Here is a 144179-nt window from a genome sequence, read left to right as displayed (position 1 = left end):
GGAGGGACTGTAAGGTGGAGTCAATCCTCTGCAATTTTAGCTCGGGATCCTCACTTTCTTCAGCTTTGAGTCAACGATGAATAAGTGCCTTAAGCCCTCCTCTTTCTGGGTCTTTTTGAAAGAAGCACAAGATGTTAACACGATGATGCTGTTTCCAGAGAACAGCACCACTAATTGGGTCTTGGCTGTTTTCTGTATAGACTGGAGCTTGATTTGGGTGTCAGCAAGTTGAAACTCCAGCACATCTATCTTTCCTGTAAATTCGGCTGTTCCCCACCCCCCATCCCCATCGATTGCAGTCAATATTCTCTGCTTTTCATCAAGATTCTCCTGTAAGAAAGGGAAACGTGGAAGCAGTGTCTTTGCATTTCCTTTAACTTCTAGAATCAGTGTTGCCCAGTAGAAATATGAAGCAATGTAACTTAAAATTGTCTAGTGAAAAGAGACAGATGAAATTCATTTTAATGGTCTATTTTACTTAACACAACATCCAGAATATTATAATGTCAACATGCAATCGATATAAAAATTACTGAAGTATTTTATGCCTTTTTTCATACTGAGGTTTCCAAATCTGGGGTGTTCTTTGCATGTGTGGCACAAATTGATTTGGACCAGCCGCATGTCAGGTGCTCAATATCCACATGTGTTTAGCGGTTATCATACTGGAAATTGTACTTACAGGGGAATTTATCAGTATTAGCTTTTGATAAGAAGGATATATCAATCTTGTTAAAGAAGCACTGAGGAGTTAAAATGGATTACTTTGTGTGAAGTTGAGGACTATGTTTCCCGAGAAGAAAAATTTATGAGAGTTTTTACTGTAAAAATATCTTTAAGGTTGAGGGTATGTGTGTGATGTGTGTAAACGCACTTGTATACACAGAGCCTCATATTTTAATGCTTTATCAATAAAGAACATGAATTGATAACTGGCTTCAGAATGTACTGATTGCAACTCCAGCCTGAAGCCAATTAAAGGCTAGCAGGGCATGTGTTATAGGCACTGGTATCCAATAAGAATTGTTGCATAATGATTAGACAAAAAGGGTCAGACACACACTGGGAGTTTTGCATGGCTATGCTCATATGTGGCCCATACACTGTCATGTTGTTGTGAGGGAAAAAATCGAGAACTTCCAGTTTGGAGAAGAAAAGAAAACAAAACTCTGCTTGCTGAGGCTACCAATTCATCATCTAATCATGGTTAGTATCTAGTAGCTTTATATTAATTTGGATGGAGTATTAATTTGAATGGTATCACCGTCACCAACCCTCGCCTTGTGATATGATGTTAAAGTGCTAAATTCTTTATAATTCTATTTTTTTCTTTATAATTTGAAATGGAAAAGATAAAGGGTGGGAACAACAAATGAAGACTTATGTACCAATGAGTTTCCTAGGGAATCACTCGCTCGTGTAAGACATACAAGCACTCGTGTGTCCACCCTCCACACACACAGCCCACCCACCCAACCCTCCCCGATTCCTTCTCTCACCTGTGAAACAGACTGGACCACCTCGATTGAACTCAGCTGCTAATATAAAATGACTTGCTAGCAAATGTGCTTGAACCAACTCAGGGGGCAAGTCCATGCCACCAATCCCCACCCCTACCACATTCTCAAGGGCAGGTGACATCGGTGCCAGGTGAGATTGGTCAGAATGTCTAGTCCCAGAACATTATAGCTGAAAGTGATCTTAGAGGTCCTCCAGTCCATTCTTCTTATCTATTAGGAAACTGAGGCACCAAGAAGAATGCCCATGGTTGTGCAGCCAATTAGTGGCAGAGCTGGGACCAGAACTCAGGGCTCCTGATTCCTGATTCCTATTCAGTACTTTTCACACTGAGAATTATCGGAAGGGAAAGTTATATAAATGAGGCAGTTTATCAGTCAGAGTCCCTTCATTCCTAAATTCCAGTCTAGGTATTGCAGACAGAGGGAATTTAATAAAGGGAATTAGATACACACATTATATAACAGCTAAGAAGCCACCAGAAAGCCAATAGGCAATCAGTGATCAGTTCTAAGAATATCCCACTGCTATCCCTTGGGCTGGAAGGACATTGGGAGGATATGATATCAAACTGGGGCCCCTAGGAGGGACTGCCTGACTGCAGCTGAGAACCCAACACGGAGGGCTATCCGGTAGAACACTCAGGGACTTTTGGAAGCCTTGTTACAGGAAGAGTAAGAAAGACTCTCAAGTCTTACAACTGGCTCCTATTTGACAAGCCTGGTAGAAGCCAGTTGGCAAGGAGCCTGGGAAATGCAGACTCCTGTGGCATAGAGCAGAACAAGGCTAGGTTGGGAGGGCATGTGAGAACAGATAGACACCTGCCGCCACAGATGGATAGCCTTAAAAAAGCTGTATGGCTTTACAACAGCTTTATCATCTACTTATGTTTTAAAGCTAATCTCAGAAATGATTTGTGTACCAAGTTTACAATAACTAAGGTGGAGTGGAGATGCCAGTTGAGAAGCAAACCTTGGCCATGAATGTTCACAATGAAGAGCTGGCTATACCCAGCATCCCTTTGGCCTTACTTTGATCCATCCTCATTCGTTTGTCTCGAGGTGTTGGACTTCCCAGTTTCTTGTCTGAATCTATAGTCTTGTTCTTCTTGGACAATGCGCAATTTCTGCTCACGGCTTCCTGGAGATTTTTTCTACTTGTTTCATAATTCGGAGCTTCTGAAGGTGGTTCCTCAGGTACAGGATGAAACCAGAATTCATGACTGAAGGGGCACTCTTACATAGGAGGGTTTTTGTTTGTTTGTTTGTTTTGGTTTCATCAGTACAAAACATTTTTTTAAGTCCATCCATTTATTTTGAGGGAGAGAGAGAGTACAAATGGAGGAAAGGCAAAGAGAGAGAGAGAGAGAGAGAGAGAATATGAATGAATGAATGAATGAATGAATCCCAAACAGGCTCCATGCTCCACACTGAGTCCCACACAGCACTCCATCTCACAATGGTGAGATCGTGACCTGAGCCGAAATCAAGAGTTGGTGGCCCAACTGACTGAGCCACCCAGGCACCCCAGCAGTACAATACATTTTAAATTATTTTTTTAGCATTGAATGGTGCATGGCAGGAAAGAGTTAATGTGCCTAACACCCCAGAGGAGAAGTAGCTGAAGCACTGAAACATTAGCCATCTTTGAGGATTTTCTATGTTCTTTTTTTTTTTTTTTTAATTTTTTTTTTCAACGTTTATTTATTTTTGGGACAGAGAGAGACAGAGCATGAATGGGGGAGGGTCAGAGAGAGAGGGAGACACAGAATCGGAAACAGGCTCCAGGCTCTGAGCCATCAGCCCAGAGCCCGACGCGGGGCTCGAACTCACGGACCGCAAGATCGTGACCTGGCTGAAGTCGGACGCTTAACCGACTGCGCCACCCAGGCGCCCCGGATTTTCTATGTTCTAAGAGCTCTCTTAAATGCTTTGCATCTATTAACTCAGGTAAGCCTCACACTCACCACACTATGTGTTAGAAACAACTGGTTCCCCTCAGTTTTCAGGTGAGGACACCAAGGACCAGAAACATAACTTGGCCAAGTTGGAAGGTTGATAAGTGGCGGGGCTGTGTTTGGACCCCACGCAGTTTGGCTGAAGTGTTCATTTGTCAACCACTCATTTGTGTCTCGCTCCTGTCCGTGTAGGCTTGTTGCAGGTCCTCCCCAGGCTCCTCCCCAGGCTCCTCCCCAGGCTCCTCCCCCTGGCGCATGGGGCTCTGATACCCAGAGGGCCATTGGGTTGGCGGGGAAGCTGCCGATGCTGTCATGAGGTGGTGAGTGCCCCATTATCGCAGGGCACTTAGTTGCTAATTGCCATTTAATCACAAGATGAATATAGTTATTTCTTTTCTCTCCCTACCGAGTGCCAGTGAGATGGTAATTACTGCTGAACCAAGTGCTGAAGATGTGGCTTTGCACGGAGCTGGTGCTAAATGCCACATCCTTTGAGCCACCACATTCCTGGCAGCACTCGTTTCCCCACGTGGCTAATTAAACACATCACTTTGATAACAGATGCTCCTTCCAAGCTTCCCATTTCCCTTACATGAGGACTTCCTCCCACCCCACCTAGGGAGATTTGATTTAAAAAGAAAAAAAAAAGTTTGGATTTTATATTTGGTAAATTAACTCACATTTTTGTAGAGGTGGCACTGTGTTTTGGTCAACAACTGAAACAGAAAACTTTGCATCTGGATAGTTCTAAATTGACAATGAGTTAACTGAGAATTTGTTTCTCCACAGTTCCCTGTTTCCAGCTATTGCGTATGGAGGTGAAGGAGCTGCTTTTTGTTTTCTGTGGAAAGTCTGAAGGTGTAGAAACAGAATTATATGGACTTTCTCTAAGCGTGGAAATGCCATCTATGGGCTTATGCTTTTCTGAGGATGTTTCCTCCAGGTGCCTTGTAAATGAGTCAGGCTTGATCTACTCTGTACAGAGCGGGAATTAAGTGAGCAGGTTAAGTGACTTGTCTAAAGTAACTCCACTAATGCCAGGCTTGTTCTCTGGCTCCTGGTCAAATGTCATAGCTGATACCTGAAGTTAGTAAGCCTTTGACCTTGTTAAGACCTCATCAGTTTGGTCCAGGTTTGGAAGAGTCTACAGGTCCAAAATAGGTCATCTGAGTAGCAGAGAAGCCAAATGTTCGAGATCGAGAAGTCTGCAACACAAATGTGATCCCCTGATGGACTTTGCAGGGGCCTGGTAGGTGATGGAGGTGTGTCAAAGTCCCTGGTTAGGTGGTGGTTAAGTCTTAATTGGTTTTTGAGGTCTCAGTTTATGGTGTTGTGTTGGAACCCCCTGTGGATCGTTATCTAGGCACCCTAACAGAAACCCTCCAAATCTCAGTGTCTTTACCCAATAAAGCAGTGGTTCTCAAACTTTAGAGCCTTCAGATATCCTTATTAAGACACAAACTGCTGAGCTACTTGTCTAGGGTTTCTGATTAAGTCTTGACTGGGGCCCAAGAATTTGCATTTTTAACAAGTTTCTGCAGGGGTGGGGGGGTGGGTGGTGCTAATGCTGCTTGTCTGACGATCACACTGTGGGAACCAGTGCATTACAGGCTTATTTCTTCCTACTGTCACAGTGCAATGTGGGTGTTTCTGGCTGGGTGCCTTTCTGAGAATGATCTCCTCCACGTGGTAAGTCAGGGACTTAGGCTACTTCCCTAGAAGCTCTGCCATTCTCAAAGGCCATTGACTCCTGCTCTGCAGGCAGCCAGTGGGTCACGGAAGAGAGAGCACAAAAGATTGTGCTAGAAGGTTCTAGGGCCATCAGTCATATGGATCTACCTAATTGTAAAAGGAAGCTGGGAACAGGGTCCAGTTGAGTCTTCAAGAAGAAAAGGAAACTGAATTTAATGAAAATACAGGTTTTTTTTTTTTTTTGCTACACCTAAGTTACGGAAGTCCTCCTCTTTACTTTCACCTGCACCTACGCCACTGAAATTATTTACCACTCATTGATTTTGAGAGTTTAATGATGTTCTTTGACCCGCCTGGGCATATTCTTGAGAACTGGCAAATGGAGATGGTGAAGCACATCGTCATCCGTGTTCCTTGCACGGATGAAGACACTGTGATAACAGATCACAAAGGCGAATGGTTTGTCTGCCCTGGAGGCCAGGCCAGATCTGGAATAGGGGTCTCCATCTGTGCCAAGTTTCAAGGTATTGTCTCTCAGCTTCACATCCACCCTTCTCTGCTCTGATTTGTGATGCTGGAACTGGACCCTGTACCGTTCCTTTTTTGCCCACTGGCTGAATGTTAGCTTCATCACTAGAGGGTTCTAGAGTGCAGTGCAAGGTGAAGAAACTTTGCTTCTGAGCTCTGGGCCTCCATTATTATTGTTCCCTGTGGTAGTCCAGTGGCCCAGGCGGCTGAGCCCAGCTGTGCCCTCAGGCCATGCTCTCCCCACTGGCGGCCAATTCCCAGAAGCTTTTCCCACCATGCCTCCTGCAAGGACAGGCTGCTCCTCCAGACCACCTCTGGCCTTTGCCTTCCAGAAAGGTTTATATTTTTTAACTCCACCAGCATGTTGCAAGTTCCTGTGGTAGCTAAGCTCTCTGATGAGGTCTGAGTCTGGGGAGAGAGACTTCTCTCTTAGTCCTTGGTCCCTTTGTCTATTTTCTGTCAGCCTGGAGGTAATAGCCACTCTTCACACATGTGACTTCTTTACGGTCCATGTTTAGCCATTTTTCACAGTTAAGCACCTTTTATAGTTAACATTTCCTTATTTTCCTTGTTACCATAACCAGAGTGATTTCTTTTGACCAGACCCTGGCAGATATGACCTCCTCCTGGTAATTTTTGCTATAGAAAAGCCAAGTTAGGGGCGCCTGGGTGGCGCAGTCGGTTAAGCGTCCGACTTCAGCCAGGTCACGATCTTGCGGTCCGTGAGTTCGAGCCCCGCATCGGGCTCTGGGCTGACGGCTCAGAGCCTGGAGCCTGTTTCCGATTCTGTGTCTCCCTCTCTCTCTGCCCCTCCCCCGTTCATGCTCTGTCTCTCTCTGTCCCAAAAAAATAAATAAACGTTGAAAAAAAAAATTAAAAAAAAAAAAAAAAAAAAGAAAAGCCAAGTTAAATGTATGTCCTCTCAAATCTCAAAGCAGGACAGCCAAACTATACCTGCTCAAAGCTCCTTTCCATCGAGGGCCCTTCTTTATTCTTTGCTCTCAGGATGTTGATTTCTTGCCCTGAGAAAGGCTGCTGTTCTTATCAAAGATCCAACAGGAAAAGGGCGAGGGGGTCTTCAAGTCTCAGACTTCTAGACTCTCTAGTCTTGAACCTCAACAAGCAGGGGCTCCCGTGGGTAAGGCCCTGGGTAGGATTCCCAGGTTAGCAGGGGGCATGGGAAAGAAAGAGGAAGCACATGTGTCATCAGTAACCAGAAACCCGTCTTGCTGCCTCAGTCTCTGTCCAGGGGTGAAACCAGAAAGTGAACTGTGTGTAACCACCAGGTCTTTTGCCCTGGCTTGGTTTTGCTGCCACAGCAGTGGGGAATCAATACAACCTAAAAAAAATACAATCCCAAGAGAAAGTTGAATAAACAACACAGGATCTAATTTTAGGCCACAGAAAATAAAAGGTCAGCATAGAAAAAGGATAATGATAATAATAATAATAATTCCAGTCAGCATTAGCTACTTATTATTTCTTTTTCTCCATAAAGCGTGGATCCATGCCAACAAAAGGTTGAGGCCAACTCCGCTTCCTTCCTTGCGAGCTAACCTTGGTTTCCCAGACAGGCCACAGTGAAGGCTTCCCATCTGAGGCAGGCTCAGTTTTGGACAAAGCAAACAAATTCCTGTGATTTAAGGGCCCTGAGAAAGCGCTCTAATAGGAAACCTCTACCCCATTGCTACTACAGCTTAAATTTCATCATGAGAGACTCATGGACGACCATCTACAGACTCCCCCACCCTTTAAAAAATTGTGCTCAAATTCATATATCATAAAATCAACCATTTTGAAGCGAAGAATTTAGTAGCATTAAGTACATGTACAACACTGTATAACTACCAACTCTATCTAGTTCCAAAACATTTTCATCACCCCAAAAGGAAACCTTGTACCCATTAAACAGTCATTCCTTATTCTCCCTCCCTCCAACCCCTGGTGACCACCAGTCTACTTTCTGTGTCCCTGGATTAGCCTATTCTGGGCATTTCATATAAATGGAATCATAATGTTTTCAAGGTTCGTCAAGCTTCTTTTTTATGGTTGACCCAAATGATCGTCACTGGGTAGATGGATGGATAAATAGACCATGGGGCATATGTATCAAATTATTTTCTACAAATTTAGTTGAGAGAGAGAGAGAGAGAGAGAGAGAGAGAGAGTGAGTGAGTAGGGGAGGGGAGCAGAGGAAGAAAGAGAGGATCTCAAATAGGCTTCACACTCAGCACGGAGCCCAACGCGGGGCTTGATCCCACGACCCTGGGGTCATGACCTGAGCTGAATTCAAGAGTTGGCTGCTCAACTGACCATGCCACTCAGGCGCCCCTCCCTTTTAAGTGAGTTTTAAATTATCTCCTCAAATAGAGGAGGTAACACGCAGGACCACTGCCACCAACCAATATCCTACTTTGAATGCGCTTATCTGACACAAGTACTCTGGACTAAAAAGACCAGGGAGAATTGCAGGGTAGAGGAGACTCTCAAATTACAGAGAGATGGCGGAGAGATGGAGGGGTGTAGTAAACCAACTACAGTTTCGTGGAGGTCTGACTCTGGTTTCAGTTCTAGGGAATGATTGCTGTGGCTTCTCTCTGACTGAATGCCACACAGCATGGCTGAGTGTAGGATCCACGCGTGCACACCCATATTCTCAAAGGTCAGTGCTAAGAGAGGATCTGGGTGAGAGAAGATCTGCCTTCTCTTTATCCAGCACACTTGTGGACCAAGTCTTCAATGGATGAGGACCTCAGCTGCAGAGCGCATAACCTCCTCAGCCCCCAGTGGGTACAAGCGGTGCCACGGATGGAAGCTGCTCCCCTGTGACTGCCTGGTGATCACACTTGCCACAGGGACGTGGTCTATATGTACCGACTTGAGTTGAGTTTCCACTCCTAAGGTGGGACAATAAAATACCTTTGGAAGGAAACAGTCCAAGAGTCAAGGAGACAGATTTCCCTTTTCATCTTCATTGGGAGTTAATTTGCTGGCAATTACAGTGTCTTTACCATACACTTAGAGTCTCATTCTTTTACACTCCAGGAAGAAGAATGACTCTTTATGACTTTTTTATTTTAATTATTGATGCTTAAAACCATGAGCCATTCATTTCCTGCTTTCTCGACATTGGTAATTGACTAATTCAAGGCAGGTGTGGGTTTTGAGAAAGCTGTTTAGTTGGCATGAGGAATGATCACTGCAGGGACCATGCTGTTAATTTCGCCCACAGATAATTATCAGTCATGTAACATTGTAGTCTCCATATTGGAGCACACAGGTGGCTCCCTGTGTGCAGCTGTTTTCTCTAGATGCCAATGCCAGGGCTGTGGTTTGGGTTATCTCTATAGGTGTACATATAGGGTATTTCTAAAGTAAGTGCTGAGGTACACGTAGATCTTTCACTCTACCTACTGTTTCCTCTGTACTTCCTGTCAACATCCAGCTGGTAGTAAAATCTTTTTTTATTTTTTAAATGTTTTTTTTTATTACTTACTTTTTTTTGAGAGAGAGAGAGAGAGAGAGAGAGAGAGAGAGAGAGAATCTGAAGCAAGCTCCAGGCTCCGAGCTGTCAGCACAGAGCCCGATGTGGGGCTCAAACTCACCAACTGTGAGATCATGACCTGAGCTGATGTCACACACTTAACTGATTGAGCCGCCCAGATGCCCCTGCTAGTGGTAAAATCTTATGCCAGATTCTGCTTGGAAGTGATTTATTTTTAAAAAAGCCCAAATAGAAACAGCTACAAAGGGAGAGTGAGCAAGGGTAATTAAAGTACGGTAAGACGTGCAGCCAGAAAAGTCATAGAAGTGTAAATTGGGAATGATCACATCTTGGATCAAATATGTCACTTTCTTAGAGTATGGCATGAGTTCAGCCAACATTTCAAGAGAGTGTAACATGTTTGAGAAAGTGTGCCACACTCCCCAGACATTTGAAGAATGTGGTCCCAAACCTGAAGAAATACACAAGTTTATCAGGGGAGAATGAGTCTTATACATCAAATCATGGTAGAAACAGGATGGGTGTTACAACTGAAGAGAGAAAAAATAAAAGAGGGCATTGAGAAGAGGAAACTTCATTTTTGGGAGGAGGTGGGAGATAATAAGCATACAAGGAAGTGACATTTAGCTCAAGCTGGAAGGGTGAGGGGGATTCATTAGGTGGAGAAGGGAATTCTAGGCATGTCTGAATGAAAACACACCAGCTGGCTTTCAGATTGGTAGTGAGAGCCATTTAGAAGGCAGTTGGGAGACTGATGATAAGGTAAGAGGGAGGGAGCACTGAGTGGGGTGATTCAGGCAGACATTTAGGAGGTAAGTGAGGACTTATCCATGGGGAACTGATGGATGCAGGAGCTTAGGGAGAAAGAAAGGAGACATGGATGATGACAGTGTTTCCAGCTTAGGTGGACAGGTGGCCGCTAACACCTGGATGATGACAATGTTTCCAGCTTAGGTGGACAGGTGGACACTAACACCCTTAATGGAGGGAGGGAAGGTTTGGAGAGGATAACAATGAATTCAACGCTGGCTGCGGTGAGTTGGAGCTGCCCCAGAGATAGGTTGGGAGAAGTGGCTGGCTGGCATTGGGCTTGTGCCCTCCTGGTCGAGATAGAAGGCAACTCCGATCTGTAGGTATTAACACATCTAATTCTAATTGTAAGCAATTAACATGTTTGGGAATGGCATTAGAACTTCTGGCATGTGTGCCGGAAATCCTCACGAGTGCATTCTTCATCATGGTTTTTGTTTTCTTTGGTTCAAAGAAATGAAGTTTGCTCATGAATGCCTTAGCACTTTATCTGGTGATGTGTTTTGTTTCTATTTTCTTCGTCTCTGGAGAATGGAGCACCACGTTTCGGTTATAGACTGCTACTGCTGCCACCACATTGTGAATCTCTGGAATCGTGTTTATGTTTGTAAGACCAGTATAAAGTGTTATTTAAAAATCCAAAATGTATTAAAGGGAAACACCTAAAGAATTACTCGTCAATAGAGTTCTCCTTTTTCTTTCGTTCTTTCTTTTTTTTTTCCTAGCGAAAGACCAAGGAGCTAGTCACTAGCAAAAATGACTAGCAGCCTCATGACATCATTCAACGGTTGGCGTGGCAAGTAGGGGAGGGGATTGGTGTTTCCAACTGCACTTTGCCTTCATCTGCCTCTTCATGACGTGCGATGGCTCCCCAGGGATGGAAGGATAAATTCCAGAAGTCTCGGGCCGATTTTCAAGTCTCAGATTTGAACCCTTTTGACTTTTATGTCCCAGTCTTGTATAACTATCACTAATAAAAATTCCTGTTCAAGCCACTTGGGTCTTCTTGCCGTCACCCAAATATGACACAGGCATTTCCTCTCCTGTGCCTGCGCAGGCTCATCTGCGTCATCTGCAGAGCTTTCCCAGTACCCAATGCTGATGACTTGGCATGTTATCTGATCGGTGATGTGAAGCCCATAGCTGTTTTCAATATGATTTGACATAATGCGCTCTGCTGTTTCCAGAAGGGTCTCTCTGGCAGCAGAGGGTGGGCCAGAAATACTGGTAGGCTTTTAGGAGGGCTTGCAAGGGGTTCATTCGGTGAGTGGGGAGGAAGCAGCAACAGGTTGGATTCTAGGGGAAAGGAGTCAAATTAGACGTTTCCTAAACAATGTCAACCAATGGTCTTTGGTTGTTTTTGGAGTTCTCTTTTAGATGGTGGTGGAGATGTGGAGGCTTTTAATGGTACATGGGAAACCAGGAAGAAGGACAGAGAGCAAGAATATAAATATCTGATCCAGTTGGGGACAAATAAGTTCGTGGTGTCTGGAATATCCAGGTGTACTTGGTCAGTCGGGAACTGAGAATACCACTCTCAAGAGACGCCAGATGAAAGGGTATTAAATAAGTACAAAAAAGCACCACAAATATTTGCATGCTAATTGTGGCTTCTAAAGTCTTTGAGGGGGGTTTGAAAACAGTTTGTTTTTCACATAGTTTCAGCATTATTCTTGCCATCTTCTTTGGAAGATTCTGTTTGTAGGGTCGACGAAGAAAATGCTTGCTTAGCAGTCTAACCCATATTAATCACAAATTCCAAATTCATGGCATCAGAATTACAAGAAGTTTCATATTATATAATTAGAAGAAGATTCCGGTCCTTGGTTCATTGACTCTGGATCCATATTACAGTCTTGTTACATTTGATAATGACATAGCAGACATTCTATCAGAACTTGGCTATCTGGAGAGAGATTCCAAAATGCTTTAATCTTGTCACAAATCAGAAGCAGCTGCTCCTTATAAAAAGGAGAGTTCAAGGCTGGATGATCCACAGAAAAGCAACTGTGACTTACAGTCTTAAATCGCAGATTCTGGGGGTTTTCAGTTGGCAGGTATTCATCAAACAGTCCTCTCCCCATACTGATTCTTGTCGCCTTGATTTCTTTAGACTTCCCCCAAACTGAACAATGCATTTGTGCAATGAACTTTATCTTAGGAACTTAGGCATTTTGTACCTAAGATGAAGCATCCTCTTGGGATTTTTACACACTGATGAAAACAGTTACATGGAAAATGTGACTTAAATACAACTTGCCTCCTCTGAGTGAATCACTGAAGACAGAACTGTGGTTATTGTCTCTCAGTCAAGGACTGTCAGCCTCATGCTGAGCCTACAAACCTTCCATAGGTTCTATGATAACATGAAACTGCTGTAGTAGAAACTCTAAAACTAACAAGGGTATTAGCTTCATTGATTTTCTGGAAATGGGAAAGAAAAAAAAAAAGGAGTGCTCAGCTAAGTCCAGGAAAGAGATTTAATACAACTGTCTTTTAATAATATTAAGTTTCCTAGAATCAATATTTTCTCCCCTCATATTATGCTATGGGTTGCTACACACCAGTTGCTATGTAGGAGAATGGGAATCAATAGAAGGCTTACCTTCTTTGGAGACTATTTCAAAGGCCTGCATAATGGAGCATAGATCAGGAAGAGTGAAATTGAATTTTAAGTACACTGACATTATGCTATCATCTTCAACCCGGGGAATATAGATTGTTCTGGGGCCCATGGGACCCATGAGGCACAGGGTGAGAGGTGCCAGTTACTGATCGGCCCACAGAACTCCGGCTTCCTAGAGACTGTTTAACAAATGCTAAATACGGGCCTCTGGGCCACACCTAAAAGTACCTTCAAACACTTCAAGGAGAGCAGGGATGATGGTGTTCTTTACACAGTTTGGCACAGTGGGTTGTAAAATCAGCCAGACCCAGTGTGTGTTAACTCAGTGTCTGATGTTAAAAACCTTTCTACTCAGCTTCTTTTCGCTTTATTTTGGAAAACTGAGTGACCGTTTCTTAGCCAGTAAAAATAACTCTTGATAGAATCAGTGAACTTGTTTTTACAACAGTGCTAAAATGACCTTTTTTGTTGGTATCTGTGGAAAACACTCAATAGTTCCACAAAAATATTAAAATCTCAAATTTTGGGTCTCTGGGTGGCTCAGTGGGTTGAATGTCCTACTGTTGATTTCAGTTCAGGTTGTGATCCCAGGGTCGGGGGATCGAGCCCTGTTTTGGGCTCCGCACTGAGTGTGGAGCCTGCTTGGGATTCATTCTCTCTCTCTCTCTCTCTCTCCCTCCCCCCTCTCTCTCCACCTCACCCTGTCTCTCTCAAATTAAAGAAAAACAAACAAACCTCAAATTTGTAGAGAGGGTAGAGCACCTTAGTTTTTGAGTTGATTCATAGTAATACTAATCTTTTATTTTAAGAGGTTGGCTTGAAAAAAATTTCTGGAGATTTACTGCGATGTTGACATTTGCAAGTCAGTATTTGTTCAAAAAAAATTGAATAAGGGGCGCCTGGGTGGCTCAGTCGGTTAAGCGTCCGACTTCGGCTCAGGTCGTGATCTCGCGCTCCGTGAGTTCAAGCCCCGCGTCGGGCTCTGTGCTGACAGCTCAGAGCCTGGAGCCTGCTTCTGATTCTGTGTCTCCCTCTCTCTCTGACCCTCCCCCCGTTCATGCTCTGTCTCTCTCTGTCTCAAAAATAAATGAATGTTAAAAAAAAATTAAAAAAAAATTGATTCGGCAACCCCACTTTAGAGAACTAAAAACTTACATTCACACAACCACCTATACATGAATATTTATAGCTTCTTTATTTAAAATTACCAAAATCTGGAAGTAAACCAGATGTCCTTCACCAAGAAAATAGTTGAAGAATCATGGTACATTCACACCATAGAATACTATTTAGCAATAAAAAAGAACAGGCCGTAACTTTGGTGATTCTCAAAGATGTTATGTTGAGTGAAAAGAAAAAGCCACTTTTAAAGGCTGTATGCTGTATGATTCCACTTGCATGACATTTTTTGGAAAGATCAGAATAGACCAGGAGAACAGATCTGTGGTGTGGGGGCTGGGGTGGGGAGTAGAATTTAAGCATAATGGGGACTTTTTTAGGGTGATGGAGCTGTTGAGTATTCTGATTGTGATGGTGTTAGGCAAATTTATGCATGTGTCAAAATTCATAGAACTGTACCCCAAAGGGGGAAAAGGTTAAGGTTAATTTTTCTGTATAGTGAAAAAGAAACTTAAAAACTGCTCTTATCTTGACCTTCTTTTTTTAAAAAAATTGGAAACAGCGGCATTAGTATTATCTTTCTGTAAAAACAGCTCTTAAATATGGATAAAATCCCACATATTGGTAACTATAAGTACATGTATGGTTAGGTTATGGAGGTCATCATGTAGTTGCCTAGGTAGGAAGTTGCTTATGTGTTATTTTACAGGTGACTTCAACAGAACCTGTATGGCTCTTGGTCATTACTGTGGCCTGGACCAGTCTGTGTTAGGCATAATCAGAGGGCACATTTACCTGCTTTATAATTCCTAGCACTTTCCTGTGTTCTCATTTTAGCACTGCGAAGTAAGTAGGACAGGACTCCTTACCGGAGTCTTGTGGGTACAGGACATTGAGGTGTGGGAAGCTCAGGGAGCTAGCTGGTCTCAGATCACCAACTGGAGAGTGGGATTGGCGTCCAGAGCATTTGATTCCTGGCAAGTTCCAAATCTCAGGTTTGTTTTTAATTTAAAAACAATTTTTAATGAAATTGATTATTTTTTTATTTGCACCAGCCTACATCTAGGTGATGTCCTACAAAGCTGGAAATCCCTGAGACCCCACTTAAGGGGATTTATATGTGTAGCCAAAGAGCCTCTTGTCACAATAAATAAACAACAGCACAGCACTTGGTCACTCAACGATGGAATAGTATAGAGAATTCTATATCCTTCCTGGTTTTTAAACTTTTGGCTCAGCTAAGGACATTTGCTAAATTTCTTGAAACTGCATTATCTCATCCTAAAAAGAAAGGTAATATATTGAGGCTGTAGTTCTCTAACAGAATCCTGGGATGCCAATGAAACAGGTACAATGTGGAGAGAGAGTGGACCTCAGCTGTGGCCACATTTCAAAAAGACAGTCGTAGAAGACAAAGGGGGTATCTGCCTGGGCCACGTGTGCTCCAAGCAGACAGAGGGCACTTTGGCGTCAGCCCAGAGAGGGGCAGCACCAGCCAGGAAATGACCCACTGTCCTGAGCAACAGACTGTTCTTTCCAGGATGAAGTGGCTGTGTTGAGCACTTAATTTTAGCTGGAGTCCCAGAAGGCTGAAAGTTGGGCCTTTCTTTGTATCTTTTCCATCCCCACAACTCCAGAACTCTGTGCTTCTTTTTTTTTTTTTATGTTTTATTTATTTTTGGGAGACAGAGAGAGACAGAGCATAAGCAGGAAAGAAGGGCAGAGAGAGAGGGAGACACAGAATCTCAAGCAGCCTCCAGGCTCTGAGCTGTCAGCACAGAGCCCGACGAGGGCCTCAAACCCACGGACTGTGAAATCATGACCTGAGCTGAAGTCAGATGCTTAACCAACTGAGCCACCCAGGTGTCCCCAGAGCTCTGTGCTTCTAACCTGCCTGTGACTCATGTCAGGAATGTTCTAGAAGTTCTGCAGGAGGCCTGGGGAAAAGCCAGGGTCCTATTTGTGGTGCAGAGGAAGTCTGATTCCATTCTGAAGAGCTGGTGGCAGACCCAAAAGAAGTGTAATCGGAGCAAAATGAAAAAAAAAATAAAAAAAGAAAATGCAAACCTAAAGAAAGATCCTTTCTCTCTCCTTAAGACGGTTCACTGTATCCCCCATGGTGCTAATACTTAGAAAGGTTTGCAGAGTGTTTGGGCATCCAGAAATAAGTGAGTGGATGTGAGCGTAAATGAGGTACCGTGGTGCCAGGGGCAGGAGGCTTGTTCGGCCTCCTCGTGTTTCAAGACCTGGGTAAGCTGGTCAAGCTCATACATCAGCATGGCTGCCCAGTGTTCTTCTTGGGTGATGACAAAGTAATCTTTGGTGCAGTTTATGTCACCGGGGCAGGTAACTGACTCTTTGTCTAGGAGCACGCAGCACATTATCACTCATTTTTCCACGCCAACCTCTTCCAGGGTGTAGCTGTTAACACACTATAACCTGTAACCAATTGCTGGTGTGCTGCCAGCAAGCAAACAAACCCACCTGCATGAGACTGGGGCAAACCTGTGTGTGAGTGACAGGTGGACAATGCCCTAGTCCAGAAGCAAAGAAGGAAATCAATGCATGTGCCTTGACCCTTTTTCCTCATAGGTTGGATGTCCTATAATTCCATCAGGGCCCCAGAGAGTTTACAGAGATGAAGTGACTGTCACATTGGGGACCCTGCTTGTTCTCATCTCTGTCTGTCGTGTTTCTCCCCATCACTTTATTCCACCCCCCCCCCCCCACATTGTTTCTCCTTTTCCAGCTCTTTCTCTGGAAATCTGCTTTTTAAGTGAATCTCTTTCTTCCTCTGTAGTTGGCGATTGGCAATCCAAATCCAGGGTGGGCAGTAATCCCTCTCCCCAGAAGATTCCTTCAGAAGTTCATGGGGTAAAATATATATATATCTGTGAAAGTAATTCCAGAGTCGTCGATAATATTTTCACGCTGATTAGCATTTTTGAAGGCTAGTGGTCTAGATGAAACTTTTCCAGTCTTTTCTCCAAGTTTAACCTCATTCCAATTTGCTGCTGCCATAGATGAAATATTTGTAATGGGACGCGGGCAGCCAGATCCATGGGGCGATGACTGCCTGTTAGCCCACAGATTCCAAAATGACAACCTCATAAACGTGGAAACAAAATTAATTATCGCGGGGCTACGTGCCAACCGTAACTTGAAACTTATTTATGTGTTTGCTGACTCTCATGTGAGCTCTTAGTGTCTCCTCAGATATAATTCTGGGGAGGCTCTTTGGTTATCCTTGTTGGCAAAGTTTACCTTCCTTTATTTGGGAGGAAACGTACCACAGCTCTCCCCCTGCTCACAGGAGGTGTCTTTTACCTTCTTCCTCCAGTCGACGCCGATGTGCTCCCTGTCCTCCCAAGTGGTGAAAATGTCAGCTTTCTCTATTTGTGGAAATATTGCATCAAGATTTGAGTTTCACCGTGCATTGAAATTTGGAAAAATAATGCCAATTGATGAAAGTTTCATGGTACACGATTTATGTGTAGTTGGCATTCGGTGTCCCCATGGTTGAGGCTCTGGCTGAAATGAGATAGAATGGCAAATGATGCAGAAACACCATTTTCATTGTTATTTTAAGAGCATGCATGAGTAGGTCAGGTAATCTCTGATAACCTCTCCTGCCCTAGAGCATTATTGCTGCCCCCGTCTGTGTTAGTCATTCCATCTCTAGCCACTTATTGGCACAGTGTCTCTTTTCTAGGCTTTTTATTATTTTCATTGCTCTTTAATTTCTCTGTCAGTCACTTTTAATGGGATGGATCCACACTGAACCAGTAATCTACTTAGGGTCTTAAATTCTCAGTGTGAGGTGGGAGCGAGTGCCTGGATTTCGAATGATATTTTTCTGTTAATATGTTTGGATGTCACATTTCTTTATTGTGATAAAGTATGCATAATATAAGATCTACTGTCTTAACCATTGCAAAGTGTACAATTCAGTGCATCGAGTATATTCATCATGTTTTGCAACCATCATCAGTATCTAGTTGTAGAACTTTTTCATCGCCCCATGTGGAAACCTGTACCCATTAAGCCGTCACCCCTCTGTCCCTTCTCTCCAGCCTCTGGCAACCCCTCATCTGTTTTCTGTCTGTATGGATTTGCTGATTCTGGACATTTCGTATAAATGGAATCATAGAATATGTGGCTTTTTGTGATTGGCTTCTTTCACTCAGCATAGTGTTTCCAATGTTTATTCATGTCAAAACATGGATCAGAACTCCCTTTCCCCTTTTCTAGCTGAATAATGTTCCTACATTAAGCTTTTATTTTTTTTTAAGTTTATTTACTTATTTTGAGAGAGAGAGTGTGAACAGGGGAAAGGCGGAGGGAGAAGGAGAGAGGGAATCCCAAGCAGGCTCCACACTGTCAGCACAGAGCCCAGCACGGGGCTTGAACCCATGAACTGTGAGATCATGACCTGAGCCAAAATCCAGAGTCCGACGCTTAACTGACTAAGCCTCCTAGGCTTTTAATTGAAGCTTTTAGTTGAAGCACATTCTATTGCTGATTCAGGACTCATGGGCTATGTGTTCTCCACAGATCCCTAGCTTCCTAGTGTATTTCTTTCCAAAACATAGCTTGGAATTTTTCTCGGGAGCCTTCATTTTATTAATGAGATGATGGTGATAGTGATGATACATATCTTCTTTTGAGCACCTACTGGGTAACCATAATAGTTCTGGGTAACTTCATACCCACTGTCAAATCTAACTCTCAGAGAAGTTGGGCTAATTCAGATTTCAGGCCTGTTGGACAAAGGGATAACTGAGGTACAGGTGAGTTAAGTAACCTACCCAGTGCCCCTTAGGGAGTGAAAAACAGAGTTGCATTGGTGCCCAGGACTGACTGCTTCAAAGCCTAACCTCTCATGGGCTCTTGACTTGCCTGCTTCTTTCAAGCTGTTTCAGGTCAGAGACTAAGAGAAGAGCCTAGTTTTCCATCTGGTCTGAAGCCCTCGGGAAGTGAGCTGAGCCAGGTTGTCCGTTGGATCACATTGACCTCTCTAGAATGGACTTCAATACTTTGATGCTTCTGGAGAGCCCTGCGGAGCCCAGCCTGTCGGGTTTCTTCACTGCACCAGGTGTTCTGAGCACTCCGGCCTCTGCATTTTCTTTGCTTCTTCCCACCTAGTCAAAGATGTCCTCCCTTCCAAATTGAGCTCAACCCAGTTCCCTCCTGAAAGTCTTCTCCTACTTCAACCAAGTCTCATCACCTTGCTCACGATTCTGATAATGTACTTTATTGTGCTTTGCCTGCAGGCCCTTATTATACATGGTCATATCGTTATGATTTTGTGTGCATATTTTGCCTCCCCCGGGAGATAAAATATGACTTCAGATCTCAGTCTTTGCTTTACATTTCTTCAGTAGATTCCCCACCTCACCCCCAGCTTTTATCTCAGCTTTAGACGCAGAATCATACTTTGAAGTAGTAATTGGAAGTTACCAATAAAATGGTGGAATTCAACCCCACACTATCTCCTCTGAAGCTGACCAAACAGGAATTTAAAAACACAAAGATATAAATATAAAGTGGGCTTGGAAAGGAACTGCGCTACACTGAGTCTCTTAGAAAATAGTTGTGGGGAATCAGGAGGATGGCTTAGCGGTTAGTATTGAGATTGGTCAGCTGGGTTTGACGTGGCCCCTCAGTGGGCACATGGGGCAGGTGTCCACTATCATGGCACGAGTGGAAACCTCCCATTTCCTGCTAAAAAAGACTGCACATCTATCAGTGTTCCTCCAAAAACAGCTTAGGAAATGTCGGTTAAGAGTTGAGTAACCTGATTGCTTTTGAAGCATTCATTTAGTACTGGAGCTATACTCCCCTAAAGTCGAAGTCTTTCCTGCTTTGGTCAATTTGATATTTAGAGAGGATGTTCATGGACTCCTTAGGGAGATATTCTATTCGGGTTGGGCAGGGACAAATGCTACCAACATCTCAGTGGCTTAACAGAGTAAGAGTTTGGTATTATTTCGCATGCGTTGCTGGGGTAGGGGTGGGGGCTCTGCCCCCCACAGTCACTCCACACCATCCATGGTGGTTTTAAAATGCCTCCTCCTCTCTCCCCACGCACACACATCTTTGACACTCCTCTAATGGAAACATGGCATCTGTTGTCCCCTCTTCTTGAATCTGAGCCAGCTTGTTACTCCTTTAGCTACTTTAACATGGCAGATGTGATGCTGTGTGGCTTTCAAGCTGGCTCTAGAAAGGCCATGAAGTTTCCGCCTCCTTTGCTGGAACCCTCCTGCTTGGAGGCCCTAGGTGGCCATATGTGGAGTCCAACGCCTTGATGTCACCATGTTGTGAGCTGGTCCTCACCACCTGCTGAGGCTGTAGTAGGCACTCCAGGTGGCAGTCTTAACCTTTGAGTCATATGTGTGTGAACAAGGCTTCAGATGACTCTAGATCTTAGCCACCGAGTCTTTCTGGTCTCAGACATTGCACAGCAATCCAGGAGCAGAAGTTGATGGTTTAAGCCACTCACTTCTTCTGCAGCAATGGTAACTGGCATACCACGTATGACACTTTCTCCTCCATGAGGGATTCAGGGCTTGCTGACAGGGTAAGAGATGGCAGGAGAGCTGAGACACAGCAATGAAACATTTTGGCCTGGAAGGAACATGCGTCGTATTTCAAAAGTCATGGCTAATCACATATGCAACCTTAATTTCAAGAACGGTGGAGAAGTATAATCATCAATTCACTAGAAATAGGAGCCAGAAATTGATGAACATTGGTAACATCCACCCCTGGAAACTGATAAGCCCATACTCTCTGCTATGGACTGAATTGTGCCCCCCAACACAATTGTATGTCGAAGCCCTAACACCCAGTGTGATGGTATTTCAGATAGGGCCTTTGGGAAGTGATTGGGTTTAGATGAGGTCATGAGGGTGAAGCCCCGGTGATGGGATTACTGCTCTTGTAAGAAGAGACACCAGAGAACTGGCCCTCTCTCTCCCTCTCCTCCATGTGAGGATCATGAGAAAACAGTCATAGGCAAGCCAGGGAGAGAGCTCTCACCAGAAACTGACCATGCTGGCACCTTGATCTTGGAATTCTACACCCCAGAACTGTGAGACAATAATTTCAGTTATTTTAGCCACCTAGAGTATGTTATAGCAGCCTGAGCTGACCCACAAGTCCCACACTGCAAATGTAATCAGACTTATTTCCTAGGTACCCAACTTGCACAGATAATTTGCTGGCATATTACACAGCAAAGGAAATAGAGCCCTTATGGTTTTGTTTTCCTCTCGTTACATTATTTCATCTGGGTGATGTACGTCCTATGCCACAGCATGTGTGACCTACAGGTAGAACTTAAACATATACATCACATTCCTCTGACTCCTAGACACATGGATGTGCTTGACGGATTTAGAGGGTCCCAGCATTTTGGCAAGTGACTTCAACAGATTGATATGCGACGATATGCAAGAGGCAACTGTCAGCACACTCTGACTCTCTTGAGAAGCAGAGACATGCCCAGCTGCTTCTGGAGGTGAGCGGATTTTTCTCCCACAGTCCATTCCCATCTGGTTTCACCTGTCACATCCCTCTAGGTGATCAGGAGAACCAGGTTGGTTCTGGGACCCCCAGGACCGTCACCGTCCATGCTGATGGACCTGCCAAGTCATAGATAATGTAGGATATTTTAAAGGGAAAAAATCACTTTAAAAACAACCCAAGAAATGGTGAGCTGTACAAAACTGTAATTTTGGGTACTTGTTATTCACCGACGATATTCCGTTTTTGGACCAACATTGTACATTTCTCACAGGCTAGTGGACAATTATGAATAGATTTGCTGTGCTTTGTTTTATGAGAGATAACAGGCTACATAAATATGATTCTGGTGGATTCTAATGGACTGAGTCCCTTCTGAGGATTAACACAATTTGTTGCATTTCGGATTGTCTTTAGACAACTACAATTGTGCCCAAGTGAAGGTGCCATTTTTTAAGGATGAAATCTTGTCATGGAGAAGATATTGATGTCCGGGTGAGTCCTGGTTTGCCTTGAACGTCAGGCAGTGCACACACCAGCTGGCGTTCTCTCCCTGCTCTGCCTACAAGTGCACTGTTACCAAAATCAACGATTAATGGCTGAAAAAGTCTGAAAAATGGATATCCCTTTGACCTTTCTAAGGTTTGTCATTTAGTTGACATACCCATTACCTCAAAAATCAAATGTGTTTGTCTAAACATTATTCTGATGTTTACTTTGGGCACTAAAGGGCAGACAGCTGACCACGGACCCGCTGACAGTGATCAATTCAGCCCCGTATCTTGTCACTTTCCCTGTTTATTCTGCTATCAATCTCCCCTTTGCCTGCCACCACGGCCACTTTCTGCTGCTCAGGCGCTTTTAAAACTAACAATAATCCAATTTAGAATTGATCAATGAGAATGTGTGGTCAGTAAGCAAAATGACAAAGTCTGCATGTAACCGCTGACCACAGTCGTGGGGTATATTTTATATGGGCTGGAGGCAAATTTTAATTAATTAATTAATTAATTATTAATTAGTTAAATGCTGACAGCATGCAAGCCTCTTCTCTGAGGTTTTTTTTAAAAGTCAGATCCTCTAAGTTCTACTGTCTTAGAAATGGGGAAACTACTGTTAGAAGCAGCGTCTTCTGGATTAGTGTGTCTAACGGAACTTTCTGTAAACGTGGGTATGGTCTATACCTGTCCCTTCCAATGTGGTGGCCACCGGCCACCTGGCTAAACTTGAACCAGGGCTTGTGCCACTGGGGAGCCATATTTTTGGGTTTATTTAATTTTAATTCATTTGAAGTTGAAGCTCAATGGCTTTGTATGGGTAATGGCTCTGATACTGGACAAGTCAACTCTAGAGTGTTGAGAGTTTTGTGATCAGGTGAGGTTTGCCAATGCCATTTAGAATGTCATGCTGTCTAGACACCGTGCATCAGGAGGTCATAAGTCTCTGGCCTGATCCAACGTGGCTACAAACCAGTGAAGAGTTCAAGGCGATACTCATAGTCTTGCCCACATCCTAAAAACACCGTCATGTCTGACCAGGGCACCCTTGCTGGCCCACAGGAGTGGGGTCCTTCCATGGCTAGAGGACCTGGCTACGGGTCTGCAGGAGTAGTTCCTGTCCACCAGAAAAGAAAGCCCCAACATGAGAAGGGGGTGTGTAGGGCTGGTACAGGAGACAGAAGAAGGCTACTTTTCCTAAAGGCACTCCAAGGCAAGCGCCATTCTGGGCTGCATCCCTGGTCTGGTTTCCAAGACAAAATTGTCCACTGGGTTCCCAGTGCCAGGTGACTCCTGGCTCCCAGGTGTGACTAGACCTCTTTCTGGGCCACTGGTTTCTGGTTCCCCAGCTGACTGGACTCCTGCACCCTGCTTTTTTTTTTTTTTTTTTTTTTTTAGCTCCCTCCCTCAACCTCAAGCTCCATTTTTGCCAAATCCAATGGTAGGGAGTCATTTGATGGATTTCTTAGAGTGATTTGAAAAATCACTTCTTAAAATGTTACCTTCAATGAGCATAACTCTTTAAGAACCAATTGCTATTGGGGGCGCCTGGATGGCTCAGTCGGTTGAGTGTCTGGCTTCGGCTCAGGTCATGATCTCACGGTTCGTGAGTTCGAGTCCCGCGTCTGGCTCTGTGCTGACAGCTCAGAGCCTGGAGCCTGTTTCGGATTCTGTGTCTCCCTCTCTCTCTGCCCCTCCCCTGTTCATGCTCTGTCTCTCTCTCAAAAATAAATAAACAGTAAAAAAAAAATTTAAAAAACATGCTATTAAGGTTAGAACTATATATGATATTTGCGAGTGTTTTTAAAAACATGAAATCAGTTTAGCCTTTATCTCTAGATAGATATATGTCAAAAGCTAGATGAAAATTTTTTTAAAAAACTGCATCACTTATTTGAATTTCAAAGTTTATGGGGGGAATTATGAGCAAGTAGAAACACTTTATGAGGGCTGCGTTATAATCAATAGAGATTTAGAATGCTGTACCAGATTATTGTCTTAGAAGGAAAGTGGTCTGGGTATTCTCTTGAGGGAAATTCCAAATCTATAATTCTTGTATTATTTGCATACCAACAACAACCAAAAAATTAAAAACAAAAGGCAGTTCTTACTTTAGAAGAATGGAAAAAAGTTATTTCCGAAAAATCTTATGTAGGAAAAAAGACAATTTAATTTGGGGCATTTAAAGAATATAGCTTTTAATAAAGCTTTATGTGACACACTATAAGAATTTGAAAGTGTCAATAAAGGGATATCTCATAATGAGAAGGTCCTTTAATTAAAATGTGTGTGTGTGTGTGTGTGTGTGTGTGTGTGTGTGTGTGTATCCCCTCCATGGTTCTACTATCCAAAGACAGACATTGTTAATCTTTTCTTGTATTTCTTCCTAATTCTTAGTCTATTTGTTTTCATGCTAAATGTAAAAGCCACATTTATACTATTTTTATTCTGAGTTTCTAATTCAACATGTAACCTATTTTTTATATATTGCATTTTAATTATAAGCATAATTGTTTGAAGTTACCTCATAATCAATGAAGTGAGCACTCATATTTGTTTAACTGTTATATGTTTTTCTGATATTTAGATCATTTCTGATTTTTTTTGCCATCATAAATAATGCTTCTCAATATTCAGGATTATTTCCTTAGGCTCCATTCTCAAAAGTGGACTTCCTGAGTTATAGAGTATAAACATTATAAGGCTCTTTGCCAAATTGCTTTCCAAAAGGCTTATCCCAAAATATCAGCAATATTCGAGAGTACCCTTTTCACAGTCCCCACATCAGCAATGGATATTATTATTTTTAAAAAAAAAATCTTTGCTAATTTGATAGGGGTCAAATGTTACTTCATTGTTATTTTAATGCACCATTCCTTGATTACAAGTGAAGGAAAGCATTTTCCACACATTTGTTGATTAGTTATATTTCCTTTCTGGAAATTGCCTATTCACATCCTTTGTCAATTTATCTATTAGAGCTTCAGTATTTTAAAATTCAATTTGATTAAACTCTTTCTATATAAGGATATTAGTACTTTGTCTATATAGCATTTCCTGTGACTATTTTCCCACAAATATGATGCTTGTCTTTTAATTTTGTTCTATTTCTTTATTTTTTTGGATAAACAGAGGCTTAAATTTGTAACTTAGCAAAATAGATTAATGTTTTTATTCTACATTTAGTAAATTGTATCTCCTCCAATGATTTCTTCTTGATTTTTTTATATATTGATATATTTAATTATTAAATTTCTTGGAATTAATTTTGGTGAATAATTTTAGATAAGCATCTAAATAGATTTTTTTTTCGCTGAATAATCAATAGCACCAAGGGAACTTACTCATGAAATGACTTACCATCCCTCCTACGCATGTTTCTTTTATCATTATATACATATATATTTTTAGTTTATGAGATAGCCTGTTTCTTGATATAATGTTCTGTTGGTTTTCAGTTTAAGCTTGTTCCAGAATTTCAATGTTTCATTTACTATCAGTTTATACCACTGATCATTGGCTGACTGGCCCAGAATCTTCCCGATGCTACTCTTTTTCAAGATGTTTTGTTTTGTTGTATTTTATTTTGTGTGTGTGTGTGTATTTGTGTGTCTTTGTGTGTGTGTGTGTGTATGTGCTCACACCATGGGAGGAATGAGTATTGATTATTGAATTTTCCACTGACATATTTTGATTTTTACTTTTGCCAAATTCTTCCCATTTCTACAGCTCACAGAGTCTTTCCCAACCCTTCTGGGTGGAAAGAACTTTATTCCCTCTCTTTCTCCTGCATGGCATTATCTGTACTTCTTTTAGAGCATCATTACTCACTTGCTTCCTTGTACTATAGTTACTGGTGGCCAAATATCATTTTCATCTAATTATATATCTATAGTAGACATAATAATGGTCCCCAAATCTGTCCACATCCTAATCTCTATGAATGTCACCTTACATGGCGAGAGGGACTTGGCAGATGTGATTAAGGATCTTGAGATGGAGAGATTGTCCTGGGTTATCCAGGTAGCCCTAAACATATTCACAAGGGACTTTGTAAGGGAGAGGCAAAGAGAGACTTGACCAGAAGAAGGAGATGTGACCAGAGTGGAAGAGATGGGAATAATGTGGTCAGGAGCCACAGGAAGATGGAAGAAGCTAGGGACAGATTGTCCCCTGGAGCCTCGGGAAGGAACCAGCCCTGCTGACACCCTGATTTTAGCTACTGGAGACTCATTCTGGACTTCTGACTCTTACGACTGTGAGAGAATAAACCTGTGTGGGCTGTTTTTGTTTCTGAGCCACTAAGTTTGTGGTAATTTGATACAATAGCACTCAAAAACTAAGGCAGGTCTCCCCCACATCCTAAAGGCAAGAACATGCTTACCCAGACCACCCTTCTGGTATGTGGTATGGAGAACTCTCTTCCAAACCCTGCCGGGGGAATGATGCATAAATAGTGGCTTCTGGGTTTGTTCCGCTTTCCAGAATTTGGTCTAGTTCTGGATCCAGGAGCATGACTGGCTACGTATATAATCCTTTTTCTTCTGAGGCCACAGCTTCGTGTTCCAATTTTGTCTGCAAATGAAGTTTAGCTCATCATTTATCAGTCTTTGGGAGATGAATTCAGAATCACTGTGGCCATGAATTCTACTCTATAGGAGTTACTGTCAGGATTACCACTGAAAGCCACGAACTTGATAGAAAGGAGTTCAAGAGAGAAGGTTGAATGACTATGTTGATAGAAGTTTTCATTAAACATCTTTATTTGCAGCTTACTTATTGTATCAAGTGAATGTGAACGCAATTATTGGAATTTAGCAATACTGTGCTTTATGTGGCATGTATATGTATTTATTATTTATTTTGTATGGCATATGTTTATTTAAACAAATACTTTTTTAAAATTTATTTGGAGATGGAGAGAGAGTGTGCAAGCAGGGGAGGGGCAGAGAGAGGAGAGAGAGAGAGTCCAAAGCAGGTTCCAAGCTGTCAGAGCAGAGCCTGATGAGGGGCTCAATCTCACAAACCGTGAGATCATGGACTGAGCTGAAATCAAGAGTCAGACACTTAACTGACTGAACCATCCAGGTGCCCCAACAAATGCTTTCTTTTATTTTCTTGAAATTTTTAAATGTTTATTTATTTATTTTGAGAGAGAGAGCAAGTGCAGGAAGAGCAGAGAGGCGGGGAGAGAGAAAATTCCAAGCAGGTTCCATGCTGTCAGCACAGAGCCCAATGTGGGGCTCAGACTCACAGTCTGCGAGTTCATAATCTGAGTAAAAGCCAAGAGTCAGACATTTAACCAACTGAGCCACGCAGACGCCTCCAAATGCTTTCTTTTAACCCAATTTACCTGACCAATATCTTTGTAAGTAGGAGAAGAACCATTTTACATATTTTCCTGAACAGAAAACAGGACTGAAAAGGGGAAGCCATTTATCCAATATCTTATTTTTGTATCCATCAAGATTTTTAGGATTGGGAAAAGACTAGGCATTGTGCTACACTTCCATTGATTTGAAGATGAATGAGACATAGCATTGGCCTTGAAGGATATCACAGAAAGTAGGGTAAACAAGCCAGGAAACAATTGCAGTTCATTCAGACAGGGGCACAATTAGTGGGAGCAACATAAGGGGACCATGAAGGGGTGCCATGGTTTTCAACCTTGCTTGCACATTAAAATTATCCCTAAGAGTTTTAAAAAAATACTCAGCTGTAGACCCTACCCTAGACTATGTGAATCATAATCTCTGTGTGTGGAAGCTGGAATCAGCTGGGGAGAGAGACATGGAGGAGAAGGATGAAACGCACAAAGGGAATTTCATGCTTGCACAGGACTTTAGGGAGCAGCAAACAGGGCACTGACCTAACATAGGATGCATCGTCACCATGGTTCCCAGTCTGGTTGGCTGGAGGCTTATTGGAGAGAATCCCGGAGGGGAACAGAAATATGTGGAGGCATCGGGTGGGGGTGGCTACCACTTGCTGAGTGCCTCTGCGTGCCATGCACTGTGCTGGGCTCACACATTCTCTCATTTAGTTGTTGTAAGACTTGCTGAGTTATGTGTCATTATCCCAGTCTTACAGATAAGGAACCCAAGGCTTGGGGTAACGGGGAAGCTTCCTCAGGATCACAAAGCTGGTTAGTTTCAGAGAGTCACCTCCTGATCCACTGTTGTTTCCATATGCTGGGCTGCCTTGTACAATTGAGGTAAGTAGTGGAAGAAATGCCCAGCTCTGGGGCTTCACTAAGAGCGCTGATGTTTGAGTTGAGTCTGTTTAATAGATGGAGATGGAAAAGAGGATGAAATAGCATTCAGGACACATTAAATAAGTGGAAGGCTCAGATTAATGGAGCGGTGACAATTTTGCAGAGGGATCCCAGCAACCTGGTGCATCTCAGGATGGACTGATGTGGAGAAGAGGGACAACAAAAATCCATTTTATGAATTATTAATCCATTCTTAAAAGCAGTGTGCTACCACTTGAAATAAAACTTTTGGCAGAAACACTACATTTTGATGTTCTAGATGGTCAGTAGAGAGTTCCATGTTACTTACTACGTAGGACTTTCCTGGCTGGTGTCGACACATGGCTAGGTGATAGCAGAAGGAGTGCTTTAGCTTTCCAATACATTTAGGGGCTTGTTTCTTTCAACTGCATTAGACTAGATTAGCAGAAATTGCAAATATGACTAACTTGAGAGATGTTTTCTTTAGTTGCATTTTTATCTGCCATTCTCTTTGCCCAGTTTCAATAGTCTGATGTGGATGGAAGTTTTTGCAAGGGGAATGTGTTCATGTATTAACATAAATAAATTCAGTATTTCTATGACTATTTACTTTCTCTTAGGAAAATACAAGCACATCTTAAATTCTCCTTGGTTCCAAACAGCTCTGCCATTCAGCATCTCTGTAGTCATTTTCAAATCCCCACAAATACACAAGTCTCTGTGCACATACTTATATGCCACTCAATGGACATCAGTTTGTTATTAAGATAATAATCTCTCAGCAGGATAGTCTCCTCCGATGGCCCGGTCAATACATTTATAGAATGTAATTAAACCATATCACTTCCATGACAGGAAATTGATGACCTTTTAATTATTTCAAGATAACTGAATACGTAATCGTTTTCTCCTCTAACTGGGAAAGAACCATATATTTTGAATAAATTGAAAACAGAATATAAATACTTACTTGTTTTGTTTATAAGCTGTCCTTCTGCACTCTCACTGCACAGGGTATCATTTTGGGATAGTTTCCACGGGATTTAGGAAAACAATTTAGAAAATCTAGTGTTAAACACAGAGGTTAATATTTAGTAAACAGCATTTCAAAGGCACTTGATGATTATTGGATTTAGGAAAGATCTATCACTACCACCATGGAATTTCATGTTGTGGGTAAGCTCACAATAATTTTTCAGATCGTCTAGTGGGAAATTGGTGGCAAGTAGCTTTCTGAAAGAGTTAAACTAGACTGAGGTCTGCCTATAAAGTCAGAGCTGTGGCATGGGGTTAATTCCCATGGGGAAGACTGAATTACAGCACACTTTTATTATGTGCCATTTCGGGTGACCCAGTGTGATGGGACATTACAAGGTCCATATTACCCAAATCAAAGACCAAACCCAATGTGTGGTAGGTGTAAGTGTTCTTATGGGGATAAAGGAATGTGATATTTCAAATCACCATTATTTCACACATTGGATGGCATAGCCTTTATATCTCTAGTGTCATAGATTTTCCCCATTTGAAAATATATTTTTTAACTCCCTTGAATAAGAAAATTCTCACCTTCTACACTGCACGAATGGGTGATTTAAAAACTCTATCCAGAGGGGATCATTACTTTGCAATCTGATACAATAGTTTTGTCTCTCCACATGAACTACAAATGTGAAAAACACTCTTTTCTCACCATCTTCCATTAAGAGAAGGGAGAATTTGTACTACCACTTGAAAAATTAACTACTTAATCTTCAACTGAAACTCCAGTCAGCAAAATTAATGGGGAGTGGGACAATTTCACTAGAAACACCCCATGGTGAGTGCTTTTGATTTACAGCTGGACAGATTCAGTGTATAAGTTATGCCTAGGAGCAGCTCTTTACTGGATATGTTTTATAAGTAAATTAGTATGGTGACTTTCATGCATTATATTTAAAATTTCCTCTCTTTAAAAAAATATTGCAAGCATGTTCTGAAAACTTTCCTTAATTAGAGCTTCTCTTCGGAAAACTGTTTGGAATGTTATGGATCTTTTTCCTTAACTTCAAAGAGAGCATTAGGAATATTCAAGTGTTCATTCAAGATATGTGAAACCATTTTCTGATTTTATTTTATTATTTTTTCATTATTCTGGCCACGCGTGTTGATTTGGAGTATAAGCCCCTTGTGCCAGAAAAAAAAAAAACCACAGGCAGGTTGCTCTTGTGGTCCTGACAAACTGGGTGGGTGAAAGCAGAACACTAGATAGAAAGCAAGCCTTCTTTCTGTTTAAACTCCGCAGGCAGAACATGAACTATGAGAGAGTAGGGTGGATCAGAGTTTTAAAAATGACTACGAGTGCAACTATGATCAGCACTTAGTGTGTGTAGAAGGGCCTCCATTAAATACTTTTTTTACTTTGCTCCACCAATAAGCCTTTCTTGGACGTTGGCCATGTGCTGGGGGCTGGGCATTCAGGGTTGACAAAAAGAGGATTCCTGTTTTTAAGAAGATGGAAGTTAAGTGGAAGAGACACGTCTTGCGTCAGGAAGTGTGTCTAAGAACAGGGATTCATATGTTGGAACACTGAAGAGGGAGTAATCAATCCTGCTGGAGAAGGAAAGGCAAGTGTTCACCCAGAAGTGATATTTGAGTGGGGTCTTGCATACTTGCATAGATATTTGTAAAGAGCAAAAGTGGTTGAGGTTCTTCCACACCTTTCTGGCTTGCTCTTCTTAAGCGAGTTTGTTTCGTGAACCGCGGGATGTAGATGCTAATGAACCCATCCCGTGTCCGTCTAGTCCCTCGCATTTTGGCAGATGGCCCACTCCAATTTTTCTTCTTCATGAAAATAGCTGTGTTCAGTAGCCTTAATTTTACTGGCATTAAAATATTAGTGACAGTAAAATCAAGCACAGAAGTCTTTGAACTTCTCATTGTTGGTAGCTTTTAAGTGATCGATGCAGGGCAACGTGAAGAAACGCGAATGAAATGAATGGAACACTGGTTAAAATGGATTGAAACATCATTTGATTCGGAGCTGTGAATTTCTTCATTAAAAAAATTATTTTCAATGACCTAATTTCCTAGGTATATATATCAAATGACACCTGAATCATGTGAAAGCCTTAACCTTTTTCCATTTCCTGTTGTAAAACTGCCTGAATTTGACATCTTTTTAAGTGGAGTTGAAATTGTTTTCACTTGTGATGTCAGCATTCAGGTAATGCTCAAATTGATGCTTGGTGATATTTATCTTAAATACCTCATTTTCTGAGATGTCTTCTTTTATTTTAAGGAAGGACAGAATTCCATTTTGGGTCTCCCTAGAATTAAAAATTGTCACTTAGTACAAAACTCCCTATTGATTATTTGAACCCCGCAGTTCTGGTGACCGAGCAGAGAAGAAGCAAATGCATTGCAACCTCTACCCAGATTCTGGGTTTTAGCGCAAAGGCTGGAGCGGGAAAGGTTGTTGATGGGATTTATGTTTCAACCTGTCTGACTCTCCCACTGATGGGCAGGGTTCCCCACTGTCCCCTCAGCACTAGCCCTAAGGAGTATGGTCTCCTCGCCATTTTCTCAAACTGCTTTCTCAAATGCCTGCCATGGTCCACCTTGAGTACGTTCTTGCTCCCATTCAAACCACCATAATGAGCATGTATTGTATGCCAATACTATCCTAGTCTAAAGCAGTGAAATATCAGACAGGATTTATGGCTCTCATGGAAATAAAGTATAAGAAAGAGGAATAAAGGAGAAATAAAGTATTTGGGGTTGCAATAAGTACAATGAAATAACACATAATGAAATAACATAACATAACATAAAATAACATAACATAAAATAAAATAAAATAAAATAAAATAAAATAAAATAAAATAAAATAATCAAATCAAATAGTAGTAAAGAAAGGGGGCTGCGGGGAAGGGGTTACTTTAGATGGAACAACCAGGGAAGGCTTATCTGAGATGGTGATGGAGGAGCCAGCACAGTTCTGGAGAAAGAACATTCCAGGTGGAGGGAAAAGCAGGAACATTGGGAAGATGAGGAAGAAGACTATGAGATCTAAAAAGAAAGAGAAAATAATTTTATTCTGAAGGCGATGGGTGATGTTGGGACACTTCAGCAGGGGAGGGACGAGACCAGTATTGGATGACTCTGGCTACTCTGTGCAGAGTGAGCTGTGGGCTGGGAGAAGGGAAGCAGGAGGCCAGCTGGGAGGCCTTGGCAATGTCCCAGTGAGGAGAGGTGACCTCAGCAGAAGGAAGGGAAGTGAACCGATGAGGAACATCCAGTGATGTTCCCCTGACAGGACTTGTGGGTGGTTAGTCTTGAGGAAGAAGGGGAAGGAGGACTTGAGGATGACTTCTCATTTCTGACAACTGGGTGGTTGACAGTTAGGGGTCTGAGAGAAAGTATGTTGCGAATAGAAATCGAGACCGTTGCTTGAAATTAAGTGTGAGAATACTTAGTAGATGCTGAAGTGCAAACATCAAGTAGGATGGCGGGTTTACAGGTCTAAAGTTCAGGAGTTGAAGATATAGAACTGAAATCATTAACGTATGAAAGTGTTTAAGATCAAGGTGAAGGAAACTTCCCAGGGCAGAATGTAGAGGAAATGATATGGCAATTAGAAAATACTTAGGAAAAGAAGTATTCAAAAATTAAAAAAAAAAACCCACCAAAATATTAGAAAAACAAAGTATTTAGAAAGCAAAAATAGTCCATAGTAAAACTTAAAGAAATAGAAAACTTGAATAATTCCATAAAATGAAGAAGTTAATGTTAAAAACTTCCCACACAGAAAATATTCAGATTATTTGTAGAACTTACTGGCAACTTCTACAAATAATTCTGATTTTATATTGTTTTAAAATATGTAAGACCTTGGTTTGCGAGCATAACTCCTTCTGGAAACATGCTTATAATCCAAAGCATTTGTACCTTAAAGCGAATTTCAAGAACCATTGGCTCAATTGTGATCATGTGATATTCGGTGTCATGTACTAATATTGCAAGACATTGCTCATTTATCAAGTTAAAATGTCTTATAAATGTTTGCTCATGTTGTGGAACCCTCACAGAACAAGTTACTCACAATCTGAGGTTTTACTATAGGCTTTATTATTATTGAGGTATGGCAATGTCAGCAGATCAGGAGATGAATGCCATTGAAAACATACTTTGAAAAAAAAATACTTTGTTACACTCCTAGATCCCAAGAGGAGGGGGCATGCTATGCCATGGCCTTCCCCCATGGCGAAACCCCAGGAGTGGTCAGGAGGCTGGGGAAGGAGAAGTCTGGCAAGAAACTTTATTGGAGTTTCTTAGGAAGGAAGAGTGGGGGTGAGGCAGGGTAAGCAGGTTTAAGGCTGGCTAGTTTGAATAATTCCAGGAGGATCTGGGGCATAGGAGATGTCCTTGTTGTTTGGTAACTGTCACTGGACAGTTGGCTAGTGGCCTGGAGTGTGAAAGCCTGCTGTGAGAGGTGGTTAAGGATGTGGGCTGTGGACTGATTGGTTTACATTTGAAGGGCATGATCAGGGGTGAGTTGTTTACTATCTCTGAGATTAATTAACTCTGGGAAGAGCAGTCTCTCCAAGGTCAGTAAGCCACTCCCCACCATCCCCCCCATGTCAAAGCATCAGAAAATAAGACACGTGGCCAATACATACATAAACTATTCCAGAATATTGAAAAAGTCTAGCATAAACTTGACTAATCCTGACATGAATGGGAGAGGAAAGTGACAGTGCAAATTTACCCATGAACACAGATGCTAAAATTATACATATAACTTGTGAATAATGAAAGTTTTGTTTCCTAAATAACAATTCTTATGCATTTAGCTTATGTTTTCTTGCACTTGCTACAACTTCCACTAAAATGTTGATAGAAACTAAAATAACATGCATCTGAATCTAGTTCCTGATTCCCCTAAGAGAGCTTTCAATTTTCACCTTGAAGTGTGATTTTTGCCATAGATTTTCATTATAGCTTAAGGAAGTCCCTTCGTATTCTTAGTTTACTAAAAGCTGATTAAAAAAAACACAAATGAATATTAAATTTTATTTAGTCATTTTTTTACATTATTAGAAGTATCATATGATGATTTCACATTTAATCTGTTAATGTGGTTAATGACATTAATTGATTTTCTCATTTTAATCCAACTTTACATGCTTAAGATAAACCCAAATTTGCCATAGTGTATTTTCCTTTTACATACATTGCTAGATTCAGTTTGTGAATAATTTGTTCAGGATTTTGATCTAATAAGTGAGCCTGACAGATTTTCATATCATGATTAAGCTGAACTTCTTCTAGTCTTGTGTACAATGGATGTTATTTCTTCTTTACATATTGAAAAGGGCTCCAAAAAAAAAGAGCTCACAGTTGAACCCATCTGGACCTAGAATTTGCTTTGTGGGAAGATTTTTATTTATAGATTCAATTTCTAAGATAAATACAGAGCTATTTATATGTTCTCTTTCTTCTTGTGTCAGCTTTGGTAAGATGTTATTGTCAAGGAATGTACTCATTTCATCAAAATTGTTGAGCTTATTGGCATACAATTTTTCATAATATCTTTTTCACCATCTCTTTAATGTCTATTTCCTGGAGGATGAGATGAGTATTTCCTTGGTTTATTTCAGAAAGAAGAAATATTGCTTGATAAAAGGAAGTGTAGCATTTGGGGAACTCCAATCTATTACGTAAACCTAAGCACAATACCAAAGTAGGTATTATGAGATATTTCCAGTAATTAGAAAAGAATAGCAACAACAGAAATCATGGTCCTTGCCCCCAAAGAATTTATAGTCAATTTGCATTGAGATGAGGCTTCTACACATTCAGATTCCAAGAGGGCAATTGTAAGACTACATGTATGCTAAGTGCTATATGGTGGATTTCAGACTGTATGAAAGTATGCCAAAGGAAATGACAAATTAGGGAGAAAATGAGTTAATATTTTTGGGTTGTTTAGAATGAATATCTATGTTTCATGCATTTTTAGGTCAACGATATCTTTTTCAAAAAACAAGTAATGTCTGCTTCTCTGAAGGATACTTGATTTAAATTCATACTTCTTCAGAAGCCTGTATGTTTGTGCCTCTCCTTGGCATGTTTTTCTTGTGGCTAACGGACCCTTCATTCCTTTTAGTTTTTCAAAAGATTTTGTCTTTCTCTTCCAAACATTAAATTAATAGTTCTGTGATAAAACAAAACTCAAAACAACTTTCACTTACATCTTTGGCATAAATCAATTAAGTTAGCCACAAATATTAGTGATTTAGAGATGAAACAGAGTTACCCAATTTTGCCCAAATGAGGGTACTGGTAATCTAGTGATTAACATACATGTATCTACATTTACCAGCTAGAAGCAAAAGACAAAATTACAAAAATAAGTAAGCCTTAGTGTCCTGAGCATTGAGTCTCCTCTCTGGCTTTAACATGTGGAATTAAAATAGAAAGTTTATGGGGCACCTGGCTGGCTCAGTTGGTAGAGCATGGGACTCTTGATATCAGGGTCATGAGTTCGAGCCCCACATTGGGTGTGGGGCCTAATTTAAATAAATAAATTAAAAAAAATAGAACGTTTAAGATATCTTGTTTAACTTATGTATTTTTTTAAGTTATGGAAACTATTCATAACAGTTCTGGCTTTGCCTTAAAGTATGGCAATGTGCAAGAATGCTCCTAAGGTCTTCCTACTGTACAAAGCTATATAGGAATGTGCCCCTATTGCTGGTTTTTTTTTGGAGGAGAATTAATGTAGTCAGAGGTAAGCAAAGGAAAGAAGTTGATTAGAGTTTGTGGAGAAATTTGAAAAAAGACTCAGTTTTACAGGTAAGGGTGGTCCCAGACAGAAATTAGGAGGAAGCCAAGTCTTTTTGTTGGGCTCCAAATCATTGGTCTGTGTCCTTGGTACCATCATTAGTGAACTTCCTTGGCCCTCAAAATATGGAGGAATAAAAACTATCAACTTGAATAAACATTTATTGAAGGATGAAAGCAAAACAAAATTATTTCATATAATTACTGGATAAATTTACCACTCATGGAATCTGACTAAAATAACTGTTAATCAGCATACTTGGGGGAAAGAAAATTATACCAATAGGAATGTGTGGAATACAAGACAGAATGGTAGATGAGACTGGAAGAGATACAGGCATATCATTAAGGGACATCTCTCTTGGGATTTAGCTTGATCTTTTTTTTTAATGTTTATTTTTGAGAGAGAGAGTGCAGCAGGGGAGGGGCAGAGAGAGAGGGAGATACAGAATATGAAGCAGGCACCGAGCTGTCAGCACAGAGCCTGATGCAGGGCTGGAACCTAAGAACCCCAAGACTATGACCTGAGCCAAAGTCGGACACTAAACCAACTGAGCCACCCAGTTGCCCCTAACTTGATCTTTATAACAGAGGCTACTGGATACATTTAAGCATAGGAGACACAGTGCCTCTACCTGATGAATAATGGTTGAAAGGCAGCAATATATAAGGCAGAAAGATGGGTTAAGAGGTTTTCCTTGCAGAGAATGATGATGAGGACATCGCCCCTGACAGTGGAGATGGATTCTAGAGGTGTGGGAAAAGAAAGGAGGGATTTACAGCTATGTCAGAGTTACTAGATATGAGTGGTGAGGCAATGCCATTAGTTAAGCACGATTCAAGTCTTTCCCTGTAGTTGTTGGTGGTGGTGTCCTTGACTTTGGCTGGGAAGAAGAAACAATGTGGAGGAAGGAGTTTTGTTTTGAATACATTGAATCAAGAGGCATCTAAGTGGAGATGGACCTCATAAAACCACAAAACTTGGTTTTAATAAGTTTTAGAATCACAGTCAATCTCATGACTGTATGGTGATCTCTCTTGCCCTCCCTTTCCTCCCTGCCCCCCAGTTAAATTGTATTCCTTTGATTACTAGTGAAGCCCACAACTTTTCATTGGTTTATTGGTTGTTCTGGTTTGTTCTTCTGTAAATTGCTTATTAATGGTCTTTGGTAGATGCTGTAGATTGTCTACAGAGCCAACATTTTCCTCCATTCCTCCTGTTAAAAGTGTCATGATTTGGTTGAGGTGTGAGATTACAATGTCTTAAGAAAGGAAGAAATGTCCTCCCTAAGCTCCTGTGGATAAGCAATGATTGGTGATCATCTGACACATTTCTGGCCAATAGGACCTAAAAGAAAATCTCCTTTGTGGGTATTTGTGCTCTCATGTCTTTTCTAATATTTGCTTTATAGATTTTTATGGTGTCATACAGAGGTTTCAAATTTCAACACAGCAAAAAAATGTATCACTTTCCTCTCTTGTCATTTTTGTGTCTTGGTTTAGAAATGATTCTCTGCACTGGAATTCTAAAATTGTTCTGTATTGTTTTCTTCTATAAATGTTAAATTTAAAAAACCTTTAGGTTTTCAATCCATCTGGAATTCATTTTTGTATCTGGCATGAAGCAAAGACATTTTTTTCAAATGGATAGTCAGTCAACCCAGAAACATTCTTTGAATAGTCTGATCTTCCTTATTGGTTTATAGCGTCACCATCAGCATACATGAAGTACACATGGGCATGTTGGTTTATTGTAAGTTTCCCTAATCACTTTGTTTGACCTATTTCTCTATCTCTACTTCTTTTCATTAGTAAGTCATGGTTTTCCTTGAATTTTCTATGTAAATAATCCTACAGTCTGTAAATAATAACAATTTTATTTCTTTTCAATGCTTATAGCAATTATTTCTTTTTCGTGCCTTATTATGCTGGCTACGATCACTGGTTAAATGAAAACAGTGGGAGTAGGCATTATTTATTGTTCCTGACTTGTTCCTCTTAAAAGAATGCTACTAATTATTTACTATTGTGTAAGGTTTAGATTCTGATTTCATTGATCAGACTAAAGGAGCCCCTTCCATTCTTGACTTGTTTTGAGTATTTATTTGTTTTGTTATCTTTAAAGGTATTGAATCTTTGTGTATTTCTACGTATAGTGTTAATCATACAGTTTTTCTCTTGCAATGTGTTGTGAATTATATGAATAGATTTTCTAATGTTAACCTAACACAATGTATTTGTTATTTATTTAATGGTCTGCTGGATTTAGGTTACCTATATTTTATTTAGAATTTTTGCATTTAGGATCTAAGATGGATTGCCTATAGGAATTTTTTTTACTTATAATGTCCCTGCTCAGTTTTGATGACTAGGTTATACCAGCCTCATAAATTGAAGTGGGACACTGTCCTTGGAATCATTTGCATAAAAGAGGACAGTTTGTGGAACATATTTGCAAAATCATCCAGTTCTTCACAGTGTGTCTTTAGCTGTAAGGACACTCTAAGCCAAGGAGCCCACTTGACTGCTAGCTGTGGCTTGGCCCTCAATCCCTAGCTGGTCTTCTGCCCTCAGAATCTGGGCTGAGTTACAAGGAAATTGGACTCCCCCCCTTTTACCTCATCTGGAGGTGCTCTTGGTCTTTGCTTCATTTGCCCCAGCTAAGCCCATTTTCCCAGCAGCCCCAGGATCCTCACATTGACCTGGCGAAAGGAGTTTTCAGAAACCAAGCAACTAAATTAGAAAGACAGACCCTAAAAGAAGTATATGGAAGTAAGAGCTTTTAACAGGTTGGCCCTTCACACTTCCACAGGGAAGAAGGCTCCTACCATAGTTAGTTAGAATACGTGGGCGACATGCTGATAAAAACTTGTCTTGATTTCCCTTGCTTTCTATTTTGCAGATAATTTGGAACAAATTCCCACTTGTATAGCCTTGAGGAAGGGGAAACTAAGTCATGTATTATTTTTTATCTTGAAAAAAGAAATCTGAATTTGAGTTCCTTAAGGGCATCAGCTGTGTTTATCCCTCTGAACCCATACACCAAACACAATGCCTGGTATTATAGGTGCTAAGTAAGCAACTGTGCGTTCAATGCTTGCTCTTCCAATAACTTACAAAATCAGTGTCAGAATTAGGTAGGGCAACGAATATTCTATTTTCTGGGAAGAAAGCTCATTTTATTTCTGTTTGAAACTAAAAGTCCTTAAACAAACAAAATGGTGGAAAACTGATGTGTTTTAGGACACTGTTAATACCTACCATTTTATCACATCAGTATATTCAATTCTGACAGTAAAATACTCTGAAAAAAAAAGGAGTTTGCTTGCATTCAATGCCTGCATTTCTTATCTTGGCCTTTTGGTGTCATTCTTAGATTAATCTGAAAAGCATATTAAGCAAGGGTGAAATTATTTCCCCAGCTTTGGCTCTTTTTGGTTTCTGATTTGAAGTGAAGATTATCATACCTATAGTACAGTTGAACTAATCTAACCTTTTTGATATTATCTTAACGGTATGTTTTATGTAACTGTAGAAGTTTAAATATAATATAGAGAACCAGCAATAGTACAGAAAACCTTTATTTTTATAGGCAGTCTAGAAAGAGCTTTTTCTGAAATGGCTACACTGAAGTTAACTACATATGTTACTAATAACTATGTACATATACTAGTATATTAATATATAACATATACAGTTCTTTTTTTAAAGTTTATTTATTTATTTTGAGAAAGGGAGAGAGGGAGAACCAGCGGGGAAGGGGCAGAGGGAGAAAGGGGAACAGAGGACCCAAAGCGGGCTCTATGCTGACAGCAGAGAGTCTGATGCAGGGCTCAAACTCACAAATGAATCATGACATCGTGATACTGAGCTGAAGTCAGATGCTTAACTGAATGAGCCACCCAGGCGCCCCACACATATACAATTCTTACATACAATTCTAACGTACATTATTACACAGTCATATAACTATAGAATGTATTATATAATAATTCCTATATGGGTTTTTAAGCCATGACAGGCTTCATTCATTTTCAGTGATCTATAAAATAAACTTGACTGCTCTCCATGGAGCTACAGAAGCTGGTAACGTTCTTAACAGTTCCTCTTTCTGTTCTGTATATGGAGCCACTCACACCCTTTCTCCACCTAGGAATGAATGCAAAGACCCTTTGGACTTCAAACACATTGCCAATCTCAAGCACCAGCCTGGAGCTTGCCTTCCCTCTCAACATGCAGAAGTCGTAATGACTTTCCTTCTTTCCACCATTAATTATATTTTTTTCTCCATTGTCATTTTAATGCATACACTTAATGCGATTGACTCTTTGATGCTGTAACAAATAGGTGAACAAACAAGTCCAATATTGACCCACAGTTCCATAACTAAGAAGCAAAAGTAATGAGTGTTTGATTGTTACGCTGGGAGTTCTTAAGACTGCAATAGTTCTCAGGGAAGAGAGCTGTACTTGTGCCCTGGATCTGTGAGCAACTTCACTATCTGAGAGAATCGGTGTAGTAAATCTTATTAAATCTATAGCCCCTGGTATATCTGGCAATAACTGGGGGCTTGAGTGGTTCATCTTTAAGTTTTGTGGCCAGAAAAAAACTGGAGATCTCTTTTTCAAAGTATTACATTTTAATTAGGATCCTATCTGAATAATACAGCAATGTTTTAAAGTAAATATTATTAGAAAATGATTATTCTAATTTCAGCCAAATTCAAATTCAATCTGCAATTGGTCATTTTCCATGATGTGAGATCAATGGAGTCTAAGATGACCACCATACTTTCAAGTTAATAGGTTGGCTTGACACAGTTTCATGGATACTGGCAGAAAATATGAGATCCCTATATCAGAAACAAAGTACTTTGTTACTTACAGTACAGCAGACAGTGTAAGCATTAGAGTGTTGACTCTCCTTGAACCTAGTCCCATGGGTATGATCCAGATGGGCCTAGACTTTGCCTACACAGGTAGTGGGTTGGAAGCCTGTACTTAGGGAATCGAAATCTTATATAATGGGCAGTAAGAATTCTTGCCCTTTGTTCCTGAGGGAGACTATTTGCTATACAAGGCTATTTGCTCTACAAACATCCTTGAACATGTGGTCCAGAACAAAGAGTGGTCAGTGCCTCATTTGCAAGGTTTGTCTTTGGGAGACAGGGTGGAAGATGCTTTCAGAGCTATTCCACCCTACAGAGGTGGAAGAAGAAAGTTGACAATTTATCCTCCAACTACGGGCTGAGAGCTGATCCAGGAGCATTCACTGTCTAGCGTTTCCAGCCTCCCTCACACGGCCAGAGAGACATCCATGGGGGCAAGGGACTGAGAGCTGCAGGTGAATATAGCAGGAGTAGGGAATCATGTATGGACCATACATAGACCAGTGTGTGTGTGTGTGGGAGGGGGATGGGTGTGTATACACACACACACACACACACACACACACACCCACACCACATATAGATGTATATATGCCTGGGGACACTGGCATGACATTGATAGCATCTGTCACACTCCCCAGTTTTAGTCCTTCCTCCTCCCAATATTACCCATGTTTATTTTGCTTCTTTTCAATCTGCAGTTGGGTAGTCACATCCACTAGAAACACCCATAGGCCTTCAATGGCTGGTGGTGACATTTTCAGTTAGATTTCCCTCCTGTCAATTTCCCTTAACCAGCATTCTGCTGAACAGTGTACCTGTTATATGGTAGGCAGTGGAACGGAGCAAAACAGAATTCAAAGAAGTCAATTTAGCTACTTATTAACATCTTTGGAAATATCGAGAGGAAAAGGTGGGAAGTAATTGCTCAAATTTGTGCTTTAAAATAACTCTGTCTTTTGTTCCTGATCTCTGTGACCCCAGCCTTGGAAAATCAAGAGTTGGTCCTCAATCAAAGAGTGTGTCAAGGATTATTTTAAGAACAAATTGAGGAAATGTAAGCGCAAGGCTTTCATCACCTTTTCACCACGATTAGATTTATTTGCTCCCGCGCCGACGGGCCCCTTCTCTTTCAAGCTCTCCAAATGCTTTAAAATCAAGGGTGAAAAATGAAACCTAGTTCCTGCTTTTAAGAAAATGAGAGAATGCACATACCACGTTGACAGGTGCATTTCCTGGGAGCATGAAAGTCTTGAGGATTTTTAGAAAAGAAACAGTCTGACCCTGGCCATTGAGAAACCCACTAATTCAGAAACTGGGATAAATGTAAAAAGCTGGTGAAGTGCGTTGATATATTAGGGCCAGGGGTGGGGGAAGGGTTTGCCGAGCAAATGAAAAGTATAAACTAGGGAAGTATATAGTCTTCTTAAGGCTGAGGCCTTATAAAATGTGAAACTAAAGCGTAAAACCACTTTGTATTTAAGTGCTTCTGCAAAACAATCAATGTTCTAATTCCTAATGTGTTTTTTTTAACCTATTATTAAAAATCTTAAAAATTCTCTAAGACATTCCACTGTTCCCCTTCCTCGGGGCCCTGTCATCCTTTGTTGCCATGCGAACTTGAAATTAAGTTGAATTTTGTGAAAGCGTTTCTCTACTTCAGACTTTTCCACAACTTTCCACCCAATTAGGGAAAATTAATGAGGTTTACTGCACTTTGTGCTGATATTTGAACACCAGCAGACAGTCAGGCTTTGTGCCTCCGGAGTAAGTAACTTTGAAAGAGAGTTGTTTTCTTAACTTTCCCAAAGTTTAGGAAAACGCTTCTCTGAAAAGATTGTTTCTTATTACTCTAAGCATCCCTTGCGTTCTGTTTTCCAGTTTGCTTTCTTCATCCTTCCCCAATGAGTCTTCCAGATCCTCCTTTATTCTCTCTGTATGTATACAACCGTTACAGGTTATGGAAAATGGCGATAAATGGACCTTGAGACTTGGGTGCAGCGTCTTTATCTGGTAGACGGGGGGATGGAGATCTGCAGAGGTAAAGAGGTTTATCCAGGGTCTTCCTGCTTATTGCGGGCAGATCCAGAACAGGAACCCGTGAATGCCTCATTTCTGGACTGGCGCCTTCCCCGGCATGGCGTATCACCTGGAGGAGACACACACAGAGGGGGAGAGGGAGACCGTGGGGGATTTGCACGAAGATTATATCAGCATTTATTGTACCGTTCTCGACACTTTCCTCTAGGTTTGAACATTTTTTTTCAAATTGCAAAGGCCTAAAAGAATAGAAACCTGATTAGTCATATTTTAAAAGTTTGACACAGTGTGGTGACAAGGCACTCACTCGCAGTGGCTGGTTTTCCTATTGTCACCAGCAGGTGTATTTATCAAATAAAGCAGATGTTAGCTTTCAATTACGGTTTGTAGAGGAGCAAGACTTTTCTTTTTAAAAAATGTTCTTCGGGCACCTGGGTGGCTCAGTTGATTAAGCATCCGACTTCAGCTCAAGTCATGATCTCGCGGCTCGGTTTGTGAGTTCGAGCCCGGTGTTGGGCTCTGTGCTGACAGGTTGGAGCCTGGAGCCTGCTTTGGATTCTGTATCTCCCTCTCTCTCTGTTCCTCCCCCACTCACACTCTGTCTCTATCTCTTAAACCTAAATAAAGATTAAAAACAATTTTTTAAAAAATATTCTTATACTTTTTGTTTTGAATCACAGATAATTTTTTAAAAATGTTTATTATTTTTGAGAGAGGGAGGAGGAGAGAGAGTAAGGGGGCAGAGAGGGAGAGAGAGAATCCCAAGTAGACTCACACTGTCAGCACAGAGCCGGATGCATGGCTTGAACTCACGAACCATGAGATCATGACCTGAGCTGGACTTGATAAGCTCTTGATAAGAGCTGGGCTCTCAACCTACTGAGCCACCCCGGTGTCCCTTGAGTCACAGATAATTACTCATGAACATTATGTGTGTGATTTCCCCCCCCAATCATGAAATATTGAAGCAGCAAAAGTGACATTATGCATTTCATTCTGACCAGATATTAAGAATTTCTAAATTGAGCTTTTCTTGAAAGTTCATTCATGCCCTAAGTGGAATTAAATAACTAAAAATTCAATATAGTTCTTAATGGCTATTTTACTTAAGGCTGTGAAGACTAGCATGCCAAATATTTGTGTATGGATTATAATTGCAATATAATCTATATTCTAATTTGCACTGCTACTTGAATTTCTATACATATTTCTTGGCTTAAAAATGTTATCCAACATTCTCTTCATAGCTGTACCGTGAGATCTTCCCCTTTCCACACTAATTTAACTGTCAGTACATTTTTCCCAATCATTTTTACCATAAAATAGAGATTTTTAATATCAAGCCAATCTTTACTTTTGCTAAAATAAGTAATCATTTATCTTTAAACTGGCTGATGGAATTTTAAAATATAAGCCTGTAAGGAAATCTTTTCCTCCTACCTATGTTCAAAAGTAAATATTCAGATACTGAATGCAAATGGCGTGGTGGATTAGTCAAGGTTTTCCACCTTGGCACAAAAAGCTCCTATGCCCAGGGGTGCCCGGCTGGCTCAGTTGGTTAAAGCGACAGACTCTTGATTTCAGCTCAGGCCATGAGCTCATGGTTTGAGGCCCACGTTGTGCTCCATGCTGACAGTGTGGGGCCCGCTTGGGATTCTTTCTCTCTCTCTGCCTCTCTCTCAAAATAAATAAATAAACTTAAATTAAAAAAAAAAACCCTTCTATTCCCAATATCAAACAAATGTCAAATGAAGCAAAGATTTAACCATAAAACTAAAGGATTTTAAATCCATATCTTTCTGTCTATCTACATATGTACGTATCTATGTATACATTCTTAGAAAGGGGGAGGAATTTGTCAACATGGTACAACAATCAGAAGTAAAATAATGGGAAAGATTGATGAGCGTAACTATTTTAAAGTTGAAAGCTTCTGCCTAACGAACATACTATAAATAAAACCAAAGACAAATGGTGAGCTGGCCGAAGCATTTTCAAATAGAACAAGGTAGATTTCATTGCTATATATATAAACCATTTACAGATCAGTTTAAAATTAAAAACAAGGAATCCGTAGAAAGCAGAAATGGTAGAAGGCCAATAAACAAAAACGCTACTTAACATGTTTCAATATTAAGAAACTCAAATTAAAACAAGATGCCAGTTTTTCTAATCCATCACATGGTCGAAGACAAGATTTGAAGTTGCCTGTGACAGTGCTCACATGTATGCACACTGGCCTGAGGTGACCAGAGTGTTCTGTTTGCAAGGTGACAGCAAGGATTCCTTTAAGAGTTTAGCAATGCCTGGGGCGCCTGGGTGGCTTGGTCGGTTAAGCGTCCAACTTCGGCTCAGGTCATGATCTCACGGCCTGTGAGTTCGAGCCCCGCATCGGGCTCTGTGCTGACCGCTCAGAGCCTGGATCCTGCTTCAGATTCTGTGTCTCCCTCTCTCTCTGCCCCTCCCCTGTTCATGCTCTGTCTCTCTCTGTCTCAAAAATAAATAAACGCTAAAAAAAAAAATTAAAAAAAAAAAAAGAGTTTAGCAATGCCTTTTGCATCCGTGCTCAGCTAGGTCCATAAAGAAGTATGTTGAAAGATAGTCGTTACAGAAGTGTCTATGCTAACAAAAAAATGGACACATCCGAAGTGTCTACATGTTTGCAAGGTTGTTTAAATAAATCACACCAAATCAGACAATGAGGCAGACTATATGTGCGGGTGTTGGAGAGACAGCCTTAGCTGAGCTGGAAGGGTCCAAAACCCTGTTTTTGGTGATTATTTCTGAGCCTGGTGTGGGCGACTGGAACAGGATGGGGGAATTATTTTATTTCTGTATGAATCAAATTTCAATTGCAGGTGTGGGAGTAGACCATAGTTGTTAAGCAAAAATTGATGTGATAGGTCTTTCTTTTATAACCTAGTATATGTGTTCTGGAAAAACCCTGTGTTCTTCAAAATTAACAACAGAGCACACAGATTCAGCGCAGAGCATTCAAAACCGATTTAATTTTGCGTCCACAGCACCAGCAAATGCAGCGATTAGAACCTCAGAGGGCTCTTGCACAGGCAACCGAACATGGCCAGAGTTAGCCTCAGGGATGTTAAAAATGGACAGAAACAAATGAGTGAAAATATTCACTTTAGGCCTGAAAAAGTGCAGATGGAAGCTCTGAACCCTGGGAGAAAGAGTCCACCTGTTCTGTGCAAGGTTGGGAGTCCCCTCTTGTCATGAAGGGCACCTTTGTGTAGGTGATCACGCTCATTTTTCTTAGGAGAGAACCAAGAAGCATCCTGTAGCCGAGCTGGAGATTTGTTCTTTTCCTGCTCTTTTTGCTGGGAAAAATTGTATATGAATCAAGACAATTGTCATTTTACGGTGACATCATCCCCCGACTCTCAATCCTACATGAGCAATATATCCTGGAGCCTTAGAAGGATGTGTTGTGGCAGAGCAGACACACTCCACTACGGGGAGTGGGGGGACCTACAGAATTTTGGGGAAAAGCTGAAGGAGAGGACGCTAGGCCGGCCACCCAGGTGCTCCAAGGACACGTCGGGGCACTGGCCCTCTAAGGAAGCCACTAACCCAGGAGGGGACTGGGACGCCATCAGCAGAACCACTGAGGGCAACTTTGCACTGTCAGTGCATCAGAAATAAGCAGTGATGTGTGAAAATATGGTGGACATGTGATGAAGCGGTTATAACAAAACGTTCACAATTATAGAATCTAGGTGGTGGCTATTTGGGCAGTCGTCATATGGTATTTGCAACTATTATGTATGCTTGTAAAGATTCACAGTAGAACACAATGAAACAAAAATCAAAACAGACTTGCTACATGCAGCTTCTCCCTGTTCTGACTGCCCCTCCAGATACATGCGGCTTGTGACCAACCGTGGAATGGTGAGTCTGGCTTTGGCCACAGGGACACCTGTCCAGGTCAGGAGATCCCCTTTCACTGCCCCCCACCTCACTGACCTTCAGCAACATCAAATAGCAGAAAGATGGCCTCCCCCTCACCTCTCTTTGCCTGCTCCTTTGCAAATCTTGCATGAGTGCATCTGATTTGAAGAAACTTAGTTTTTGCCTCCTGGATTCAAGAAAGTCTGAGAAACACGATTCTTAGCTTCCGAATGTCTGCAAACATAAGAAAGTAGCTGTAATGGATGCTGATGTAATGGATTCCTTTTATCCACTGCAATCTTATACTCTTTTGGACTGTTTTTTCTTTTTTATGATTTTAAAAGTGGAACGTAATTTACATACATTAAACCTCACGGTCTGATGAGGTTTGATAAATGTATCTACTTCATAGTCACCGCTCAGGTCAGGATACAGAATATTTCCGTGACCTCAGAAAGTTCCCTCATGACATCCCTAGGGGTGTTGTTCTGATTTACAGCCCCCAAAACTTGGTTTTACCTGTTCTCTACCCTAGAGAAATGGGGGGTGGGGGGGTGGGGAGGATAAATCCACTTAAATGATTTGTACAAGAATGTTGATAGCAACATTAGTCATAATAGCTCCAAACTGGAAACATCCTAAATGACCATCAGCAGGAAAATTAATAATCAAATTATGATATGTTTGTACAATGCAATGCCACTCATTAATAAAAAGGAGTCAACTGCTGATATGCACAATGTGGATGAAGTTCAAATGTAACGTATATTACTTTTAGACTATTAAAAAGTTTTAGTACATTTTAATGCTGGGACAACTTTCACTTCTGCTCTCTGCGATTCTGTGGTGGTTATTACAATATTACATATTCATACCATAAGTTTAAATATGATATATAATAAGCCTTGTGATTAGATGCTTGTGGCCTTTGTAGTAATAGTATAAACACTATAAAATGAAATATTTGCATTATATTTATAATTCAAATACAAATATTTCTAATACAAATACAGAATATTTGTATCGTAAATATGTAAGTAAAATAACGGATATGTTATTTATTTGGAAGTGAAGGGAACTAGAACGTGGCACTCCAAAATATGCCATTTTGGGGTATTGATTATTTTGAGCTGAAGGCAATCGAGAGATGGCAGGTAGAGGAAGGCTCTCCACACTTACCCTCTCTGCCTAAAAGCAGGACATAAATTTCCCATGAGAAAGGTACCCTCTTGGTATGGGGAAGAAGAGAACATTTTTCCCCGGGGGATGGAGCTGATGCCAAGATTAATCCCGCTCCAACAAACCTCTTCTTCCATTAGTTTACCTCATATGTTCCCTAGTCACTATAGCCACCCCTGAAAGCCCCGTCCCTTTTCTTCACTTTTTTGCTTTTCTACAAATTTATCATTTTTTTGTTAAAATGGTATATAAGTTCCTGAGTCTAACTCTTTTTCGTGGTAGCCACTTCTTGCCCACGAAGCCCTCGGTGTCACATAAAAAATATTAACATCACATACACTTCACATGCGTCTCTCTTGTTATTCTGTCTCTTGTTCCTTTAATTTGCATGTCCCAGGGAGATAACTTAAGAGAGTGGAGAAGAAGCTTTTCCTCCCTTACAGAAGCAAGGAGAGAACCATGCTTGAGTCAAAGTTCCAACAAGTCACTAACTGTCCTTCTAAGTGACTTTGAGGACAAGAACCATATTCAGAATAAGTAACTCATTCAGTCACTGAACATGCTCAAGTTTCATTTTCAGAGTGAATACAAATTGTCTTCTGATTTGACTTCATAACTGTATCAGTTGGGATATATTTGGAGTAATAGGGAAATTATTAAACTAAAATACAAAATTAGTAACTGTGGCTTATGCCATAAAAACACTTATTTACATTACAAAACCTCTGGAAGTAGGTGATCCCAGGATTAGGTTTGATGGCTAATAGTGTCTTCAAGCCTCCGAACTTTTTTCTTTCTCATTCTGAAAAATGCCCCCACGTCCTACTCATGCTCACAAGATGGCTGCCGGTGCTCCAAACACTGGGTCCTCACATGACTCACGGTGGTGTAGCCAGTAGGAGGAGCTGGGACAAAGGGACTTTGTCCCCTGTGTGTCTTATTTGTCAGGGAAGAAAATCTTTTGCAGAAATCCGGAACAGATCTCTTATATCTCTTTGGTCAGAACAAGGTCAGATAGCAACCACTAAACCGATCACTGGCTAAATCGATTGGGATTGCCACTGTTCAGTTAGCCAAGCTAAACCATCCAGAGTGACACGTTACTGCCTGAACAAAATGAGGGTCTGTGGGCTGGGAAGTGGCTGCCTGGGACATTTCCAATGTCTACGTAGATCAATAATTACAGGTCATTTCAATAATGCCCTGCCCCATCAATGCTAAAGTGTAGACCTTTCTCCTGAGGAAATTGTAGAGCAGAGAAAAAAGATGAATTCTGGATGGAATCACATAAGCTCTGTGTGCTTGAGCAAGTAAGTGACTCTTTCCTGAGAGTCAGTTTCTTAATCTGTAAAATGGGAATAATAATAATCCCTGACACGTAGAATTTGGTGAGAAAGATCGGAAATAATATATGGAAAGCACTTGGCATAATGTCTGGCACATAGTCAGATGTGAATCAATAATCAGCATCATTATTCTCAGGAAGACTCAAGCTTAACCCATGGCTTATATCATCAGTAAGTCAGTGTGCACATTTCTGTAGTCATTGCGTCTGAAGAATTAGGGGAACGCATTTGAGTGCCTCGGGGTTGTTGGAAGGAGTAAAGCCTTTCAGTATTTAGCACAGGGCTAGCCGATAGCTGGTGCCCAAAGAATTCTATTTGGAGTCCAGTTGGGAATCACGTGACTGTTCTCTTGCTGACTGCTATGTAAACTTGGTGATGCTGAGAAGGGGCTCGCCTCCCCTCTCAGATGCCCGAGGAACCTGGCGTGCGTCTGCCCTTATCTGCCTGTCTGTTGCTCTGAGTGTCTTCAGAAAACTGGTGACCGTCCAGGCTTGCAGGTTGGGATCTGTGATGAAGTGCAGTCACAGGATGTTTTTCTTCACAAGATTTTAAAGCTTAATTTCAGATTTTTGGGCTTTTCCCTTTGGACCTTTGGAGTTTTCCTCTCGATCTCTGAGGTCACAAAGCAGGCACATCCTTAGACAATGTGTCAGACTCGGACCTTTGCAATGTCATGCTGCGTGTTCCATCCATTAGGAAAGGAGCCAATAGCTCGGTGTAGTTCTGAGTCCGCAGCTTTCAAGGTGCAGAACATCTTCAGCCATGTTGTCACCCTGGGGCCCGTACACGAAAGATGTAACTCCTTCTCACTTTCTGTAAACGAGCAAGATGAAGCCTCATGGAGGTTACCCAGTTTTGACAAAGTTATCTGTTTAATACTTGATTCAGAATTGGAATTAGAAATCTGATCTGAGGCCCCCAAATATATTCAGGAGATAATGGCTTGACCATTATGCATCCAAAACACCTTTCTTTTTTTTTTTCTTTTGGGTTTCTATAAACTCATCATTTTTCTCTCCTTAACTGTATATAACTGAAGAATTAACAAAAACCCCACCCACCTCCCAGCATTATCTAGGCTCCCAATTTATGGATTATGGAGAAAAAGGTTAGCCTTAAGACTTTTCCTTTAAAGAGTAAAAGCAGTCATTAGTGTGTATGGCATGGAGACCTTCTCAAGGCAAGAGACTTCTGGAGCCTTGAGACCGGGGTGCCTGGGAGGCTCAGTCGATTAAGTGTCTGACTTCAGCTCAGGTCATTATGTCACCGTTCGTGGTCCCGAGCCCCATGTCGGGCTCTGTGCTAACAGCTCAGAGTCTGGAGGCTGCTTCAGATTCTGTGTCTCCCTCTCTTTCTGAGCCTCCCCTGCTCACACCCTGTCTCTCTCTCTCTCAAAAATAAACAAACAACAACAACAAAAAAAGTTAAAAAACCAGAGGTTAATTTGCTCCACCTTTGTGAATCAAATGGATATTTCTTTTCACAATTAGTAAATTGGAGAGAGATTAAATCATGGTTTTTGGTTTTGTTTTGTTTTTACTTCCTCTAAAATCCTCTAAGACATTGAACCAGCTTCCCCCAATCCCTGAGCTTTGAAATGAGATTTTTTTTTTTAATTTAAAAGTAGATGGGGGCACCTGGGTGACTTAGTTGTTGACCATTTGACTCTTGATATTGGCTCAGGTCATGATCCCAGGATCATGAGATTGAATCCCAAATCTGGCTTTGCACTGGGTATGGAACCCACTTAAGATTCTCAATCAATCAGTCAATCAATACCACAAGGCCTTGTGGTAGAGGGGAAATTGAGGAAAGAAATGGAAGAAGGGGCTCTGGAGTTTAGGGTTTAACTCAGGGCCTCACTCTTGAAGTGATGCCATAGCTGGCCTGCAGCCCAAATGTTGCAGGTCTGGGGCTGGGGAAGACCCAGTGAGAGGTGCTGAGTGAGGACCCAGATCTGAGGTGAATGGGATCCAACAGATGCTTGAGTGGATGCCATGATGAGTCTAGAACAGGCTCTGGGGAACCTGGGGAGACACGCCCCCGACTTCCCAAGAGCCCACTCACAGAAGGCTTCTAAGATTCAGGCCCAAACACACCCCTGTATTATCCTAGGCCTGCTCTCCCTTTTTAGGAGTCAGTAAATGACATACAATGTCCAGTGCCCCCACGAATTGCTTAGAGTGTCCTCCTCAACCAGCAGCAGCCTGTCTCTACAAGTATCTACTGTGAGTCCTTGAGAATCCATCTGACGAAGCTGAATATGCACTCTGGAAGCTGGAGATGTGCTCTCTCTGTTCACTTTGGATCCCCTGCACCCCTGCTCGAGGCCTGGTCCACAGCAGCCTCCTGACACTCATTGGACAGATGCAGGAACCATGGCAGCCTGTGATCTCCACCTGTAACTGCATCGCTAATATCTCACCTAATGGGTATTTCACGGTGCTACATCCCAGGCGAGTCATTGTGGATTGCCTCCCTCCCTGTCTCCTCTCTAGGCTTTAAGTGATGGGACATGAACCAAACTAGCAGTTTTATTTCGCATTCAGTAGTCAGAGCCAGATTCCTATTTTCCCCTCTGTATTGAAGACACTGTCGCATAGGTGGTTCACACTGAGATACCTGGGAACCAGGTAGCTGCAGCATCCCTACTGGAGGGCCCTGCCCTAGTGGGTTTTCTAGGTGGAGTCAGGGCCTGCCAGAGACTTGAGCCCCTCTCCCAATCCCTGAGGCTGTCGTGAAAAGGGACGAGAAAATGCCATGGGCAGAACCTCACACAGTAACTACACCCAGCAGAGCGCCTGATCCTCTGGGGAAAATAGAATCAGCCATTGTGAGTAATTGTTCAAATAACAGATCTGATCAGTTTCACCTCTTACTTAAAGCCTGGGAAATGCCCATCCTGGAGGGGGGACGCTTGCTGACAGGAAGAGAAGATGCCCTTGATTCTGGTGCCTATGGCTCCAAGCCAGGGCATGTGGTTTGGGGAGGCAGCACAGGCAGCATTCCTGCCTGATCTGGGGGCAGCCCAGCTGTACAGCTGCCCCCCTCTGGATTAATGCATAGATATCTGCACAGGAGTCCGGAGTCCCTGCTAATCTGCTCACCCTTCGTCTCCACCCACCCCTGACCCTGTGCAGCCTTCTGTAGCATCCTCTACTCTCCCTTATCAAGCTGCACTGAAAATGTGTTTATGCGCCCATCTCCCCCCAGTAGTACAGCATTTATGCCCTACAGTATCTGTGCAATACTGGTTATGTGCCAGGCATTGTTCGAACTGCGTCACACACATGAGCTCATTGAATCTCCATGATAACCCACTGAGCTAGAGATCTCAATGGTTCCCACTGGATATTTGAGGGCAAGGGCTACATGATTCACTCTTCTATCCCCAGAACCCAGGACAGCGTTGGGCACAGAGTTAGCTCTTGGGATGTGGTGTTGAACGAATGGACCAGCCGGGTAGCTGGCTGTTCAGAGGAAGGAACACATCATGTCCACTCAGCAGTTTCCTGCTTTCGTCCTTCTTCCATCAATGCCCTGTCTTATCCTGCTATTTTCCCAATCTCTCCTCCACCACCTCAAAGACAAAGATTTAAGCCAGCTGAAGTATTCATTAAAAAACAAAGTCTCTTAATTGGCTAAAATTATATTTTTCTGTTTGCTTTCTGCGGTTTGGTACAAGAATGAGATTGGTATTACCGTCTGTTTGGAAAATGCCCTTTGAGAACAGGGACAGTTAATGACTGTTTCCCACTGAGTCCAACAGCCGGTGCCAAGTACCCTGCGGGCACAGAGAAAATATTAATTGATGTTGATTTCCTTACTTATTATTTAAATATGCTAAATGGCCCCTGAGAAGCTTCCCAAGAATTAATATGTTACCCCAAATATATGACTTATCCAGGGAGTACTTTAATCACTGAGCGTTCAGTGTCTGTGTTTGTGATGCCAATTCATTTTATAAATTTGATGAATTTACACAGGAAGAAGTGGGATAAGAGTTATAAAATGGTAGAAAATAATTGCTTATTTTAAGTACAAGTCAACTTGAATACTCAGTATTCAACAAGCATTCAAATCCACATGGATTTGAACATTTAATGACCTCTCTTTTTTACCAATATGTCATCAAAAAATTGTTTACAAGTTTAAATATGGCAAGCTTAATTGTTTTTCCTATTTCCTCACTTCTAGAGCACCTCAGCATAAGCCTAAAATATTTTTGGTGCTTTAGTTAGTGGAAAATAATTTTATTTCAAAACCAAATGTCAGAAACTTACTTATTTTAAAATAGGGAACACTTTTAAGTGATCCATATCTTATATTGTTGAGAGATTCCAGAATATATAAGGCAGATGAGTATTTAAAGTTCTAGAACTAAGAATTCTGTTGTCATCACTTTTGTGAATGAAGGTTTGCAGCATTTCTGTGGATTTCCTACAAGCCATCAACAACCACAAAAGATGATTTTCCTGTGCTGATGTTTCTAATACTCTGTCAGGTGATTAGCACTGAGGGCTGGTGAAATTTGGGCCATGTGTGGCTTGTGATCATAGAGGACAGACAGTTCAGCAAAGGGACTTTGGTGCTGTTGTTAAAGTATGATGACATTAGGCAGTAACATAAGATAGATCCCAGGGTCACCGTCCATCTCTTGAAAGCTTGAACCAGACGTGTCTTGAAATTTGGAAGTTTTGGGGGGTGCCCGAGTGGCTCAGTAAGTTGAGTGTCCGACTCTTGATTTAGGCTCAGTCAAGTCATGATCCCAGGGTTGTGGGATTGAGCCCCATGTAGGGCTCCATGCTCAGCCTGGAACCTGCTTAAGATTCTGTCCCTTTTTCTATCCCTTTGTCCCTCTACCCTGCTTGCATGTGCACGCTCTCTCTATCTCTCTCAAATAAAAAATTTAAAAAGATAAAATAAAAAGAGTTTAAAAACAAAGCAATTTGGAAGTGTTTGGATTTGGAAAGCTAACTTAATATGCACACTGTGAAACAGCCCTGACAGGATGTGCAACATTACTCCATAATCAACTGTTGATACGTCCTTAATCAAATATATCAATATTCCCATAGCCACGTGTCACTTCAGGATAGGTTTTGCCCCAAATGAGTTAGCACAAGGGTTTCAGTTTCCAGAAATTTTTGGATCTTGAAATTGCCATAAGGGACTTTGAATGTGCATAATTAAGGTCTAAAATGTTCATGTTACCAACAGAAACTGTGAAGGAGAGTCAAATCAGATAACCACTGCATGTTTGATAAAATGCCACACAGTTCTGTCCTGGGAAGGATTTTGTATTTTTAGACGTCACTTGCTGAAGTATTTGCAATCTCTATCCAAAATAAACAGTCAGCCTCCATTTGTTGTTTTGGAATATGTTCCTAATTATATTAAACTTTAATTTGTGTTTGAATAAGTAATAATCTGGTAGAAGTTTTGAAAATCTGGAAACAGAGCAAGTCTTTTTATGTTTTCCATTAGACCTTAGGTGTACATGTAAGTTACTCAGTATAGACATCTTTTATCTGTTTTAAAGTCATAGCAAGTATTTTTATTTGTATTTTACTTCTTAATAACTTTAATTTATTTGTTTTCAAGTTTTTATTTGTTTTTTTGAGGAGGGGAGAGCTGCACACAAGTGCGTGAGCAGGCGAGTGGCAGAGAGAGAGTGCGAGAGAGAATCCCAAGCAGGCTCAGAACCATCAGCGTGGAGCTGATATGGGGCTCAATCCCACGAACTGTGAGATCATGACCTGAGCGGAGATCAAGAGTCAGACGCTCAACCGAATGAGCTACCCAGGAGCCCCTGTAACTTTAAAGTTTATCCTGAGCCTGGGCATCTCAGTCAATTAAGCTTCTGACTTTGGCTCAGGTCATGATCTCACAGTCTGTGAGTTCGAGCCCCACGTTGGGCTCTGTGCTGGCAGCTCAGAGCCTGAAGCCTGCTTCCGATTCTGTGTCTCCCTCTCTCTCTGCCCCTTCCCCACTCATGCTCTGTCTCTCCCTGTCTCTCAAAAATAAATAAGTGTTAAAAAATAAAAGAAAAGAATCTTTCCTGAGGCAGAATTGAACACAGCATTCCACTGGTATCTTGGAGGGAGGACACAAAAATAAGGAGAACACAACAGATTTGACTGTCCTGTCACATGGCTTAAACACAGCTGTTAGTATTAGACAAAATAACGGTCAAGATCGTGGTCAACTACACTTCTGCCATGATGAATACAGTTGTAGAAAATACAATAACAGCATCAAAAGAAATACCATTTAGGTTGTGTACTTATTTTAACAGATGACTATGGGAATTTGCACAAGTCACTTAACCCCAAGGGGACTTGATTTTCTCATCTATAAATTAGAAATTTTCTGAAATGCCTACGCCACTAATTATTTGTTAAGCGACGAAGGACTATTTTTGTTATACAGGTAGTGTTTCTGGTGACAATTACCATTGTTAGCTTGAAGAAATACAGTATTAAGATTTATCAATGATAATATTTATAAGTTTTAAAGAATCATTCCAGTGATTTAATTTCTACTGGAGTTAAGCCAGCAAGTTCATATTTTGGAGCCTTTGGGTCTGTGTTAATTTGTCCATATACCACTTTCCTGGTGTTTGTGTCTTTGTTAGCTACTGAGCTAATAGGGACTGAAGTTGTGACAGCAAAATGACAGGTAAGAGGACATGAACTGAGATGTAATTCTGTTTGATGAGGGAGGTCATGTCATGTGTTCAAATGTTAAAGTCTTTTTTTTTTCAAGAAATATGACATCTTTGAGCTTACATTGAAATTTTAAAAACCTGAGTAAAGAATCCTAGAGTGACACTCGTAAGAATACATGAATGACATCTTTCATAAGCCGGCAAGAAGAACTCTATAAACTAGAAATTACAAATTAAACTCATGCAAGATTAATAGAACCACGTATCTGTTAAATGCCTGAATTTCTAATATAACTTGGAAAAGTCTTGCCTATTTATTTCCCTCCCCCACCCCTCGGATTTTATTTCTTGTTCAGAGCTATAGTTTAATTGTCATTTCCTCATGGTCACTGCAGAGAGACCACCTACTTCATTCTAGAAGTTGCTTTGATTGGCCTCTTGTGAGAGATGCTTTGCCACATTATCCACTTGGCCTTGAGGTGAAGTACTTCTCTGGAGCATATTGTCACTGTTCCTATCCTCACAGAGTTTTCCACATTGATGACAGCCACCCTCCTAAAGATGGAAGACCTCCACCTTCTTCCTCACATTTTGGATGCAGGGAAAATGGCGGAGACACCAATGTTGACATGGAAGAAGAGTGATGGCCAAGGCCAAGGAGGGCAAGAGCCAGTTTGGCAGTTTTTCTAGAACTTTCTGTCCTTATGGGTGCCCTTATTTCTCAACAGATATGTAGGGAACACCCTTTCTTCTGGTGTTGGCTCTGATGTTAAAGAAGTGAAGAAGGTATTTGCCCTCATGCAGCTTAGAGTCTACTCTAAAGAGGAAAACATGAAACAGATAAATAGATAAATAAATGGGTGGATAAAAATGTATATAAAGTAAACAGATACAACAGATGACTTGATAAATGGACAAAAAGTTCAGGGTAATTATAATGTGTGCTGTGAAGAAAGTGTGCAGATAGAAAGGGCCTGCCTCAAGAAGAAACGCTGAAGCTGAGAAGAGAGCCAAGGTCTAGCTGCTCATGGTTCTGGAAGCATCAGAGTCGAGTCCTCCTCCTCAGTGAACTCTCACCCAGGAAGCACTGTGCTGCAGGAATCATATGAACTTTCCTTAGCACTCATCAGGTTCTCTCTGGGAAGTTTTCTGAGCAAAACGTATCGAGCAAGATTTCCCAGATACTCTTGCCAAGGCTCTTCTTCCATTGCTCCAAGTGCCGACTTGAGAGTTATTTGTTCTTGTTTCTGAGGAGTGCAAGATGTCTAATTTCAGAAGGATTAAATGAGACTGAACTTCTAGGTCCTTGGTCACATCTTTGCTGGTTTTTCTCCATTGGAAGTTTCTCTGGCATAAAAAATTAATTGTCTTAGTCAAAGGTATAGTGGGGATTGGACTGGGAGGGAATCCTGGGAGGTAGCTATTTGAAGCGTGGTCCTGGTGGTTTGGATGTTGTTTGCCTCTGTGTATGCTTTTGTGAGATTTCTTAGAAAAACACTCGAAGAAAAAGATTAGTAAGTTAAGATCCTTAACAAATCTGGCCGTTCTGGTTCCTGAAATATTATGTGAAACAAAGAAGAAAAACTTTGGGTGGGTGTTGTGGGCAGACCTGAGTTATTGTTACCGTTTTGCCATGGATTACCCTGGAAAGTTGGCATGAGTCATCTCACTGCCTTGGATAAGAGAATCCCAAATTCACATGTAAAATGAAGCTGGTAGACCAGATAACCCCCAGGACACTTTACAACCCTTGCATTCTAAGGTTCTGAGGAATGTGTTGAAAAATTTTAAGAGCAGGAGATACTTGGCGCTTAAAATTGTCAGTTGAAATCATTAGAAAGCCTATTATTTCTGTTTGTTGTTTTATCCTACCCTGAACTTCAAAGTGCCCTGCAAGGATTGCCCATTACACACCCACCTCAGATGCTTCTCTCTACTACTGTCATTTGTATTAGACGTTTTATTTTCATAGAAGAGGTCAGAAATACTTCTAAATTTCAAACTTTACTTCAACTGGGAAGCTTATAGGATCTTAATTAATGCAATAAAAAATGATTCAGGAAAGTACAAAGGTTTCATTTTATAAAGAATGGCAAACTCTGTCATGTATAGAATGAATGAAGAACGATAATGGGAAGAATCAGACAAATTTGTATCTGCAAAATCAGGATTTCTTCTGAAAATTCAAGGGCAGCAGCTTCATCCTTGAAGCTGAACAATATTCCCCAAAAGCCTTTGTTTGCCCTAATATTCCATAATGTTATGCTTTTACAGTCAATAAGCCATTAGTAATCAAGAGATATATAATTTATTAATTACACTCCACATTAATATTTAATCTTTTTGGTTCCTGGGCATATTTCTAAATCTACTTTTTAATTACATTTTAGGGATATAAATCTTCCAGGCAACCATTAGAAAAGTAATTTTTCTGCACATTATGATGCCAATTACTTTAAAGCAGCTGGTTGGGAACCCTTGCGGTAAAACTTGGTAAAGCAGAAATGTCAGTGCATAGGTAATCTTCACTCATTTGAAAGCTGATTGAATAGTAGTGAGGAGGGAGTGTTACAAGGAACTTACAAAGGCATAGGATAGCCAAGGAGAGAAAACAAGAGAAAGAACATATATCTGAATGGGCACCAAAACAGGCACCACCAGTCAGTGGTGACCCTTGTCTGAGTTCTAAGCAACTCCTGGGTTTTAGGTCTGATATTTACTGTTCTCCGAAATAAGCAGTGCTTTTTCTGTTGTGACTCTTGTCCAAGTAATGTCATTTTTAGAGCCATACATAGATCTTCCTTACTTTTTTCCTCCCGATAGTGATGTCAGATACCAGAAATCATGATTTTATCTTTCTGACTTCCTGAAATGCTGATGAGCTGTTGACTAACATTGCTTTGGCTAATTGTTTTTTTGTATCAGATGCCTATACTTTTGAAAACTTTGGCACCAAATGTTTTGTTGATTTAGGTTTATTTTGCCTTTCTAATATTTTATATATTCTTTTTTTATTACCTCCATATTGGGACAATTTTTGGAAATGAGCTCTAAGTTTTTTCATACACTCAAGCTTTGGTGTTAGTGATGGTAATTTCAGCAGGAGGTAGATTGAGACATTGAATTCTATTTGGGGAAAGTATCTGCTTATTTATAAAAGGCCATCATCTCTGAAAACTCTTCCTTTCCAAAATCACCCCCTATGGGGGAAGATGTTCCTCTATTGGCTCTGAGATTTCCACCATAAAAATCACTCCTTATGTTGGACAACATATGAGAGTTATTGTTTTGAAAAGACCGTTGGTAAAATGCCTATGGGTCACCTGGAAGCAGGTGCATACCCACCCCACTGTTCATCTCTGAGCTATTTGCATGGCTTAATAATGCAGTTCAGCTCCTGCAGCCTTCTGAACTTCTGTGTTCACCAATTCTCACTACTGCATTTTTTTTTAATTTCTTAATTTACTTGGAGGCTTCATTATTTCTTTCACTTAAAATATGAAATATATCACATATACGAGAATGCATAAAAGTTAAATACGCTGCAAGTAATTTAAAGAATGTTCTCCTTTTCCCCTACTAGTTTGTAAACTTCATGAGATCAAAGACCATCTCATTCATTGCTGGATCCCTGGGATTTCACAGTGCCTGGTACACAGGAGGCCTTCCAAAAATATTTGTTAAATTAAACCACTGAATGAATGGGGGTGTTTTTAAGTCACAGAATGAAGAGTTTTTGGAAATTTCTTTTAAAGAAAAGTTTGGCAGCTGGGTGCCTGGGTGACTGAGTAGACTAAGTGTCCGACTGTTGGTTTCAACTCAGGTCATGATCTCTCCGTTAGTGAGATCGAGCCCTGCCTTGGGCTTTGTGCTGTCAGCGCAGAGCCTGCTTGGGATTCTGTCTCCCTCTCTCCGCCCCTTCCCTGCTCACTCTCTCTCTCTATCAAAATAAATAGGTAAATAAACATTAAAAAAGTAAAGAAAAGTTTAGAAGGCAGACAGACTAGCTTTACCTCTCAAAGAATATATAAGGAAATTTGCAAGTGAGGAAGACATTTCTTTATCCTCACATGAGATTTAGAAACTGTTTTTGTTTAGATCTTATTTTCTAATTGGAAAATAAAATGATCTGAGTTATGAAGTTATGAAGTAAATTTCTCTCCTTCCTTCCTCCCTCCCTTCCTTCCTTCCTTCCTTCCTTCCTTCCTTCCTTCCTTCCTTCCTTCCTTCCTTTTCCCCCCTGAGTTCCTATTTAGGTAAGGAAATTTTTGTTGAAATTGGAACTTATAACTCCTTTCTCAGTCTCGATGCATAACCTTCCAAGTACTCCAAGGAGATTTTCCCATCCACCAAAGTCAATTTTAATTTTTAATAACCAAAAAGTGATAACCTAAAAATTCTCTTGAAAAGCCCAAGTATACTTGTATACATTTGCTAACTTCTGCCTTTTAATGTGTGCGGGTAATTCATGGGCAACTCGCTATACTGGCCAAATGGTCAATAATACTTGAACCAGAAACTGTGAAACATCTCTGGGGGAATAATATTTGAGATGATACCTGAGTGATTATGTTTGAATGGATTTTTTTAAATCGTGCGGTGTTCCATACAAAATTGTCCTTCTTGGCTTTAGAAATTTCCATCATAGAGCACACATTAATAGTTATTTATATAGACCTCCTTTTTTGTTAATGTTTATTTATTTATTTCTAGAGAGAGAGAGAGAGAGAGAGAGCGCGCGCGCAAGTGGGGGGAGGGGCAGAGAGAGAGAGGAAGGGAGAGAGAATCCCAAGCAGGCTCTGTGTTGTCAGTGTAGAGCCTTAACCCAATGAATGTGCCAGGTGCCCCTACAGACCTCCTTTCTATGGCACTTACTCCCAGTCAGGCCACTGGGTCATTGAGGGGAGGGCTGCAGGGAGTCCGGACCAAAGTAATAGGTCTTGGGTTCTGAGCTGCTCTCAGGGAAGAATTAAAACCCGGGAAGAAAGAGGAGAAAAAGGAAGTAGCAGAAGTTAATTAAAAAAGTGGTCATGATCCTTGTGAGACAGGAGGGGCAACAAAATAAATAAGTAAATAAATAAAGATGGTGGACATGAAGGTAAAACTAAGCAGCATTTTGATAATTGCTCCAGACAGGCCATTTGTCACCTCATGCACACATCTTAAGAGATAGAGGCAACTTTACAAATCGTTTCTCGGAGAATGGTGCCTTCAGGTACATAAAGGGTTATATTTCCATCCCCTTCTGGTGGGGTCAGGAGGAACAGTTAAGACCTCACACCCTGGCCTTGCGGCAACCAAGTTCTAAACCCAAACGGAGCTCGGAAGGTAAATGTGCTCTTTCATTAACAAAAAGAGGGTGAGTGCACTGTAGCAGGGGTTCCCTTCCATGAAACTGCCATTTATTATTTTGGGGGAATTCAGTGTTTGTGGCAGAACTCTTGGTTATTCACACAACTTTGTATAAGCAGATGCGTAAGACAGTAAATGACCCTGGCTGGGTGTCCATTCTATTTCCACCACAGTTATTCCTGCAGAAAGGTCTATTATTGATCTCCTTTCTCTCTGAGAGAAACTTTGTCTCCCTCTCTCCTCTTCATTTCTTCTCCCTCTCAGTTTCCTTCTGTCTTCTTTCCCCAAATCATAAGGATTCTGATATTCTCCCTTCATTGCTTTTAGTTCGATTCGTTCTCTCAAGCCCTCATTTTCCCTGATTTTCTCAATGGCTGCTGGAAATTAAGAATTTAACTTGGTGAGTTCCAATGTAAATTTGAATGGCAAGAGCAAGGGGAAGGGTAATTAACTAAAGATCTTAAGACAGATTCCTGCTGTGACTCATCCTGAGGATGGGCTTACTGAAAGAGTAACAACTGATAGAACAGAAACAATGATCACAGACGCTGTGTACCTATCCTATCTATGGAGTGCCTGCAACATGCCAGAAACTTGACCTTATTTCTAACAGTAATGACTGTTGTACTAGTGAGCGTTATAATCTCAGTTTGGAGATGGAAGTCTTGGATCAGAAAGGTTCATAATCCCAGGACTGCCCAGGGTGAAGTGGTTCAGCTTGGATTCATATTCCAGTTCTCTGCACCAGTGCTCTCCATTGTGCATTATACGGACTCTAGAGAACGTCAAAGATGGCCACCCCACCATTTTCAAGGACGTGTTAAGGAATCTAAAACGCAAAATCAATCCTCTTCCTCTTTCAATTCCCATCATTTGAACCTTATTCTTAACATTGGTGCGTTCTAAAGTTAGGCTTTGTTCTCTCAAAGCCCAAATCATTGGATCTCTTTATTTTTCTGTTTTTATAGAAGAAAATTTGTAGCCAGTGTTCCTGGGCAAAGGAGGACAGGAAGAGTATAATAGTAAGAACATGGAGTCTGAAACCAAATCACCAAAGTTCCTAATTCCAATTCTGTTTCTGGCGTTGTCGCTCTAGGAAAAATGACTCATTGATTCTGTGCCTCAGTTTCCTGTTTGTATAATAAGCATTAGAATATTTTACAGGTTATAGGAAAGAATAAAGGGAGAATGTGTAGATAGTATATATCAAGCATGTAGAAAGCATGTGTTGGATATTATTTATATATTTTTTATCTATATCAATTGATATTCAACAAATTTTTAAATATTTATTTATTTTTGAGAGAGAGAAGGAGACAGTGTGAGTGGAGGAGGGGCAGAGAAAGAGGGAGACACAGAATCTGAAGCAGGCTCCAGGCTCTGAGCTGTCAGCACAGAGCCCCAAACACAGGGCTTGAACTCAAGGACCGTGAGATCATGACCTGAGCCGAAGTCAAACATTTAACTGAGCCACCCAGGCGCCCCTCAACTGACATTTTAAAATATACAATGTAATAGTGTAAATCATAGTTGGTGAGTTCCCTACAATAGAGATGAAACCATATTAACTTTTGTGGCAATTCAAAACAATGTTCAGGTTTAAAAAAATTTTTTTATTAATTATGTTTATACATTTATTTTTAAGAGAGAGAGATCAAGCCAGAGAGGGGCAGAGAGACAGGGAGAGAGCATCCCGAGCAGACTACATGCTGTCATTGCAGAGCCTAACAAGGGGCTTGAACTCATGAACCGTGAGATCATGACCTGAGTCGAAACCAAGAGTCAGACGCTTAACTGACTGAGCCACCCAGGTGCCCCAAGATATTCAGTTTTTTATGAATCAGATACAGCTGATCAAATTGAAATGAAATAAGGAACTCAGTCTAAATCAATTTTTTGTGCAGTTAAGTTGTGGAATCTGTTGCTTAAGTCCTCGGGTTGGAACTTTGCAAAGTCGAGTGTGGAGTCACCTAAAATGCAGCGTAGTGAACAACTATGGAAACCACCAACTCCAAAGTTTGCAGCAACCACGTCAAACGTAAATTCCAAAGGAGAGCAATTCGGTCCCATTGTTAACTTCTCGTTAGATTGCTTCGAGCTAATGTTTAGTGTTAATGCCTGGCAAATTCCAAACAGGGAAAAACATAGGTACTTATCTTTCATATTATATATGACTAAAATTAAAGTTGATTTGTCCATTAAGCAGTGCAGTAACAGGTCTTCTGACTTTTCATAAGGCATTAAAAGGAATGATGCATATCAAGAAGGCATTCTATTTCAAAAGAAAACTAATCAATGCTGAGAACATTTACTATAAATTATTCACATTTGTTATAAACTACTCCATCCCTTTAAAAATTAACGGTATGCAACCTACAATCTAGGAACAAAAGTAAGGCTGCCTCACCTTGAAAAGCTTGAATGTGAAAGGCTGATTATAATTAGAAGAGCAAATAGGATACTAAGACGTGAATCCAGTGTATTAAGAGGAATAAGTCACTGAGCAGCCTTACATCTGATAAAACATGATCCCTGCTCTTGTTGTGTGTTCTTTTACCACACATTAATATTTTATGCAACCATTTCAAAATAAAGTCATAATGTGAGTCATAAATCACAGAACGGTGGTAATAAACCACTTTGGTTTATATTAGCTGTATACGGATGATACTTAAGTATTTCCACCATTAGCATGGACTATTTGAGCTTTCTCTGTACCACATTTGGTCTATTTCTTCCATTTTAAGAGGTGGGAATATGGAAAACAACGCTAAATCCATTCATTAGTGATAAAACAGTGCTATTTGTTCTCCTAATTGATTTCGTTTCCACTTGGACCTGTGAAAATGATAGCACAGTTGAAAATGACAATATTATTGACCTTGTTTTATCAGAGAACATGCCTTCCCAGTGAATCCTGCTGATGGGGTAAAAGGGCATCATATGGAAATAAAATATTGGAAGAACAAAGTGGAAGAATGAGTTGAAGATTAGAATGATTGAATGTGTAATATGGTTTATACTCATTAATGAATGACTTATTCTTTCTATAAGGCCTCCCCCAAAGGCTATTATAATGTATCATCTCAGTCTTCTTCTTATTATTGATTTTCATTTATTTTCACTCTAGAAGAATCTGTTCTACCCTATTGCCTGAGTATTCTTGAAATTGTTAGTACTAATATCTAAAGCAGCTGGATAAGGTTATATCTGATAAAAATATATCTATATATATTCTAGATGTATACTACTTATATATACATCTACTATGTACATATAGATCTATATAGATCTATATCTATCTACATCTACTATCTATATATAGTAGATGTGAATAAAAAGACCACAAGTTGAAGTATTCTGAACTCATAAAAATGGAATTCCCACCCATTAGATAAATTGACCAAGACATAAAACACATGCATGTATTAGATACTTGTAAATATTTGAAGGATGCTGCTGGTGGTTTCTTTGATAAAGCTCACTTCATAATCTTCAGGATAAGGACACTGTTTTTATGGATCAACAGTTGGGTTAGTCCATGAGGCTATGGCCCTTGAATTATAAAGTGAGTGTTAGGTTAACATGGAATGCCCTTGATGGATGCTCATGGTTTCTTTCCAATGCCAGTTATGCAAAGTGACCTATACCTTTTCATCATTAGAAAAAATAAATGGGGGGGGGTGGTTTGCCTGGGTGGCTTAGTGGTTAAGCATCCAACTCTTGGTTTACGTTCAGGTCATGATCTCACCGTTAGTGGTATTGAGCCCCACTATGGGCTCCCCACTGAGTGAGGACCCTGCTTGGGATTCTTTTTCTCCCTCTCTCTTCCCCTCCTCTACTTGCTCTCTCTCTCTCTCTCTCAAAATAAATCAATAAAGTTAAAAAAGGAAAGAAAAAGTAAATAGTTCTACTTATTGGATGTGGTTGAAAGGAGCACGTAAGGAGGACGTACACAAAAGTACATTGAAAATTAAAACATTAAAACACCATGAGTAAAGGGGTGCCTGGGTGGCTCAGTTGGTTGAGTGCCCAACTCTTCATTTTGGCTCAGGTCATGATCTCATGTTTTGTGAGTTGGAGCCCCAAGTCAGGCTCTGTGCTGTCAGCTTGGGATTCTCTCTCCCTCTCTCTCTGCCCCTTCCCTGCTCACTTACACATGCACACTCTCTCTCTCAAAAAATAAACATTAAAAAAATTCTATGAGTAAAAATGTATTGATCGTTTTTTTATTCATCAGAACTTTCTTGATTAAAAAAAAAAAAGTTTATACGTTGCAGTAGACCACTCAAATCCCCTTGGGGATGACCTGGGGTATGTATTTGAGAGAAATAGTATGGGTTCCTGAAACCCCCAAAAATACATGTTGTATCATCTGAAGGGCATATAGCGACTGTTCAGTCACTACGTGGGAATGTGCTCTCTGTTGTCAGGATATCTGATTTCTACATACTGGCAGCCAAATCAACGAAAAAACAAACAAGCCTGTATGGGACTAACCAAAACACATTTGCCAGCCTGATATGTTCTTCCAGTTCCCAGTTTGAGCCATCTGTGTTGTTATCCAGGCCAGATCTTGACTATAAATGTTCATGTTGTTGTTCACAAAAAGAATGTACACCAGGTTTCCATTTTTCAAATTAATCCTTTGGAAGTACTCAGATGCTTTTCCTTAGCTTCGATCTCCAGACAGCCCTAAATTTTTGTTGAACATCTTGTTTTCTTAAGGGACAGCTAGGTAGCTGGTGACCCTGATGTTGTCTGTCTTTTCAGAGAATGGCACTTAAGAAGTGGGTATACCTGGCGTCTCGTGAAGGTTAAGGTAATATTAGAAGAGGAGATGATAAAGCCTAGCTCAGCATTTCTGTAGCCTGGGAGCAGGAAAGGGTTATTACCGTGTGGTCCACTTTAGCGCATGCGGTATGCTTTTATGGAGGACAGGAGATTGCCGAAAAGCAGGTCACCGTGGGCAAGGAGAAAGCTGAGCTTTGACCTCAGAGGGGAATTTGGTCTTGATTTCAAGGAGGCATTTAAGACAATAATCCAACACTTTGGAGTACCTAAATGGATGGTGGAAAGTACAAGAAAACCACAGGTAGTGTTCGGTCAAACAGAAAGTGGTGGGAGGTGTGTGGAGGTGAGCAAGCAGAGAGAGAGAGGGGGGTTCTGAAGTCGTGGAAGGGCACACAAGTGCTCGGGAACTGCAATATTTATAACTATGTGAGACCAGCAAGAGGAGGAGGGTGACAACGAAGGGAAGGCTGCGGCCAGAGGAGAGCATGTTGAAAGATTCATGCGGGCCAAGACTTGGGAGGATGTCGGCGTTGCGGCAAGGTAACACCTTCATTCTTTGGAAGCCAGGTTTCAGAGGCTCAGCCGACTTCTGAGGATGGAAATGTCTTCCCCATGTTACCCATCTTCTGTGTACTTAATATCTGCTACCCATTTCTGTCACACTGCTGGAGCCTTTGGGTCTGATACCTCCGCCGGAGAATCCTAGAAAATTCCCCAGGCAAGTCCGTGGTCTTCCAGGCTGCCCGGATTCTGGGTTGTAGACGGCTTACCGCAGTCTGGGGTGGGCACCGGATATCTGTACCTTTGGAAGGCTGACCCTTGCCTGGGCTCCTGCTACCCCATGGTGGGCAGAGGATAGAGGCTGAATGGAAGCAGGCTCTGAGTGTGCATGTAAGTCACGGTCTTATCACTCAGCATTGTTGATGTCAGTCTCCCCAGTCCTGGCTGTGCAGGTCACGGCTAATTGCTCATTGGCCTGCCTCCGGGGTCCACCCAGCTCTGGTCCTGCCCTGCCATTCATTTCTTTATTGTTTCCCTCTGAAATAAACTGGGACAGAATTCTGTGTCATGACAGGTAAATAGAAGGTTTCCTCCTTCTTTCAAAGTGGAACAGTAACCAATCAAGTCCTGACATTTTGATCCCCCTGCAAATGTGACTTATCTTGGTTGCTTCCCATTGGAAGCTCGGCTTATCGTGGTTTAATTTCTAGAAATTGTGTCTTTCTCCATTTTTAGAGATATAGCTAATCCCAGGAATAATGAACACCCCCAAAAGTATTTTCCATAATCATCTGCTCAGTAAACAATTATTTTTTTTCTTAAAAAAATTTTTTTTAATGTTTATTTATTTTTGAGACAGAATCAGAGCGCGAACAGGGGAGGGGCAGAGAGAGAGGGAGACACAGAATCTGAAACAGGCTCCGGGCTCTGAGCTATCAGCACAGAGCCTGATGAGGGGCTCGAACCCACAAACTGTGAGATCATGACCTGAGCTGAAGCCAGATACTCAACCGACTGAGCCACCCAGGCGCCCCGTTTTTTTTCCTTGAACTTAAATAATATTGAACTCTACGTTTTGTCTCCTAGAGAGCATAATTTTTTATAAGTCCCATTTAATGAACAAAATGATGTCACCTATTTAGTGTGTGCTTAAGTAATGAGGAACTGGGAAAACTCTCAATACATTTTCACCCATTGAAGTGGAAACACCATGCCTGCTGTATTTAGCTACTGAAAGCAATAAAAAAAAAAAAAGAAAAAATTGCATGAAAATCCTAGATTGTCTGGAGTCACATCATGTCCTTTTTTTCTTCTTTTAATGTAATGTGTCTTTTTGTTTGTTTTAGTATGGGTGTGCCCATAATAGTGTTACTAGCATCCTTTGCTTTAAAACCCGAATACAAGTCCTTTCCCCCAAAGTTAATAGAGGGAAAGGTCAAGGTCAAATGTGAGACATGCCTCTCCATTTCAGAGATGGAAAACGAAGGTCCTCTTTGACAGAATGTATATCTTACAAAATTATGAAATACACTGCAATGATTTATTTATTGGATTAGGTCCTAGAACCATTAACAAAGTTCTTTTAAGATGTAAACGGTGAGGTATTGATTAAGCCAGCCATGAGTGCATGTGGACGCCAAAAAAGTCCCGAAGCTTCTTAGAACTTGGACCAGCACAGCCCAATCTCTATCATCCTGACCTCCTTTTAAAATTGTTTAAGCCACGTTACCACTTAATTGCTAGCTCATCTGTAGCAGGAAACAATTATTCCGAATAAGCCCATGTACTGCTCTGGTTTTGCAGCAGATTATTTAAAAACAATATTTCCTCAAGATAACAATTTTGATAATGATGCAGGAAGGAAATATATTTGCAATTAAGCGAACATGCTTTAGCACAACAAGCAATAAAAAGCTTAACACTGAGCCTTTGTGAATTAAATGCCGGAACAACATTGGACAAAAGTCATGGTTCTGCTGACACATTTATTTCTCAGTAAATGAAGACTGTTTAGATTTAATGCATTTGTGGTTAGCAATAGTTTAAAAGATCAATGTAAATTCATTCTGAACTAGTAAATAAGACTTTAATGAAACTTCTAACAGCATGCTTTCACACCTTAGATCTCTTTATCATTCTGAGGTGATACAGCAGCATTCTCCTTGGGTTTGGTGACGTGCACATAACATTGTGAAGTGTTTGACAGATTTTATTTGATGTGTATTTGATTTATGGGGTTGATATTGGATTTCAGCATCTCCCTATCAGCCTTCTGTTCAGGCTTTCTGCAGAGTGCTTATAAAGATAGTTTCTTCTAAATGTACTTATTAATAGAGAGAGAGAGATGTATATATATACATGTATATATATACATCTCTCTCTCTCTCTCTCTCTCTATATATATATATATATATATATACTATTAATGAAATGCAGTATAAGACTGATCATTAAACATTCCCACTCTACTAAATGAGGTAATGTATGAGAAAGCACATTGCAAACTGTAAAGCCATATACAGATGTTAGTTATCATAATTATTGTTGTTACAGGAAACCCGGGTTTTCTATATTATTATTCTGTTTTCCTTTAACACTTAATTCAAAGAGTAAATACAGACAACCAATTTCCTTAAAAACCTGCTGCAGCTCTTTAAACAGTTCTGAGCGTTTCATTAAGGTTTTATTGTAAATCATGCATGATGCTATTAATTTAGTTCAGCCTTAAAAAGAATCTACTGACATAGTAAACATGACTTGTTACACTCAACTTTGCCAACACCGAACTTCATGTAGAGGATGCTGGAGAATTTCCACGTCAGCCTGGAAAACTGTCAAGGAAAACACAACCAAAAATGACTCTTGTAGATGTAAAGATGCCTCTTGTTACCTTTCCAGTTGACTTGGTCCTTCATGGATGATGAATTCCACAAATTATTTTTTGTCAGGTGGAGGCAAAGAAAGGGTTTTTTTTCTTTCCCTGTCTCTCCCTTTTTTGGTTTGGTCTACAACACACTGGGGGCTGGGAGACGTTCACCTGCTGTGAATCATAGTCAAGATAAATTTATTTAGGTAAACACAAATGACTTTTTGAGTTAGAATTTGAACCTTATCCTAGTGATATGAAGAAAGCTTGGTGAGCTTTATGAACAAGGAAGGAACTTGACCCATGGAGATAGATGATCAAACTCTTTCTGCACAACCCACCTCAGTGATAAATGTAAAAGTCCGGCTTCCTTTTTACCATATAAACTTCCCAGTGTGATCACATTTTTTTTTTCTTTCTTTCCGGTTTAAATGCATAAGGAGTGCAAAGAAATTGCTCATGCTGTATTGGGTATGTAAACAAATAAAGCAAAAATGAAGCAAATACTTAAAATAAACAAAGGACCTCGTTACCCAGTTCTGGGGCTTGGGATCTCTCATACTCTCTTGCTTGATATGTACTTGAGAGGGAAACAAAAATGCGAAGAGGCAAATGAGCAGAAAATACGTCTGCCCATTAGTAAATGACACCCTAACCGTGTTCACCATATAGAACTTGGTACTAGATCTTGTAGCCTAGTGTATCCATTTGGGAGCAGGTAAAGTAAACGGGGTAACATATGCTCGAAAAGTAAGAAAGCTCCAATAGCTCAGAAGAAAAAAATACTACAGAAAAATAGGGAGGGCATTCCCTAAACTATATATAGTCTGGGAATTCCCAAAGTTCTTTACAACCAGGTTATCTGCTCCCTGGGCTGAACAGAGCTAGTGCCTGAACAGAGCTAGGCACCCAAATTGTGGTTCCTCCCCTCATAATGCACCCCAGGAGTGTCCCTACTAGTATGGCTGGAAGTGACACTCTGGTAGAAACTGACCACTGACACTGTTTCTGTTAATGCAGCCCAGGGCAGTATTTGCTTTATTAGGACTCATGCCATCTTATGAGGCCTTGCATGTATTAGAGGCTCAATGGAAGGTCTAGAATGTCCAAATGAATGAATGAAAAAAAAATCAAAGTTCCGTGTCCACTCAAAAAAGGTCAAAGTGAAAATTATAAAGATTAGAGGTGAATCAAAATCAGAATCACTCAGGTACAGGTGCTGGGCACATTGTCACATAGAGAATACGTGAAAGTCTTCTTTTGAATGGTCAAGGATATCTACTTTTTGTCCCTTCTGCTGGCTGATAATAACTTAAATGTCAATGTATTTGTAGTAAGGAAATGACATTCATCCTCCTTGCTTTAGGTGTCAGCATGGGTTTGGGTATAGTCAGAGCACCTGATCTTAGAGTAGAATCTGCAACTTAATGTGTTTTTCTTCTAAAATTCTGCTCAGTTGTGCTTGATTTTCTGGACTTGAAAATAACAGTATAACAGACGTTGAGCCTGATTACAATTTTGGGGGGTTCTAGGGGTTGTTGCTACTCAAGAAATAATGTCAGTGAATTAGCTGAAGGTGTTATAATTCAGTATCACATTTTGTTTGTTTGCCTCATAATAAATTATATATACTGGAGCTCCATTTTCTTGGCCTCAAAATGATACATTTGAGCTAAAGTATCCTCTAGATTTAAATTACTTAATTATTATAAGTATAATCATACAAATATGAGTTTCCTATTAAAGTCTTCAGAAGATAGGAAGTTTTCTGAGAGAAAAATGAGAAGTCCCAATTAGGGTCCAAATAATTTTGCCATGAAACCAGTCATGATCAATCCTGATGTTGTGACACATTGAATTACACTGAGTTTTCTGAAGGAACAATGTGAACTTTCAGCTCTGAAGATTTCTTTCAAAATAAATATGTTAACAGGAGGGTATTGAAACAAAACATGTTGGAAATACGGGCTGTGCCCCGTGTGTGTAACATAAAATGGAAAACAGGGAAGGTAATCCTTAAAAAGCTTATTTAAATGATACAACCATTTTATTTTTATTTGACGTCAAAGTAATCTTTTAATACTAAAATATGCTGAGAGGTGAATTTACTTACCCACTAAAAACATTGATTGTATAAAATCAATTAAAGCTAATAAGTTTGTCATTTTGATTTTAATGCCTCATCTGTGGTGGGGCTTGGGAATAACAACCCGGTGGTGCAAAACATTTTTGTGTCAGAAGATAGAGAAGAAAGAAGTTAAGTATGTAAGCACCTATTGTGGAATTTGTTTGTCTATTTTTGATCAATAGCAAGCATCCTGTACTCTACTGGTTTTAAAAACATTCTTTTTATTTTTTTTTATCTTTTAAAAAGTATTTTTAATGTTTATTTTTGAGAAAGTGAGAGAGACAGAGTGTGAGAGGGCAGGGTAGAAAGAGAGGGAGACACAGAATCCAATGCAGGCTCCAAGCTTTCAGCACAGAGCCTGATGCGGGTCTCGAACTCACGAATCGTGAGATCATGATCTGAGTCGAAGTCGGATGCTTAACCGACTGAGCCACCCAGGCGCCCCATAAACATTCTTGAAAGGTCAGGTAAGTAACTGGTTTACAATGTGCCAATTCTAGAGAAGATTTAAGGTGTTTATAGGTGTTTAGGTTTATAATTGAAGCTAATTATGATCTGTACTCAAAGGAGCACAGATTTTTAGATGTTGTCTTTTGAAGTATATATAATACCACCAAGAATTTCCAATGTAATCATTTTTATAATTCCAAAATGCTGACCTCCAGTAATTAAGTTTCCCCCTGACAATGTCAACTCATCTAAGTGAAAGAAACAAAACAAACTTTCTGGATACGTGTGGACGTGCAGAGTTCCTGGTAAACCTATCAAGTTAAGGAAACCAAGGAAATTGGGGATTCTTGTGCCATTTTGCAAATATACCAAGGCTAGATAAGATGAGGGAAGAGAATTGTCTAGTGTGGGTCTAATAAGCTTTGGGCAAAGGCAAATACAATCAGTCTCAAGTGTCAGTTACTGTAGCTGATTGAGACATACGAAGATGAAGTCAAGCAATGGTGTCCAATTTGTGGCAGATCTTTGCAAATTTACTTTGATAACTAAAGTCAGTTATTAATGACATGTTTTTTAAACCCAGATGGCTTATCTGCCTGCCTCAAAGGTCACATCTGTTTGCAATAAAAACTTAAAGCATCTTCCTGAATTAAAAAAAAAAAAAAGAGTCCTTTAGAAATAAATAAATAAATAAATAAATAAATAAATAAATAAATAAATGAACTAACCTTTCTGGTCTTTGTTATGTACATCCTGGTCATACCCTGTGTGATCTTTCCTCTTCCCAGGTAAAGCCTGAATAATTGCTTTGCTCGCGTCTTCCTCTGTTCCCAGACAGTGGAAAGAGAAAAATGGAACTCGTTGAGGGAAGGTGGTCTTTGCCACGCTGTATGCCCCCATTTATTCCCCGTTGCAACATGTGCACTCAATGCCAGGAAAGCCATGCTACCTCCTTAAGTATTTATTAAAGCCTGGAAACTCCAACAAGTGTTGAGGGTACCTTATTAACTTGCTGTTGCCTGCTGAGAAGACATTGTTTATACGAATTGGCTTCTTGCTAATGAGAGCATACATTAAGGCGTAACACTGGCAAGGCATAATATGGACTCTCTTTTTCTAAATATTTTCTTTCAGATCTCTCCCATTCCAGCTGATGATATTAAAGGGTCAGGCATGTCTTCACTCAATCCTTTACTTACTGGAAAAGGCAAACGGATTTTATTAAGATTGGAAAGTTTCCCCCACCCCATCTGTCTCTTCCCCACCAGCAATAGCCCTTTCCAGCTGCAAATGCTAAATAGTTCCAATGTTTCTCTCTTCCTGTAATAATCATGCATATGCCCAGCTTGTATGTCTTCTTGCCTCATGAATTTGCAGAGTGGCCCCAATGAGGCTCCCTCTTGTCTTGGGGACAACTGCCAAGGCTGATCCAAGGAGAAGAAAATTGTGGAAGAGAAGGTTCACTTTATTTAGCAGAGCTCTGACCCCTTTAATGCCTGTGGCTTTTGGACATGGCTCTGCACCCCTCCGCCCTTGTTCCCTGTGCTCTGGTTTACACCACACATCCCTGTCCATTGGCCACTGGGGATTCTGAAGGCATCACCTCATTAAGGACTGAAATGTGCCTTGCCTTTCACATAGGTACAGGGCCCAGCTCTGGCAAAACGGCAGTGCATAGTGGTGGGTAAAAAGGGACTCTGATCTCAGGCCTCTCTTCTCCATTTTCTAGGAACCAAGTGAATTCTAGTGGCAAGAAGAGAAGAGGAATGAAGTCATCAGTATCTAACTGCTGGGAGCAGCGGGTTATGAACCCCCGTCTGCGACGTGTCAAGTGCACTGTGAGGCCCCTTGACCCTCTCAACCCCATCCTGCAGACCAGGTGAGCTCTTCAGGACTCCTCTGGACGGCAGTCACTGGCCCAGAGTCATTGCTTCAGGAGGAGGGCTCTCCCTGGAAAAGCTGATCTACATTTCTGCTGGGATCGATGCCGTGGAGACTGCATACTTTGGTAAGTAGTGAAGCGGCTAGTTTTGTCTCAGCTGACAATAATTATGGATTTGGGTGCCCAGAGCAAGAACGAACAAATGGTCTGGAGAAAAATCAGCAGTCAAACTGTACATTTGGGGGGCGGGTACGTAACATCTAAATCAGCAAAGAGAAAGTGCTACAGAGCAAAGGTTCAGGAGTCTAGGAGAATATGGGGAAGGCTCCAGAGACTTTAACGTACAGATTTTCCCAAATCCCTTCATTCTATACCTAAACTTCTTCTAGGAGACCATGTTGAATTATTCTCTGTCCTTCCTTTCTCCCTGGCCCTGTGCTCTCTGCTTCTGGGTTCTATTGATGTTCCCAGGCCCATTTCTGCCTTCCCCACCCCTCAATGGTGCCTGCTGTGTATTCCAGAAGCCCCTTGTCGGAGCATGTTGAGGGTGGCCAGAATCTGTTGTGCGTGTGTGTTTGTTGTTTTTTTTTTTTTTTTAATTTAATGATCAGCAACTCCTTTATGAAGTTTGATTTCTCTTATGGGCTAAATAAAAGCACAAACGTTAAGAGACATTGAAAGTTGGGGCGCCTGGGTGGCTCAGTCGGTTGGGTGTCCGACCTCGGCTCAGGTCGTGATCTCACGGCTCTGTGAGTTCGAGCCCCACATCAGGCTCTGTGCTGACACCTCGGAGCCTGGAGCCTGCTGCAGATTCTGTGTCTCTTTCTCTCTCTGCCCCTGCCCCGCTTGCTCTCTCTCTCTCTCTCTCTCTCTCAAAATAAATAAACACTAAAAAAAAAAATTAAAAAAAAAAAGAGACATTGAAAGTTATGGGAGCTGGAACACCATCTCTTAGAGATTTCATGTGACTTCCTTTCTCAAATGGGTAGAATGTTCTACCATTTGCCTCTATAGTTCTGTCTCATTACCCTCCCAAATGCCCTTTGTGCACCAGGCACTATTAAAAATGGAAGCAGAAAACAAGCAAGAACACAAATAAATACTACCCCACTAACATTGATCAGTGCCAGACACATTGTGAGCGTTGACTCAATGAATGAGTAATAATTGTTTAACATTCCACTGCCATCGTGCGCTATATCTAGTGTTAGTAGCTTACCAACAAACAACATTTTCTTTGTAAGAGAAAAAAAATATTTGCGAGACTTTTTCTCAAATACTTTTCTCAAATATCTCACCTCAATATTTTGCCATGTTTCAGATTTATTTCAGTAGATTTTTGACAGAACACCGTGAAATCCCCGTTTGCGTTGTTACGGGTTTGGATTCAGAATCAGACATGGCCGGGAAAATGGTCTCTTTGATAAGCCATGCTTTTTGGTTCTTTGGCACTTTGTTTTGGCCTTCTCCAGCCAAACCGCTCTCTAGGCTATACTGCTGTTACCCCAGGGGAGTAAGTCTGTTCACACAAAAGCCCTCTGTGCCATGGCCCTTTCAATGTGTATCAGCTCTACTTTGAACAAGGCGAGTGTTGTTGAGCTTTACGGCGTGGGAGATCTCAGAAGTGGTGCCATCCCATTGCCAAATGGCACAATGATGGGTAATTTAAGGGTGCTTGACTTAGATGAATTTAGCAGTGTTCATCCAGTTGGGGTGACCCAGAGAAGAGGAGTCAGCCTTGTAGGTTTGATGACTTTGAGGGTGGTGAGTTCTGTTTTGTTCCATTAAGATTTGCCAATTGTGGGCATAGGGGCATGTGATGTAAATATGGTTGAAGTGGGATCAGCACAAATGAATCTTTCTTACTTGAACAACTAAAACAAAGAACAAGTAAGTGGGAATCTTTGGCGAACATGGAGGCAAAATCTCAATCCCTCCCTCTCCCCCTCTCCCCCTCCCTCCCTTGTTCTTTGTATGATCATTACTTCATGATGGAATGACAGTGGGGTGTACTGCTTCCATCCTGTATGGTTTAGGATGCACCTACTGTGTGACAACTCATTGGTGTTGTAAAGGAAGGTCAGCATCCCCCTCTCCATGTTCCCTCCTAAGCTGGTCTTCTGTCGGTGTCTCCAGGACCATGGCGCAGGCCCCTTGTTTATGTTGCTGAACTCCATGGTTAACAAGATGCTGTTTTCCGTCTAATGAATTTGCCCTGCAGGCACAGGAAAGGGGCTGGTTCCACCATTTTCAGAAGCCAAGCAACCGATAAATTTAACAGGATTTTGTTGACATTAATTGGGTTTGCGTTGGTGTGAGGCATTCTCGCTCCTGGCGCATTTGCCTTCTGGATCATTTGAATCACCCAGGTTCTGGTCAGCCAGTCATTCAACCATGTGATTCCAGGCTTAACAATATCTCCGAGTCACTGGCGACTCAATCACACTTTCGTTTATTGCTCAATAAAATAATAATAACAATTCATGCAGACATTTCACCAGGCTACATTTCTCCAGGGTCAAAATAAAGCTTTCTGATTTAAAGAAGTGTCTGCTTTCACTTCTTTTTTTTTTTTTTTTTCCCCAAAGAAATAAGTCAAAATGCTTTTGGTATTAACAAAAGACCCTTTCCGAAGGCGTAGCTACTGACACCTGGAGCGAATTCTAAGAACTGGTTTTAGGATTGAGGAAGAATGGGGAGAAGACTGGACGCTACTACTGTTTCTGTAGTGGAGATACACGCACACAAACATTAACTCCTTTAGCTTATAAAATAAATCACTTCCTAATTCTTATTAAGACACAGACTTTGCAGATTTGCCCTCCGAGAAGTCTTGCCATTTTGCCAAGTGGCAAAATATAGGAATGCTAAGTTTTTGTTTAGTTCTTATTGCGAATGCTGACTTATGGAATGTGCCTCTGTCCTTGAGAAGTTTTTATGTTGGCTGTGTGTGAGCTAAGACATGAATGAAGCTGAGGGCTAACTTGCAAGTGGGGCCTTTATATCCACACATTGGTGAGGAGAGCCATCGCCATTTAGGGTGAAGGGCCAAGATTTCAACTCTGTTCAGAACTGACACTTTTGTAATTTGCCATGACAGTTGTCAGAAAGTGCATCACACATTTGGGCCTCGTGACAATCTCATATTGCTATAAAAGTCTTTAAGTACTTGATTCCCAAAACTCTTTGCTTATCTTAGCACAAACAGATTACAAATAATCCCTGACCCACACAGGCCACAGACCCTCCTTCCAGCAGCTGTATCCTGGACTGTTCAGATGCAGAGAAAGCTCTACTCTAGGCTTAAACTAAATGAAATATCATTGAACACACACACACACACACACACATACACACACACACACACATTGGGTAAAAAGCAATCAGTTCCAAATTTATAAGAGTATTAAACTATCAGCTTAAAGGTCTTTTTCAAGTCAGCTTCTTTTACTAACGCACTATTCTGGAATACAGGTATAGTGCTCTTAAATTGACTTTATTGTTTATGCATCCCTAATTAACACCTGTTTGAATCCTGTCAATGATCAGTGTGCAGGTGTTTGGAACACTTGCAAATGGGCTGTTTCTGTGAACTTGCTTCAACATTCAATACAAAATAATTATTATCAAATTCCTTCAAAACCCCTGAAAAAAAATAATCTGCTCTTTTATACTATTTCATCACTGCACCTTGCTTTTTAGCATACGTATAATCCTGTGTTGTTTATTATGACCAAGGTGCATCTTTGGGCAACAGCTGGCAGAGAGCAGGGGTGACATTGGCCTGTCCCCACGTGGAGAAAAAGGTGGTAAATTTCTGACTCTGATTTTGCTAAACCAGTCAGAATTTCAAAAGTGTGATACCCAAATGTGTAGACATTAGAATCAAGTTGGACTTGGGGATATGTTTTAGTCCTTGTGTGTATACTCAGACATGCATAATGTGTAGAGCTGTTCCAACGAGCAGTTTGGCTCTGAGTCCATATTGGTTAAGGGCATAGGTTCGCCAGTTGGGACCAATGTCTCCTGGATCAGATAGAAGTGTACAAATTCTAGCTGGTATGGCAGTTCACTCAGTGAAAGCTCTGGGGCTCAGACTCCTTCTGTCTTGTGTCTCCATCCTGCCAGCAAGATCGTCACATCTGTGTGGCACCAGGTAGGTCACGGCCTGGCTGTACTGTCACCAACAGAAAGTGGGGTGTGGAGGCTTAAGGGAGAACATGCCCCTTTCCTTTCAGGGCATGACCTGCAAGTTGGGTCCTTCCTCTCACAATCTTTTGGATGGTCTGCTCTGACATGAGGACGGAAATCAGGGGTCAAGTGCTTAGAAAGTTTTACAGCAGTATGATGTTGCTGTGAAACCCAGATCCTTGACCAGTTTCCCCATCATTTATTTTCATATTCCTATTTTACAAAGGCGTCTGTTCTCAACAGATTGGAATTTTTTCAGAAAAAGGCCCTTTACCCCCAAAAGCAATGGTCTGGTAACCAATTTGCAGGTTTAAAAGCCCATTTGCAAATTAATTAACCACCTAGCTGCAGAGAACGAAATGTGGTCCAGAGATAACCCATAGCTTCCAGCCACCACAGGCCTTTAAATATGGTGATGCTGGGGCGCATGGGTGGCTCAGTTGGTTGGGTTTCCGACTTCAGCTCAGGTCATGATCTTGCAGCTTGTGAGTTCGAGCCCCACACTGGGCTGTCTGCCCTCAGTGCCGAACCTGCTTCAGATCTTCTGCCCCTCCTCTGCTTTCTCTCTCTCTCAAAAATAAATAAACGTTAAAAAAAATAATTTAAATATGGTTCTGCTGTAGGGAGTGGAGGTAGGCCGGGGGCCACTAGCAGTGCTTACTCAGACACCTTTCCAAGACCTGTCATGGTTGACTTTGGTTCCCAAGTAAAGTTTCGATTATTCGCCTTGTCATCATTTGCCGACACGGGAGGCAGCGATGTGTCATGTAGGTTCGGCAGGAAGTCCCTCACACCATCCTCCGCCCCCTCTCAGCGTCGGCTTACCGCACGTGGGCAGTGTCCAGCCATTTCACGTGTTGAAGGAAGATTTACTCAAAAGCAAAGGCTGAGGGTTTGTGATAGAACACAGCGGAAGGTTGAAATTCCACAAGGCAAATGCCTCAAGGTAACGTGAAGAAGACTCATCTTTGGATGGCCTGGGCAGAACCTGCAGGAGTGGTACAGACAGACAGTCTGGGGAGCAGCCGCTCAAATGCAAATGTGTAGAGCTTTGTTTTATCGCAATAATTACCCAACGGTTAAAATATGGATAGAGCTGCCTTTCTGGGAAGAATTCTACGTGAACATCACATCTTGTAATTGAACTGTTTACTCTTCACCAGTGGAAACACCCCAAGGATGGGGAGCCAGGCCTTCGTGCTGGCCTTTCCTCAGCACCCAGGGCTACGTGTGGGGTTTGAGGCCTCCTCTCATCCCAGCCCACATCCCATGTGGCCGATCCAAAGCCCAGTGTGCATCTCTCTCCTCTAGTTTCTTCCCCTCCTTCTCTCCTTGGTTTGAGAAAGTCTAGGCTGTGGTTGTTGGGAGCCTAGGCCTTGAACCAGAAGTACTGTACCCACTTGCTCTGGTGAGCCGGTTGCTTATGACTGAATAATGGATTGCATTTTCCCAGCTTGTTGGGGTAGAGGCCGGGGTGATGACACAAGGGAGTCTGAACCAGGCTCTCTGTCTGGGTCTTACTGGAAGTTTGTCTGAGGGACATAACTCAGTGGAAGGGAAGATGGATTGAAGGTAGCAGGCTGTGAGAACACCTATCACTTTTTTTAGGTAGGATGATAATATATAATGGAAGATCCAAGGTCTTTCCAGAAGTGACCTGATAGAATTCACCACGTGGTTTCTATAGGGGAGGTGCGCATTGGGCTAGTGCTATAAAGTCTTTATTAATTATTTACTTTATTTTTAAAAACTTCTAAAAATTTTTATTTATTTTTGAGAGAGAGAGAGACAGAGCACGAGCAGGGGAGGGAAGAGAGAGATAGGGAGACACAGAATTCAAAGCAAGCTCCGGGCTTCGAGCTGTCAGCACAGAACCCCACGCGGGGCCTGAACTCATGGATTGTGAGATCATGACCCGAGCCGAAGTTGGACGCCCAACCAACTGAGCATCCCAGGCACCCCTATTTATTTTATTTTTGAACTCTGATGTCTGAATGTCTCTCTGGAAGAGAAGTGTCTCTGATATGCTACCTGGAGTTGAGAGATGGGATTAGAAGGGATTGGCTGCAGGCAAGGGAGTCAAAGATCTGTAAATGAAAGAAACTGAATTTGAGGGTGAGAGAGACACAGAGGAGGTGGGGTAAAGGGAAGACCAATCGTTTTGTGGGAGACTGGAGCCCAAGGTCTCAGAACTAATGAAGGAAGAAGCATGTCCTCACCTTGTGAATCTACTAAAACCCACTCAGTTGTACTTCCAACAGGTGAATTTTATGGTACATAAATTATGCCTCAATAAAGCTTTAAAACAAAGAAAGCATAGGTATGTCTAGAACTCAATTTCGAGTTGCTTGCAATCACACTGTTGCCGTAGAATTTCCAAATGCCTCCCCAGAATTTCGCAAAGCTCGCTAAACACCAACAGAACTCATCAGAGGGTTTGTTTATTTGTGTGGTTTTGGTGAAAATCTAAGAAAGGGTTGACATTCCATATTTGGGTTTATGTGGGGTGGAAGGAGAGTGTGCACCAGAGCAGAGATGGTCCATCGATTCTTGGTTCAGTGGAGCCTGAGGCTTGGGGCCAGAGTATCCAGGAGAATATAAGGCCCCAATAATTTGCAGAGATGCTGAGAATGGCATTAGAGTCTTCTGCCAGTGTGGACTGGAGGTTTATTTGGAAATTAGGGAGCCTCTAGTGACATAAGTTTCCCTTAAAAAGAAATTCTTTCTTTCTTTCTTTCTTTCTTTCTTTCTTTCTTTCTTTCTTTCTTTCTCTTTCTTTTTCTTTTTCTTTCTTTCTTTCTTTCTTTCTTTCTCTCTCTCTCTCTCTTTCTCTCTCTCTCTTTCTTTCTTTCTTCTCTAGTCTCTACTTTTAAGGAACGCTCACTCTCTGGCTTCAATTCTATTCTACTACTTCTGCTTTTTCAAAAGTGCATTCCTGGGATTAATAATTCTAAGGGATATGCAGTGAGAAAAGAGATTAGATGGTCAAACAGATTTTAGGAAACTCTGCAAACTCTATCCCCCTCTCATGGAGTCACAAGATGTACCATATTAAAGCCTCTGAGAAAGTCTGCAGTAAGATCCATGTTTCTGTTTCCCCCCGTGTTTTCCACACTTGGTTGACCACTGACTTTTTTTTTTTTTCAAATAGCACACATCGTCAGAGAAAACCACGGGAAATTTCAGTAATTGAAAACTGTTTTGTATTTGAGCAAAAACCTTCCACCTGCAGCCAAGATGGAACTCTGCACCAATGTGCCTGGTGTTCTATCATTCGTTCCTTCATTCTTCTGTGCAGTGTTCTCCCAAAGTGTTGGAGGACTTGTTGGTTTGGCTTCAACAATGTGTGTGCTCTCGGCCTTATCAAAGCGGGGAAGCCTATGTTGCTCTGTATTTGTCAAAGGCAGCAAACTGTTGAACAGTAATCATTCAGCAACCACAAAAGGCATCCGGGGAATTGGTGCTGTCAGATTCGGATACGAGTCTTTGGTGGCTTGACTGTAGTAATTAATATATAATGATAATGCAAATGCTAATGAAATTAGCAGTGCAATTGCTATTAATATGGTTTAGGCATATCATTACTGGCCCTTACTGCCCTCGATGAAGAAGTCTTCACTAAAGTCAACCTCGCTCCATGATAATAGGTAACACAGTGAGTTAATTTTTCTTGTTGAATTCCCTGCCTTGATTTAGTAATCTGTGCGTATCACTGGTGCATGCTGCTGTAGAATTCTGTTTTATAACTCCTGCACAATAATCACAAATATAGCAACTGTTCCCAATAGGCTAGATGAAAGCCGAATATCAGGCAGGAGGAAATAAAATGAAAAGAGTGGTTTAGAACTCAAAATGTGGCAAATACCGTGGGGCAGGAACCAGTGGAAAGTCCATGCCACGTTAATTTGCTAGTTGTTAGAGTAGAGAATTCACTTATACGACTCCCTAGTAAGGAAGTACAGGTCTTCCTAATGATGTTCTCATAAATATCTGTCCATTTACTTAATTTCTACCTTTAACCAGGTCCCTATAGAAATTCATAACACATTAGGAGCATGTTGTTTGACACGGAGACTTTTCTGATTCAAAAGTCAGGAGGAGGGCTGATCTGGGCTGCCCGCGGCAGCTCCCCACATCTTTTTACACCTGGTGTCTTGAAGGGGGCCCTTCAGGCTCTTTCCTTCACTTCCCATTGTTCACTCAGGTTTTCATTCCCCTTATTTCTCCTCTGGAACATTGTCGCTTTACGTCCTGCTTTTCAGTTCTCTCCATTTTGTCTTTGTCTTGTGACCCAGTCTACACATTTCTCTGTAAGTGAGGGCACACACCATTTTGGCAGAATTTTGGTTGTCTGTGTCTTCTACTCCAGTGTTAGTAAGAGCATTTGTCAAGTAAGGGTTTTGAAAGTCCTAGGTAACAGAACAAGTTATGTATTAACTACTACAGTCATCATATGTGCATTCAATGTTTCAGAGTCCTGTCCTGGGGTGCCTGGGTGGCTCAGTTGGTGAAGAGTCCAACTCTTGACTCTTGATTTTGGCTCAGGTCATGATCGAGGGTCATGGGATTAACATGGGATTAACCCAGTGTTGGGTTCTGTGCTGAGTGTGGAGCCTGCTTAAGATTCTCATTCTCTCTCTCTCTCTCTCTCTCTCTCTCTCCCCCCCACCCTCCCTACTCCCTCTACCCCTCACCCCTGCTCATGCTATCTCTCTCTCTCTAAAAAAAAAAAAAAAGAATCCTGTCCTTACTGTGGAAGAGAAGAGAAATCCTAGAGTAGGCTCATAATCCCATAATGGGTTATGTAATGGAACCATTTAGTAGAAAAAGGGACAAAATACTAGTGTAATTAGATGAGAAGGTCAGAGGTATCATCAATTTAGATGGAGCTGATGTGAGAAATAAGTCTTAAAATTTCCAGGAAAAATATCTCCTAGAGATTGTTAGAACCACAAAAAGGGGTCTTTGTTTTCAATTCAATAGCCAAAGGCGCAATACGCCATGTGCAGCATGGCTGGGGGGACGCTGCAGGGCGTCCCTAACCAGAAGTGCTGGGGGTTTGTCCGGTGCCTTGTCTGATGCTAGGAAAACATCGTGGCCTCAACTTCCGCTCCCCGGAGACGGACTAATCTGCTCCTTGGCTAGTGCTAGTGGGTTTCTTTACGGGATAATTATGGCCAATTTCTCTACTATTAAAGAAAAAAAAAAAAAAACAAGAAACAATTTCATAGGATTTTTCAAATTTTATTTCTAGGATGTATGAGTTTTGTCTCATGACACTGTTTCCTAGAATGTTTTCACATGTGACATTCAAACTCCTGTGTTTGCTTCTCTCTCTATTAAGCCTGTCTGCATCTGAGGTGAATTAGAGAGTGCTTCTTTCTGAAGCGACCTCCGACCTCCACGGGTGCCACCTCTGGCCCATGTTCTTGCTATTAGGGGTGTGCCCTGTCTCTCCCGAGAGACTGCAGGTGACTGTGCGGTAGGCTTCTCTCTTAGTTGTTGGTGTAATACCTTACCTCCTTCCTCCCCACTTCCTCTGTGCCTGGGTGAGCGTGTGGCTCCTGGTGTGGGCACAGTCGATATTTACGAATAGAACAATAAATGGGAGAAGAATGGAGTTGACTTATTGAGGGCCGGTAAGAAGTGTGTGCGTGATTGTTTCCCATGTGGCAGAAAGAGAACCTGCCTTAACAAACAGATGGGCACCTCTGTCTTCAGGGATCCCGTGTTTGGCACGGGCAAGGGCACCTCAAGTCATTGGAACATCCGCTATAGTGACTGACACCATTCAGGTGCCAGGGAAACACCCCTCCACATCTCGTCTTCTTGGGTGCTTAAAATGAGAGATCGCCGGGCCCAACTGCCATGAAGGAGTATGGGTCTGTTATGGCAAATCCAACTCTGGGACACCAAGATAAATGTGAATTTCAGGTACACAATGAATACTTCTTTTTAGTAGAAGTACGTCCTGAGTGTGCTGTGATTTATCTGTCAACCCTACATGGGTCCTGCTGCTGTTGCTGGGGATGGGCTCAGCTTTGGGGAGACACCTAGAGAAAGGATGGATTAAGGAACTTGTCCGTCCTTCTCTTAGATATCCTGGTGACAACGTATTCTCACAAAATGAAGGATCACTTTCCAATAGTTCCAAACTTTGCTATTCTTGCTTCTCTTTATGTTCTAATGTGCGGTTTTAGGGATACTGAGGCATCAGTGTTCTGAACAGTTGCTCATAGTAGCTGAGAAATATTTTGCAACATTAAACACTTGGAATTGGGGCACCTGGATGGCTCAGTCAGTTGAGTGTCCAACTCTTGGTTTCGGCTCAGGTTATGATCTCACAGTTTTGTGAGTTTGGGCCCCATATCAGGCTCTGTGCTGACAGTGTGGAGCCTGCTTGGGATTCTCTTTCCCTCTCTCTCTGCCCCTCCCCCACTTGCACATTTGCTCTCTCTCTCCCTCTCTCTCAAAATAAATAAATAAACTTAAAAAAAAACGCTTGCAATTATTCCTGAATTTTTATACATCCAGGTTTGATGTAACACGTATGAAGCATGACATTGATTTTTCATATATTCTTAGATATTTACATATTACTTAGATGCTGCTTTAAGAAGTGGTGAAAATCCCAATATATTTTCGTGATCTATAGGGTGCAGTTAAAATATTTTGTGATATTTTCTATTTGAACACGATATGCAAAATTCATGTGTTGTTTACAAATTTAAGACCTGCCTTAAAACTGTTATTGATGATTTCACTCACTGCTGCCTAAACAGAGCAAAGGTTTTCTTTGAAATTGAAAATTTTTAAAAACTCTACTGTCTCAGTTGGCTTATGGTCGATGGAGGGCAAATTAAGTGACAATTTTGCTTATAATGACATTTGAAATGAAAGTAAAAAAAATTTTTAAGGGATAAATTTGTAATATTTAATCAATTACGTACATTTAAATTTTATTACTGTGCTAAAAATGCTGACCCATGAGAACACTAAAATGTTAACTATTGCCTAACAATGTTAATTACTGTATTTTGCTGGCATTTAATCAAACAAAAACCACGGCTTCACATATTTTCTTATTTCATTAGTGTGAAGGTAGAGTTGTCAAGGTAGAAGGATAAAACATTATTTAACAGTTTGTTAATTTGATTGGTAGCTTGTGGACACTTATACATAGACACGGGAGCTCCTCAGTCTCAACCTGGGCCACAAATTTTGGGGGACTCACCTGCATGGAAGGGCCAGCAATGTTCCCTCTCTCCGCTCAGCATCTGGTAAATGCTGCATTGACCCGGCAGTGGACCCTGGACATAAGTAGTACGTATTTTCCCGTTGACTTTCTCTCTGTGAGATATGAAGACACATTAATTTTCTAGGGCTGCCATAACTAAGCACCACAACGGGGTGGTTTAAACTGTAGAAATTTATGGCTTCGGTTCTGGAGACTAGAAGTTTGAGGTCAAAGTGGTGGCAGGTTGTTTCCTTCAGAGGCTTGTGGGAAGGATCTGTTCCGTCCTCTCCTGGCATCTAGGGGTTTGGAGGCACTCTTTGGGGCTCCCTCATTTATAGACCCATCACTCTGATCTTTGTCTTCATCTTTACATGGTACTCTCCCTGTGTGTATGTGTGAGTGTGTGTCTGTGTTCAAATTCCGCCTCCCTCCCTCCCCCCCCCCCTTTTTTTTTTACAGGGACACTGGTCCCATTGAATTAAGGGCCACCCTAATGACCCTATCTTAACTAATGATATCTGTAATGATTTTACTTCCAGATCATATTCCGAGGTAACTGGGGTTAGGACTTCAGTATGTGAGTTTGGGAAGAGGACACAGTCCAACCCATAACAACACCCTGTCTTACCCCATGATATAAATAGGACATTAAATTCTTCTGGACCCGAGAGGGGATCAGGTATGGGGTTGAGGTTGGAATGAATCCAGACATGGATGGAAGCACTTCAATTCACACATACTTGGTAATTGGAAAGACGAAAAAAAATTTTTTTTTAATTTTTTAAATGTTTTATTTATTTCTGAGAGAGAGAGAGAGAGAGAGAGAGAGAGAGAGAGAGAGTGAGCCGGGGAAGGACAGAGACAGAGGGAACAGAAGATCTGAAGTGGGCTTTGTATGTGCCAATAGCGGCAAGCTCGACGCGGGGCTCGAACTCACAAACCGTGAGATCGTGACCTGATCTGAAGTCAGATGCTCGACCGACTGAGCCACCTAGGTGCCCAAAAAGCACAAAAGAATGTATTTGACTTTTATTGTTTGGTGGAGAGGAGGGACAGTGTGAGGATCTATCAATATATCCTTAAATCCAAATACGCCTAGCATCCCATGGCTGCTTAGCCCTGCAGTGTGGAAAGTTGAGCATACACTCTACTTACCACCCTTGGGCAGAATCTTAAGTTTTTTGTTTTTTTTTTCAGAGGATGAGTGAGGGAAGAGGAAGCTTTAAGTAGTTCTTATCTATTAGGTTAATTTAAAACTTGTAGTTTAGGTCCCATTGACACAAAACATAAAGACAGTACATTCATTAAATAAATCATTGTTTCCCAGATTAGATAGACGTGATAAAAATTTCTAGATTCTTAAAGGTTATCATAGCCAATATTAGTAATTATTCTTTGTTAAATATCAAAAACATACAAAGGATTTTATTAAAACTTTTTTTAATGTTTATTTTTGAGAGAGAGAGAGAGAGAGAGAGCGAGCATGAGAGAGAGAGGAAGACACAGAATCCAAAGCAGGTTCCAGGCTCTGCGCTGTCAGCACAGAGCCCGATGCGGGGCTCAAACTCACAAGCCGTGAGATCATGACCTGTGCTGAAGTCAGATGTTTACCTGACTGAGCCACACAGGCGCCCCCATACAAAGGATTTTTAAAAAGGAAGCCCGAAGTTAAAACATTTGAAGTTCTGTTTTGAAGTTCTGGGAATGGAAAATGTCCAAGATACAGGAGGAGGCAATGCCGACCTGGACCCTGGTGGACTGCAAATAAATATTTCTGGAATGGAGAAACACAGGCTAAACATCCTAACTGTCTATATTTACAATCCTTCAATCTGTCAACTTCAAAGTTATTTTTCTACCCTGTCAGGTAAGCACAGTTATTCTATGGTTGTCCTGCTGCTCTGAGTGGGACTGAAACCTTCATGCAGGACATCAGTTGCCTATGAGGCTTTAAGTCAGTTTGAGATTTGTTTTATGACGTCCATAATTACCTCTAGATGAACCTAACACCTGACTACCTAGACAGAACCTTCCAAAGTTATTTTTTCGGTAGGTGATGTTGGGGAAGCGCGCAGTAAATATCACCTTGTTTTTGGCAAAACTCCTACCCACGTACTTGGAACATATACATCTTCCGGACAACCAGATGGCTCCACCCACAAGAAAATGGCCAAGCTCCTTAGGGATAGAGTTTGTTTTCCATTGTGGTCACGTGCTCGCTTTGGGAGCACATACACTCTGTGGTCCCTTACCACCAGCACTTGGAACAGTGTCCAGCAAGGGGTAAGAACTCAAAAGACTGATAGCCAAAGCTATCCAATTGCCACGTTGTCGCAGCAGGCGGAATATCTTAACAGAAAATGGAGTCATTATTTATGCTGTGTGAGGGTAGCATCTTCCAGAGCGTGCTGGGGCAGTGGTGGGTGGTAGATGAGCAGAGTATCTTACTGTGTCCTTCCCTCAGTGCTGAACCCAGTTTTTAGCTCTCTGGATCCCCACCCTGGATTTCTCTGCTGCCAGTTCTCAGTCACGTGCCAGGAATGAGATGATCTTTTCCCATTTCGGGCGCCTCTCAACAGCGTGATGTCATCAAAGGGACACAAGCACTGGAATCAAATCTGAACCCATTTTGGGGGTCACTTTTTAGTTTTGTGTTGTTGGTGCTGAAGCTGAAGCATACATGAGTTTCTGAATCCACAGGATGCGAAGGCTGATGCCACCCAGAGTGGCTGAGATAGTTAATAAGATGGTGCACCTGGGACAATTCCTGGCAGGGCATGATTGCTCTTGGGGTCACAATTCCCCACAGGTCTCCGTCTCTCAAGTCTCGGATGTCTCATGGGAAGAATACTAACTGTCCTTCTTTCTGGACTATCTTTTTGAGGATGTTCATAGAGTTCCCATCCTTGGATGATAGAGATAGTGTCTCTGAAGGAAGCAAAGGTTTGGGCCGGTTTCCTTGTGGACCTCTACAAAGATCTGGGTTTCCTAAGCCCGAGGTTCCTCAACTGCGACTCAAGGGGAAGACCCCTCAATTTTGGAGAAGAGAGGGGCGCCTGGGTGGCTTGGTCGGTTAAGCGTCCGACTTCGGCTCAGGTCATGATCTCACGGTCCATGAGTTCGAGCCCCGCGTCGGGCTCTGTGCTGACCGCTCAGAGCCTGGAGCCTGTTTCAGATTCTGTGTCTCCCTCTCTCTCTGCCCCTCCCCTGTTCATTCTCTGTCTCTCTCTGTCTCAAAAATAAATAAACGTTAAAAAAAATTAAAAAAAAAAAAAAAAGAGAATTTTGGAGAAGAGAGTTGATGCAACTCCGGATGGATCTTCAGTTCCAGGACCTTCAGCAATTGCCCAAATAAGCAAGGCAGTTGAGGCCAGCTGCGTGTCTCTAGATAAGACATCAGGCTGTGTAGACCAAACAGTGGCTGTGGTCATCCTCCTTGCCCCAGTTCCAGCTCTGCTTGGCTTTGCTTAGCTACTAGAAGTACCCTTCCCCACTCACCCCTCAGATGAACTCCTATGCACTCCTCCGAACCCAAGGCCCTGTGCAACAACCTGGCTGAATCTGTGGAGCTGTGTTTCTGGGCAGGAGGCCGAATGTGCTGCATTTCCTTGATTAATGTGCCTGTCAGTTACCAAATATCGTTTGAGTGTGCTAGGCATTTGCGTTTACGATGTTTTCTTATGTTCTGTATTCTTTTTTTTTTTTTTAATATATGAAATTTATTGTCAAATCTGTATTCTTGATGTTTTGGCAAACAGGCCGAGGTGGCTGATGTGGCACTGCCCTTCCCAGGGCTAGCTAATTCCTAGTGATGACAATCAACTTCCCTGAGGGGGCGCTTTTCGCTTGCAAACCAACTGACCTGAAACCCATACCTCCAGGCGCTTCCATTTTTGGTCTCTCCAGAGCTCCTATACTCGGGCCGGTGTTACCCTTCCCTAATCACTCCAGGACCAGATACCAGACCACTTTAGACACGCCTGTAACCTGGAGCCCACTGAACTTACTCATAATAGCCAATCCTAAACTGGCTTGCCTTGCGTACCCTGCCTTGCTGGTTCCTTCCAGTGAAAACCACCATAGAGGCCCTTGCCCAAGTTTCTCTCCCACCTTGGGGATGGTGTGCCCTCTCCTCTTGGGAACCATGAGTAACCAACTGTCTCTTCAATAGCAGCGGTCTCCTGACCTGTCCCCTCACGACACCTGAATAATAACAAAACCTAGGCTTTGAAACAGCACTGCCTTCTGTACCGAATAGGAGACAGGCCTGTGCTGAGGATCATGGGAGCAGCTTTCTTGTTCTCTGTTAAAGGAAATAAATTGAAGACTTGAGCAAGCATTCTGTGTTCTGATTTCCAGTGGAAAGTCATGGAAAAAGAGCAGGACAGTGTTTCAAGGGGTTTCACCCACCCAGAGGGGAGCGACTGGAAGAATGAGAGGAGACTTGCATGTTCTAGAATGTACCAAATGCTGTCAGAGCCAAGAGCTGGACCTGTAGGGCTTGTCTGGAGGCATTTTCCTAAATTCCGATGAGAGAGAAGCACAAAATGCAGAGAAGTGCTTATAAATAGGATCTCATTTTTTTTTAATTTTTTTTTCAACGTTTATTTATTTTTTGGGGGGGGGGCAGAGAGAGACAGAGCATGAACGGGGGAGGGGCAGAGAGAGAGGGAGACACAGAATCGGAAACAGGCTCCAGGCTCTGAGCCATCAGCCCAGAGCCTGACGCGGGGCTCGAACTCACGGACCGCGAGATCGTGACCTGGCTGAAGTCGGACGCTTAACCGACTGCGCCACCCAGGCGCCCCATGATCTCATTTTTGTAGAAAGCGATGGCAGAAATGATCTATCTATACGCCTGTCTGTCTGTGAGTCTGTCCACAATTATATGAGTATAAAGAAGAAAAAGAACACAAGCTATGTTATGAGTAGGAGTTCATGTGGGCAGGTGGGCTGATACGAGAGGAGCCAGAAGACAGAGAAGAGAGAAGCCAAGGGAAAAACTGGGGAGAGTATTACATAATTGCACTTAAATAGTTATATTACATTATGTATTTGTGTACGTATGTATAATATGCTTTTTAAAGTTCTCTAATTTCGTGATTCGGCTTTTTAGCAGAACTATACCCATTCATTTTTCTGTGACCTTTTTCTGTGATTTAAATTCAAAAGGGGGCGAAGAGACTTTTGCTTGCCATCCGCCTTGTTGAGCTCAGGTGAGCAGATCGCTGGGTTTTGACATTCTCTACCAGGCAGATGCGGGTGGCCTGGGACCGTTGCCTCCCCGCTCACGTCTGGGATTTGTGACCCCAGCACCAGGGAGCCTGGCTCTCCAGAGACAGCGAAGCGATTCTGTCTGGCTGGCTGCAGCGTGCTGCCTGCGGTCACGGTCACGGGGGCCAGACAACAGCAAGCTCTTTTCTCACAGCACGGGGCCACCGGCCCTGCAAACGTAGCCCCTTCTGCTGGGTGTTACTAAGCTGTGAGTCTAAATATGGCACAAGGCAGTTTGATGGAAATCATTTCCAGTAAAAGAGGATGTTTCTTCAGCAGTTTCAAGCTGGCGCTGACTCAAGCATCCTCGAGGGAGCCCATTTAACTGGTCATTAGGGAGACAGCAAAAAGGCATTGAGGAATTCTGTAACAAGATGCGCATCCTGTGTGGGAGACCTCCTGGGACCCTCTGACCATTGACTCCCTGTGCCTGCTGCTGAGGTTTTATTGATGCTGCTGAACAGTCTTTTGCGGCCGCTAATCTGCTATTTGCACATGGTTTTAAAGATGCCGTTTATGGGGAACAGCTTCGGGGCGAGCCCCACGCCCAAACAGTCATGAAACCTTCGGAGTTGATTAACTCCCCGCCACTTCATCCTTAGAGGCGGAGAAGTGAATCGAAGAGGACCCAAAAGAAAACATGAAAGTTTAGGCTGGGGTTTGGGTTTTTTTTTTTTTTTTTTTTTTTGGCAAAATATTTACCCTCTCCTAAAGCAACACATGCACTTATTTACAAATTTAAAGTTTTAAAAAATCAGAATACAAACAAACGGAGAATTTCTTCACATGGACCATACAGTGCAAAAAATAGCTTACTTGAGGGGCCTGTCTGCTTTATTTTAGGTTTAGTTTATTTTGGGTCTGCCTGCTATGGAAAAAAGTGATCCTTACAAGAGAAAGTATAAATGCCACAAATCTTCAAGGACGGCACTTGCAGACAGACAGAAGACCGCCCATCTGAATTCTAGCAGGGCCTTGGAGATCTGGGGTCACTCAGCACCCATCAGGCCTCCAGAGGCAAGTTTGGAAGAGGAGGGGTTAAATTTTAAAAATGAAGCATGGATTCGTAGCATCTTCAGAGCCGGAACTCTATTCCATTAAGGTTCATTCCTGTTCCCAATCATTCATTTTTTTCAACACTATTGATGTAGATCTTGAGGAAGCATTTTAAATGATTTGAATGGCAGGAATGAGAAAATATATTTAAAAAAAATGGAAGATATGTTAAAAAAATTTTTTTTTTTTTAAGGAACTAGAACAAAACCACAGTTACTATACTAAGGGACAATGCCACTGACTACAGCTGCCAAGTTCTCAGTGAATTTATGAACGTGTATCATCAAGAAATGTGTCCTGGGTATGCACAGAGGGGTCAGAACCTTGTATTTATTCATTTATTTTAAGTCTAGAACTCTCTTCCTGGGAAATAGGTGTTTGTAAAGTTAGGCAGTGAAAGTACCGCTGTGTTCTTTCGGCAAGTTGAGTCTCTGCACTGTGTCTTAGTTTTAAATGGATGGACCGTGGGGCATCCGACTTCGGCTCAGGTCATGATCTTGCGATCCGTGAGTATGAGCCCCGCGTCGGGCTCTGTGCTGACCGCTCAGAGCCTGGAGCCTGTTTCAGATTCTGTGTCTCCCTCTCTCTCTGCCCCTCCCCCGTTCATGCTGTCTCTCCCTGTCTCAAAAATAAATAAACGTTAAAAAAAAATTAAAAAAAAAATAAATGGATGGACCTTTACCCTTAAGATAAATATTAATGTCTGTCCCGTGGGAGGTCAAGGCCAGGGCTCCTTGCAGTTCGTGCTTTCTGCCCAAGGTCCCGTTGGCCCTGGAGATGTGGGGGCCTGTGGGAAGATTTGCATGGAGGAAGGAAAGACTGGTAAATCCACCCTATTGGAAGAGAATCCAGCTGTAGACCCCAAGCTGAGATGGTTGCCTGAGTGAGGACCTCCCTTCCCTTCTGCACAGCTTCTCCAGGGCCATTAGCAAGGTGCCATGGGTCGAGGGAGCCTGGCTGCTTCTGTGGCAGTGCTGGGACTGGGTGTGACATTCCATAGAGGCATCACCTTAGACAGTGATCACTACGGATGCAGAGGCAAGGCTGGCATGGGACCAACATGACCACGTGAGGCTGGACTTTGCTGTCATTGGCTAGAGGTTTGTTGTAAACAGAGCAGGGAAGAGCAGGCACTTCTGTGCCTATGGAATACAATATTGGAAGCCTTGGCAGCAGAAGTCTGGTTAAAATCTTCAGCTTGCCCGAGGCGTAGACTGTGTGGTGTTAAAATACTGGGTAGAAAATACTTAAGTGGAGTTTATCATCTGACTACATGATTTTCAAACTTTTTTTTTAGTTCATTTATTTATTTTGAGAGAGAGAGTGTGTACACGAGTGGGGGAGGGGCAGAGGGAGAGAGAGAGAGAGAGAGAGAGAGAGAGAGAGAGAATCTCAAGCAGGCTCCTTGCTGTCAGCACAGAGCCCAAAGTGGGGCTCGATCCCAAGAACCATGAAATCATGACCTGAGCTGAAATCAACCAAATCAGCTCCCCCGACTGAGCCACCCAGGCGCCCCTGATTTTGGAACTCTTGACTCAAATGTTTTGGTGTAATGGCAGCTTAGGGCATGGTCCAGTTCCCCCTTAGGTCACTCACCTCCTCCTCCTGTCCTTCTCTTCCCCTCTTCTTCTTGTCTCCCCCCTCCCCGCCCCCGCTTTCTCTCTTCTTCCTCTTCCCCTTCCCCTTTCCTCCTCCTCTCTTCTTTTTCTCTTTCTTCTCCTTTTTATGAGGACAGATCATGGAGTGGATCTGCATGGAGAACCTTCTAGCCCCTTCCAGCAGTGGACACGGGTAATCAGCAGGTTCTTCCCTGTGTGGTCACTGCTGCGTCACATGCCGGTCCGGGTGCTGAGGGTCCAGCAGTGGGCACACCAGACAGGTTCTTGTTCTTGTGTGGTTTGCACTGCAGTGAGGGTCAGCCTTTGGAGGTAGACTTGGGGAAGACGTGATATGAGACACTATCAAGGAAATATTATAGACTGTCTTTGAATTTTTGGAAACTTAAAGATGGTCCAGCACTGCTTTCCAAAAATGTCAAAATCATCGCTTAAGAATCTTAATTTTTTGCTTTTGATACAATCAGACTGTTCCCAGTTGCTACTGTGTGTTGTTGCTTAGCCACCACAGGGTGGTTTCTCCCTGAGTGGGGGCGGATATGGTACGTGTTGTTAATTTCCTTGGAATTACATAACTACAGTGAAGATGTCCAGAAGACAGATGTGTGCAGTCCAGACTGTACTCCTAATAAAAACGTGTTAAGACCAAGTGTCGTAAATATTTGACTTTGGCATAAACGACAGGTTGTGTTGTGGGCACCTCTATTTCTGCCTCAAAGGTAGAGATATCCGCCCTAGCACCTGATGAGGAAAAACAGCCATTGCTCGGAAGAATGAATTTTAATATGATACGATATGACATAATATAAAGCCATCATGCTCGCTTTTAAACTACTACTGCTACGACATCACAAAACCACTGACCTATATGGTTCGGAACACACTCAAGTCTTTAGTGTTTTTTTGAGAAAATGCTCCAAAATTGAAGGTCGTTCTTCCTGTTTGTCCATTAATAATGCTCATGCTCTACGGGCACCTGGGTGGCTCAGTTGGTTAAGCGTCTGACTTTGGCTCAGGTCACGATCTCATGGTTTGTGGGTTCGAGCCCTGCATCGGGGTCTGTGCTGATGGCTCAGAGCCTGGAGCCTGCTTCGGATTCTGTGTCTCCCTCTCTCTATCTGCCCCTCCCTTGCCCCACTCGTGCTCTGCCCCTCTCTCTCTCTCACACAAGTAAATAAACATTAAAAAAATATTTAATAGCACTCATGCTTTGTGGTAACACTGCTCCACGTGACTCGGCAGCAGGGGTATTGAGGATGAGGCTGCACGGCCTTTAGAGAGAGTAATGGAAGCACCTAAAATAGGAGGAAGCATTCCCAGTCCTATAAAAGCCAGCGTGTGCGAGAGATGCTGGTATGGTGGGCCCACCGGGATGGAAACTGTTTCTTGGAAACTGGAGGATTTGGAACCACCTTTGCTTCCTAGATAGAGCCCTTCTTTAAAAAAAAAATTTTTTTTTAATGTTTATTTTTGAGAGAGAGAAATAGAACATGCTAGTGGAGGAGAGCAGACAGACAGAGAGAGAGAGAGAGGAGACAAAATCTGAAGCAGGCTCCAGGCTCAGGGCTGTCAGCCCAGAGCCCAACATGGGGCTTGAACCCACGAACTGTGAGATCATGATCTGAGCCGAAGTCAGACGCTTAACCGACTGAGCCACCCAGAGGTGTCCCTAGAGTCTTGCTTAACTCTCTCTGCCTCACTTCCTGACCTTGCGGGGCCCTTGTAAACGTAAGCAGTATGACACTGAAAGCAATTTGGTGCAAGGAAATAACACAGGAATGGTGATGATCGTCAATAAAAGTAAAATTCTAAATAAACACAGATAATATGACTCACTGGTTTGGGACCCCACTTTTGAAGGTTTCTGGATCCATCCCTTCACATCACATGAATTTGGCCTTGGATGTGAGCAAAGGAGCCAGAACACTGGAGCCCTGATTAGTTCCCAAACCCAAATCTTTCCGCAAATCCGTCTCCTCCAGAAATGAGTTATTCTTATGGTATTTGTCCGAAACACTGGAATTAGCCATAAAGGGAAAATTGGATCTTAGGTCACACCATGGAAATCAGCTAACCGTGTGTGTCTCACAGCTAATGCACCCAGAGGTCCTGTGATGAGCGCAGTGTACGAATCAGTACTAGTTATTCAATACAGTGGACAAAGAAAAATGCCAAAACACCATGTTAGACTTACGAGAAAAATAAATCTGGCCACATATGGTGCCTGTGGAAGTCTGCAGTGGACTCTAACATATTTCCTGGATAGAAATTATAAGCCCAATTGTATAAACATACAATTCCTCTCCTTTCCTTCCTTCCTCCCTCCCTCCCTCCCTCCCTTCCTTCTTCTCCCTTTTCTTTCTTTCTTTCTTTCTTTCTTTCTTTCTTTCTTTCTTTCTCTCTTTCTTTCTTTCTCTTTCTTTTTCTTTCTTTCTCTTTCTTTCTTTCTCTCTCTCTTTCTTTCTCTCTTTTTCTTTCCTTCTTTCTTTCTTTCTCTCTTTTCTTTCTCTCTTTCTTTTTCTTTCTTTCTTTCTCTCTTTCTTTCTTTCTTTCTTTCTGTCTTTTTCTTTCTTTCTTTCTTTCTTTCTTTCTTTCTTTCTTTCTCTCTTTCTCTTTCTTTCTTTCTTTCTTTCTTTCTCTTTCTTTTTCTTTCTTTCTCTTTCTTTTTCTTTCTTTCTCTTTCTTTCTTTCTCTTTCTTTCTCTCTTTCTTTCTTTCTCTCTTTTTCTTTCTTTCTTTCTTTCTCTCTTTCTTTTTCTTTCTTTCTCTCTTTCTTTTTCTTTCTTTCTTTCTTTCTCTCTTTTTTCTTTCTTTCTTTCTTTCTTTCTCTTTCTTTCTTTCTTTATCTTTCTTTCTCTTTCTTTCTTTCTTTCTTTCTTTCTTTCTTTCTTTCTTTCTTCCTTTCTTTCTTTCTTTCTTTCGTCTTCTTTCCCTGTTGTTCTTTTTTCCTATAGATCATGCCAAAAAGCCACTCACAAGCATAGGAAGGAAAGCAGACTGAGCTTAAATGCCAGTGCTCACAGGGATCATATGCCTGTGCAGAGAATATCGGCTGTCCAGTGCTGTTCGCACCTGGAGGCCCATGTGAAGTTAAGACTATGCTTAGCCCTTCCTACTGGGCAAAAGGAGCTACCAGTGCAGCCGGCTTTGCCAGATAACCCAGACAGAGACACCGCCATCGTCCGTTAGACCCTCCTGCCCACCTCTCCTTGGTACCCCACTGTGGGGCAATGGGACAATTATGTGAGTGAGCTCCTGGCTTCGGCAGAAGAGAGTGCAACAGTGGCAGATTGCATATGCAGATTTTAAATTCTCAGCTGTGAATGCAGTTGGGTTCACAGTGGTTACTTAAATGCTATGGTAAGAAATAGAGTGGATACAGAAGCCAGTTCAGAAGTTACTATGTGAAACTGGCCTCACTCTCCTCTTCCTATTTTTATATTTTGCATGTTCTATGTTTTTTCTAAATATGAGACTTTATGCTTTCCGCTAAGTCTTTTAAAATCCCAAGAGATGTGCATTAGCTGGAAGTTACTAACTCAGTGACTAAAGGGTTAATTGTTCACAGGCTATGGTATAGATGTAAAAAAAAAAAAAAAGAAAGCTAAAAACCTCTATCTTCTCTCCACAGCTACACATGTGATGGGAAATATATTTATTTTGTGGTAACCGAGGGCAGTAAGTCCTTCAAATATTTTCTGATATTTGACTTCTTTCTGATCTGTAAGTTTTTTGGCAGTGTGTTAAATATCCAAATATTTGGAGTTTTTCTAGATATCTTAGTGCAATTGCTTTTAACTTCGTTTCACCTTCAGCTGACAATATAGTCTCAGAAGTTTACTGATCTCTTGGGACTGTTTCATGTATAACTGAAAAAATGTCTGTTCTAAAGTTTAGTATTTATTACTGAGGTCAGATACGTCAAACTGTTTGACAATGTCATTTAAAACTTCCTGATACTGATTTTTACTTTTTTGTTTTTGTTTTTGTTCGGTTTGGTCTGGTTTAGTTCTATCATTTACTGAGAGAGGGATATTAAATCTTCACCTAGGACTGTGGCTTTCTCTCTCTCCCTCAAATTCTGTCAGTTTTTGCCCATGAGTCACAGCCTGCGATCACAAAACACCGATCTGGGAAACCAGAGAGGAAAATGACCCCGGCCGCAGTGGCCTCAAAGTGTGACAACAAATGACCTGGTCATGGCCAGGATCACTGAGTCAGAATAGGGAAAGTCGAAGAATGAGGTGAAGTCCAAGAACAGAACGTGCATAGCTGCTGAGTTAAAATGTAGAGGGAACCCTTGGGGTGGGGTGGGGGTAGGGAGCAGCACGCAGACCAGCCTCCCCCACCCTCCACCAGCTAACTGAACCCTTAGAAAATCTGGAGTCCCTGGGAAGACGAAGCTCCCATGGGCTGCGGAGAGTGCCAGAGTGCAGGCAACTACGGAATGTTCTAGTTGAGGTGGGAAGCGAGGCTGAGATAGGAAACATTTCTGCAAATTGACTTTGACAATTCATCAGAAAGGCCCCGAATCTCTGATCTCAAATAGTTCATTATGATTTTTCCCCATGCAAACCCACGTTTGTATTTATAATTTTGCCTAAGTTTTCTTAAACATTAAATTGTAGGAGCTTCAACCCTCCCACTCCTCCCTGCAGAGCTTGCTTGGGTTTACCCCCCACCCTCCTGAACCATCTACCAGCTAGGCAACCCGAGACAATTTGTGAGGCTCTCTGGCCTAAGTTCCCTCAACAGTACAAGGTGATAATAGTACCCACTTCATAGACTTTTAGAGAGACTTAACTGAATGAGTTAATACGCACAAAGTCGCGTGCAACAGAGCCAGGGGCACAGTAACACTAAATCGAGTGTTTGTTAAATAAAAGCAAACAAAAGAAACATGGGTATCAGCTTTGAAGTAGTCAGACTGGGGTTCTGGCTTTAACCACTGTGCCCCCAGGCTCAGTTTTCTCATCTGGAAAATAGGAATGGTATGATGTTCAGGCTTTTACAATTCCATGCACGTGGTGAATTCCACAGTTTGACTCACCCTCAAGCTGCTTCTTGTAGCTCCTGAGTTAGCTCCTCCTCCGTCTGCCCTGAGTGGGAAGTTTTGGCACCAGGAAATATGTTGCAAAACCATCACATTTGGCGTTTCAAAACAAAATCTGAATATACAAAGAGGTATCCCTATCTGTGTCTTTAATAACATGAATTTTGAAAGATTGGCTCTATGTTGTTCTTTCTTCTTATTAACTTGGTGTGGAGTTAAGTTTTAAGAATGTTTGTTCTCTGTCTCTCTCTCAAAATAAATAAAAATATACTTAAAAGAAGAAAAGATTAATAAAAAAAACAGTTTCTAAAGTTGAGACAATTCTATTTAATAAAAGTGTCAGTCCTTCTAATGATCACCTGTTCTGTTTCCGTGTTCCAATGCCCATCTTTACAGTATTACCTTTTTTCAAAGATTTGTTTAAGTTTATTTATTTTTGGGGAGAGAGAGAGACAGACAGAGTGCAAGCAGGGGAGGGGCAGAGAGAGAGGGAGACACAGAATCCAAAGCAGGCTCCAGGCTCTGAGCTGTCAGCACGGAGTCCGACACGGGGCTTGAACCCACAAGCCATGAGATTGTGACCTGAACCCAAGTCAGATGCTCAACCGACTGAGCCACCCAGGTGCCCCGGCACTATTCCATTTTTTGAAAATATCCCCTGTGCCTAAGGTGTCATGTGTACATGGAGATATTTCAGGCAGACAATGACAGGAGTTGCTTTAATTTCAAATATGTTCTGCATCTCATCTTTCACCCTTCAAACTACTAATGGTACCTTAATATGTCAGGTAAAGGGGCGCATGGATGGCTCAGTAGGTTAAGCATCCTAGTTACTCTTCATCTCAGCTCAGGTCATGATCTCACGGTTCATGGGTTTGAGCCCTGTGTCGGGCTCTATGCTGATGGCATGGAGCCTGCTTGGGATTCTGTCTCTCCCTCTGTCTCTTTGTCCCTCCCCTGCTCTCTCTCTCTCTCTCTCCCTCTCGAAGATTTTTTCTGTTTTATTATAAAGGTGAAGAGCATGAAGGATTCAACAGCCACATTTCTGGTTTAATTATCGATGATAAATTTGTTCAGTCACGAAGTCTAGGATCTCTTTATAGAGTCAAAACCAATAACGCTATTTATTGAACAACAACAGCATATTCCCTATAGAAAAAATATAGTATAGAATAGCAAAATTCTTACTTGAATTTTATAAATGCAGCATTTAAAATGATAGAATGTTAGTCTGTGAATCAACACACGTGACTTGGATTCATGTGGCATTGACATGGGCCTCAGTGCTCTGATCTGAAAAGTCACCTCCTTAAACACGGTTGCCGTATTAGGGATGATGTTTTAGTTTGCCACCCTCCAGAGGAAGGTTACAGGTAAAAGTCAGGAGTAGCCGTGGCATTGGAGGTATAGAAACTGAGAATCCCTGGAAATGATTTACACGCACGTCTTACTAGCTAAGCAAAGACAACCTCAGTAACTGACATGCATAGCACTTTATCGAGTCAACAACCTATTTGCCCTATTTGATTCTCGGTAATAACACTGGGAGAGAGTCTCTGTGATCCCATCTTACAGGCGACACATCTGAGGTTCCAGAACGTACCATCTGAGCCTATAGACTCCAACTCTGGTGCTCTTTGCTCTAGGCTGCTGCAAGTGTCATGTGGGCCAAAGGAAGTGATTTCCATGTCTTTTATATAGTTTCTATCTCTCATCATCTCTCATTGGGGAATCGTAGACATCTGCTGTCTTTCAGAGCTTTGAGAACCTGAATAACAAATGCGGTGCAATTGCCAAGTGATGAGTATCTTCGTTACCTAAACACATGACGTTACGATCTTGATGTAATGAACAGATAACGGCTATAAACAGATGTTCGTCTGCTTGGGCTTGTAGCAGGAGCTCTCTAGTGATGTGTTTCCTGGGATGCTCTGGTAGAGCGAAATTCCCAGGACTTTGCCAGCCACAGTCCAGGTAGACTGTGGAGCGAAGGGGAGGGGTGCAGTGAGAGAAGGGCATGGTGAGACCCCCAAACGGTGCCTAGTGGGAGAGGGAGATTGACGAAGACAGCATTCAGAGAGACTGGAAAATCCATTTTGATCCATGGCATTTACAGGGCTCTGACCTGAAAAATCACCCCCTTAAACAGTGTTGTGGTATTAGTGATGATGTTTTAGTTTGCAGCAGCCAGAGGAAGGTTGCAGGTAAAAATGTAAAGCTTTTAAAGCATAGCGTGCGAGACCTCTGGATATGCGCATCGGTTACTTTATTCTCGGTGCATCTGTGTGTATTAGTGCTAATTTTGGACATGAATTGAAATCTGTGGGTAAGAACTGGACAGACCAGTCCTGTTTACACATGTGGTATTATATAGCTCACTAATCACATCACACAGTAATATAGAAGCCGGAGTACACGGGTGAAGCTAACATTTATTAAGCGTCTATTCTATAACAAGCGCTTTCTGTACATTATCTCATTTAATCTGCATGACAGCTCAATGAGATAGTTATTTTTATGGACATTTCAGAGAGGAGGAAACAGTTCAGAGAGGTTAAGGAATGTGCCGGTAGCTACCGAGCTATTACATGGCAAAACCAATACATGGGAAGGCTATTATACTGTAAAGTTGATGTAATGAAACCCCATGCATCACATCACACTCTCCACGTGGATTTATATGCTGCCCGTCTCTGAGAGGGAGGTTGCTTTTCCTGACAGGGGCTCGCCCTTAATCAATGGTTTCAGAAAAAATAGCCATTCACGGAAAGGTGGAAGTTTGCACAAAGATTTAGATATGATCATATCTTAAAATAAAATTGCCAAATGTGTAAAGCAGTGAATTGGGGACACGGGTTCAGATTATTTTTCAGACGGGGGTTCTGTTTCCCCTGATTGGTTCCACAAACTATCCCCAACTCAAAATAAGAAGTGACCTATTGGGCCTCAGAGTAAATCGCCTTTCCCTCATGCCTATTTTTAAAAGTAGCATCTTATGAGGAAGTGCACTGTTTTCAGTATGAAATATTAAAATCAGTTTGTTTTGCATTGGATTACATTTTAGGGTTTTCTGATAAAGAACCAGTGGTTTTCACACTAGGATTCTCATTTAAAGTAGCTATCGTCAATTTTTCTCACTTTAAAAGTTTTTAATGGAAAATGTTCATCAAGTTTGTGGAAAGTTGATAAGATACCGGGAGAGAAGAGGGATTTGTGGGAAAATAAAGTGGCTATATACTATTGATTTTTTTTTTCACCGTGAGAGTGGTCTTGGGGGAAAAAAAGCCTCGGATGATAAGTGCATGTTTTTCCAACACTTCAAGGTTGGATTATAAAAAAGGAGGTTAGGAAATAAGAGCTTGGAAGGGGAGTATGTGGAGTATGTAGCCACATTGTAACTTTATGACGTGTCAGTGTAGATTTATCCATGGTGTAAATGTACATTTTAGTGAGTGATGTTGATCTTGAGGAAAGCTACGCACACGTGGGGACAGAGGTTTGTGAGAAATCAGACCTTCGTCTCGATTTTCTTGTAAACCTAAGACACTGCTCTAAAAGTCAGTCTTCAAAAAAGGAGTTCGTGAGATAGTTGTTTACTATTTTCTTTACCCAAACTGAGGGCTTCTCTATAAAAATGGGCAGTCACTGAGAGACTGACTGTCACTGAGTTCATCATGGCACCTTCCAGAGCGAGTCACAGAGTGACGTGTTTAGGTGTTTGACGGCATCTGTCTGGTATGCTGGGCAAATGATGTTCTTTATTTTCAGAGACATGCACTTAATTGCCATTTGGCTGCAAGGAAACCAGCTGATTTCTTTAAAAAATTTTACAATATGAAAAACCATTAAGCAATAGGAAGTCATTACCTTTGGATTAAAAAATTATGGGGCGCCTGGGTGGCTCAGTCGGTTAAGCGTCCGACTTCGGCTCAGGTCATGATCTTGCAGTTCGTGAGTTCAAGCCCCGCTTCGGGCTCTGTGCTGACAGCTCAGAGCCTGGAGCCTGTTTCAGATTCTGTGTCTCCCTCTCTCTCTCTGACCCTCCCCCGTTCATGTTCTGTCTCTCTCTGTCTCAAAAATAAATAAACGTTAAAAAAAATGTAAAAAAAAATTAGGACAGGGTGCTTGGTTCCAAAGGTATTCACATAAAGCATGGAAAAGGCAATGCCTTATGGTATATCTTCTGGTCAACTTTTCTGTGTTCACTGGAGGAAACAAAGGATCCCTCACACACCAAGACAGAAGTCCTTACAGCAGGTAACACACATTCGTTCATTCTTCCCACGCATCGTTATCACTTGTGTGTCACTCATGGGCACTGTTCTAGGCTTTGCAAATAGAGTGCTAAACCTCATGGACAATGCCACTGCCTCTTTGAGTGACATTCTTCGCAAACAACTCACAATGGAATTTGAATTTCAGGGAAACAACCAATAATAGTTTAGTGTAAGTACGTCCCATGAGCTCTTTTATTCCACATTTTATCTGGCAACACTGAACCCTAAAGGAGTGCAAAGAGGCACTCCTTGGAGGTCAAGAGGAAGAACATTTGTGCCGCAGGAAGAGAGGGGAAAGCTGTGCAAAGGCCCCTTGGGGCCAGATGAGGAGGGGAACTTTTTTTATGGGGAGTCAGTGTGGCCAGTGCTCAGGAACGCGGGGCAGGGGGCGCTGGAGACAGATTGCTTAGACCTCAGTTCTGTCCCCACTGCTTACTTGCCACACCACCCCTGGGTCAAATCACACAACCTCTTTTCCCCAGTTTACACATTTGAAAAATGGGAATAATGATAGTACCTATGACATAGGGTCAGGAGGAAGATTAACATAGTAATACACATACACAGAATGTACCATCTAAGTATTTGCTATTATAATTTTTTATATATAAAATTTTTTTTAACATTTATTTATTATTGAGAGACAGAGAGACACAGAGCATGAGCAGGGGAGGGCCCGAGAGATAGAGAGACACAGCATCCGAAGCAGGCTCCAGGCTCCGAGCCGTCAGCACAGAGCCCGACGCAGGGCTCGAACTCACAAACCGCGAGATCATGACCTGAGCCCAAGTCGGACGCTTAACCGACTGAGCCACCCAGGCGCCCTGCTATTATAATTTTTTGATCTACATAGGCAACATTCTATGAAACGTTCCTCTTGCACATCAAGATAAATTGATCCACACTTACCAAACATTGTCTTTTCTTCCAAAAGAAATCTCTGACAATATCAGGCCCATCATTCCTTCCACGAAACAAAATGTGTAGGTACCTCACCGGTAGCCATATCCAGGGTGCCAGGCTGAGCATCTATTTTAAGAGGACTATCTGAAATATTTCTTTTTTTTTTTTTTAAAGTTCACGTATTCATTTTGAGAGAGAGAGAGAGCACACAAGCAGGCAGAGGGCATAGAGAGAGAGAGGGAGAGAGAAATCCAAGCAGGCTCCACACTGTCAGCACAGAACTCCATGCAGGGCTCAAACCCACGAACTGTGAGATCGTGACCTGAGCAGAAATCAAGAGTCGGACGCTTAATCGACTGAGCCACCCAGGCACCCTGAAATCTTTCTTCACTCACTGTCAGAGCTCCTGGCTTCTCTTAGCAGTTCCAGTACAGATCATGTCATTTAAGGAACCCACTAAAACTTCTTTCTCTGCAACTGGTCCTAACACTTTGTGGCCATTTCCAATATAGAGGTTTCATAAACTTTTCTAAGCTACTCTATGCAGCAATTCTTTGTTGATACACAAATAAATGGTACATGACATGGCCCTTACAGCAAGGGCTTTTCAAAGAATGTCGACCCAAATGTGTCAGAATCTCTTTTATTTTTTTTTAAATTTTTTTAACATTTATTTATTTTTGAGACAGAGAGAGACAGAGCATGAATGGGGGAGGGTCAGAGAGAGAGGGAGTCACAGAATCTGAAACAGGCTCCAGGCTCTGAGACATCAGCACAGAGCCCGACGCGGGGCTGGAACCCACGGACCATGAGATCATGACCTGAGCCAAAGTTGGATGCTCAACTGACTGAGCCACCCAGGCGCCCAGAATGTCTCTTTTAAGTAAAATTCCGTGCTCCCTTCTGGATTCCTGCATGCCACGGCCAGGCTCTGCTCACTGCGGCGGTGGGATCACCATGCTCAGACAGCTGTGGAGGGAGGACACGGATATTAGAGATGCCATGTTTTATGTAAGTCATGGTGGACATTGGCTTCCACCCTTCTGTGTCGAGCTTGCCTAATCATAATGACAACAGCATCAAGGGCAGGAGGACAGGGTGATTGAGAGAGCGCGGGCCCTGATTTCTCACTAGCTGGGTGGGACCACCCTCTTCGTCATGACTCTCTACTTCAGTTCCCTCAACGGTAACATAGGGATGAGTCTCTCGTCGAGTTCTTGTGAGCATCACATGAGTTCATATATGTAAAAAGGCTCTTACAACTGTGCCAGACACATCCTAAATCCAACATAACATGTAAACGTACATAGAACACTCAATATAAAGTACAATCATTACCTAAAAAAATTTTTTTAACGTTTATTTGTTATTGAAAGACAGAGACAGACAGAGTGCAATAGGGGAGGGCAGAGAGAGAGGGAGACACAGAATCCAAAGCAGGCTCCAGGCTCTGAGCTGTCAACACAGAGCCCAATGGGGGGCTTGAACTCACAAACCACAAAATCATGACCTGAGCTGAAGTTGGACGCTTAACTGACCGAGCCACCCAGGCGTTCCCATAATCATTATTATTATTTCACTGGTGTTACGTTGAACTTGCACCGCAAAGTTCCCAGATGCTGCCCAGACGTGATGGGGAATCTTGCTGTGTGAATACGTGTGTACGTGCATATGTGTGGTACATGTTTACTGCCAGTGGCTAAGTGAATTTTAACACATTTAAGCACTGAGTTTACTGTTGCAGTTGTTACTGCTTTACAAAGAAGAGCTAATGGCCCAGGCTAATTTTGAGTAAACAAATATGATCTTAGTTTTCAAATAATTATAGGACCCTTCAGGACAGCTGTCAGTCCTCCTCACAGCTTTGGAATCTGTTTCCTTGCCTGTCGACTCGGGCCCATCTTTTGAATTCATGGATCTTTTGGTGGCAAGACTGATGGATGAACTGAATGAGCCAATGGGGCATTGTTATCCTCAGTCAAAAGCAAAGGTTAAGTTTGATAAGTTCTTTATAGATTTTGGATATAACACAACAGATGAACATAGGGGAAGGGAAGGAAAAATAAGATAAGAACAGAGAAGGAGAGAAACCATAAAAGACTCTTAATTACAGAGAACAAACTGAGGGCTGCTGGAGGGGCGGTAGGTAGGAGGATGGGCTAAATGGGTGATGGGCATTAAGGAGGGCACTTGTTGGGATGAGCACTGGGTATTATATGTAAGTGATGAATCACTGGGTTCTACTCCTGAAACCAAGACTACACTGCATGTAACTAACTTGAATTTAAAAAAAAAAAGAAAAGCAAAGGTTAACTTCAAAATACTAGAACTGATTTTAGAATACGTTACACAATTGTCTCTAAAGCAACTCTAAAGAACAATGTCAAAGATGATTTTGAGCCATGGCTCCAATTTTGGAATGCAGGTTCCTGTGACCACTTTGAATGGAGAACAATAATTAATGTCATCGAGTTCTATGTTGATATTTTTTAGTCTTCCTCCTGAAAGGGTGTCCCAATGGACCAGCTATCCCCTAACATAGTGCTGTGCCCCGGGAGCTTGTTAGAAATGAAGAATCTCCATTTCTGCTCCAGACTGCACCAGAATTTGAATTTTAACAAGATCCCCAAGTAATTGGCACCCATGTTAAGGTTTGAAAGGTTCTGTTTTACTGTCTCTCTACATTGGCGTCACGCCACACGAAGCCCCTTTTCTTACCTGAAAGGTTTGAGGTCACTACGCTCGTCACAGTGTGATGTAATTCTTTGGGTTACAAAAGTCAAGGTATCCTATATACATTAAAATGTCATTGAGCATATACCAGTGTGATGTAATTCTTAACCGCCCGTGCTGACGACAGTGAGATCCTTTGGTACACGTATCATTGGCCCACATAGCTGGAATTTTAACTGGCTCCTCTGGTATTTATCTTGTATAACTTGTAACACCAAATAGAGCTGACCACAGGGGTTACCACTTTACCGCTATGAAAAGCCACTATCGGAATGTCCTAGTTAAGGCAAATTGTTGGCATTGATAACAGCTTCTGGGGGTTGGTGATGGCTGCCGGGGTCATAAATGTCCTGCTGGCTTGTGCCAAACCTCAACTCAATGAGAACGTGGCTGTTCAGTATTACCACGTTCGTGGGTACTTCTTAGTTTAGCTCATCATACCGGACAATTTTACCAAAAAAAAAAAAAAAAAAAAAAGAGCCTCAGCCCATCCACCCAAAAATCATTTCAGTGAAAGTATTTCTCCACGGAAGGAGGGAGGAGAATGTGTCACTGTTAGTATTAACTAATCGAGGTACAAACCATTCTTTGCTCAGTGGCACTGCCACAAAATATTTGGAGATCTGCCTCCGCCCACAAACTACTTAATGGGGAAAAGCGTCATTTGCTGCCAACCCGCTGTCTGATTCTGAGTTTTTATGACTGCATTTCTCTGCATGGCAACCTGGGTCTAAATGTGGACCTTGTTCCCTCCTTTGCTTTTTTTACTCTTTCCAACCAAAGCACCCAGGAGTTTCGACCCCCAAGCTCTCGAAACCAGTGTGTCCGTTTGGATTGAACAATCCGCACTGCCCCGTTGCACTCTGTGGATATTTCTGTTTGGTTCTTAGAAGATGTGTGAGCCCAGTCTCTGAGCATTGGAATGGCTCTTTGCCACCCGGGGAGTGAATTTTTGCCTTTCTTGCTGACATCTTAAGTAGACCACTGGGTGTGGGCTGCTATTTTATTTCCCAACATGCTTGGTGCAATTACACTAAAATATTACAAAGCCTGTTTGTGGAAAGGGTGAGGGCTTTGGCCCCAGAGCCTAAACCTCTCCAGAGGACCGTGTGAGACAGAGCATGAACAAAGGTGGCAGCCTATTGGAGGGATTGTGGGTAGGTCCTTGGAGGTCTAATCAGCCTGATCAATTCCTGTCAGTGCCTGGAGAGCTCCCTGAGTTTCCAGGACTCGGTCCTCCTCCTGAGGAGGTCCATGCCACGTGGACAGAGTTTCCCAGAAAGAGATGGCAGGAGAGGTTGACTTTTATTTCACTGCAGTGCTTTGGCAAAATTCTCATTCACGATGACTCTTTCTCATTCTGCCGCCACGACATTAAAATGTGGCTGCATTTTACAGTGGCTCCTTTTTAATCTGTTTGTTTGTTTGTTTTTGTCCCTCCACATCTGAGCTATGGCTGAAAGCAGAATGTGACCTTGAGGTGTCCTTGTGAACGTGGTTGACGGAGGATGAGCCTCTGCTCACGTTCTTCAGAGAGCGCCAATCCAGGGCCAAGGCTGAAGTGTTAGATGGTTGAACATGATCACCTGCTCTAAACACCACTTTCCATGGTTGAGTCCATTAGAGCGGCATATTCTGAACAAGGAAGGGAAAATCAAAGATGTGATGACATCTGTAATTATTGAAAAACACATTTCTGGAAAGAGTTGCAAAGAGTAGCATCTCTTGTCCTACAAACTGCTTCCATCCCAGGATACTATCGCCCCAGGATAATTGGTTTTGAGGCAAGCTTGGTTCCACCGTGGAAGAGAGCAAGAACTTGAAGCACACGGTGTACTTTCCCCCAGGGTGCGGTGCTGGCCGAGGGAGCGAAGAGTCCTGGAGGGGGCTGGAAGCTACTACCACCAAAGAGAGGTTGGAGCTTCTAGGTAATGAGAAAATATCTGCAGATGTGTGTGGAGGTGTCAAGGGAAGAAAATGACTTGGTTCTAAATTCAAAGGACAACGGGCTGAAACGCAAGCTCCAGTTACACTGAGTTACCCTTTCCCAGCCACGGGTCTGGTCAACACCACAAAGCTTGACAATAGGCTCTGATGGGGAGGCCATGGGAAGCACCATTTTGTACGCAGCTGGAGGGAACACAGCACAACACTCGGAGAAGGACAGTTGGCACAGTCTAGAAAAAGGACTTGTGGATTTACCCCTATAGGCAGCAATTCCAAACATACTAAAAGGTAGGAAATGCTGTTTGCACTAGACTCTTCACTGACTGAAGCATGGTTTGTAATAGCGAAGGAAACAATCCAGATGCCCATCAGTGGGTTGACTGGTTGAATGCATTGAAGCACATCTATACAGTGAAGCCGTTATGAAAAGAAATGAGGAAGACAGACTGCTTCGGAATATAGCATCAGGATGAGGAAGAGTGCAGTTAGGATTTCGTGTAAGAAAGGAAGAGAAATACCAATAGAAGTTCACAGGGGCTTATATTTTTTAAAAGAACCAATAGAATGACATAGAAAAAAAGTAGGAACAAGACTGGACCCTAGACCTTTATGAATAGGCCTCGTCATAGAGATCTGACTTTGGAACCGAGTAAATGTTTTATGTAACTAAATAATACACAGTACAAGTAAAACAAAATTTAACAAATCGGGACATGAAACAAAACCAAATGATCCTAACTCTATGTCAAGTGGATAAGAAAGATAATCACACAGAAAAAAAAATGGTTTCATATGGCAGCATAGAAGTTTGACTGTAAATGCTTTCCATGGGGATATACCCTAAGGAGTGAGTATTTAACATTTTTTAACTGCATTTTGCAGTTTTATTTTCAGCATATACCCTAAGGAGTGAGTATTTAAAAATTTTTAAATTCAGTTTATGGTTTTATTTTCAGTAATAATATTGGTGTTATACCCTAAGAAGTATTAAAATTTTTAACTGCATTTTACAGTTTTATTTTCAATAATAATACTGGTGTTGTTAATTCAATTATACAGATAGATAGATAGATAGATAGATAGATTGATTGATTTTAGGATAAAGACATAATGTTGGTAATGACATTAGGAAATCAGATTTTTCAGACTAGAGATACAAAATAAAAACAATAAATCAAGTAAAACTTCTGCACTTTTTCATCTGATTTAAAAACACAATACAGGGGCGCCTGGGTGGCTCGGTCGGTTAAGCGTCCGACTTCGGCTCAGGTCACGATCTCGTGGTCCGTGAGTTCGAGCCCCGTGTCGGGCTCTGGGCTGACAGCTCGGAGCCTGGAGCCTGTTTCAGATTCTGTGTCTCCCTCTCTCTGACCCTCCCCCGTTCATGCTCTGTCTCTCTCTGTCTCAAAAATAAATAAATGTTAAAAAAAAATTTAAAAAAAAAACACAATACAGACTCCTGGCCTATTTTTTCTCTTTTTAGAAAAGAAATATTTCCCAGTCCCTTCAAACTGGAAACATCCCAATATTTACCTACAGCTGAATGGGTAAACAATGTGGTATCTCCATACATTGAGATACCACTCTATAACAAAAGGAATGAACTGCCAGGAATGAATGAACTACACAATGGCATGGATGAATTTCAAAAACATTATATTGCGTGAAGGAAGTCCGGTACAAAATTCAGGTACATTCCATATGGCTTCATTTAAATTTTTTTTTTCAACGTTTTTATTTATTTTTGGGACAGAGAGAGACAGAGCATGAACGGGGGAGGGGCAGAGAGAGAGGGAGACACAGAATCGGAAACAGGCTCCGAGCCATCAGCCCAGAGCCTGACGCGGGGCTCGAACTCACGGACCGCGAGATCGTGACCTGGCTGAAGTCGGACGCTTAACCGACTGCGCCACCCAGGCGCCCCTCATATGGCTTCATTTATAGAATATTCTAGAAGAAGCAAAAGTGGCACAAAGTGGATCAGTGGTTGCCTGGGTTGCAGCGTGGAAGGATTGAATGCAAAGAGGCACAAGGGAAGTTTCTGGGGCTGGAAATGTTGTATATTTTAGCAAGGCTGTGGGTTTCATGAGAGTATACGTCAAACTTCATATTTAAAATGTGTGTAATGGATATAAATTATACCTCAATACATCTGATTTAAACAAAGAGAAGGCAAGAAAACCCAGGGGACGAGGGATTGGGGTAGGAGCTGTGTATACCAGTCCCGAGCTCTTGCTACACATTCAAGAAGGGAACTTGCCCAGTTCACAAGCAGGCGAGTAAGCAGGAAGCGGGGCCAAGAGTAACACGCACGCCCTGTCTGCCATCAAAGGTCAGGTCTGGAGAGTTCTCCCATTGCCTAAGAATGAGCAATCAGGAAAAAAGCCACACAAGGCAACAAAAGTCCCATTAAAAATATGCATAAATAAGAGAAATGGTACATTGTGTTATAACATATCTCTGCAAAAGGTTTCCTCCTGGAATTAAAAGATGTGGGAAAGGCGTCTGCTCACTGCACAGGTGATACGGAGACAAGACCTCCAGAAACAGGATGGGGGTGCCTTGTCGGGAGAATGTGCTGTCTTGCCATTTGGCAGGATGAGACACACCTCAGAGCTTGTCTGGGTAGGACTGTAAAGAGCTTTGATGACAAATTAAGGAGTGTGCATTTTTATTTTGCAGGCTTTGGATTTTTTTTTTTCCCTTTTAAGTTCAGGAGAGTAATGCAATCAGGCTGTTGTAGCTTTGTTTGTTTTCACTGAGGAAGATTATCCTGGCTGTAGAGGGAAGGATGGCTTGGTTACCGGAACGATGGAGGCAAGCAGGATTGTTGGGAACCGTCTGGGGGAAGGATGATCCTGTTCCAAACTGTGACGGTGGTGGTGGGATAGAAAAGACCAGATGGACTTGAAAGGAGTTCCTGATGTGGCAGTGGAAGCAACGAGTGACCAACGTGTTCCTGCATGGGCATAGGTGCAGTGGGAGGTGAGGGCAGGTAGGAGGAAATAGGAAGAGAAGCAGGTGAAGAAATGATGGGAACTAAGGTTTCTAGCATTGGGACTCTGGGAAATGATGACTCCATCAACAGAGACCAGAATACAGAGGAGACACAGGTTTGAAAGGAAAATAATGTGACCTGGTATAGAAACGGGAGTTTGATTTGCCCGTGGGATATCCAGGAGCTATAAGCCAGGGGTATTACATGAGGCTTTTACTAGTAATTCTGTTTAGGGAGATATTATTAGACTTGTGTAAATCTAAGTCTGCATTATAATAAGCTATTTCATAACAAGATTTCTGCATGTTTGCCAGAAAGTTCATTTTACTTCTTGGCATTTTGAGGATCATCTCGGCATAACACCGCTCCAGAAAGGGACTTAGCTTTTACATTTCTTAAATCTGCAGGTTTTAAAATCTCAAATTCAGCTTTATGATTTCATCACTCCTAAAAAGTGTTGAGTGCTTCCTCTATGCAAGACACTGCGCTAAGTGCTATAAATCCAGAGAAATATAAGAACTGTGCCTATGTGTAGAAATGAGCCAGATGCACCCAAAGACTACCCCGCTTGAAGAAAGCAATTTAAGATGCACGTCAAGCAATGAGACGGATTGAGTAGCCCAGTAGCTGAGTTCATATTTTGCACTGATTCAGAACGTGCCGTATGAAGGATGCCTCAGGACTAAACGTTATCTACCGCAAAGAGGATTTAAAACAGTGGGACGACTGTGGAGCTCAGCCTGTTTGTTGAAGAGTTCGTTACCTAGACCCAGAACTGGGCGCACACGCCCCTCGCTGCCTGTCTGCTGAATTCATCCCATTGCTTTGCAAACAATTTGTGCTCAGTCTGGTGGAGGCTTTGCAGATATGGTAATTAAGTGACTATTGAGGGAATATCATTTAGGCTTTATGATACAGGAGTCCTCTCTTAATTGGGAGGTGCTTATTCGGGAAATCTACTCCTTCAGGATGTGATCAGAGAACCGATTTAGCCCTAATGATACTTAATAGCAGTGGCTGGAATTTAATGGGGATGGTAATTTCAGGTAATTGGGGGGCCTGCAGGTGAGTTAATGCTCTTGAGTGGCACTGCATTTGGGGTGGTGTCTGAGTCAAACACATGCTTCCTGTCTGCAGCTCTGGTGAGGATGGGAGACACCTCGTGGGTGGACCTCTTCCTGAGAGGTGGCCCAGGACAGCTGCTGTTGCCTAAGGGAGACGCCACTCTGATGGAGTGTCAGGCAATGTTTCAATCTAAATTTCTCTTCCTTCCTTTCTTCTTCTTCTTCTTCTTTTTTTTAAACCATAAACCAGTTTACGTGAATAATTCTTTACATGGACCTTGCATAGACCCTGACACCTAAGTGTGGAATGAACCGATTTTAACTGGGGCTGCCACCTCTAGAGTAGAACGTTGTTGGTCCGCGATGCTGCTTCGTCAATATCGTGGAACCATCGCAGCGACAACATGATGTAATGAATCAAACATGTATGCGACTAATTACATAAGCTTGTGAGCATCTGCTTTGGGAAATGCTGTCACAAGCCAGAATTAATTTTCCCTGTGGATAGAGCAGGAAGAGAAGGGATGTTCCCATCAGACTTTCACTGGGTCGCTTGCTATGCTAAGTGCTTGGCGTGCATTATCATTTCATTTGCTGGGCAAGATGGGCCTTTGGTAGGGTTTGGCGAAGGCTTTACAATAACGGTTTTGTTTAATGAGCTGCTTATGGGTTTTTTTTTTTCCCCACTGTGAAAAAGTGTACAACCTTAGCTTTAAAAAATGGATCCACTGCAATGTATGAGGTCCTTGGATTAGACTCAGGTCCTGTAGGTTGCCCTCCTGGACTCAATCACCAGGCTCCGTGTGGAATCAGCTCCTCCTGGGGGCTTATATGCAGCCAAACTGTCGTTTCACAATTCACTGGGAGGATCTAACTGATCCTCTGAATCAAGCAAGCTCAGTGATCATGCCCGTCGACAGGTTGATATTTTTCATAGATAAAACACCCACGGCCCAGCCACTGGAGCTGCTGTGCAGAAGACCTAAAGGCAATTGGCCGGTGTTGATGCACTCTTACAGTTTAAAGACCCAGATGGAACACTCCACGATGTCAATGTCACTACAGATAATGCCGGGGATTGCTACTTGTCATCAGGTGGTTTTGGAGTTTCTTACTTCATGACATCATAAAACCAGAGATGAGCAAGACCAACTTCACAATCTAGGCTTTTCTGGGGCACAGTGGAGGCCACAGTACTTCTGTCTGCATTTCACACAGAAAACATACTAGGCTTCCATTCAAGTGGTTTTTTTTAAGTTCATTTATTTATTTTGAGAGAGGGGGAAAGAGGGAGAATCCCAAGCAGGTTCCTCACAATCAGTACGTAGAGCCTGACACGGGGCTCGAACTCATGAAATCATGAGATCGTGACCTGAGTCAAAATCAAGAGTCAAACTGCTTAACCGACTGAGCCACCCAGATGCCCCTCAATTCAAGTGTTTTGGATTTCCATGGAAATCATCTAGTTTTGATAAATGTGGCACCTGCTATCAGTGAATCCCATAGACTGAATGTTTCTATGTCCCCCAGATTTCATACATGGAAACCTAATGCCCACTGGGATGGTATTTGGACGTGGGAACTTAGGGGAGTGATTGAGTCTGGGGGTGGAGCCCTCATGGATGACATTAGTGGCCTTATAAAGGAGACCCCAGGGAGCCCCCTCACCTTTCCTAGCTGTGGGGACACGGTGAGAAGACTGCTGTCCATGAACCAGGAAAAGAGCCCTCACCAGACACGGAGTCTGCCAGCCCCTTGATCTTGAACTCCCAGCCCCCAGAACTGTGAGTAATAAATATCTGCTGTTTAGGTCACTCAGCCTGTGGTATTTTTGTTGTAGCAGCCCGAACAGACCGAAACACAGAAGTGATGATAACGTCGGTGATGGTGGCAGTGGTGACTTACTCTGTCATCTGCACGGGCTGCTACAACGTTTGGTCTAATCGGTCTCTCTGCCCTTAAATTTAAACTCATTGCAGGGGGGCAAGGCAAATGCAATGTTATCAGCACAGTTGCTCACAGAAACTGGTGACTCACAGGTGGCCTACTCTTACCCACAGAGCCATGAGTAGGAGGTGCCCCAAAGTACCCACACTGTCCGGAACCTCCTGCCCCATGTTGTCTGAATGGCTCAGCTGCATAGACAGTAGAGATGCTAACATCAACCTGATCTGATATCTGATGGCGTTTCAGGACACAGTGTTCCTTTCTCATTAACAAGCTAACTGTACTATAAGTTCCCTGAGAATGGACCACAGGGCCAGGCACGTTTTCATGGGAAGGCAAGTTTCCGGAAAAGGCTTTTGAGTAAAGGTCGGTATAGATGAACAGTATATGCGAGAATGCTCTGGAGCCTGGAAATGGGAGAAGGGGGGCGGGCAAGGGAGGGATGCGGAATGTACCTGTGGTTGACATCGAACACTACCTTAGTGATGTCTGCTCGTCAGGAGCTGCGGCTGAGCATTTCACATGGGTTCTGCCACTTAGTCCTCACGAGAGCCTACTGAGATGAGTACTGATCTTAATCCCATTGTACAGAGGAAGAAACTGAGGCACAGAGAGGTCGAGTAATTTACTCAAGGTTATAGTGGTATTAAATGATACAATCTATAACCACAGCACTACCCTGACTTTCCGATGTGAAAATGAGATATTTGAGAGGAAGGAACTCAGGAGAAGGAGCGAAACACACAGCAGGGTGCACTTGGAACGGGTGACCTTTATTGAGATAAATCATATCAAGACAAGAATTAGAAAAAAAGTCCACTAAAGGGGAGATGTGGGGCTGTAGACATCATGCAGGGAGAGTGAGATTCGCAGAGCAAGGGGCAAAGGTTATGCTTGAACACACCTGGAGAAGAAGGGATTGGGATGGAGAAAGGCACAGCTGGGCAGGTGCAGTGTGGATGGAAAGAGATGGCCAGGGGAACCTTAATGCAGATGGAATGAAAGAGCCATGATTCTAGCCAAAGCAAGGGAGTGTGAAAATGCTCCCAGCAAGGGATTTGTGTGACAAGACTTCCTGCTTACCAAGCTCTGGGACCTGGGGATCAATTCTAAATACAATGTCACGATAAAGTTTTTGTAGAGTTTTGGCTGACATTTCAAGTTTTAACACGTAATACATTAGATTGTAAGCATTTTTTGTTATTTTTAAATTAAAAAAAAACTTTTTTGATGTTTTTATTTATTTTTGAGAAAGAGAGAGAGAGACAGAGCATGAGCAGGGGAGGGGCAGAGAGGGAGGGAGACACAGAATCCGAAGCAGGCTCCAGGCTCTGAGCTGTCAGCACAGAGCCTGACGCGGGGCTCGAACTCACGGGCTGTGAGATCATGACCTGAGCCGAAGTCAAATGCACAACTGACTGAGCCGCCCAGGCAGCCCAGTGGAGATATTTTTAAACCTCTTTTAGTATTGTATTCAGACCATTCCCCATAGAGGAAGGTAGCCTGATAAAGTCTTCTGTAACCACAGCCGTACCCTGTGAGGATTCCAGACATTATCATTCTGCAGCCAGCTGGTCTGTAGATCACCAGAGAATCTCAGGCCCAGGACGCCAACGTTTCTGGCCTCTGCGTCCAGGTAGCTCTGAGATGGCAGCTTGTGGTGGATTCTGGACTGGTTTCTCTTGGAAAGCCCTCCAATGTGGGTGCTCGTTCATGAGCTGCTGGGAATTGGAGCTGACCCTGCAGAGCTCCAGAGGTTCCCAGGCTGACCTTGAGCCTGCCAACCCATGTCCGGGGGATCAGAAAGGATCTAAACTTTCAGGATAAACCCAAAATGGCTTGGGTCTTTGGAAGGTCCTTCAAACCAAAAGCAGTCCCCTAATCTTAGAACCCCTGTTACTGCCTCAAACAGAAACCAACGTCTCAGCTATCCCAGGGAGTGAGCAAAGGGCACATGCTTCAGACGATACTCCCTGTTTCCTGATAATGACTATGTATTATAATATCAACCTTAGACAACACAAACAGAAAAATCGTGACATCAACACTAGCAAGGCTGTCTTCAGCACATCCACCAATACTCGCGTCCTTTGAAAACTCTGTGTTTTGGTCCCTGACCGCGACAAAGAGGTATATGAGCTACTTTGAAAGACACGAAGATGAATATATAATCCAGCAGTCAGCAATGGCCGTGAGAAGCCACATAAATAGTCACCTCAAGTCATAGCTCACTGAGAATTTCATCAAGGGAAATAGCAAAGCTCTTCATGTCCAGCTGTGTTTATTGCGATGCTGCTAATAATTTGTATAAAATTGGACACGATGCAAGTATTGAACAGTAGAAAAATGGGAGATGGTTAAATGATTTCTAGTCAAGCTCCTTGAAATGGGAATGAGTGGGTTTAATCCTTCTGTAGCCTCACCTTGTGCCTTGTACTGTTTATGTCCTAAATGGGTGTCTGCTGTTTGTGAGACTATGTGTTTCCAAAAGTTCTGAGAAGTCTTGGGGTGTCTGGGTGGCTCATTCGGTTAAGTGTCTGCCTCTTGATTTTGGCTCAGGTCATAATCTTGTAGTTTGTGGGTTCGAGCCCCTAGGTGGGCTCTGTGCTGACTGCTTGAGATTTTTTCTCTCCTTCTCTTTTCTGCCCCCCCATGCTCACTCGTGTATGCTCTCTCTCTCTCTCTCTCAAAATAAATAAATAAGCATTAAAAAAGAAAATAAATTTCCGAGCAGTCTTACTCAAACATAGATCAGTCATTTATAATTACAGTAAAGTCTTGGTTTGCGAGTAGAATCTGTTCTGGAAACATGCTTGTCATCCAAAGCACATGTGTATCAGAGCGAATTTCAAGAACCATCGGCTCAGTTGTGATCGTGTGACGTTGGACGTCACGTACTACTCATATTACAAGATATCGCTTGTTTACCAAGTTAAAATTTATTAGAAATGTGTGCTCATCTTGTGGAACATTCACAGAACAAGTTACTCGCAATCCAAGGCTTTACTGCATAACCAAGTGCAATATATTTAGTAAGATGGGGTTAAGGTTCATGCCGAGCAAACCTGCAGGAGGTCAGGGGGCTTCTTGGGCAAAAACCAGTTGAACAAAACAAAAGAGTGTAAAAAGTGAAGGGTCAGAGGGTTTATAAATTGTCCAATGTGAATCTGAGAGCTGTTCCCTCACATTTGGTGTCAGAAACTTCAGGAGGAGGGTCTTATGCTGGACCATGTGGGAGGAGACTCTCGGGGCACTTCCTGCACCCCAAAGTCCCAGTTGAGGCATGGCCCTGCTCTTCTGTGGCCCCTCTCTGGGGTCTAGTGTTGGTCAGCAGCCAGAGGCTGTCCTTGAAAGGTTTAGCCCTTCACATCTACTGCCTGTTTACTGTCTTAAAGGACCTACAAACACTCATGTTTGAGAATCATGCTATCTTGAGAGGCCTCTGTGCCCTGCTTGGAATTTGCTTGGCGTCAGGTAGGTTCAGAGAAGGAAACTGAATTACTCCTTGCCTAGACGGATCGTTCTTGTACAGGAATTATGGAGACTGTGTTGTGGCAAGAAAATCCTTAGATGAGAAAGATAAACATGCAAATTAGAAAGTAAAAATGCACGTGGGCCGTGTGTTTGGTGCTCATTACCATGCAAAATGTGCGCAGATTACCAAGGTTGGAAAACAATTCTGGAATGGTTATGATGAGGTGTGCCCTCTTTCCTTCCTTTTCCAAATTTTGTTTAATTAAGTTACCTCATTTTTCTTAAATATTAAAGAAAAGGCAAGCTTCCCTTTCTCAGTGAGCTTTTAGTCCAGGCCCATGTTTCACCGTTTTTTTTTTTTTTTTTCTTTTTTTTATTGTACCTCTGAGGAGAATTTTCACACATTTTTGTTAAACTAATCTTGCCCCTGGTCTTAGTCCATCTGGCTGCTATAATAAAACACCACAGACTGGGCGGTTTATAGACAGCAGACATTTATTACTTATAGTTATGGAGGCTGGAAGTCCAAGATCAAGGTGCCAACATGGTCCATGAGGGACCTGTTTGTAGTTCATAGACGGCTGTCTTCCGATTATGTTCTCACACGGTGGGAGGGCCAGGGAGCTCTCTGGGGTCTCTTTTATAAGGGCACTAATTCCATTCATGGGAGCTCCACCCTCACAGCCTAATCACCCCCCAAAGGCCCACCTCATAATACTTACCACATTTGGGGGTTAGGATTTCAACAGATGAATTGGGGGGCGGGGCACAAACATTGAGGCCACAGCACATCTCCACGAAATGTTAATGTACTGTATACGAGTTTATATACTGTGTGCACGTCCCTGCTCTAGCCATAAAGAAGAAAAATGTGTTCTTGCTCCCCCCACCAAGAACCACTTTCTAGAAAGTGGATCTAGAAAGCAGGGTCCAGGTGGCAGTTGAGATGCGGGATACCCGACAGAGTTGAGGTGATGCAGAGTGGTCGACGTCTTGGGGGTGGAGGAACCCACAGGGGACCCAGGGAGGAGGGAAAGGACAAATTCATTGGATCAACTTCAGACTTCCAGTCTGCAGTTCAAAGTTCAAATCTAGAACTCACTGAGAAGTATCAGTGGCTTTGAGGCACATCTTGCGCCGGAAGCAATCAATCCCGTCACTAAAAGCGAAAAGAAGTTCATTTTCAACGGAGCATTAAAGGCCACTGGCAGGAAGCAACCAGCCGAGGTGCTGATGCCTCCTGTCTCCTGCGCCCCGAGCCCGTGGCTGTTGTGAGGTACCCCGGGCCATGCACGTAGCCTCCGTGCTTTGATATCTAACAAGGGACTCTCCACCGACAATAATTATTGACCTTTAATGTCTCGCTGCAGTATATCCAGACTAATTATGCTGCACGTTTGTGAGCTCCTTTCATCCTTTTCTTTTTAGCCAGTTTGAAAATGAGGCCCCAAGGGTGTGAGCTGATCCACAAAACAGGAGGAAATATTAATCTTTCTGACTCTTCAAACACCTACTTTTTTTTTTTTCTGATGGGGAGGATCTTTGTCTTCTCATTTTTGCCGACGTCCTCTTTTCTGCTTGAGAACGGACGAGGTGTAATGGGAGTACTCAGTGAGATTTTGCAAGTCCTGTCTTGTGAGTGTTGACAGAATTTAACAAATTTATTACATGGAACCAACTTCTGTCAGGAGGGAAATCTAATTGGATGGCATTGGAAGAGAAGAGACGTAATTCTGAATAATGAAGGCACTGTGTGTGTGTGTGTGTGTGTGTGTGTGTGTGTGTGTGTCTATATAAATATATATAAGCAATATGAACATCAAGATAGTTCCACAATACAGTTTTGGGTTTGGTTTTCCTTATATTTTCTGGTGTTTTCAGAGAGTCTTAAGACACTATCTTCTGCTCCTCAACCATTTGCCAAACAATCTCCCTTTTGCCAGTCTAACGGCACCATATCAAATCGCCTCCACTTTACCTGGGGAGACCATGTATTGAAAGTTGGAACACAATTTTTAATGTTTTAAATAAATTTATCACAGAACTTCCTATTCTGATTCTATTTCTAGTATCATTTTTTTTTTTGCAAGGTGGGTTTTGCCTATTTTATTCAAATTGACAGATACAGAGGAAAGGAAATTAGCCATGTTCAAGCTCATGAGGAATATCTATAATAAGGAGAGAGCAGCATGAGCAAAACTCTTTCACCTTGGAGCCTGATCAGGATTAAATATGCAAGAATCTCTATAAATGGACTTCTTTTTTTTTCTGCAGGGATGTGGGCTGCCCAAACTTAAGTTACAACAACGTTCATGATACCGTTCAAAGCACAGCTTTGGAAACTCCTGTTCACTCCAGCCAAGTAGAGGCTATATTAATGAACTCAAACAAAGATGGCATTTTAGGCGGGCATTATATTACTGCTTATATTAGAGATTAATAATCTCTTTTTAAAAGTTTGTCTTTTTTTGGTTTTGTGTTTTCATCCATCAAGATGACAGTTGGGTACATTAATGGTGGCTTGGTGTGATGTGGGCTAAGATGTGTCTAAATGGGTAGCTGGAGAAGTCATCAATTCTGGAGAAGTCTGCCAGGAAGTAACTAGATGGCATGCTGGTGACTGTCCGGTGAGAGGGGTAGCCAGGCCCCAGTTAGGGTAAGCAAAGACCTGAGACTTGTAGAGCTAGTTATGGGGAAAAGTGTGCTCACAAGAGAGATGTGTATATGTAGTGTTATTCTTTGTGAAGTCATCACATGTGGAGATAAAATGTTTCACTGAATCACTTTTAAAAGTTCCTAAATAACCCATAGCAATTAAAAAAAAATGTTTTGTTCAAGGGCAAGAACTGGGACTGAGGTCATCATTTATTGTCTTAAGTCTGGTGGCTCCATAATCATCAGGTCTTCTCCTGGGAAAAGGGCGCCATTGAAGAGACCTTGTAATTTCACAGCGGATGTGAGCACATGGTGTTCTGTGATGAGGTCATGCCCGCATTTGATATTTCTACCAGCTGTGAGCTTTTTGAATTCAGGGACCCTGCCTACCTTTGGGACTTTAGAACCGGACAAGTGCACGCTGTGGACTTGACTGCTTGAAATCCACTCTAAGACCTTACATTTATTCAGTCATTCCAGTCTGCTGTGGACTTCTACAGTCGTGATTCTGTTACCCAGATGTCTCCCTCAACTTTTTTTTTTTTCACCTGAAAACGTCGTTAGCACATCTTCTGTATTTTCATCTCAGTTGATAGTCAATATTTAAATAAGTACTGAGAGTTCCTATTCATAAAATCCTAACAAACACAAAAGACTTGTCCTTGATAAGCTATAAAATACAAATAGCGAAACAGAAATAACTAGAAAGAAACCACTCATATATTTGTATACGAAGCAGATATTTATTGAGGACTTAATATATGCCAGGTACTGTGAGCGAACACAGATGTGACCCTGTCCTCATGGGATCTGACAAGGGAGATGAATGTGACTTACAGGACAGACCACATGAGTAACGTAGCATTAGAACTGGGTGAGGCCAAGGTATGGGCCTGGTAGAGCAGCAGTTGTGGAGGAGTCTCCCAGGAAGTGATAACTACCTAATTCTAAGGGAAGGGAAGGGTTCATAAGGGGGATTTGTTGGGGCCATAGCTGAAGGCAGGTTAGCACGAGAGAAAAGGAAGGTGGAGAGTTGAGGTGGGGCCAGGCTTTCCAGGCCCTTTTAGGTCTTCATGTTTGGGTCTTTATCCTAAAGACAAGGAGACCAGGGTTTTGAGAAGGATCACTGGGAAGAGGTCAGATGTGCATAAACTAAGATCATGCTGTCTACTTGCAGGACTGATTGGAAGAATGGGTGTTGGGTTGGTGTTGAGTAGCATCAGGAATCTTGGTGAGCAGGTGGGCAAGAGGTGGCAAGAGCTTGAGCCGGTTACAGAGGGAAGCTGACCAGCATGAGAGGTGTTTATGAATTCTTTATTGGAATAGAATTATGATAAATTATTAGAAATGTGTTCTCCCTTTTCACATTTTGACTTAGGTGACACATTCTAGAATTTCGAATTCAAGGTCTATATATGTAGGCAACGCCATGTTGTAGAAGGAGCTGATTAGGAATAACCCACGTTTCTGGCATGGCTGGGCTCCTTTTTACCTGTGTGACCCTGGGTAAGTCCTCTTCATCTCTCTGGGCCTCTGATGTTTTACCCAGTGAGAGGAGGATGGTCCCTCTCCAAAGTCCTTTTCAAACATAAGACCTTCAGATGGATTATGTGGTCTCTTTTCACACCTTCTTACATTACTCGGACTTTCTGATTTCTTTCTAAACCCTCTTTATACCATTCCAGGGCTAAGGATTGGACAGTTTTCAACTTCTAAACTTTTTAAAGAAAGTTTAGAGATTTTTAAAAATTATTTTATTTTGTTATATTTTTTAAGTTTATTTCTTTTGGGAGGGGGAGTGGAGAGAGAGGGAGGGGCAGAGTGAGAGGGAGAGAGGGAATCCAAAGCAGGATCCACTCTGTCAGTACAAAGCCTGATGCAGGGGTCAATCTCATGAACCTTGATATCATGACCTGAGCCAAAATCAAGACGTGGATGACTGATAAACATGCCAGGTGCACTGAGCCTGTATCTCAGAAGTTCCTCATCACTGATCTACTTGAGATATTCAGCAAGCAGGGGCAGTTCATAAATTGTATTTTTATATTCAATTAAAAATCAGGGCAAAGGGTTTCCCTCCAACAGAAATCTCAAGACGTGTCTTTTTTTAAAAAAAAATTTTTTTAACGTTTATTTATTTTTGAGACAGAGAGAGACAGAGTACGAACGGGGGAGGGTCAGAGAGAGAGACACACACAGAATCCGAAACAGGCTCCAGGCTCTGAGCTGGAGCCTGATGTGGGGCTCGATCTCATAGACTGTGAGATCATGACCTGAGCTGAAGTCCGATGCTCAACCGACTGAGCCACCCAGGAGCCCCGAAGACATGTCTTTTTTTTTTATATGTAGACAGAATTTCCTTCATTTCTTCTGTTATCTCATGTCTTTCCTTTTCATTTTTCTACCTTTGTCTGAAAGATGCCAAGGAAGTGAGTGGAAATGCGTAGAGTACACGTTCTGCTGTTCTTACTCAGGGGACAAAGGCATCATGATCCGGGGGTGGAGGGTGGCCAAAGGGCATTCAGATGTCCTGATGTCCGGGGGGGTTGTGCACATGATCTGTATGATCTAGTTTCTACAGAGATTCCCCTCGTTTTACTGCTCAGAGGGGGAGCTCAGGGGCCCAGCAGGGCAGGTGGGGACAGAACAGAGTTGTGCTCTTCTCCGGGCAGTCTCCACCTTCGTTGAGTGCAGCGTGGCCATTTTTGTCTTGCCAGTTTCTTTGGAGGGAGAGTCCTGCTCTTGAACCAGACTGTGAGCACTCCAGGGGAGGGAAAGCCCCAAAGAAGGTGGCCAGGAGACAGACATTCCTACAGCTCTAAGTAGCAGCTGCAGAGACGGCTTCCAGCTACTCCAAACTCACAGAGGCAGCGACACGTGGATGTCCAGCTTACCCTTGGCCTGGGCTCTCTGGTCTTCTCCCAGCGGGCAGTCACTCCACGTAATTCATGCCATAGTTCACGGTTGATTGTCTTCTTACGTCTTACTCTTGGTATCTTTTTTAAAAGCTTATTATTTTTTTTTTTTTTTTTTTTTGAGAGTGAGAGGGAAGGGACACAGAGAGAGGTGGAGACAGAGAATCGTAAGCAGGCTCTGTGCTGCTTTCCGTGCAGAGCCGGACACGGGGCTCAAACTCACGAACCGTGAGATCACGACCTGAGCTGAAACCAAGAGTCGGACGCTTAACTGACTGAGCCGCCCAGGCGCCCCTTACTGTTGATATCTTAAAAGCGTGTGCTTGAGCCAAAGAATGAATCTGGCATAGTAGGGTGGGCAGCTGCCTTGCCCAGGACTGAGGGTGTTCTTGGAACAGGAGACTTTTAGTACTAGAACCGGGAAAATCCTGCACAAACCTGGACAAGGTGGTTGGCCCACAGTCAAATTTCAAGTTGGACGGTTATTTAGAATAGGAAGCAAACCCCCTCCATCCTGCCGGTCATCACTGCCTTGGTCACTACTGACTTCTCCATCTGACTTGTCTTGTAGAAAAAGTCTGTTTGAAAGCTTGAAATTCCATGGATTGGCTTGTTTTCTTGGCCAGTGGGCATTAGAACTTGAAACGACATCCAGGTGATAGAATGCATAATTGCTTCGAAAAGGCAAAATATTGGGGAACAGGGCAAAATGAAAATAAGTAAATCAGTTAAGAAGAGCCACGACGCATGATCTTAGTCCAAAGGCCTGGAAAGGATGGAAGAAGTGAACCTCTAAGTTCCGCCTTTGCCGTCATTAATAGTGATGGATCACCGCGACGCATGCTGTGTTCGTGAACGTGAGGGAGACCGGAGAAGTCACACACACCGCTAATACTCTTTTTATGAGTGATTAAAATATCTTGCAGCCATCTATCGCTTTAAGCTTGAATACTCAAGTGTACTTAAAAATCAGTTCTAAGTAAAAGTGAAAGGCGGGCGCCTGGGTGGCCCGGTCGATGAAGTGTCCGACTCTAGATTTTGGCTCAGGTCACGATCTCATGGTTTGTGAGTTTCGCTCTGCCCTGGTGGTGTGGAGCCCGCTTGGGATTTTCTCGCGGGCGCTCTCTCTGCCCCTCCCAGGTGCCCTCTCTCTCTCTCTCTCTCTCACTTTCTAAGTAAATAAACTTTAAAAAAAAAAAGTGAAAGGAGAGCTGGCTCCTGTTGGTTTGCGGGTGTTTTGTGCGACAGACTGCTTTGGTTCTTCACTCAGGCAGCCGGGGGTTTAGCTGGGATTCAAGGCGAGCTGCGCAGTACCCACCCTGACAGGCTTTAATAAAGAGATATACAATGTCTCGGACGTATCTGAGGGAACTCCGGATGCTTGTGGTTTTGTATACAGTTATGGTAAATAACTAACCCGCTGATTGTTGTGGTCTGGCCTTTGCTGGGAGCAGGGGACCCCTGGAGACCCACTTAACCCACATCGCCTGCACCTGCAGGAGAGCCTCTCTCTCTCTCTCTCTCTCTCTCTCTCTCTCTCTCTCTCTCTCTCTCTCGCAGTGCAGACCCGCAGCCCCTCTCCGCTGAGCGGCGCTTGCTGTTAACCAGCAGGAAAAAGCGTGTTTCCCCACCCCCCCGCCCTTGTTTGTGAAGCTGACAAGCCGGGGGCGGCAGAGAACTTTCTGCGTGTTGGGGTTGTCACTCTGCGTTTCCCCTTTCCCCATGACTGGCTTTTCGAGATGCTCTCGGTAAATGAGCCCAAGTGGGAGGATGAGATGACGGGCTGCGTCCTGAGCAGAGCTCGCCGCCCTCCAGGGGGACAGCAGCCTGCACATCCTGACAGGAGGCACTCAACCCGAACAAGAGGACCGGAGCGGCGGCCCTCAAGGTCCCTGCTCCTGCCTCAAATTAGAGCCCGAGCTCCAGACCTCTCTCTCTCTCTCTTTTTCTTTTTCCCTCTCCGTCTGTCTCTGTCCCTGTCTCTCTGTCTCTTTAGCTCTGTCTCTCTGTCTCTGTCTGTCTCTCTGTTTCTCACCCTGTCTTTTTCTCTCCTGCGTCTCTCTATCTCTGTCTCTCCCTCTCTCTCTCTATATATAGATAGAGATCTCTTTCACTCTCTCGTTTTCTCTCCTTCTCTCCCAATCTCCTCTCTGTCTTTTTCCCCTCTCTCTGTCTCTCTTTCTCTCTCTGCTTCTCTCCCTCTCTCTTTCCCTCTTTCTGTCTCTCTGTCTCTGTCTCTCTCTCTATAAGATATATATACATATAGAGATAGATAGATCTCTCTCTCTCCATATGTGTGAGAGATCTCTCTCTCTCTTTCTCTCTCTCCACACTGGTTAATACCTTATCCTTCTGACTGCTCCTGCATGTAAAAGCACTGAAAAAGAAAGGGGCATTTTGGACACGAGCATTCATAGACAAGGAATTTGCAAAAACGTAAGGAATGAATGTTTTGGAGCAAATGCGTAAGCTCATAGCACTGGTCCAGTCTTAGCCTAGAATAAAGGGCTTGATGCTTTGAACAGGCTGGGATGGGGACTCATGTGGTTCCTGCCTGCCTCGCGTGTCTAAAGGTCTATATGACTCAAAAGATTGGGCTTCTCTATGATCACGCCAAATCTGTTATCAAGTGAAATGTGGAGAAAGTGATGTGATTATAATCTCCCCAACCCTCAGACATGAGCAGTTCTTGGATTTTAAAAGAGAGAGGTGTTTTCCTTTGAGCCCTTGGTTGCATTTTTATCACCCTCCAAAAAGCAAAGGTAGGATGTTTTGATACAAGAAAGAATATGATGTCCCCAAGACTGCTTCCCGGCACCTCCCCTGTCCTTCACACCATGCCCACTGGGAGAGATCCTTTCCCAATGTCACAGTAGACTCTTGTCATTTTCCTTCGTCACCAAATGCTGCTTCTCAAGGGCCGTCGTGTTGTGCTATGTTCTACTGGATGCTAGGTGGGAGAGCTAGGGACTCAGGGAAGGTTCTGTAGAAATACCAGCCTTTCTCTTCCTCTAGGGCATCTAACACTCACTAGATGCCTGTTCTTGGAGCCTTTTTATTGTCCCCTGCTTCCACACATCCACAGAGCGCTATAAGCAGCCTGGATTAGGATGTCACCATGCCAATGCCATTGGAAGGTCTCTTTGGTTCTCTGCCATCTCTGCCCAAGGACAAGAAAGGACATGTCTCTGAAGACCAGGACCCTCTACCCTCCACTTTCTTGCATTATTTTCCCTGTTCCAGAAATGCCACTTAATTTTTTTTACTTTATTTTTTTATGTTCATTTTTTAATTTTTTTAATGTTTAAAAATTTTTTAAATTTGATTTATTTTTTTTTAATTTACACCCAACTTAATTAGCATATAGTACAACCATGATTTCAAGCATAGATTCCTTAATGCCCTTCCCCATTTAGCCCATCCCCCCTCCCACAACCCCTCCAGTAACTGTTTGTTCTCCATATTTAAGAGTCTCTTATGTTTTGTCCCCTCCCAGTTTTTATATTATTTTTGCTTCCCTTCCCTTACGTTCATCTGTTTTGTCTCTTGAAGTCCTCATATGAGTGAAGTCATATATCTGTCTTTCTCTGACTGACTGATTTCGCTTAGCATAATCCCCTCTTGTTCCATCCACATAGTTGCAAATGGCAAGATTTCATTCTTTTTGATTGCTGAGTAATACTCTATTGTATATATATACCACATCTTCTTTATCCATTCGTCCATCTATGGACATTTGGGCTCTTTCCATACTTTGGCTGTTGTTGATAGTGCTGCTATAAACATTGGGGTGCATGTGCCCCTTCAAAACAGCATACCTGTATCCCTCGGATAGTGAGAGAGAGAGAGAGAGAGAGAGAGAAAGAGAGAAAGAGAGAGAGAGAGAGTGCACAAGTGGGAGAGGGGCAGAGAGAGGGGGAGGCACAGAATGTGAAGCAGGCTCCAGGCTCTGAGCTGTCAGGACAGAGCTCGACATGGGGCTCAAACCCGCACACTGTGATCTCATGACCTGAGCCGAGGTTGGATGCTTAACCGACTGAGCCACCCAGGCGCCCCTTTTTATTTTAATTTTATTTTTAATGTTTTGGAAATGCTGCTGGAAAAGAAACTTTAAATAAAATGCCCTTGGACTATATATTCCAGGTCACACCATTGTTTCTCTTGGTCGGTAGGTCTAAGAGGAACGACATAGACCCCACCGAGGGAGTCATGAAGAATCTTGTCTCAAGTCTGAATCAAAGCACTTGAAACTTAACTCTGCCTCTCAGCTTCCCACAGACAGCTCCTTCTCTCTTGTTTCCAGGTCCGATCACTATTTGGCCCTTTTGGTTTGTGGGGTGGAAAGGCCCTTAGTTGATGTTTGATGACACCAAGACAAATCTGCTATCCCTTCAGCCTCCTGGCTCAGTCACCCAGCTGATGTCCCCAGGTGCTGCTCTCCAAAGTCTCATTTTCTCTCTCATATCGCATACGTGCTGAGTCCCAGCCATAGAAATCTGCGTCTTGGGACTCTAAGTCTAGGATGTGATTCATGGAGCAAACTGTGCCCTTGGACCTAGACACTTTACTGTTTTATTGCTTTCTTATTAACCTTTCCCTTGTCTGCCTTCAGCTTTTAGGACACAGGACCCTCTCTTTAATATGAGCATCAGGGCAACTTCCCACAAAGGAAGGTCATGTCCTTTCCCAATACCTATATTACAGACACCCTCCCGTGGATCCAAACCTCAGGGTTCATTTTTTTCTCTCCAGGTTGACGTTCTTTGTGCTGGAGATGTTCCATATTTCTTCTTGAAACACTACTTGTATTTGTTCACTGCCATAACACCGCAGACTGAGGAGTTTAAACAACAGACATTGGGGCGCCTGGGTGGCGCAGTCGGTTAAGCGTCCGACTTCAGCCAGGTCACGATCTCGCGGTCCGTGATTTCGAGCCCCGCGTCAGGCTCTGGGCTGATGGCTCGGAGCCTGGAGCCTGTTTCCCATTCTGTGTCTCCCTCTCTCTCTGCCCCTCCCCCGTTCATGCTCTGTCTCTGTCCCAAAAATAAATAAAAACGTTGAAAAAAAAATTAAAAAAAAAAAAAACAACAGACATTAATCATCTCACAGTTCTGGAGGCTGGATATCCAAGATCAAGGTGTCATCAGGGTTGATTCCTTGAGGCTTCTCTCTTTGGCATGTAGATGATTGCCTTCTGGCTGTGTCTTCACATGGTCATCCCTCTGCATGTATCTGTGTCCTAATCTCTTCTTTGGACATCAGTCATATTGAATTAGAGTCCGTTCAATGGCCTCATTTTACCTTAATCCCCTCTTAAAAAGCCCCATCTCCAAATACAGTGACATTCTAAGTTACTGGGGGTTAGGACTCCAATATATGAATGTCATGGCACACAACTCAGCCCATAGCACTACCTGAGGTCAAATATGTATATTTTAATGGAAAAAAAAGGCTTATTTTCTAAGGATTGGCCCCAAATTTAGATTTTCCTTAAAGTTAGGAAAGGACTGGGAAAATATTTTGGTAGGTTTTTTGGTTTTTTTCCTCTGGCATCCTTTTTCTAAAAGGTATTTATGCACCGAAGACACAATTATATTAATATCCACATCCTGGTTCCCGGCAACTCCCAGGCCGCTTGCACAGTTCTTTTGCAACCCTTAACTTTATATACGAAGAATATTGACTGTCTGGATGAAACATGTTGAATTTTAAATCTGTTAACATTCCTACTGCCTATATTAATGTTCTGCTTGCTGTGACACTCTATGGAGTGAAAGAGACAATAACTTTGTAAAAAAAAAGGAGATTAAATAATTTGGGGGTGGTTTCTTTCCTTTTGAGTTTACATCCATGGGCACCTCACCCTCACGTCTGTCTCAAGTCTGATGCCTTACCATCTACACATAGCGCATCCGTGTGGGGTGTCCTTTCTTTTAATTTCATAATGATCAATTCCACGTTGATTGATAATCTACTTACGCAGTGGACTCAATCTCTTAGCAATGATAGCCTCAAAGGTAAGAGTTGTGTCTGCAGATCTTTGACCCTCCAACCCCTACTATGACACAGGTACCAAGGAGGCTTAAAACGTTAGCAGGGTGCTCAATAAATCTGCTGGTGGATGGATAATTCAGGTGTCATTGCTGAACCAGAATCCTCATAACTTTGATTCCCTTCTCTAACAAATATACATTTTTTTTTCCTTGAGAGAGAGAGAGAGGGAGAGGAGGGAAGGGGCAGAGGGAGAGAGAGAATCTTCACCAGGCTCCATGCTCATCACAGGGCCGATGTGGGGCTTGATCCCACGACAGTGAGATCATGAGCTGAGTCAATATCAGGAGTCAGACATTTAACTGACTGAGTTACCCAGGTGCCCCGCAAATATACTTTTTATAGGTTAAAAAACCAAAACGCACGGAGATGAACAGAAAGATCAAAACTGACTACTGTAATGGGCTCTTCTTCTGTTGACCCCTCTCCCCTCCAGGGAAGATGGCATGAAGGATAATGTAATCCGTATACAATAAGCGATAACAATCACATCCCTATCTCTGTTTCTAAGCCCCAGCTGCTTCCCTACTTGTGTGGTACTTCTGGTTTCTTGGGATGAGAGGCTGGAGGCGCTCTGTGGGTGCCCAGTATTGAGTACAGAGACTTGGATACAGACACCTGTGGAGTTTTCTGCCACTTCTGATGTCAGCGAGCAAGCTCACTGAAGAAGTATTTCCCCTTCTATGTGACTCACACCCCAGGAAAACCAATGTGTGTACTGAAAACTCACAGCTTTTCAGAGGACATAATTGCAAATGGCAAGACAGGCTATCATGTTAATGATTACACCCAATATGATTTAAAATCCCAACTGTTTTGGCTTGTGTTGTCACTGGAAACATCCAGGAATATTTAATAGGCAGCTAAATATGTTTCACTGTGGTGCACAAGTAACACAATGACAAGCAAAATAACTCAATCACATTATGTACAACCATCACCCAGAGGCTCTTTCTTTGTGATGCATTGGAAAGCTGTAGCCATCTAGTTATAATATTGCTAAACCTCATATTTGAATGGAATTTGATGAATATCTAGAAATAGAAAGGGCACTGAGCAATAATAAATCACATGTACATTGGCTGTTGTACTTTCTCAAGTAATTTTCAGAATGAAAAAGCTGGGGTATGGTGTCGGGGGAGTCTGGTCTGACGTGGCTCCTCTTGGGGCAAACCTTTAAGAGTTATTTGCCTGTACAGGGTGGCAGGGCAGGCAACTGAGGAAAGAAAGTTCAGGAAGGAGGAGGATCTCTCCTGGGGAGGTTCCCACTTGGAAAGCCAGTATCAGTTTTTAAGTTTTTGGGAAACATTGAATGTCGATACGTGAAGACAACATGGAATCTGGGGCATCGTGGAAGAAATTCACGGAACTGATTGAAACGCACCAGGAACAGTATTTTACATGGTCCCTCCAGTGACTAGTACAGGCACACCCTGTGGGAATTCTAGTCCATGTGGGGAATCGGAGCTAATGTAAGACATAAAGAGACCCCCGTAGAAGGGCAAGGCTTCTCTGGGAGCTTCCTCTGTTTGGTGGGAGGGAAAGTCACTATGTACAACTTTTTAGAGTAGCATTTAGGAAGACATTGCTTTCAGCTAAGTAGCAAAATCTCCATTGCAAAAAAAAAATCTGTTATTTGCTTTATTTAATCTACAGAGAAATTTTTCACTTGACAAATGATTGTTTATCAGTGTGCTAGTGCATTTTGACAAAAAAGGCAAAAGTCCTAACATTTAACAATATGAATGAATCAAAAAAAAAAAAAGTAAATGAAATGGAGAATTAGCAGTATGTGTATTCTGCCGCATTTTCTTTTCTGGTGTTTTTGATTTTAGCCATTCAGATAGGTGTGAGGCAATAGGATACCTCACTTGTGGTTTCAATTTGTATTTCCTTGATGATGAGTGATGTTGAACATCTTTTCATGTGTGTTGGCCATCTGGATGTCTTCCTTAGAAAAATGTCTGTTCATGTCTTCTGCCCATTTTTAATTGGTTTGTTTTTTTGTTATTGAGTTGTATAAGTGCTCTATATATTTTGGATACTAACCTTTATCAGAGATGTCATTTGCAAATATCTTCTCCCATTCAGTAGATCGTCTTTTAATTTTGTTGCTTGTTTCCTTTGCGGTGCAGAAGCTTTTTTATTTTGATGTAGTCCCAATGGCTTATTTTTGCTTTTATTTCCCTTGCCTCAGAAGAGACATATCTGGAAAAATGTTGCCATGTCCAATGCTGGAGAAATTACTGTCTGTGCTCTCTTCTAAGATTTTTATGGTTTCAGGTCTCACATTTAGGTGTTTGGACCATTTTGAGCTCTGCAGAAGTTTCTATTAGAGATACATTAAAAATAGCCTCAATAGTCGACAAAATAGTTTCCATAAATTTGATAACCTACATACTTACAATGGGATATTATGCATTCATAAAATGATATCATAAAAAGGTATGGAATCATATGAAAATTTGCTTTCAGTATAATCGAAAATAGCAAGTTTAGAAAGTGTATGTTGTATAAATCAATCTTATAAATAAATGCATTCATAGAAAAGTGTATGCAAATATTAAGTGATTATCAGCAGACCATTTTAATTTTCTTCTTAATCCTACAAAGAACCATAAAAATGTAAACTTAAAAAATAAGTGGAACGAAATTTTCAAGCTCTTAGGTGTTTTTTAATAGTGGCTACTGTTCATGACAAATAGATCAGATGTGGAGATTTAGTGAAGCCCATGCAGCCTCAACTCAGCTGGTAGTGATAATGGGATAAAAGGGAAACACTGGCCAGGCATGGCCTGACATTGTTAGGGATGTTGATGGTAAATTGAAGTAGAGCTCTGTGTTTCCCTTGCTTGAATAGACCAAAGTAACTGGAAGACCTAGTAAATGGTTCCTTACAAAAAGCTCCGTTGGGCCAGGTGTCCCAGGCTGACCAAATGGTACCACGTCAAGTCTCCAAGGATGCGGGACAGCAGGGGGTGGTGCTGTCTGTGGTCTGCAGCTGACACGCAGAGCCAGGGAGGCAAGCCCACAGCTCCTTCCTTTTCAAGAAGCTGTTACAAACACAAAGCAGTCAGTTCATCTCGTCAACCCTCCCAGGACACACAGAAGTGTATTACAAAGAATGTCCTGTGCCCTGTTGGAAGCATCAAGTTGAAGACTCTCCCTGATAGGTATCTCGGAGCAGAATGCTGTCCTGGGGCCGTGCCAGCGGCGCCTGACTGTCTCATTTCCAAGGCGGCAATTGAGTGATAATTGCAGGATCCTATTTTGAACAACACTACAGCAGGGCCTGATAAAGTTTGTAACTATTTAGATAGAAATCTGAGAACTCTAAACAATTTATTTACAAAGAAGGACACAGATAGGTTTTAACTCCCTCATAAATCGGCTCTCCTTGACCGCAAAGACAGCAGATAGGAGGTTCTTGGGGGAATCAATTAGCCCCGGACAGGGATTATTCTCTCGGCCGGCCTTCTTTGGTGTATGGCTTTCGTAATTAACAGACTGGGCCAAGCAGTTACCAGCACTAAGCTGAACATGGAAAAGCCCTGGGGCTTCACTTTGAGGTTGGGGTAGGAGTTCCCTGGGAATACTCAAGAAGAGCCAGGGAAGCATCCTGAGTAGATGAACTGTCTAAGTGCCAGCATGGAATCCTTAGACGAGAATTCGCAGCCTGGGCACTCTTGACCTTTGGGGCTGGATCTTCTTTGTTGTGGGGACAGTCCTGCCCATGATAGGTCCTTCAACAGCATCCCTGGTACCCTCTGCCCACCGGATGCCAGCAGCACCTCTCCCGTTCCCAGCCGTGATGACCCAAAATGGCTCCAGACATTGACAAATGTTCCCTGGAGTCAGAATCCACTCCCCACGCCCACCCCTCCCCAACCCCCCCCCCCCCCCCCCCCCCGCTGCCCACTCCTTTGAGAACCTTAGACAGAGACATTCCTTGGGTTTTTCAAAGTAGTTTTTCAGGGGTTAATTTTTTTTTTTCCTAAGTGCAGACTGATATTTGGATATCATTGACTTCCCTCCTCGACTTTCTGAGTGCTCCGCTATACGATTACATGTTGGCTGATTCTTCCATCTTTAACCTGAAGCTTTGAAAGGAAACAGCTTTTATCTTCTCTGTTACATGGAGGGGGGCTGCATGGGTTTGAATATCTATTGCTTTGCATGCAAATTTCAATCCTTGGAACACCTTCCCACAGTTTCAGGGGAGACACTGAGAATCCACCAGCCCTTCCAGTCTTGACCTTAGGCCCGTAAACAGACTGGAGGAAGCCTGAAAAGGTCATTTCCTTCCCCCTGGCCAGAAGATCCAGGTTTTCTAGCAAGATAATTTCAGAGTTTTCCCACCTTTTAGCTCAGAGGAAGTAAGAGAACGTTCCCTCCCATGTAAGATTCTGTCCATCCCGCCCGGGGCCATAAGGCAGACATGAATGCTTATTTTCATTCATTTACCATTTTCGTGTTGTTCTCCATGCTGAAATCTCTTCTTTGTCCTGAAAACAAACAAACAAAAAAGAGTTGTGGGAAGGCTTCACTGGATGCCAATTTTCTTTATTTTTTCAGACGGGGCAAAATGAAAAAATTCAGTATGTTGGCAAATTCTACAACAGAATAAAGCAAATGTGTTCTTTTATTTCGCGTAGCAGTCATTAAAAAGAACTCGGACATTTGTTTTTCCTCCACCAGCTCTTAATTGCCCAAAGACAAAGGAGAATGGGGTCTCCATCTATGCTCTGTTATGTCTATGCTTCACGAAGGTCTGTCTCCAAAGCAACTTCTTATCAGGGCAGAGATGGCTTCGCGTGTTGACTCCCCTCACTGTTAACACAGAGCCATAAATTACAAGGCTCTGGTTTTTTCTCATAGTCTACTCGTTTCTCTGGGGAAAAACAGTGTCTTGCCAGGCCCTGCCCTTCACAGAATGTGTACAAACGCATGCCAGACTCCAGCACGTGGGGAGGAGAGCAGGCCTTCCATTCTTCCTCTCAGACCAAGCGTCCCACATCACAGCACGTTGTTTTCCAAAGTTCAACCTCTCAAGAAAATATTTCTCCACCCGTCTGAAAGCCTAAGCATAGTGGGCAAGTAGAGGCTGACACGTAAAACTGCAATCATGGAAAATGAGACCCTGCTGAGGGAAAAAAGTGACAATTACAGCGCTCCTCTATCCCTAGAATTATAAGGTGTGAGAGCGGGCCAGGACCTAAGAGCCACTCCTCCACTCCCATTGTTCTTCAGATTCAGAAACTGACACTGAAAGATGAGAAGGGAATTGTTCCACTTGAAGCGGCCGGTTAATGGCAGGGTTGGGACAAGAATTTACCACAATTCTAAGCTCTTTTCATTGTAATTCGCTACCTGTCCCAGGCAAGAATACTGCATGCTCCTGCCTCAGGGCCTTTGCACGGCTGTTCTCTGGCTTCACTGATCTTCCCCCAGATAGTGTCCTCTCTCTTTCATCCGCTTTATTTAGGTCTCTGCTCAGATGTTGTCTCCCCAGAGACCACCCTTTCCTCAATAACAGCCCTTGCCTGTCCCCTTTCTGTCTGCTTATCTCGCTTTTCATCACAGCATTGACTGCTACCTGGCATTACATTTATTTGCTAAACAGGGCGCCAAAAGCATCTGCCAAAATTAAATCGTAGACATTTGGGTCAGAAAAGAGAGGCCTTGCCACATTCCTGCAAAGCTGCAGTTATAAAAAACTCAGCAATGGTTAATAATTATGAAAAAATCTCACAAGTGATCAAATAAACACAAATAAAATGATAAGATACCATGTTCTTTTATATCACGGCTTATGTCAAAGTGGCCAATAAGCCACCTTTGCCAAGTCAATTTTTTGTTGTTTTAAACCTTTCTCCTCTGTGGTCCTGGGATACCACATACCCGTGGTATATTATTAGAGAAACAAACCAATAAAATGTGTGTGTGTGTGTGTGTGTGTGTATGTAAAGAGAGAGAAAGGGAGGGAGGGGGAGAGAGAGGAGTTACTTTAAGGAATTGGCTCATGTGATTATACAAGGGGTCAGTACAGAATCTGCAGGGGGGCTGGCAGGCTGGAGGCCTAGAGAAGAGCCAATGCTGCAGGTCAAGTCCAAAGATCCTTTGGTGCAGAACTCCTTGCTGGGGCGAGGGAAGAAGGAGGATCAGTCCTTATTCTACTCAAGCCTTCACTTAATGAGGCCCACCCACATCATAGAGAACAATTCACTTTACTCAAAGTGCATCAATTTCATGTTAATCTCATCCAAAACCAACCTCACAGAAACTTCTGGAATAATGTTTGACTATTATCTGGGTACTATTGCCCAGCCAGCCGACACAAAATTAAGCATCACACCTCGTTTTCTTCCTACCGCACCAAATGCTCTGTCTCAGTCTTCTTAACCGAAATCTCCTCCACTAAAATGATTGAAATGTCTCATGTCAGGGTCTCAGACACAGCAAATCAAAATATAGGACACCAGTTAAATTTTAACTTCAGATAAACAACAAAAAATGTGAGCATAAATATGTCCCAAATGTTGCATGGGAAATACACCAAGAAATGGCTCATCATTGATTTGTATCTCAAATCTGGTGGATTTTTCTCACCATCTTCACTGCCCTGTATTACTTTCTTGAGCCATGTGACGACCCCAACACATTTCCCTGCCTCCATTCCTGCCCCTCATGGTCTGTTTTCTCCTCAGCAAGTAGGGTCATTTTTATAAATGTGATCTCCCTTAGTCTAGACCAGAGAACATACAGGAAAATCCATTAGACCACGCTTACTCTGCTTACCAAGACTCTCTAAAAGGGGCTGATGATAATTCAAATCTGAATTCTCCACAAATCTCTGTGTGGCCCTGCCTCTGCCCTTGGGTCTCAAGGGCACCTCTTTATCTCAAGTTTTCCGTTTCTCAAGTTCACAATTTGTGCGGGCCTCAGTGTGTATTGCACACCACCTTTCTTCTGCCTGAGAAGATATTCCTTTAAATAATTTTTTTAAATGTTTATTTTTGAGAGAGAAAGAAACAAGCCTGACACGGGGCTCGAACTCACAAACCGTGAGATGGTGACCTGAGCAGAAGATGGAAGCTTAACCAACTGAGCCACTGGGGCACACCCGCACCCAGAAACTCTTCTTTTAGATAAGACTGCTCCCTCCCCTGGCCTCAGCTCAGACGCCAAGGTCCCAGGGAGAACAGCCCAGGGAGGACAGTCCCAGCCATCTGTGGACTTTAGCTGCTGTCTTTACCTTCCACAAGGCACCTGCTGTGCCAAGCCTTTCCCACTGGAGTGTAAGCTTCTCAAGGGCATGCATTCTGCACGGTTTACTCTTCTGCCCATCCCATTCCTTCGTCTCTTTTTTTTTTATTTTTTATTTTTTTAATTTTTTTTTTTAATTTTTTTTCAATGTTTTTTTTATTTATTTTTGGGACAGAGAGAGACAGAGCATGAACGGGGGAGGGGCAGAGAGAGAGGGAGACACAGAATCGGAAACAGGGTCCAGGCTCCGAGCCATCAGCTCCGAGCCTGACGCGGGGCTCGAACTCACAGACCGCGAGATCGTGACCTGGCTGAAGTCGGACGCTTAACCGACTGCGCCACCCAGGCGCCCCTCCTTCGTCTCTTTAAATGTGCTGGTCACCTCTTGTTTTTCAACTTTATATTACCAGAAAAAAATCCAATAATATTATCAGAAATTAAATATAAGCACTCTGAAAAACTGTTGGTAAGCCCTTTAATCGCAAAGAGCTTCTCAAAAGCGGTTCGGTATATTTTAAGAATCTGAAAATGTCCATTTCTTTGTCTCACTGATTAGAGATTTAAAAATCTGTTCTTAGGACATAATCTATAATGTGGGCAAGGATTCATCTATAGAGATGTCCTTTGTAGAGAAAATATATGGAGAAACCAGAGGTTCGGCAGTAGGAAAATGAATAAAAATCCTAGGGCCCATCTGTATTGATGGGACATCCAGCTTTCACAAATGACATTTTCCTTCTAGGGTTGATACCAGTGTCATATATGCATCCTTCTCCAGGCACGTTCAAATCTTATTAATTAATGAAGAGATATGTGTAAAAAGATTTAAGCAAAGCCCCAAACTAGGACTGTGTGACGGTTTGCCAGATCTAACAAGGAACTTCCACCTTTACGTCTGTAAAGAACGTCATCACATCATAAAGGTGAGAACTCCTTCCACAGTCACAGCCAGTATCTCCTGCAGGGTCTCAGGACCTTCACGAGGCAGAAATGGAGATCCGGCTGGTCCTAATCAGAAAGTGCTTTTTTGTTAAGTGTGTATATTTATTCTGAGAGAAGAGTGGGGAGCAAGGAGAGGGAGAGGGAGAGAATCCTAAGCAGGATCCCACTGTCAGCTCAGAGCCCGACGCTGGGCTCAGTCTCACAAACTGAGATCGTGACCTGAGCCGAAATTAAGAGTCAGAAGCTTAACCAACCGAGCCACCCAGGCACCCCAGGAACTGCATGTTGAGATGTCCTGGATAGGTATATCCCTTACAGAGACAATCCCTTCTCATCACCTCTAAATGTTAAATGTTCCAGGACTGCAGTTCCTGGTACCGTAAGAGTGCTTAAGGCAGATGTGAAAAGTTGGTGTGTGTGGCACCTGTGATGTGACTAGCCACAGAAAGGGCCTGGGACGGAAAACATCTCAGAAACTGCCTGTTCAAAAGTTGTGATTTTCATGTATGGTGTTAGGGAATAACAAACAAACTGAACCAAAATATTCAGGAATATTGGCATTTTCAGATGATCAGACCCCTGAATAGGTAAAGAATGCTCTCAGTGAAGGATAGCCAGAGGAGACCAAGGGACCACTGAACTTAAGTCTGTGGGGTAGGGACAAGGCCATCAATTCATGCTTTGTCATTAGGTCAGAGAAGAGGGATAAGATTCAGGATTGAGATGCAGGTAGCCCTGAAAGAAGAAAACTAATAAGATTTGCAAGAAAGCCGAACATGGCAAAAGGTCATCTGAAAACCAGGTTAGAAATAGAAAGATATGGAATCATCACTGTACACACTTGAGTTGATATTATAAAATTCCAGACACCTTTTTAGACAATTGGGGGAGTGTAAAGAGATGAAATAATGAATCGATGAATGGATGGATAGATAGAGAAGACGGATTCACAGATAGTAAAGAGACACATATCACTAGAAGATGGTAAGATATAGATCCATTGACCAGAAGGCTGACAGGAAAGTTGGATAGATGGATAGATATGGAAGACGTTGTATACATGAGCACAAAAGAGAAATGAAGAGTGACATAGGAGAGAGGAAAGAAAGGGAGACAGATGTGGAAGAGAAAGAGATGGATGGATATTGAGAATAAAAATTTTCTATATTACAAATTCCAGAGGGGAGAGGACTGGCAATTCTTTGGTCACAGAATGATCAACAGAACCAGTTAAGCCGCCGACGACATTGCGTGAGCTCATCTTCTGAGGGTGACAGTTCCATGCTTCTAAAATTCAATCAGCAACAGCCAGCTTGCCAACATTGCTTCAGTGACTAATGGTCAACCGACTTTTGAAATTCCGGTTTCTAAACTTCTGACAATTCCTGAACTCGGTATTTCTCTAAGCCCTCTATAAACCATTTTAAAAATGGTGTGAGACAAAAGAGGCGAATATCTGTCAAATATTAGGAAAGACTTTTCTAAGCATAAACTAATTTTACAAGTTACCAAAAAGTAGATATATAGCAATAAAATATCAAAGATATTTGAGTGTCACAAACACCATAAACAACATTGTTAGGCAGACAAATTAGAAGCTATATTTGCATCAAATGAGATGAAGCAACTTGTGGTCAGCAATCATCTGATTTGGAAAACTCTCATGACTCAGTAAGAAAGACATAAAAACCCCAGCAGCCAGATTAGCAAGAGATATGAAGACAAGTCACGGGAGAAATACAAATGGAAATAACCAAGTGCAAATAAAGTGTTTCCCATGCAACTGTAAATCAAAATCAAGGAAATAAAATCAAAGAAATGCAAATTAAAATCATACTGGCATTTTGCACGGCACTGGCAAAGATCAGTCATGGCTAAGCCAGTTTTAGCCAAGGGTGTGATAATGTGGATGCCCTCAGCCATTGCTCAGGGGGGTGTAAGTGGAAGGATCTTTCTGAAACTTCCATTGGCAAGAGCCTTAAAACAAAACTCACACCTTTTACTCAGAAGTCACCATGAGGTATCTCCTCCTTGGAAGTACAAGAAACTCTAAGCAAAGTTTTCAACACAGACATTCATTACTGAGATATTTGTAAGCGTGCAACATTTGGAAAGCCGTCCAACCGCCAGGAGCATGATGTAAATTCTGCTCCAGACACACGATGGAATATTTTACAGTCATTACAATGGAGTTTGGAAGAAATTTCAGTCACATGTGAAAATGCTTGATCTATAGTGAAATGAAAAGCAGAATGTAGACTTGTATAAGCTTTGGATTCAAATTTCACTCAAATGTGTGTCCGTGATTCAAATTTTATTAAGATGTATATAGAAAAATACAACGAAACATCCACCGACTTTTCTCAGTAGTTACTTTTAAATAATTTGATTATAGGGGCGCCTGGGTGGCGCAGTCGGTTAAGCGTCCAACTTCAGCCAGGTCACGATCTCGCGGTCCGTGAGTTCGAGCCCCGCGTCAGGCTCTGGGCTGATGGCTCAGAGCCTGGAGCCTGTTTCCGATTCTGTGTCTCCCTCTCTCTCTGCCCCTCCCCCGTTCATGCTCTGTCTCTCTCTGTCCCAAAAATAAATAAACGTTGAAAAAAAAAAATTAAAAAAAAAAAAATAAATAAATAATTTGATTATAGGGGATTATTATTTTCCAAAGTCTGAGCATTTTCTCCCACTGGCTGTTAATAAGGCCTCTATTCAAAAGACATCTAACCCTTGTCAAGTCACGTTCTTTCCTTTCCTTTTGTTTTTCTTAAACACAATTATACCTTTCAATAGATGCATAAAAGTCTGATCTGCTGTGAATCCGGCTGGAGCGCTACATTTTAACAGCATGCCAGGCTTTCTGCGGGTCTGCATGGCTCTTCAAGAACTCCCCCTCATCTTATAGCTGGGGGTCAGTGACTTCTGAGTCCGATTCATACATCATTCAGAGCACGGGCAGGAAAGAGAATCAAATCCTGGACTTCCTCTGGTGGCTGTTTATGTAACCCTTAATACACTTGCCATATGGCTTAACCCAGAAAGGTTTTCACCACCTGAAATTTACAATTGTTCCCATGCTGGGGACTGGACCTTCCTCTCGGCCATGGGTTGGTTTGGGCATTCTACGTGCTCCTTTTCTTCTCGTAAAACAACGAGGTTATGGCTAGATTCTAGGCTGTGTGTGTTGTATTTATGATCACACACGTACACACAAGCCGCAAATATTACAGATAAAGTTCCAGCGACAGGACAAAAAAAGTCATAATAAAATAATATACAATGAAATGAAAATAAAAGTTATCTAAATAATATGAGCCTAAATGTTAAAAAAAAAAAAAAAAAGGTTAAAAAAAAGACCAGAAGAAAATTTTACTGATGTATCCTTTGGATTACAGGAGGGTGGATTTTTGTTTTTTTCTTTATACATTTCCCGTATACTCGCGTTTCCATCACAGGGCAGAAAAAGGAAGCCTGTTATCTTCAGAATGGGGTGGGTGGAGTGGGGTAGGGGGTAACGTCAGCAAAGAGAATGATAAAGCTGATCTTGGAAAAACAAGTCCCCTAAGTGAAGACTGGCTTGCGTCTAACATCCTCTGGAGGCCAAGGCCACCCACATCATCGGGTGGCAGCTGTGCCCTTAGGCAGGCTTTATGGTCCCCTTTGCACATGTGAAAAGCAAGACTTAGGTAGATGCCCTAGGGTTCCTGTGGCCACACATCTGGTACACGGGAGAGTGGAGACATTACTCTTCGTTCACCTCCTGGGGGAGGGGAGTAGACCACCACTGGGTGACTCCATAGAGAAACTGTTTACTGGGCACTTGCAGGAAGTTTCCCCAGAGTTCAATTCAGAACCAGCCCTTCTGGGAACCCGAGGGACCTGCATTTTTCCTGCCCTGGAAAACGAACGGAGCTTACCATGCACGCGTCAAAACACTCTCGAGGGGTTCAATGTTGTTTTTCCCCAAGTACAATCATAAAATCAACTGAGGGGTGGGTTTACTCCTCACTTGCCTTCCCTGTTGTCAGGCACCCTCGCTCCTCCCCCAACTGGCTCTTCTGCTCTCCACGTGCTGGGAGACAGGGTGGTCTGGGAGGGAGGAGGTCACATGGTCTGGTTGATATTTGCAGCATTATGACATCATTCCCCGGAGCTGCGTTTCTTGGAAGGATGCAGCATTCGGCAGCACCATTGTGGGTAGGGTCCCAGTGCCGCTTGGGAAGGACTGCTGGATGCCGCCTTCTGCAGACCCCCTAGCATCCTTTGTTCTTCTGGAGAATGTAGCTCGTTTGGGACTTAACAGAATATTATAGGAAATCTTGTGTCCTGGAGAGCTGAGGAACGCTGCTCCATTTGGCTTTTGAGTTCAGTGTTGCATCGACGAGGAAATGCTTCTTTGGAGTCACGCTTTTTTCCTCTTTTGCGTTTCCGACTTTCCTTAGTGACACAGGAAGCCGTGAGCCCCCTGTACCCACGCCAAGTGAAGCAGGAGTTATACTTGATGTGATTCAGGCTCAAGTGTACCTTTTGCCTGAAATGATTAGATAGCTGGGAGCAGAGGTATTTTGAATTTTCCATTCCATTTGTGCTTGAATTATCTAGGAAATGGTTCATTTCGTCAGTTTGCATAAGGAGAGTGCCTCAGATGAATCCCACAGCTTGATGTTGGCAAAAGTAAAGATTATCTTAATTATCAACCGGACCAAGTTGACTGCTTTGTCCAAAACATGGAAAAGCCTGAGTGAGGCCAGTTCAAGAACAGGTTCAGGGAAGGCAAGCAGGCTTCTGGAGGTCTGTGAGGGGCCACTGATAGGTAACTGAGTTTGTCAAGGAAGTGTACCTCCCTCCTCAAGTGCATGCCCCGTTTGTCTGTGTTGCTCTGACATCCAGACAGAAGGTTTGGAGAACTGTTTTGAAATAGAACCACCTGAATCCGTGTACTTCCAGGGGCCAGACGCCGAGCTTTCTTACGGGTTAACTCGTTAAGCCTCACATCGACACGAGGCGTAGGAGGTACTGTCCCCAGTCTGCGGATGAGGAAGCTGGTGTGCATTCGCCCCGACTGGGTTTGCCAAAGTTTCACAGCTACGAGGTGGCTGACCTGGCTTTGAACTCATGAGTGATGAAGTCCCCAAACCATGATCTTTCTAGGTGACCACACTGCCTTTTGAGTTCCATAGCAGAGAGCAAAGGACCTTTGGGTTCAGTAATTGGTGAAATACTATTTGGGGCTCAAGTTTTTCCAGTTCTTTATTTCTGGTGAAAGTGAGAGGGTAGATGGGCACCCACTGTTGCAGATGCCCCACCTTGACGGCCAGACCCTGCCTTGCTCCTCTGGGAGGTGGGAAGCATCTCCACAGAGGGCAGGACTGGTCCAACACATGTGCACATTAGGAGTACTTTTTGACTTTGCAAAGCAGGTTTGAAAAAATACACACATTTTTGCACATCTACACACACACACACACACACACACAAACACACCACAGACCATTCCTACCTCCTCTTAGGTCTTGTCTGGGACCTTTTGAACTACTCTTAGAAGGGAGGATGTGGCTTAGTCACCAAGGATTTCTGAAATATTGGCATGAAGAGGAAATTGGGTATGATGCAACATACCCCAAATGGGTAAAAGGGGGTAAAAGGGAGAAAATTGCATCCGTGACAATTATTTATTTTCTGAGAGAGGGTCCCCAACTTTGCCCCACCCCCCGTATTTAAGTTTGAGAACTGTCAAAATAGCTGTTTCCACTTCCATTGCTGTACAGGGCCCCCATGCCTCAATTCCAAGTTCAGAAGCCTCAAGACTGGTGTTTGAATGATGAATTCCTCACCGTCGGGGATGGGAAAAGACTTAACCGTAGAGACACCCCATGGCAGAGGCCAGTTTCAAACCTTCTCTGAAAGTGCCTGCCAGAAGGTAGGGCACACTGTGCCTGAACACCCTTTCTAACGAGCCCTCACTGCCTTCCAAGCACCACTGTCACCTTTGACAGCTGACTCTTCCAAAAACGTTTTCCTTGTATTGAGTTGAAGTCTGTCTCCCGGCTTAACTCACAAAACGAGTCAGCTGGCCTGGGGACTGACCCTTCTAGCTGCACAGAATGCACCAGGCACTGCTCCAGGGGGAAACCATTCATCCATACTCTGATGGCAGAGACTGGCAGGTGGCTGGTGGGTGCAATGCCATGGCCCTGGTTAGCCACGATGACCTTTGCGCGTCGTTCTGACTCTCGACTTCGACGTCCGTACAGAGCAGTTCAGTTGGCATCAAGGAGCGTTCAAAGTCCCTTCCTGAACGGGGCACCCTGTGTCACAAGAGAGAACCGGCCACCAACTTATTACTTACACACTATGAAACTTAATGTCCTTCAAGCTCCAACATGCAAGTTAGGTTTCTATCCTGAAGGCAACACATCACTGTTGTTTGACCAACTATTGTTGAATGAGGAGATGGGGAGGAGACAGAAGCATGGTTTTCTTTTTTAGTTTTTCCTTTGAGAATCCATTCTGGTTGAAAATATGGCTGTGTTCTTTTCAATGTCTCTAAGTATCAATTTTGTACATCATTAGTAATAAAAATGTCATTTTATTTATTTTTGAGAATGGGAGGGGGGATGCTGAAAAAGAAAAAAAAACACAATGGGAAATCTTGCTTTCTGACCCATTTTTCACTCTGCCATAAAAATACTGTCATTTCCTAAGCCACTCACACATAGCTTTCATCACCTGGGCAAGGAC

This window comes from Lynx rufus, unplaced genomic scaffold, assembly GCF_022079265.1.
Source record: "Lynx rufus isolate CCGP_SWC_20201006 ecotype Redwood Valley unplaced genomic scaffold, mLynRuf1.p SCAF_5, whole genome shotgun sequence".
NCBI classification, from domain to species: Eukaryota; Metazoa; Chordata; class Mammalia; order Carnivora; family Felidae; genus Lynx; species Lynx rufus.
The sequence above is the reverse complement of the archived record's forward strand: the minus strand, read 5'-3'. Positions refer to the sequence as shown.